Genomic DNA, 117500 nt, shown 5'->3' with positions numbered 1-117500 from the left:
CTTCCCAAGTGTCTAGGACTGTGTGATGTATTTTCGGATGATGCGCGCAGATCCCAGTCGGGTGGCCTTTGGCAATTATATTATTATTATTATTATTGTATGACACAGCAAACAAGATAGATATACTGGGTTTCGTATCCCAAAATCACAAGTCGAACACTTCCCAAGTGTCTGGGACTGTGTGATGTATTTTCGGATGATGCGTGCAGATCCCAGTAGGGTGGCCTTTTGCAGTTGGCAGATCGTAATATTGTCAATGTCTATTGTTTCCAAATGCCGGTTGAGGTCTTTTGGCACGGCACTCAGTGTGCCCATCACCACCGGGACCACCTGCACTGGTTTCTGCCAGAGTCTTTGAAGTTCAATCTTGAGGTCCTGATAGCGGCTGAGTTTTTCCTGTTGTTTTTCATCTATGCGACTGTCACCTGGGATGGCAACATCAATGATCCAAACCTTGTTCTTTTCCACAACTGTGATGTCTGGTGTGTTGTGTTCCAGAACTTTGTCAGTCTGGATTCGGAAGTCCCACAGTATCTTTGCGTGCTCATTTTCCAATACTTTTGCAGGTTTGTGATCCCACCAGTTCTTTGCTGCTGGGAGGTGGTACTTGAGGCATAACTTCCAATGAATCATTTGGGCCACATAGTTGTGCCTCTGTTTGTAGTCTGTCTGTGCGATTTTCTTACAGCAGCCGAGAATATGATCCATGGTTTCGTCGGTTTCCTTGCACAGTCTGCATATTGGGTCATCAGCTGATTTTTCAATCTTGGCCTTGATTGCCTTTGTCCTGATGTCTTGCTTCTGGGCTGCAAGGATCAGGCCTTCTGTCTCCTTCTTCAGGGTCCCATTCGTGAGCCAGGGCCAGGTCTTCTCCTTCTCAGCTTTTCCTTCAATTTTGTCAAGGAAATTTCCATGCAATGTTTTGTTGTGCCAGCTGTCAGCTCTAGTTTGTAGTGCGGTTTTCTTGTACTGATTTTTTTACTGATTTTTTGTCAATGTTTTGTTGTGCCAGCCTAGTTTGTCACTTCTAACATCAGTTCCATGTGGGGCTTAAGGAGGACCGGTTCAGAACGCAGGGCGTGTTCAGGTGCGTGAGACACGGTAGCAGCCTGGCACGCAACCCTCACCCTGCCCTCATTAACCCTGGGAAGAACAGCCCAGCTCTTGGCAGAGGTTGTGCAATCAAGCTGGCACAGAAGAGGCTGGCAGGCCAGTCTCAGGTGCGTTGGCTCACAGGTGAGCCTGACTATGTTCAGTCCAAGGGTCTACTCCTCCATAACTTACAACCTTTCACAAGTGACAGTGGGGACCAGGTTATTAATGAGGAGGAACAGACAAGTGACGAGGGGGTGTTGCAGTTTGCTTTTGCTTTGGAAGAGCACAATTTGCTTTCTTTTCCTTCCCCGTCCGTTGAGTCAAGTGAATGCAAACTTCAGCCCCTTCTACACTGGCGTAATAATAATAATAATAATAATAATAATAATAATAATAATAATGCACAGCAGACAAAGAGTCAGTACAAGAAAATTGCACTACAAACTAGAGCTGACAGCTGGCACAACAAAACATTGCATGGAAAGTTCCTTGTCAAAATTGAAGGAAAAGCTGATAAGGAGAAGACCTGGCTCTGGCTCACGAATGGGACCCTGAAGAAGGAGACAGAAGGCCTGATCCTTGCAGCCCAGGAGCAAGCCATCAGGACAAAGGCAATTCAGGCCAAGATCGAAAAATCAGCTGATGACCCAAAATGCAGACTGTGCAAGGAAACCGATGAAACCATTGATCATATCCTCAGCTGCTATAAGAAAATTGTACAGACAGACTACAAACAGAGGCACAACTATGTGGCCCAAATGATTCATTGGAACTTATGCCTCAAGGACCACCTCCCAGCAGCAAAGAACTGGTGGGATCACAAACCTGCAAAAGTCTTGGAAAATGAGCACGCAAAGATACTGTGGGACTTCCGGATCCAGACTGACAAAATTCTGGAACACAACACACCAGACATCACAGTTGTGGAAAGAAAAAGGTTTGGATCATTGATGTTGCCATCCCAGGTGACAGTCGCATTGACGAAAAACAACAGGAAAAACTCAGCCGCTCTCAGGACCTCAAGATTGAACTTCAAAGTCTCTGGCAGAAACCAGTGCAGGTGCAGGTGATGGGCACACTGGGTGCCGTCCCAGGAAAAATGCTTATATTCGAGTATATACGGTAATTAAAATCATGGCCAACGCAGCAACCCTGAATACCAGCAACAGCAGTTAGGAGGGAAGCTGAGCTCCTGGGTCCGATAATACTTGGGATGAGGGTGGCCAAAGGCTAAAGTTTATCGCTCCGCATCGCTGCTTTCTTTGGGCCATGCAGGTTAAATATTGCCCTGGCTTTGCGTGAGAAGGCGTTTGGCTGCAATTTGCAAAACATCCCATGCAAAGACAAAAAAACAGAATTGGGGGAAAGGGAGAGGTGAAGGATCTGGGGCTTGGAAGGATGTCTTTGGACCTTGCGTGAGAACGGAGAGTTTGGGAAGAGCAGAGGGCAAGAGCTGGAAGGGCCGAGCACCTCGGGGTGAAAGGCGAAGGACGGCGGCCGGCCACATCAAGGCCTCCTTGCACAAGATCTCTCATTGCAAGAGGTGATGCTGACCGCTTGGTTTTCTCTTACACGCAATCCTGTGGGCTATTTGGAGGCACCAAGGACTCCTCTCTTTCCATTGGGGTGGCCAACTGACCTGGAGGACTGGGCTCCTGTGCCTTTTGGGCACCCTTGGCTTTGTCACACTTGAAATCTCTATTTCAGCATTACAACCCAAGCTATAAGAACCAACCCTCTCATTGCACTAGATAGTTTTACCTCCAATTTTAATTGTTTTGAATCAACAATGAAAATGACATAAATCATAATACGGCATAAATGTCTCTTGTGTCAATATAAGAATATAATAATATAGGTAAAAGGTAAACATTAAGTCCAGTCATGTCTGACTCTGGGGGTTGGTGTTCATCTCCATTTCTAAGCTGAAGAGCCAGCGTTGTCAGTAGACACCTCCAAGGTCATGTGGCCGGCATGACTGCATGGAGCTGTCAGCTCTAGTTTGTAGTGCGGTTTTCTTGTACCGATTTTTTGTCTGCTCTGCTTTGAGGAGTTTCTGATTTTTGACTTCAATCAAAGCAGGTTCTTCACTTTGCTTTACATCTTCTGCCAGGGCATGTTCTTCTTCTTTGACTGCTTGTTTGACTTGTAAGAGTCCTCTGCCCCCTGATCTTCTAGGCAGATATAGCCAGTCAACATCACTGCGAGGGTGCAGTGAATGATGAATGGTCATGAGTTTTCTTGTTTTTCTGTCCAAATTGTCCAGTTCCACCTGTGTCCAGTTTATGATGCCAGCAGTATATCTTATGACAGGTATGGCCCAGGTGTTTATAGCCTTGATGGTGTTGCCTCCGTTGAGCTTGCTTTTGAGAATTTTTCTGACCCTTTGTGTGTATTCTTTGCTGACCACAGTCTTTACATGTTCATGCTTGATGTTGGCCAGCTGTAATATGCCCAGATATTTATAGGCCTCTGGCTGGTGACACTTTATTGTTTGGCTATTAGGCATATTTATGCCCTCACTTTCAATGATATTCCCTTCTTCAATGCCACTGTCGAACATTTGTCCAAACCAAACTCCATGCTGATATCAGTGCTAAAAATTTGGACAGTGTTAGTCAGAGACTGGATTTCAGTTTCCGTTTTCCTATACAGCTTCAGGTCATCCATGTACATCAGATGCAAAATTTTGTGAGATTTCTTAGATGTTTGATAGCCGAGATTTGTTTTTTGTAAGATAGTTGACAAAGAAATCATGGCAATATTGAAAAGCAGAGGGGACAATGAGTCTCCCTGGAAAATTCCTCTTCTGATGTTGACAGACATCACACGTCGGACACTTCCCAAGTGTCTAGGATTGTGTGATGTATCGGCGAATAATGTGTGCAGATCCCAGTAAGGTGGTGGTTGTTGTTGTTGTTGTTGTTGTTGTTGTTGTTGTTATATTATTATTATTATTATTATTATTATTATTATTATTATTCTATTTATTATTATTATTATTATTATTATTATTATTATTATTATTATTATTTTATTATGACACAGCAAACAAGATAGATATGCTGGATTTCATATCACAAAATCACAAGTCGAACACTTCCCAAGTGTCTAGGACTGTGTGATGTATTTTCGGATGATGCGCGCAGATCCCAGCAGGGTGGCCTTTTGCAGCTGGCAGATCGTAATTTTGTCAATATTTATTGTTTCCAAATGCCGGCTGAGATCTTTTGGCATGGCACGCAGTGTGCTGATCACCACCGGGACCATCTGCACTGGTTTCTGCCAGAGTCTTTGGAGTTCAATCTTGAGGTCCTGATAGCGGCTGAGTTTTTCCTGTTGTTTTTCGTCAATGCGACTGTCACCTGGGATGGCGACATCAATGATCCAAACCTTTTTCTTTTCCACAACTGTGATGTCTGGTGTGTTGTGTTCCAGAACTTTGTCAGTCTGGATGCGGAAGTCCCACAGTATCTTTGCGTGCTCATTCTCCAATACTTTTGCAGGTTTGTGATCCCACCAGTTCTTTGCTGCTGGGAGGTGGTACTTGAGGCATAAGTTCCAATGAATTATTTGGGCCTCTGTTTGTAGTCTGTCTGTGCAATTTTCTTACAGCAGCTGAGGATATGATCAATGGTTTCGTCGGTTTCCTTGCACAGTCTGCATTTTGGGTCATCAGCTGATTTTTTGATCTTGGCCTTAATTGCCTTTGTTCTGATGGCTTGCTCCTGGGCTGCAAGAATCAGGCCATTATTATTATTATTATTATTATTATTATTATTATTATTATTATTATATTTCCCCGCTGTCCTCTCTTAAGCAAGACTCAAGCCAGCTATTGCATCGTTCCTTTCCCAAAACAAACAGCCATATCACTTTTCAGCTGGTCTTGATCTAGCTGATAGCCGGACGCGCTTAGCTTTTGTGATTCCTTTGAGTTCAGCCAATCTGGTTTTTGCAAAAAGTCCCTGAAAGGACAGGAGAAACCTTCACGTGATCTATCTGGACTCAGGGACATACGTGTTCATGCTTGGAGACTGCCTTTTATCTATTTAGCACAGCAAAGCGAGCGGAACGGATAGGTAAGTGAGTGCCAGCTGTATAACATTTTCTTACCTGGGGTTCTTTCCAAGCATTATCAATTGGGTTCAGTATCTGTTTCTGAAATTGCGATCTAACAGCAGGGTGAAAGTACAACAGTACAATGTTTACTGTGAAAGCGTTTCCATGTGTACTGAGAAATTAAGCCCTATCTGGAGTGAGTTAGGCGAAAAAGGTGTGTGTCGGGATGTCTATTTATTACTCATTGTATTTTATTTTCACTGTTTGCGATCATCTTTTATCTCTTGCATCATAATGGGCTCAACACGTTTTGTATCTTGACATAGAGTTGGAAAGTATTTGCTACGAATGATCTTAGGCTTTCTCATTTACTAAAACTGCTGTCTTATACTTGTTGTCGATCACAACCCTCCCCTTTTAGCACATCAAGTACGGCAAGTATACACATCTAAATAGAGCCATTCCTCAATATCCCTATGACCCTACAATGAGCCGGCAACAGCAATCCACAAGACCCAAACCTTCACAAACACACACACACAAAACACATATATACCATATATACTCGAGTATAAGCCGACCCGATTGTAAGCCGAGGCACCTAATTTTATCACAAGAAAATTGGGAAAACATTGACTCCAGTATAAGACGAGATATAAATAAAATTACCGTATATACTCGAGTATAAGCCGACCCGATTATAAGCCGAGGCACCTAATTTTATCACAAGAAAACTGGGAAAACATTGACTCCAGTATAAGACGAGATATAAATAAAATTACTGTATATACTCGAGTATAAGCCGACCCGATTATAAGCCGAGACACCTAATTTTATCACAAGAAAACTGGGAAAACATTGACTCCAGTATAAGACGAGATATAAATAAAATTACCGTATATACTCGAGTATAAGTTGACCCGATTATAAGCCGAGGCACCTAATTTTATCACAAGAAAACTGGGAAAACATTGACTCCAGTATAAGACGAGATATAAATAAAATTACTGTATATACTCGAGTATAAGCCGACCCGATTATAAGCCGAGACACCTAATTTTATCACAAGAAAACTGAGAAAACATTGACTCCAGTATAAGACGAGAGTGGTAAATTTCAGAAATAAAAATAGAAACCAATAAAATGACATTAATTGAGGCATCAGTAGGTTAAATGTTTTTGAATATTTACATAAAGCTCTAATTTAAGATAAGACTGTCCAACCCTGATTAAATCATTATTCTCATCTTCTTCAATGTAAATGCCCTTATGTATCCCTTTAATAATAATAGAGTAAAATACTAAATGCAATAATAATAACAATAAGATCAGAGTGAAATAATAAATGTATTAATAATAATAAAAATAGAGTAAAATAAATGTAATAGTAGCAACAATAATAGAGAAAAATAATAAATGTAATAATACCAATAATAATAGAGAAAAATAATAAATGTACCATATATTCTCGAGTATAAGCTGACCCAAATCTAAGCCAACCAGGACCCTCACCCGAGTATAAGCCGAGGGGGGCTTTTTCAGTCTGATAAAGTGATTGCCAAAGTTTTTCTCTACCTTTATTTTTCTCGTACCATTTATACGAATGCCACCCTCTCCTTAAATCAAATCCTTCAATTGTAAGTACCTTAGATTTCGTTAATTTTATCCAATCTCTTATCCGTACCAGAGAACATGCTTCAAAATATAATTTGAAATCTGGACATTCTTATCTTAAATTTGAGCTTTATGTAAATATTCAAAAACATTTAAACTACTGATGCCTTCATTAATGTAATTTTATTAGTATCTATTTTTATTTCTGAAATGTACCACTCTCGGCTTATACTGGAGTCAATGTTTTCCCAGTTTTTTTGTGGTAAAATTAGGTACCTTGGCTTATATTCGGGTTGGCTTATACTCGAGTATATACGGTAGCTAGTATTTACATAATGGTTAGCAAAGCTGTAAGATGTATAGACACTGCCCCCTGTCCAGAGCTATTGAATTGCAGGTAACAATAGTTGCAGAAGTACAGTTAATGCTCCATATTTTATGAGTTTATAGTAGGAATGTGCAAACTTGGGCCCTCCAGGTGTTTTGGACTTCAACTCCCACCATTCCTAACAGCCGGTAGGCTGTTAGGAATGGTGGGAGTTGCAGTCCAAAACACCTGGAGGGCCCAAGTTTGCCCATGTCTTGGTCAAGTGTATATGGAGATTGATATTTTGAGGACATCTCTCTAGGAACTTCTAGGTCTTCAAGAACAATATGTGGTCAACTTCTCCTGGAAGCTAGACCATAACATGGCATTGGAAGGACCTAGAAATTCCCAGAAAGATGTTCTTCTTCAAAGCATCTGGAGATCTTCCTGCATGATTGGAGAACGTTGGCCTTATACTGACACTGAGGGACCTAGAGATTCCTAAAAGAACATTTTTGAATCTAATCCATGAATAATTTTCTACTCTTTGTTAGTGATAGTCAAATGCATTGCCTTCTAAGGATAAGGAAACTATGGCTCTCCAGATGGTGACAAGAAATGATTCCCATTATTCCTCAACATTCTTCATCCTGTTGGTAGTGCTGATGGGAATTGGAGTCCAACAACATCTGGAGGATCACCACTTGTGATGTTCTCAGATCCATACTTAGTGATAACCAATATTTTAGGTAGAAAGTATCTCAGCAGGTTCCCTCACCTCACTATTTGTGTCTTTTACCTGATGGGAATTGGAGTCCAACAATTTCTGGAGGATCACCACTTGTGATGGTCTCAGATCCATACTTGGTGATAACCAATATCTTAGGTAGAAGGTATCTCAATAGGTTCCCTCGCTTCACTATTTGTATCTTTTACCTGATGAAAATGGGAGTCCAACAATATCTGGAAGATCATCACTTGTGATGGTCTCAGATCCATACTTGGTGATAACCAATATCTTAGGTAGAAGGTATCTCAGCAGGTTCCCTCACCTCACTATTTGTGTCTTTTACCTGATGGGAATTGGAGTCCAACAATATCTGGAAGATCACCACTTGTGATGGTCTCAAGTCCACACTTGGCGATAACCAATATCTAAGGTAGAAGGTATCCCAACAGGTTCCCTCACCTCACTATTTGTGTCTTTTACCTGATGGGAATGGGGGTCCAACAATTTCTGGAAGATCATCACTTGTGATGGTCTCAGCTTCACACTTGGTGATAACCAATATCTTAGGTAGAAGGTATCTCAACAGGTTCCCTCACCTCACTATTTGTGTCTTTTACCTGATGGGAATGGGGGTCCAACAATTTCTGGAAGATCATCACTTGTGATGGTCTCAGCTTCACACTTGGTGATAACCAATATCTTAGGTAGAAGGTATCTCAACAGGTTCCCTCACCGTACTATTTGTGTCTTTTACCTGATGGGAATGGGAGTCCAACAATTTCTGGAAGATCACCGTTTGTTCTCAGATCCACACTTGGTGATAACCAATATTTTAGGTAGAAGGTATCTCAACAGGTTCCCTCACCTCACTCTTTGTTTCCTTTGCTTTTCTTCCCAACAGTGATTAGATTTCAGGTTCTGAAAACGTCGCAACCATGTTTGTGGGAAACGAGAACATCATCTCAGTGGCCGAAGCCCTTATCGCACTGGTTGTCTTTCTCCTGGTCTTGAGCATCACTAGATCGTTTCGGAAGAAAATACCACCTGGGTTGAAGAGACTCCCGGGACCGGTTGCGTACCCCTTGATTGGCAACATCGTACAAATGGGCAAGAACCCTCACTTAAGTTTCAATCGGATGAGAGGGAAATACGGAGACGTCATGCAAGTACACATTGGCATGAGACCAGTGCTGGTCCTGAGTGGTTTGGAGACCATCAAGCAGGCCTTGGTGAAGCAAGGGGAGGAGTTCATGGCACGGCCCGACCTCTATACTTTCAACATGATTGCCGATGGTCAGAGCTTAACTTTTGGGCGGGATACGGAGGCCGTGTGGCGAGTTCGCAAGAAGCTTGCCCAGAATGCCTTGAAGACCTTCTCCAGCGCTCCCAGCCTCACCTCGGCCTCTAGTTGCATCGTAGAGGAGCATGTCTCCGAAGAAGCCAGCTATTTGGTCACCAAGTTGCTACAGGTGATGGAGGAAAAGGGCCGGTTTTGTCCTTACCGGTATGTGGTGATCTCTGTGGCCAACGTCATTTGCGCGGTCACTTTCGGCAAGCGCTACAGTCACGACGACAAGGAATTGCTCGATATCATCCACCTGATGGACGAAGCTGAGAAGGCGACGGGTTTGGGCAACCTTGCTGATTTTATCCCCGTGTTGCAATATCTACCAAACCCACTAATGAAAAGGTTTAAGGCCTTAGTCATGAACTTCAACGCTTTCCTACAGAAGAACATCAACAGACACTATGAATCATTCAACAAGGTAAATGTGAAGTTATAGGGCTGAAATTTCTTGTTTTGCCACATAACATCTCCAGAACATAGGGCATGAAGCAAAGGGTTCAAATGACAAGAAAACACATTCCACCTAAACGTTAGAAAGAACTTGCTAAAAGCGGTTAGCAATGGCATAAGTAGAGTTGGTGTCCCCTGGTGCAATAACTCATGGTGCCCCAGGCATCTGTATTCTATATTTTCTAGAATATAAACAGGAAGTATCTGCTCTTTTTTCCAGGACCACATCCGGGACATCACCGATTCCTTGATTGCTCAAAGCCAGGACATGAAATTCCTGGCAAAAAACAGTATCCAACTCCCTGAGCAGAAGATAGTCAACCTCGTGAATGATCTTGTTGGAGCTAGTAAGCCTCTCTATTTCCAATCTTGGGGAAAGGGGCACAGGAAGTGTTGGAGACTAGCCCGGAGGGGAAGTAAAGGAGAGAATTCCAAGAGAGCAATAAAACAAGCCTTTTATTGTTATCACAGCTTATGATAAGGCAGAACAGCCGTAGGCACCCACTCTAATGGGTCCGTACCATGCAAATGGCCGTTGCAACATGTGTGTAGCAAACAAAGATTATATACCTTTGGCTTATCTAAAATTGACCAATGGCTGAGGGTCTTCCTCGCCTTCCACATCTACTTGGCATAAATGATACCTGTGACCTCACTTGTTTACTCTGAGCTTTCTTCTCTCCTTGGAACTTCCTGGAGAAAGGCACCAGCTCACAGGAAGGGAGAGGCAAAGCTACATAGGCAAAAAGTTTACTATTTTCTGGCTTATGGTCCCTTCAGAAGCAATTTAGGGGACAAAGAACAGGCTTCAAATTTTGAGCATTTATATGACAATCCCTCAACCCAGAGTTTGGAAAAGTGCGATTTTGGGGTGACCGCTCCTCTAATGAAAAGACATGACATGGTCATTCTTGACAAGGAAGGAAAGAAGAAGACTGTATTCCAGATGGATAGACTCAATGAAGGAAGTAATGGCTACCCTTAGTCTTCAATACTGGATTGGGGCTGTAGAGGTGACCTAGAGGACTCTCATTCATAGGTTCACCATAAGTTCAACTCATAGAATCCTCGATTCTGGTTGGAATGTTGTAGGAATTGTAGTCCCCATAGTCCTGTTTCCATATTCTGCTTTATGTAGGACCAGATGACTAGCCCATTGAGATCTTGGAAATCCATGGAGGACGATATCTTCTGGAGTCCATTTTCCAGCTATTGTGGACTCCAGATGGTCACGTCCAGTTTTTGGGCTCAAGGATCATCTTCCACTTAGTTATAAAAAGAACAGGGCTCTCCCTCAGAGACATTCAAGGAGGCATCTGGAGGTTTTTGCAGACTGTATTCATCCCATGAGTGACAACTCCATTCTTACCTCCATTCTAGCCCAATATTGTCTGCTTTTATTGGCAGCCTCTCTTCTAGAGTCTTGAGACTGAAGGCTGTCCATTTCTCTCTTACGTGAACCTGGATAATATCAAGCAGAGATGTTTACATCTATACATACATTTGCATTTCAATGATTCGTGACTTTTCCCACAGGTTTCGACACGGTGACGGCTGGCCTGTCTTGGTGCATCATGTATCTAGTCAGTTTCCCGGAAATTCAGAAGAAGATTCAAAAAGAACTAGGTAAATACGACTCTTATTTACAATTTTGGACAGAACCCTGTTGAGGATATACCAAAGATATTTCTTAGAATTGGCCGTTATTGTAAGAGCCTGTTGTAATGTACTACAGAGATGAGCCAGCAAAGGGACCAATGGGTATCAAGAACAATGTACCAGGGAGTGCCAATGCGCACGGGTTGGTTGTCCCACTCTTAAAGAAATTCAGAAGCCCAAACAGAATAATGGACAGTCCAAGGTCAAGAAGCCATAAACCAGAACAGAGTCCAAGTAGATAAATAAATTGCCTCTGCCTCTGTCTCTGTCTCGGTTCTATGTGTATATGGGCATTGAATGTTTGCCCTATATGTATATAATGTGATCCGCCCTGAGTCCCCTTCGGGGTGAGAAGGGTGGAATATAAATACTGTAAATAAAATAAAATAAAATAAATAACTGAAGAGTCCAAGGGTCATAAATTCAAAATATACACAATTCACTAAATGGATTTTAGCCGAATTGTTGCATTGTTAAGTACAGATAAATATAAGCAATGTAGGTCATTATTTTTCTAATGATGGATCCAATCATCTCCTCTCTCCTCTCTGCCCTGCAGACCAGACCATTGGCAAGGAGAGGACCCCCAGGTTGTCAGACCGGGCTTTGTTGCCGTATGCCGAAGCCTTCATCTTGGAGGTGTTCCGACATTCCTCCTACGTGCCTTTCACAATCCCCCACTGGTGAGTGTTGTGATCCCAGGTTTGACTTTACAGCCTCATCACACTAGAGCATGGATCCACTTCAAACCCAGTTTCTGTCTCCTGAAGAATTGTGGACTTTGGAGTTTAATGAGTCCCAGGACCTGCCTGGCAGTTTAAACACCCTGCCCCCCCTAAACTATAAGCCCCAGAATTCTGTGGGAAGCAGAAACCGGATTTGACATGGATCCATGCTCTCGTGTGATGAAGTCCTCAGATGTTCTATCCAAGCATTTGATGGACTTCAGCATCTTGGAAAAGTCTTTCAAAGTCTAGACCCAAACTCAGAGGGGATTTCCTGTCCTCATTGACATGGGGCGAGAAACTGGATTTAACGTGGATCCGTGATCTCATGTGATGAAGTCCTCAGATGCGCTCTCCAAGGGTTTGATGGACTTCAGCATCTTGAAAAAGTCTTTCAAAGTCTAGACTCAAACTCAGAAGGGATTCCCTGTCCTCACTGACATGGTGGCCATTTGGGGTCAACTTTTGAGCAGAAGAAATGAGGAAATATGTGTTGTGGTTCAGTCTGTTGATGAAGGGGGATTTGGGTTTATGCAGGTTGACCAAAGCAATGCTGATGTGGGTAATCTTGAAGGCTCTGATGCTGGGAATGTTGAAGGCTCTGGTGAGGAGACAGGAAACAATGATAAGGGTGACCTTTCACTAGATTCACAACAAGCTCCAGGTGTTTCGGGCAGCGAGTCTGAGGAACCTTCCTTAGAGCGAGATACAAGGTTGAGGTTGAAGGTTCATTAGCCCAGGCGTTCCCTCAGAATAGCTAATAAATGTGTGGGAAGTCAAGGGCAGAGAAATGCCTTTCTGGCTTGTAAACATGGCTAAATACAAGAGAAACAGAAAGTGATTTCAGACAGAGCAACGTTGATCTTGGGAAGCACATCTCCTGCTTTGTTTTAAGCTCATGGAAAAGGTCTTTCATTGGTGTTCATGCCTGGAAACCGTGTTTTGCTTTTTGCTCTGAAGTTCAGGGTGCCTTGTTTTCAGGACTAATTTCCTGCATCTGAGACTTGGATTTATATTCTGCCAATTGTTTTTACTACTGGATCATATGGTTTTTATTGAGTGCCATTGCATTCGGATGTTTGCTATCTTTACTGCTTTTTATTCAGACTTTGCTATCTTTTATCAATAAACTGTTTAAACCTAGCCTGCTGTGGTGGATTGAGTGCTAAGAGCAAGGTGAACCAGCCCTGAGGTGCAACAATATGAATAGTTCTATTCATTACAACCTCCTGAAAAACTCCAACAAACTAAATAATTCCTTTGCTTCTTTTCACCCCAGCACAACCAAGGACACCTCCTTGAATGGCTTCTACATCCCAAAGGATTTGTGTGTCTTTGTCAACCAGTGGCAAGTCAACCATGATGAGTAAGTGAAGGGCAAGTAGACAACCATGTAAAAATATTTTGTAAAATTGGGCTCTCTTTCTTACAGTCAGCATTTTAAGGCAATGCTGATGTCCTCTTTCTCTCTCAGGACGCTTTGGGAGGATCCGTCCAGTTTCAACCCCGACCGTTTCCTTTCCGCCGACGGGACTGAAATCGACAGGGCCGAGAGCGAGAAGGTGATGCTCTTTGGAATGGGGAAGAGGAGGTGCATTGGAGAGAACCTTGCCCGTTGGGAGGTTTTCCTCTTCTTGACAACTTTACTCCAGCGGCTGGAGTTCACCGTGTCTGATGGAGAGCGTGTCAATATGACTCCTGAGTACGGACTTGTAATGAAGCCTAAAAAGTGCGAGAACCTCCAGGTCAGGGAGCGGTTCCCAAGGCAGAGCTCAGAGTGATTCCCTGTAGACCAGGGGTCCCCAAACGAAGGTCTGGGAGCCTTAGTTTGGCCCTCCAAGGTAATTGACCTGGCCCCTGTCCTAAACTGTAGACTTAGGGTTGACCTAAGTCTACTTGGTCTTTGGAGGTCTCTCTGCTTACCTATGGTCTTATGAGATGGTCTAGATGGTCTTTGAAGGTCTCTTTGCTTAGCTACGGCCTTATGAGACCATCTAGATGGCTTTTGGAGGTCACTTTCCTTACCTATGGTCCTATGAGACCGTCTAGATGGCCATTGAGGGTCCTCTTCCTTACCTATGGTTTTATGAGTTTGTCTAGACGGCCTTTGGGGGACCCTTTCCTTACCTATGGTCTTATGAAACCATCTAGATGGTCTTTGAGGGTCCCTTTCCTTATCTATGGTCTTCTGATGGCCTGATGAGATCATCTAGATGGCATTTGAGGGTCCCTTTCCTTACCTATGGTCTTATGAGATCGTCTAGATGGTCTTTGGAGGTCTCTTTGCTTACCTATGGTCTTATGAGATCATCTAGAGCAGGGGTCCCCAAACTAAGGCCCATGGGCTGGATGCGGCCCCCCAAGATCATTGACCTGGCCTCTATCCTAAATGTCAGACTTAGGGTTGACCTAAGTCTGAAATGACTTGAAGGCACACAACAACAACAATCCTAATTTTGGAGTATTTCATCAGCCCCCTAAGAGTCTGAGGGACTGTGAATTGGCCCTCCACTTAAAAAGTTTGAGGACCCCTGCTGTAGACTATGGCCCCTTCCAGACAGCTGAATAAAATCCCACATTTTCTGTTTATTGTGGGATTTTCTGCCTTGATATTCTGGGTGATATGGCTGTGTGGAAGGGCCCTGAGTTCTGGAGAGGTCCCACATTATCTTCTGTTTGAAGGAGAACAGCTCAAACTGCATCAGGTTGAGTTCCACCTCCAAATTTCGCTCTCCAGATTGTCCTCCAAGTCTCCAAATCGCTGCTCCCGTTTCCGCTTCCCTTTGGCCCTCTTCTCGTAAGGATCAACTCAAGTCTGGCCCTGGTCCATAGCCTTCTAGCCAAGGGCTGCATAGGAATGTGTTTTATTGCATTGCCATTTTGGAGACAAGATAAAGAATTCCTTCATCATCATCATCATCATCATCATCATCATCATTTAATTACTTATTAATCGCCCTCCATCCAAGATGCTCTAGGCGATTTACAAGATAAAATTGTAAAGGATAAAATACATACATACAAATATTGATAAAATTTACAGAGATTAAAAGCTCTAGTAAAGAGCCAGAGTTCTTCTGATACTTGGGCTGAGATGTTGCCCTTGGTCCTCTGCACCGTTTAGCAAATCTCTGCCAAGAATCAACATCATACAAGACTCTCAATGAACCAGAACTTGAAACATTGGGACTCTCAAGCAACTGGCTGTTAGGAATTGTGGGAGTTGAAGTCCAAAACACCTGGAGGGCCAAAATTTGCCCGTGCCTGGTCTACACTGACCATAAACTGGATTATATGGTCAGTGCAGGTGAGGTCTGAGAACATATGAATAGGTTTCTGCCAAACTGACATTCCACTGTTTTTGGAGTGAATGCCGAATGGGGAACTCATGGATTGGGTTCTTTGAGGGCATCTGGAATGAAGAAAAGCCCGACTATATCCATGAATTGGGTTTCTTGAGCTGGTAAACTTCAGGGAACTTGTGGTCCCATTGACAACTACATGATCCAAAGGCAAAGAGAGAGATGAATGCCAGATTTTAAATGGAAGGATGCCACAAATGGGGGTTCCTGTTGCATTGATCCAAAAGGTATTTGTCCTCGGATGTGTCTGCTATTTTTGCGCTATATATATATATATATATATAGGTATATATACCAGTGTGTGTAATATATATATATATATATATATATATATATATATATATATAATCATCTGGAATGAAGAAAAGCCCGACTATATCCCAGTTCAAAGCCGATACTCTCTAGCAGATTTTCCAAACTAAATTAGCAGCTGAGTCAATGTATCCTTCTCACTTTTCCCCATTTTTTTTCCTTTCTGTTCTTTTTCAAAATCAGTTTGGGACATACAAATAAATGTATCTTTTAAAATAAATGAACTAAACTAAACTTTGTGATGTGTTATGCGTGAGTTTTGCATGTGGTTTTACCTAGCAAGCCTTGTTCTTTGAAGCAAAACGCTTTCCTGCCTCATAATGCAGTTTGGCCTCTTTCAGGGACAAATAAAGATATTTTAAACCAAGTTTTATTTGCAGTAATACATTGCAAAATTCAGACAATAATAATAATAATAATAATAATAATAATAATAATAATAATAATAATATCACACAGTCCTAGATATTTGGGAAGTGTTCGACTTGTGATTTTGTGATACGAAATTCAGCATATCTATCTTGTTTGCTGTATCATACCATGTCATTGTATCAATAATAATAATAATAATAATAATATCACACAGTCCTAGACATTTGGGAAGTGTTCAAATTGTGATTTTGTGATACGAAATCCAGCATATCTGTCTTGTTTGCTGTGTCAGACTATGTCATTGTGTCAATAATAATAATAATAATAATAATAATAATAATAATAATAATAATAATAATAATAATAATTTAAACTTTATTTATATTCCGCCCTATCTCCCTGAAGGGCAGATTCCAATCATAAAAAAGGCAAACACTCAAGGCCTGAATACCACAACCAATACACACATAATAGCAAAAAATAATAACCCAACATATAAAAACAAACTATAACTTAATATCTAAAAATAAGACATAACCTATCAAATGAATTATATCAACATGAAACAAAACATCAAACAGAAGCATCAGTTTCCCAAGGCTGACAGAATTAATTGGGGTATACAATAATAATAATAATAATCATCATCATCATCATATTATTATCATTATTATTATTATTATTATTATTATTATTAAGACTCTGACAGAAACCAGTGCAGGTGGTCCCGGTGGTGATCGGCACATTGGGTGCCGTGCTAAAAGATCTCAGCCAGCATTTGGAAACATTAGACATTGACAAAATTACGATCTGCCAAGTGCAAAAGGCCACCCTACTGGGATTTGCACGCATCATCCGAAAATACATCACACAGTCCTAGACACTTGGGAAGTGTTCGACTTGTGATTTTGCGATACAAAATCCAGCATATCTATCTTGTTTGCTGTTTCATAATAAAATAATAATAATAATAATAATAATAATAATAATAATAATAATAATAATAATAATTCTTTATTTATATCCTGCTTTTCTCTGTTACGGGACCCAAAGCAGCTTAGAACATATTAAAAACAAGTTGATTATTGCCAAAAGATAGAGCCCCCGATAGTGCAGTGGATCAAACTGCTGAGCTGCTAAACTTGCTGATTGGAATGTTGGTGTTTGAATCCGGGGAGCAGGGTGAGCTCCTGCTGTTAGCCCCAGCTTCTGCCAACCTAGCAGTTTGAAAACATGCAAATGTGAGTCGATCAATAGGTACCGCTCTGGTGGGAAGGTAACGGCGCTCCATCCAGTCATGCCAGCCACATGACCTTGGAGGTGTCTACGGGCAACGCTGGCTCTTCGGATGCTTTGGGATGCAAATCCAATTGCATAGCAAGCCCTTCTTTGGAGCGAAAGGGACTTTGACTTTTGACTCATCCCTTGTCAAATCCATTTTGAGCCATTTATTGCCTTTCTGATGTTTTGGATAATGTGGGTTTTGCCATGCCTTTGATTGGACAAAGGCGAGCGAATCACATTGTCGAAGGGCGCATGGGAACATCATGTGAGACCCTTGCAGGTCTCCTTATCTAACTGAGCTAAGAATGTTGTCCACATAGACAAGAATCTCAGTTATTGTGTTGCTTCCATCAGACCAGTAAAGCGGGTGGAGCAGGTAAGTGAGCTATGGTTAACTATATGATATGTACTCATCAGGATTTCTGAAGCTTCTTTGCTATCTTAGAACATTTGTTGATGCATTAACTATGATTCTGGAGACCAGGATTTCAAATCCCTGCCCAACAACAAAACTCACTGGATAAGCTTTCTTTCAGCCTTATCTTTGCATGTCGTACAATATTCTTAAGTCTATAGTAGACCAATCCTACTCTTGGTTTATTGGCAAATTCAAAATGTTTCTGTTTTATCAAATTTAATTCCCCTCCCTGTATGTCTTCCACTGTATTTATTGCAAGGTGTTGGTAAAAATATTATTTCACTTCTGATTTCTTCCAGAATCCCTTGTGTATTTTCCAGTTTGTTTCTTTCTTGATGGTGTAGTTCTATCAATCTGTGGATTAATTATTTCATTGCAAAGTCCAAGAAAAGGCTGTGATCCATAAGGAAGATCTAAATGTTTTTTTGCCCTTAACTACCGTATATACTCAAGTATAAGCCGACCCAAATATAAGCTGAGGCAACTAATTTTACCACAAAAAAACTGGGAAAACATTGACTCCAGTTTAAGCTGAGGGTGGTAAATTTCAGAAATAAAAACAGATACCAATAAAATGACATGAACTGAGGCATCAGTAGGTTAAATGTTTTTGAATATTTACATAAAGCTCAGATTTAAGATAAGACTGTCCAACTCTGATTAAATCATGATTCTCATCTTCTTCAATGTAAATCCAATTATGTATCCTTTTAATAATAATAGAGTAACAGAATACATGTAATAATAATAATAATAATAAATACAGGAAAATAATACATGTAATAATAAATAGAGTAAAATGATAAATGTAATAACAATAAGATCAGAGCAAAATAATAAATGTGTTAATAACAATAAAAATAGAGTAAAATAAATGTAATAGTAGCAACAATAATAGAGAAAAATAATAAATCTAATGATACCAATAATAATAGAGAAAAATAATAAATGTACCATACATTCTCGAGTATAAGCTGACCCAAATATAAGCCAACCAGGATCCTCACCCGAGTATAAGCCGAGGGGGGCTTTTTCAGTCTTAAAAAAAGGGCTGAAAAACCCGGCTTATACTCAAGTATATACAGTAAAATTACTAAATTGCCTTTTAGCCTTCATTTGAGTAAACCCATCAGATCCATTATCTTTATTTATTATTATTATTATTATTATTATTATTATTATTATTATTATTATTATTATTTATTTGTATTCTGCCCTATCTCTCCTAGGGGGCTCAAGTGTTGAATTATGTGTTGATTCATCATTTGGTAATTTATAGCAATGGTTCCCAAGCATTTTTTTTTAATAGGGACCACTTGTCAAGGGACCACTTTGACCAGGGACCACATTGACTAGGGACACTCTCTAACATTAGTACCAAAAGGGTTACGAATCACTTTTTAGGCAACTTCAGATTCGGTTTGGTTATCTGGGGTGTTGATTCAGAAAACTGCATTAGCTAGACCACATCAGCTCTAGCTTCTGATGCAGAACATATGAGATCCAGTAGACGCCATCTGCTTGCCCACAGAAAACCATATTTAATCATGTAGAGCTGATGTGGTCTATCCAATGCAATTTTCTGAATCAACACCCCAAATAACCCGGGAACAGGGCTAAAAACGAAGACACCAAGGCGCCACATGGAATGGAGGAAGGAGGAGGAGAAGCAGCAGTCAGGAGGCTTGTTGTCATATCTTTCGTGGGTACTCAGCTTCTCCACTTCGGACATCTACGTAGCCTCGGCACTATAAGAGGGTTTTATGAGACTAGTCTCTCGTTGCAACAGTGTAGTAATGGTGAGGCCACAGACCATATTTTAGTTCTCGGGGACCACTGGTGGTCCATGGATCACAGGTTGGGAACCATTAATTTAAAGAATGTTCTAGTTGAGGGTAACTGAAAGGATACCAGCAATAGAGGAATTGTTAGGAACAACTGGGGGCTTGAACCCTATCAGTTTCCACTTAGAGTTGGAATTCATTGAATGGATGGATTTGCGTAAGTGTTGACTCAGCATACAACAATTCTTTCATTGTTGTATGGTGAGTCGACACTTATGCAAATCCATCCATTCAATGCCTCCTCAGCCTGGGAGTAACAAGATTATTCAGGTCATAGTTCCTTAAAGTAGTTGGGTTTGGGACATTATCTATTTAGTGTATTAACTCTAGGTAAAGGTAAAGGTTTGCCCTGCCGTTAAGTCCAGTCATGTCCAACTCTGGGGGTTGGTACTCATCTCCATTTCTAAGCCGAAGAGCCGGCGTTGTCCGTAGACACCTCCAAAGTCATGTGGCCGGCATGACTGCATGGAGCGCCGTTAGGGTTAGGGTTCCTGCCGGAGCGGTACCTATTGATCTACTCACATTGGCATGTTTTCGAACTGCTAGGTTGGCAGAAGCTGGGGCTAACATTGGGAGCTCACCCCGCTTCCCGGATTCGAACCGCCGACCTTTCGGTCAGCAAGTTCAGCAGCTCAGTGCTTTAACACACTTCGCCACCGGGGCTCCTTTAACTCTACATCTTTGCTTATCTTTGGTAGAGCTGCAATGTTAACCTTGGAGATGCCATTCATGGAAGTCCTGAGCCATATCACTGCAACCGAAGCCCTCCTTGGCGTAGCTGTTTTCTGTTTGTTCTTCATGTACGTGAAGTCCTTCCAGAACCGGATTCCCAAGGGTTTGAAGAAAATCCCAGGGCCGACGGGGTTCCCATTGATCGGCAACGCATTGCAGATGGGGAAATATCCCCACCTGAGCCTGACACGGATGAGCCAGAAATACGGAGACGTGATGATGATACATATCGGGAACACGCCGGTGTTAGTGCTGAGTGGGCTGAAGACCATACACCAGGCTTTGGTGAGACAAGCGACCGAGTTCATGGGACGTCCCGATCTTTATAGTTTCCGTTGCATCGCAAACGGGGAGAGCCTTGGTTTTGGCCGAGACTCCGGAGAAGTGTGGCGCGCCCGGCGCAAAATGGTCCAGAACGCCCTCAAGGCCTTTGCCACCTCGCCTAGTTCCAATTCCTTTTCAACGTACCTCGTAGAAGAACACGTCTCCAAAGAGGCCAACTACCTGATCGAGAAGTTCCAAGAGGTGATGCTGGAGAAACAGTCCTTCGATCCCTACGAGCACATCTTGGTCTCCACGGCCAACATCATTTGCGCCATGTGTTTCAGCAAGAGCTACCACCACGACGACGAAGAGCTCCTCGGCATCGTCAACACCAGCGAAAAGTTTGTGGAAGTGGCCACCTCCGGGAACTTGGCCGATTTCATCCCGCTGCTTCGATATCTTCCAATGAACAGCATGAAGATGTTTCACGAATTCAACCGGAAGTTCTACACTTTCATGCTTAAGGAGATTAAGGAGCACTATGAGAGTTTCAGCAAGGTAAGGAGGTGAAGGCTAGGACTTTCATAATTTTTGGGGTGGGCAGAATGGGACCATGTGGTCCTTTGGGATGTTTTTATGGCCCGCAGGCAAACATTGCCCAAATATTACTGTATATTAGGCATGTCCGATCGATGAAAAAAATGTTTCAATTCTCGTGTCTAAAGTAGGGGGCACTGGCGCTTCGATATAGAAAGTATTTCCGATTTTTTCACCCAAAAATTTCAGATATTTCTGAAAATTCATAATGATTCTGAATGTTTCTAAAATGGTGGATGTGCATGCGCAATCGCCAAAAAAAAAAAAAGGAACCCGGGGGGGGGGGGGACTTTTACAGGGCTCTCCCGCCCTCATTTCTTGAGCTATCCTCATCAACCCTAGTCCCCACCTTTGTGTCCATCATGGAAGCTTCTGATTGGCCGGGGAGCGGCAGCCATGTTAGGCTGCGCTAAGCTCCCATTCTAGGTAGGTTGCAGAAACAAAATAATTTTTTAAAATATTTTAAAAAAATATTTTAAAAATTGGGTGGGGGGGGATTAACGAAACATTAAGAGAAAATTAGAGAATGGGCCATCAATGGTTCGAATTACATTGCTGGTTGCGCTGTGAGACAATGTCTTGGAATGCGTATCAAAAAGCGAGAACAATCCGAAATAATTCCGATATACGATTCAAAACGATTTTTTGGACATGTCTACTGTATATACTCGAGTATAAGCCTAGTTTTTCAGCCCCTTTTTAAAGACTGAAAAAGCCCCTCTCGGCTTATACTCGGGTGAGGGTCCTGGTTGGCTTATATTTGGACAATATCTGAAAAATATACACCACGATAAAGGTTCAAAACATAGAACACAATATGTATATTAGAGCATCATATACATAATAATGTTAACAATAATACAACTGATAACCAAATTCTGTCAGCTGTAGTGGCACACAGTCGTAACTTACAAAGATTTATAGACTGCAATCATCCAGATTTAAATGCTACCCAGAGCAGTTTTCAGTATAAAACATATATCAAACATATATCAACAAGACTCCAACCAAAGTTTGTTAGCGACACAGTATGTGTACATTCAGTCTCTCCAAATGCATGTAATATGCTGGAAAACTAAATATATCAGTGTGCAAATCAATTGGCTCAAACCTGGCTTGGAGTCAAAACAAATCAAAGTCTCTGTAGTCTTGGAGCAATTCTATAGGACTCCTCAGGATGTAAATGCAGTCAATTAGCCGTAGCTTCAGTTTGTTGACAATAAATGGTCAAATAGATGTTATTTTAGAGTAGCTGGCTGTGAGCCAAAGTAAGCTGTTGCTTACATAAAGCTATGGTTGTTTTGAACCTTTATCGTGGTGTATATTTTTCAGATATTGTTTAGAATAGACAGCTGTGTTTAGTTATTATATATTGGCTTATATTTGGGTCAGCTTATACTCGAGAAGATATGGTACATTTATTATTTTTCTCTATTATTATTGGTATTATTACATTTATTATTTTTCTCTGTTATTGTTGCTACTATTACATTTCTTTTACTCTATTTTTATTAATAATAATACATTTATTACTTCACTTTGATTTTGTTATTATTATTATTGCATTTATTATTTTACTCTATTTATTATTACATGTATTATTTTCCTGTATTTATTATTATTACATGTATTATTTTACTCTATTATTATTAAAAGGATACATAAGCATATTTACATTGAAGAAGATGAGAATCATGATTTGATCAGAGTTGGACAATCTTATCTTAAATTAGAGCTTTATGTAAATATTCAAAAACATTTAACCTACTGATGCCTCAATTATTGTAATTTTATTGGTATCTATTTTTATTTCGGAAATTTACCGCTCTCGGCTTATACTGGAATCAATGTTTTCCCAGGTTTTTTGTGGTAAAATTAGGTGCCTCGGCTTATATTCGGGTCGGCTTATACTTTCGCTCAGCAAGTTCAGCAGCTCAGCAATTTAATCCGCTGCGCCACTGGGGACTTCTTTTGTTAATGGTACCAGTTACTAAATAAATTAGATCTACTATGTTAAGATAAAGACAGTTTATATTCCTTTTCAGGATAGTATCCGGGACATCACCGATTCTCTTATCGATCAAAGCCAGAAAATGTTTTCTATCTCATCTGAAAATCTATTCAGCTTTCTCAATGACCTTTTTGGAGCTGGTAAGAATATTTTCTCGAGACGATAACAATTGATGGGTTCCTTTGTAACTAAAACCATGCTAAGATCAAGATGAGAAACAGACTGATGGTAGTGAATAATAACTAATGATGCAATCCTAATGCTACACCCGATACCTATCAGGCATTTTGGACTATAACTCCCACAATGTGCCACTTTTGGACCTAATGGCTGGAACAAATGGGAGCTGAAGACTCTGGAATCCACCAGTTTGGTGGCTATTTTTTACGTTATCCTGCAAGTATTCGTGGGACAATGTATCTGCCAGCTTGGGGCGCAGCTGGCTAGTAACCAGTGGCAATAAATCACTACTGACTGAGAAGTCATGAGTTCGAAGCCCGGGTCGGGTTAAGCCCCGACCATTAAATAGCCCAGCATGCTGTTTACTTAAGCAGCCCGAAAGACAGTTGCATCTGTCAACTAGGAAATTTAGGTATGCTTTATGCGGGAGGCTAATGTAACTAATTTACAACACCATAAAACTGCCAGCAGCACATGGAAAGGAATGAGGAAGTACAGCACTTGGTGTCACTCATGGACGATGAAGCAATAGCTCCCCCTGTGGCCGGAATCGAGCATACCCTCATGAAGCTGGAAATGTTAAAATTGCCTCTGTGTGTGTTTATAGTGTATGTTGTTTGTCTGATGGCATTGAATGTTTGCTATATATATGTTCACTAGCTGTGCCCGGCCACGCGTTGCTGTGGCGAAGTCTGGTGGTATGGGAAATAAAGTATTGAGGAATTGGTGGTAGTTAAGGTCAAGGGTAAACGTTTTACCTTACATTAAGTCCATTATAAATGGGTTATATGGCTGTGTGGAAGGGCCTTGAGTCTACACTGCCATATAATCCAGTTAAAATCAGATAATCTGTATTTTATAGGCAGTGTGGAAGAGGCCTAAGTGAAGCCTAACTCTGCCTGTCCCCTGGGCTGAGTGGGTTGCTAGGAGACCAAGTGGGCGGAGCTTAGCCTTCTAACTGGCAGCAATTGGATAAAAACAATTATTCCTCTCCCTCTAATTAGGACTTTATTTTTCTTTTCTTTTTGTTGTATGAACGTAGAGGCATGGATGAGGGGTTGTGCTGCCAAGTTCAGTGTTTCTGGGATGTGTAGTTTTGTTGTTTTGTCCTAGGCCGAAATTTCATTACCCTTTTATATATATAGATTGTAATCCTGAGTTCCGTTCAGGGTGAGAAAGAAGGGCGGAATAGAAAGACTGTAAATAAATAACTAAATAAATAATCTAAGATCTACAAGAGTGAATGAAAGTGTGGAATGCCATTCCCAAAGAATTTAGCACCTTGGATAGCTCTTATAATATTAGTTTATACAGTAGAGTCTCGCTTATCCAACATAAACGGGCTGGCAGAACATTGGATAAGCGAATATGTTGGATAATAAGGAGAGATTAAGGAAAAGCCTATTAAACATCAAATTAGGTTATGATTGTACAAATTAAACACCAAAACATCATGTTTAACAACAAAGACAGAAAAAGTAGTTCAATACTGTTGAAGTGGGAATGATTGTATATAGAGTTTTGTTTAAATGTAATTGAGTTATAGTGATGCAATGTGAGCTGGGGATTGCATCATGCACTGTCTGCTGTCCACTATGCAAGTGTGTAAAGAGTTAACTGAGTATTGCATCATACAGCAGAGGTGTTTATATATAGCCTTCTGTTTCCTGTATCTCTCTCTCTGGTTATCTGCTCTCTGCACTCTGTCTGTATGTGTATCGTCTTGTGAGAGTTTTCCGTTCGCCAGTAAACATTTTATAGATAGCTGAAGTCTCCAGCCTCGTTACTGGTGCCAGTGCTTCTACGTGGGTCTTCTGCTGCATGTGTGTTTATCCGAACCACGCTCTGGCAAATACGCAGTACTGCTCTGTAGTAATTACTGTATTTACGAATTTAGCACCAAAATATCACGATGTATTGAAAACATTGACTACAAAAATGTGTTGGATAATCCAGAACGTTGGATAAGCGAGTGTTGGATAAGTGAGACTCTACTGTATTTATTTATATAAGCTTTCACAAATACAGTATGTCCCACATGGAGCATAGGAATAGCTCTTATAATATTCTTTAACTTCCAGTAAATCAATCCTGTGTCAAGACAGGATTGCAATAATTAGGGTTGACTTCAAGGCATCGAATAGTATATCAAATGGAAATGAAAATCTCTGGTGAGACAAACTCCAAGCTTGCACGAGGAAGATTTTTGCCTCAATCCCTTTGGTAGATGAATCAACACTTATCAAAATGCTTAGATTCCGTAGTGCTACTCTAGCTGGGCTTCTCAATAAAGTTCAAGTCTTTCTCTGTTGCTTGATACTATCCTTTCAATTGAAATATACATATGTTATGGACTTGAAGGAGAATTGGCTAAAAATGTTTCACCGCTGGTATATTACGCCAAAGAAATTAAATCAAATGTATACGAATACCCCCAAAAATTGTTGGAAATGCGAAGAACAAGAAGGAAGTTATTTTCATATGTGGTGGACATGTAAAGAAACAAAAAAGTATTGGGAGAAGGTCCACAAAATTTGTCAACAAATACTTAAAATAAATTTTCCTAGGAAAGCGGAGTATTATTTATTGGGAATAACGGACCAGGAGATTCATTTAGGTACTAATGATGACATTATATTTACATATTTAATAACTGCAGCTAGAATTAGCTTCGCCAAAAAATGGAAGCAAAAAGAAATACCGTCTATGGAAGATTGGCTGCAGAAAGTGAAAGAGATAAAAGATATGGATAAATTAACTTTTTTATTAAAGAAAAATACGGGGACACCGATAAGATATACAGAAAGGGATGTTGAAGTTTAAGTGACAAAGAATAGAATAATGAAACATTTTAGTGTCTCTGCTTGTAAGCGTTTAGTAAAGCAAAGAAACACTGAGTAAGCCAACAAATAAGGAAAACTCTCATCTTTTTGGAGGGTTTGTCCTTTATTATAGACAAAGAGGTTGATTCAATACTGTTTTCTTTCTTTTTTTTGTATCATCCTCTTGTATTATTATAGATTGGGAAACACAAAGGCAAAGATGGAAGTCATTTTTAATTTTTTTTAATTTTTTTTGATTTTTTCCTTTCTTTCTCTCTTTTTTCCCTACCTACTTTTTTTCCCTTCCTTTTTTCTTCACTTTCTGTCAAAAGAATTGTTCTCACTCTTTCAATGTTATTTACTTATTATATATACAGTAGAGTCTCACTTATCCAAGCCTCGCTTATCCAAGCTTCTGGATAATCCAAGCCATTTTGGTAGTAAATGTTTTCAATATATCGTGATATTTTGGTGCTAAATTCGTAAATACAGTAATTACAACATAACATGACTGCGTATTGAACTACTTTTTCTGTCAAATTTGTTGTATAACATGATGTTTTGGTGCTTAATTTGTAAAATCATAACCTAATTTGATGTTTAATAGGCTTTTCCTTAATCTCTCGTTATTATACAAGATATTCGCTTATCCAAGCTTCTGCCGGCCCGTTTAGCTTGGATAAGTGAGACTCTACTGTATATGAAATGGAAATGAAAAACTCTGTTTGGACAAACTCACCAACTTGCACAAGGAAAACTTTTGCCTCAATCCGTTTGGTAGTTATGTAAAATGCCTTGATTCTGTGGTTCTGCTCTACCTGGGATTCTCAAGTGTTTTCTGCTGCTTAATACTATCCTTTCTATGCATTTGAACAGCATTTGACACCGTGACTACTGTTATGTCCTGGGGCCTTATGTACCTTGTCGTTCACCCTGAAATCCAGAAGAAGATCCAAGAAGAAATAGGTAAACTTGGGCGCTGAACGGAGTGAGTTATAAGCAGATGCTGGGAGGCAAAAACAAGGTTTTGAAGGAGACGTTTGCCATGTGGCTTCCACTCTTCTCCCCAAAAAATGTGGTGGAAGTTGTAATGGTAGCCATTGGCTTCTTTAGCAGCGGAATGATTGATCTGCAACACTGTTTTCTCGTCTATTTTCCATCCTGTAGACGAAGTCATTGGTAGAGCACGGAAACCCCGGCTATCGGACCGACCTCTGATGCCTTACACCGAAGCTTTCATTCTGGAAGTGTTCAGACATTCCTCTCTTCTCCCTTTTACAATTCCCCATTGGTAAGTCCTCTTCTCTTCAGTCTAAATATGCTGAAGGCACCAGATCCTGTTCATTCTTGGAAGGTTGAAAGCATAGAAAGACATTTATACTTGGAGGTCCATCTCTCCAAGGAATGGCTCCTGAATTGTGGCTTCTTTACTTTCTGATGGCCTTATCTCCACTCTGTGTTCCTTTGCTTCCTCTTTTCCTCACCTCTGCCAATTATTTGTGGTCTTTCAAAAACTAAATTTCATTCCTATTATTGTTTTCAGCACAACTAAGGAAACAGTCTTAAATGGTTACTACATCCCAAAGGACATCTGTGTCTTCATCAACCAGTGGCAAGTCAACCACGATGAGTAAGTTGATCCAGAGCCTTGAAGAACCAAATATGCTCCATCCAAAGTCCTCTTGTGGACTACAGCTCCCAGTATTCTTTGGCCAGGATGGGTATTATAATCTTTCCTAAAGGAACTTTTTTGGGTTCTAGTTCTACTGACTTGAATTAAAAGTGTGCAAGAACACCAGTGGCAACTGTCGGGTTCAATACCATGGATGGTGGTGAATCTTCCACTTAGGGCAGGGGTCCCCAAACTTTTTAAACAGGGGGCCAGTTCACGATCCTTCAGACCATTGGAGGGCCGGACTATAGTTGGCCACTGAGCAATAAATAATAGTAATAATAATAATAATAATAATAATAATAATAATAATAATAACAATAATAATAAAAAAGAGGGTTGGAAGAGACCCTTTGGGCCATTGAGTCGAATTCCCTTCTGCCTTTGTGCACCGAAAGCACAAGCAAAGCACCCCTGATGGATGACCACCCAACCTCAATGTTAATAGTAATAATAATAATAATAATAGTAAAATAAGATTGAACTTCAAAGACTCTGACAGAAACCAGTGCAGGTGGTCCCGGTGGTGATCGGCACATTGGGTGCCGTGACAAAAGATCTCAGCCGGCATTTGGAAACAATAGACATTGACAAAATTACGATCTGCCAACTGCAAAAGGCCACCCTACTGGGATCTGCACGCATCATCCAAAAATGCATCACACAGTCCTAGACACTTGGGAAGTGTTCGACTTGTGATTTTGTGATACGAAATCCAGCATATCGATCTTGTTTGCTGTTTCATAATAAAATAATAATAAAGAGGGTTGGAAGAGACCCCTTGGGACATTTAGTCCAACTCCCATCTGCCTCTGTGCACCAAAAGCACAAGCAAAGCATCCCTGACATATGGCCATCCAGCCTCAATGTTAATAATAATAATAATAATAATAATAATAATAATAATAATAATAATAATAAGAAGAAGAAGAAGAAGAAGAAGGGTTGTAAGAGAAGAAGAGACCCCTTGGGTCATTTAGCCCAACCCCCTTATGCCCTTGTGCCGTGGGGGCCGGATAAATGGCTTCAATGGGCCGCATCCGGCCCCCGGGCCTTAGTTTGGGGACCCCTGACTTAGGGTTTTAGCTCAAACTTTTAAAGGACTCGTTGAGGATTTGATGTATAGTTGAATTTTATGGAAAACTCCTTCCAAATTTGGGGATTCACTGTCTTTATGACATGGAAGAATCTTTATTATTGTTCAAAGACCCAATTTGCTCAACAGAAAAAGTGCATGGCACTCAGGTTGGGCTCAGGTAGAAACCTGCATTGTATACATTTGCAGTGTTTATATGCACCTAGAATCACCCATGAGAGCCCCCGGTGGCGCAGTGTGTTAAAGCGCTGAACTGCTGAACTTGGGGACTGAAAGGTCACAGGCTCGAATCCAGAGAGTGGAGTGAGTGCTTGCTGTTAGCCCCAGCTTCTGCCAACCTAGCAGTTTGAAAACATGTAAATGTGAGTAGATCAATAGGTACCGCTCCGGCGGGAAAGTAACAGCGTTCCATGCAGTCATGCTGACCACATGACCTTGGAGGTGTCTACGGACAACGCCGGCTCTTTGGCTTAGAAATGGAGATGAGCACCAAACCCCAGAGTCGGACACAACTGGACTTAATGTCAGGGGAAACCTTTGCCTAGAATCACCCATGTTTATATGCATCTAGAATCACATTTGTCCTGTTTTTAAATGGTCTTATCACGTTAATAATAATAATAGTAATAGTAATAATAATAATAATAATAATAATAATAATAATATACTCCATTTATATTCTTCTCTATCTCCCCGAGGGGACACAGAGCGGATTGCAGGCACATATACGGCAAACATTCAATGCCGTTATACAATTGACAGACAGTACATAAACAGCGCCAAGGCTTCCCTCTTTTTCCATCTCCGGCATCTCAAGGCTATGCTCGACTCGGCCATGAGGAGGTGCTCTTGTTTCATTTTCCCATGCCGAGGAGCCTGCTGTCCATGGATGCCTTCCTGATTGAATTGCCGGCATGTTTTTCAGGGGTGCCTTTTACCAAAGCAGTACCTATTTATCTACTCACATGGCTGTTTGAGTAGCCTCAACCCACGACTTGAACTGCCGACCTTCCGGTTGGCAAGATCTTCTGTAGCTGGCGGTTTAACCTGAGGTGCTTTTAGTAATACTGTAATGAAAGATATAGGTAGATCCCAGCTCAGTTGAGTAGTGAATCCACTCCAGGTTTATAAAAACTTTATTACGGTCCATAGACTCTCAACTGTTGAGTAGATAACATACAGGAGTTTACAGAACACTCAAAACTGGAAAATAAGCTATACAAACTTATCCAGGTTTTAGTCCAAGAGCAATCTAAGATCCCAAATCCTATCTCAGCATCTTTAAGTTTTAGACAAAGTCTTGGAATGGATTCGGTGCCTCGTTGGCCTCGGATTGCCAACACACACCCATGATGCTGTCACAATGACCCTAATCCTACTCTTGTAATTTGTAAAATCATAACCTAATTTGATGTTTAATAGGCTTTTCCTTAATCCCTCCTTATTATCCAAGATATTCGCTTATCCAAGCTTCTGCTGGCCTGTTTAGCTTGGATAAGTGAGACTCTACTGTACGACATATAGACAGACACAGAGGCAATTTAACATTTTCCAGCTTCCGGCTTCATGAGTGTATGCTCGATTCTGGCCACAGGGGGAGCTGCCGCTTCACCATCCACTTGTGACACCGAGTCCTTGATGGAGTACTTCCTCATTCCTTTCTGAACGCTGCTGGCAATTTTCTCTTATGGTTTCATAAATTAATTAGCCTCTCTGCATAAAGCGGTACCTAAATTTCCTACTCAACAGATGCAACTATCTTTTGGGCTGCATAGGTCAACAGCAAGCTCGACTATTAATGGCCGGGAGCTCACTCCGACCCGGGCTGACTTTGAACTCATGACCTAAATTTCCTACTCAACAGATGCAACTATCTTTTGGGCAGCATAGGTCAACAGCAAGCTAGACTATTAATGGCCGGGAGCTCACTCCGACCCAGGCTGGCTTCGAACTCATGTAGTAATTTATTGCAGCTGGCTGCTAACCAGCTGCGCTACAGCCCGGTCTATCATGAGTGGTTACTGGTATCTCCCAGCCCAATGGAGCAGTGAACTCACGCCAGGTTTTAGTCAAAGAGCAATCCAAGATGTGGCACTATAACGCTACACCTTTAAATATTGAATGAAATCATGGAATGGGTTCAGTGCCATTGCCAGAACCCACCAATGATGCCGATGTTGGTCATGATGCTCCTACTCTTTTGCAGGAATCTTTGGAAAGATCCTTCTTCCTTCAACCCGGAGCGCTTCCTTTCCACGGATGGCAAAGACGTCAACAAGGACGAGAGTGAGAAAGTGTTGATCTTTGGTCTGGGGAAGAGACGATGCATCGGGGAGCCGATTGCCCGATGGGAGATTTTCCTCTTCTTGACCTTTTTGCTCCAAGAGTTGGAATTCAGCGTCAAGGAGGGAGTGAAAGTGGACATGACCCCGCGCTATGGCCTCTCCATGAAAGTCAAGCGATGCCCACATTTCCAGGTGAAACAGCGGTCTCTGAAGAACAAGTAAATGGCAAACCTGCGTCAAGAAAATAACTTTCTTATAAAGGTCCAAACATGGCTTTGGTCACCCCACCGTCAAGTCCCCAAATTTTCATATACTTTAACATCTATAAGTTTTTGAAGTCAGAAACACAGAAACTAAGCTCAAATGTCGTATCCCAAGATGCGCAACACATTTCTAATCTCTTCACTATGACAGTTAACTAAAATTATATTTTAATTTAAAAATCCACATTAATCCCCATGCATAAAATTCCACGAAATTATTTCGAATCTTTCAGCTAAAATTATTGTAATCATTTAGTCTAATGTAATCATTTCTGACTGTCAAATTTTGGTCCTTTTTGGAATCATCAGGAATCTTTCAATCCCGCAAAACAGTGCTCATTACAGTAGAGTCTCACTTATCCAAGCTGAACGGGCTAGCAGAAGCTTGGATAAGCGAATATCTTGGATAATAAGGAGGGATTAAGGAAAAGCCTATTAAACATCAAATTAGGTTATAATTTTATAATTAAGCACCAAAACATCATGTTATACAACACATTTGACAGAAAAAAGTAGTTCAATGAGCAGTAATGTTATGTTGTAATTACTTTATTTACAAATTTAGCACCAAAATATCATGATATGTTGAAAACATTGACTACAAAAATGGCTTGGATTATCCAGAGGCTTGGATAAGCGAGGCTTGGATAAGTGAGACTCTACTGTATTTTGTTGTGAGAAACATAATTCATTGGGTTGCTGTGAGTTTTCCGGGCTGTATGGCCAATGAACAAAATCTGGCTCCCAATATTAATAAACTCTAAAATCAGGATAGTAAATATAGAACAACACTCAAAAACAAGGGAATTCCAGACATGAAATAATCAGGGCCAGCTAACACCTCCCAACAAAGGATTCCCCCAGGCAGGGAGCAGCCAGGCTTTGAAGCTGCAAGGCTATTCAATGCTAATCAAAGCTAGCTAATGGCAACATTCACACTTGTCTCAAGCAGACAAGAATTCTGGACTTTCCACAGATATATATACCCCACTTGACTAGTCTCCAACAGACCTAATTACCTCTGAAGATGCCTGCCATAGATGTGGGTGAAACATCAGGAGAGAATGCTTCTGGAACATAGCCATACAGCCTGGAAAACTCACAGCAACCCAGTGATTCCGGCCATGATAGCCTTCAACAACACATTGAACGTAATTCATTGATTTGTTGATGACTTGGTGATAGATTTGGAAAATCCTTTGTGAGCATAGATGTGCTAATGAGGTTAAATGCTTATGTATTACTATGACAAACGTGAATTGTATACTGCTTTAAAGCAACCATATTTTATGCTGCAGAATAAAAATAAATTTAAAAATTACTATCAACTTTACCTTTTCTGTAACCATCATGAAACATCAGCAAAGGTGTCCAATGATACCCAGAAGCTCCACAAAGTTCTCCGCAAACCCGCAGTGGCGCATCATGTTGTGACATGAGTCCTATAAGCTCCTTTGAGAACATGAAAAAGGCGATGGCGATGCTGGCCATGTGGGTAGCAATCTGGTTCGCTTTGGAGCTGGTATGCTGTCCGCACTCTGCCCAAAGTGCAGGGTTGCTCTGGCATTTTCGGTGCATCTCTGGAGGATTCCTCAATTTCTAATAATAATAATAATAATAATAATAATAATAATAATAATAATAATAATAATAATAGGACTCTTACAAGTAAAACAAACAGTCAAAGAAGAAGAACATGCCCTGGCAGAATATGTAAAGCAAAGTGAAGAACCTGCTTTGATTGAAGTCAAAAATCAGAAACTCCTCAAAGCACAGCAGACAAAAACTAGTACAAGAAAACTGCACTACAAACTAGAGCTGACAGCTGGCACAACAAAACATTGCATGGAAATTTCCTTGACAAAATTGAAGGAAAAGCTGATAAGGAGAAGACCTGGCTCTGGCTCACGAATGGGACCCTGAAGAAGGAGACAGAAGGCCTGATCCTTGCAGCCCAGGAGCAAGACATCTGGACAAAGGCAATTCAGGCCAAGATCAAAAAATCAGCTGATGACCCAAAATGCAGACTGCGCAAGGAAGCTACCAAACCATTGATCATATCCTCAGCTGCTGTAAGAAAATTGCACAGACAGACTACAAACAGAGGCACAACTACGTGGCCCAAATGATTCATTGGAACTTATGCCTCAAGTACCACCTCCCAGCAGCAAAGAACTGGTGGGATCACAAACCTGCAAAAGTATTGGAAAATGAGCAAGCAAAGATACTGTGGGACTTCCAAATCCAGACTGACAAAGTTCTGGAACACAACACACCAGACATCACAGTTGTGGAAAAGAAAAACGCTTGGATCATTGATGTTGCCATCCCAGGTGACAGTCGCATTGACGAAAAACAACAGGAAAAACTCAGCCGCTATCAGGACCTCAAGATTGAACTTCAGAGACTCTGGCAGAAACCAGTGCAGGTGGTCCCGGTGGTGATCGGCACATTGGGTGCCGTGCCAAAAGATCTCAGCCGGCATTTGGAAACAATAAACACTGACAAAATTACGATCTGCCAACTGCAAAAGGCCACCCGACTGGGATCTGCACACATCATCCAAAAATACATCATACAGTCCTAGACACTTGGGAAGTGTTCGACTTGTGATTTTGTGAGACGAAATCCAGCATGTCTATCTTGTTTGCTGTGTCATACTATGTCGTTGTGTCAATAATAATAATAATAATAATAATAATAATAATAATAATAGAAAAGTTGACTACAGACTTTTTATTCTACCCCGCCTCCATCTCCACAAAGAGACTCTGGGCGTCCAACAAAATACAGCGAAGAGTATTTATATTTATATTTATTATCTGTATATATATATATATACAGTAGAGTCTCACTTATCCAACACTCGCTTATCCAACGTTCTGGATTATCCAACACATTTTTGTAGTCAATGTTTTCAATACATCATGATATTTTGGTGCTAAATTCGTAAATACAGTAATTACTACATAGCATTACTTCGTATTGAACTACTTTTTCTGTCAAATGTGTTGTTAAACATGATGTTTTGGTGCTTAATTTGTAAAATCATAACCTAATTTGATGTGTAATAGGCTTTTCCTTAATCCCTCCTTATTATCCAACATATTCGCTTATCCAACGTTCTGCCGGCCCGTTTATGTTGGATAAGTGAGACTCTACTGTAATACAATATGATAATATTAATAATATATTATATACAGTAGAGTCTCACTTATCCAAGACTCGCTTATCCAAGGTTCTGAATTATCCAAGGCATTTTTGTAGTCAATATTTTCAATATATCGTGATATTTTGGTGCTAAATTCGTAAATACAGTAATTACAACATAATATTACTGTGTATTGAACTACTGTACAATATAATACTAATAATACAAATTTCAGAAATAAAAATAGATACCAAAAACTTACATTAATTGAGGCATCAGTAGGTTAAATGTTTTTGAATAGTTACATCAAGCTCTAATTTAAGATAAGACTGTCCAACTCTGATTAAATCATTATTCTCATCTTCTTCCATGTAAATGTGCTTGTGTATCCTTTTAATAATAATAGGGTAAAATAATACATGTAATAATAATAATAAATACAGGAAAATAATAATAATAATAATAATAATAATAATAATAATAATAATAATAATAATAATAATAACAACAACAACTTTATTCTTATACCCCGCGACTCGGGGCAGCTTACATGGGGCCTTGCCCAGACACAACAATATAAAAGCAAGCAAAACAATAAAGCAAATTACTCAACAATAAAACATCAACATCGATAAAAACAGTCATAAAATGTCAATATACAAAATAAAGTGTTAAAACAAGAGATGAATTCACGGATCTGGGCCAAAGTGCAAAATATGTCAAAGTGCAAATAATACATGTAATAATAAATAGAGTAGAATAATAAATGTAATACAGTAGAGTCTCACTTATCCAACATTCGCTTATCCAATGTTCTGGATTATCCAATGCCCCGATCCACAGCTGTTTCTCTAGGCAGCAAGGAATGAACTTTTTATGGATTTAATTTCCAACAACGTTGTCACTGTAAGTTCATTTTATGCAATTCTATCTTTATTTGTAGTCAATTTGTTAGTAGCCAATTTTTAAAATATATTGTAATGTTTTGGTGCTAAGTTCGTAAATACAGTAATTCCTACATAACGTTACCGTGTATCGAACTGCATTTTTTGACAGTTTGTTGTTTTGGTGCTTAATTTGTAAAATCCTAATGTAATTTGACATTTAATAGGCTTTTGCTTAATCCCTCCTGATTATCCAACATTTTAGCTTATCCAACATTCCGCCAGCCCGTTTATTGTTGTATAAGCAAGACTCTACTGTAATATTAATTATATATTATATATTACATTTAACATTACTAATAATATTACAATATATTGATATAGTACAATATAGTAATTTTATGCCAGTATTATGCTATGCTAATACAGTAGAGTCTCACTTATCCAAGCCTCGCTTATCCAAGCTTCAGAATTATCCAAGCCATTTTTGTAGTCAATGTTTTCAATATATCGTGATATTTTGGTGCTAAATTCGTAAATACAGTAATTACTACATAGCATTACTGTGTATTGAACTACTTTTTCTGTCAAATTTGTTGTATTTTGGTGCTTAATTTGTAAAATCATAGCCTAATTTGATGTTTAATAGGCTTTTCCTTAATCCCTTCTTATTATCCAAGATATTTGCTTATCCAAGGTTCTGCCGGCCCATTTAGCTTGGATAAGCGAGACTCTACTGTATTACTAATAATATTACAATCTATATATATAAAAGAGTGATGGCATCACGGCGACCCACAAAACAACAAAACTACAGGCCCCCCAACCTCTAAATTTGACAACACAACCCATCATCCACGCCTCTAGGTTGATACAACAAAAAGCAAAGAAAAATAAAGTCCTAATTAGAGGGAGAGAAATAATTGTTTTTATCCAATTGCTTCCATTTAGAAGGCTCTAAGCTCTGCCCACTTGGTCTCCTAGCAACCCACTCAGCCCAGTGTTAATAAAAGAATAAAAATAAAATAAATACAAATAATACAATGAAAACACTAAAAAAATTAATACAATAAAATACTATAATAACAAAATAACTAAAAAATAATACAACAAAATAATAAAATATAATAAATAAAAAAGATAAGTTACAATAAAATTAATTTAAAAAAATACAAATAACGTCAAATAAAAATTCCACAACAACTTTTAACCAATACCACCACCACCTTGCCACAGCAACGCGTATATTGATATAGTCCAATATAGTAATTTAATGCCAGTATTGTGCTATGCTAATAATATAATATTGTCTGTAAATTTAATTTGTAAACTGCTCTGAGTCCCCTTCGGGGTGAGGTCCCATCCGCACAAAACTCTTTTATCAGGACTGATATCCAAATATTTATCTCTCCCATTTCGATGAAAATAATCTTGCTCCATCCCTGCATGATACACTCTCTCTGACTGTTTTCTTTCCTCTGTTTGGCTCTGGGGAGCAAGGGGAAATCTAGCCAAAAAAAGGGCTTCTCACGCAAGGTTAGACAATTTTTAACCAGAGTCCATTCTGCCTGGTCAGAGATCTTTAGAACTGATACTAATCAGAGGCTTCTGACTTTGACCTTCTGGTGGACCTCATGTTAGCATTGCTTTTCCTTTGCCTTGCCCCTTATTCCATGGGTCCCAAAATCAATCCCTGAATTCTTCAGGAACATCTTGTTCAGATTTCTGCTTGTTGTATGCCCTCTGGTGATTCGTGGTGACATTAAGGAGAGCCTGTCATACTGCTTAGGAGCCCCCGATGGCGCAGTGTGTTAAAGCACTGAGCTGCTGAACTTGCAGACCAAACGGTTGCAGGTTCGAATCCAGGGAGCGGAGTGAGCGCCCACTGTTAGCTCCAGCTTCTGCCAACCTAGCAGTTTGAAAACATGCACATGCGAGTAGATGAATAGGTACCGCTGCGGCGGGAAGGTAACGGCGCTCCATGCAGTCATGCCAGTGGCCACATGACCTTGGAGGTGTCTATGGACAACGCCGGCTCTTCGGCTTGGAAATTGAGATGAGTACCAACCCCCAGAGTCAGACATGACTGGACTTAACTTCAAGGGAAAACCTTTATCTTTACCTTTTTATCACACTGCTTTCTTTGCGATGTTTGTTCCAGGGAAGTTTGCTTTTGCTTTCCTTAGAGATAATAATAATAATAATAATAATAATAATAATAATAATAATAATAAAAGGCCACCCTGCTGGGATCTGCACACATCATCCGAAAATACATCACACAGTCCTAGACACTTGGGAAGTGTCCAACTTGTGATTTTGTGATATGAAATCCAGCATATCTATCTTGTTTGCTGTGTCATAATAAAATAACAACAACAACAACAACAACAATAATAATACACTTTATACACCCCCGTGGCGCAGCGTGTTAAAGCACTGAGCTGCTGAACCTGTGGACCAAAAGGTCACGGGTTGGAATCCGGGGAGCAGAGTGAGCGCCCAGTGTTAGCCCCAGCTTCTGCCAACCTAGCAGTTAGAAAACATGCAAATGTGAGTAGATCAATAGGTACTGCTCCGATGGGAAGGTAGTGGCACTTCATGCAGTCATGCCAGTGGCCACGTGACCTTGGAGGTGTCTACGGACAACGCCGGCTCTTTGGCTTAGAAATGGAGATGAGCACCAACCCCAAAGCACCCCTGACAGATTGCCATCCAGCCTCTGTTTCAAAGCCTCCAAAGAAGGAGACTCTACCACACTCCGGGGCAGAGAGTTCCACTGCTGAACAGCTATTACAGTGAGGAAGTTCTTCCTCATGTTCAGGTGGAATCTCCTTTCCTGTAGTTTGAATCTGTTGTTCCATTGCGTCCCAGTCTCCAGGGCAGCCGAAAACAAAGCTTGCTCCCTCCTCTCTATGTCTTCCCCATACATCTTGAGACATGGCTCTCATCATGTCTCCTAAGCCACTCCTCATGGGGCTTGTTCTCCAGACTCTTGATCAATTTAGTCTCCCTCCTCTGGACACATTCCAGCTTGTCGACATCTCCCTTAAATTACGGTGCCCAGAATTGGAGTGAACTTAGTGACTGGCCGAAGTGGCACCTGTTCCCTGATTTCCCCCGAATGCCAAGAACTTGAGTGTTTTTATTGGATTTGCTCCAGTTGTTTGTCGCCGTAACACTTTGGCTGCAGAAGAGGAAATGGGTTAGATAATCCTCCTTTGGACTCGAGGGCATAAAATGCTCCCTTACCTTGATTGGAAAATATATAACCCCTATCAGTGGAGAAGAAGCATCTAAAAGGATTCAGCCGAAGAGTTATTGGACGCCAACTACATATAAGATTCTTTCATCTGAGGAACACAGGTATTTATTGATTTACATTGTCCTATGTAATCATTTTGTTATTATTATTATTATTCTCCAGCTGGTAATGCCTGTAAGATTCAGGTTATAAGGAAACTTAGGACATTGGGTGGGATACAAGAATGAAGTTATTATTATTGTTATTATTATTATTATTATTATTATTATTATTATTATTATTATTCTCCAGCTGGTAATGCCTGTAAGATTCAGGTTATAAGGAAACTTAGTACATTGGGTGGGATACAAGAATGAAGTTATTATTATTATTATTATTATTATTATTATTATTATTATTATTCTCCAGCTGGTAATGCCAGTAAGATTCAGTTCATAAGGAAACTTAGGACATTGGGTGAGATACAAGAATAAAGTAGTTATTATTATTATTATTATTATTATTATTATTATTATTACTATTATTCTCCAGCTGTTAATGCCAGTAAGATTCAGGTCATAAGGAAACATAGGACATTGGATGGGATACAAGAATAAAGTTATTATTATTATTGTTATTATTATTATTATTATTCTCCAGCTGGTAATGCCAGTAAGATTCAGTTCATAAGGAAACTTAGGACATTGGGTGAGATACAAGAATAAAGTAGTTATTATTATTATTATTACTATTATTATTATTATTATTATTATTATTCTCCAGCTGGTAATGCCAGTAAGATTCAGTTCATAAGGAAACTTAGGACATTGGGTGAGATACAAGAATAAAGTAGTTATTATTATTATTATTATTATTATTATTATTATTATTATTATTATTATTCTCCAGCTGGTAATGCCAGTAAGATTCAGTTCATAAGGAAACTTAGGACATTGGGTGAGATACAAGAATAAATTTATTATTATTATTATTATTATTATTATTATTATTATTATTATTATTATTATTCTCCAGCTGGTAATGCCAGTAAGATTCAGGTTATAAAGAAACTTAGGATATTGGGTGGGATACAAGAATAAAGTTGTTGTTGTTGTTGTTGTTGTTGTTGTTGTTGTTGTTGTTGTTATTCTTCAGCTGGTAATGCCAGTAAGATTCAGGTTATAAGGAAACTTAGGATATTGGGTGGGACACAAGAATAAAGTTATTGTTGTTGTTGTTGTTGTTGTTGTTATAGTTATTGTTCTCCAGCTGGTAATGCCAGTAAGATTCAGGTCATAAGGAAACCTAGGACATTGTCTGCATATGCTTTACTCTTCATATCCTTGCCTGTCTTTTGTCAAGTTTTAATAGGTCTACAATGCCCACCTTGGAGATGTCATCCATGGAAAGCCTGAGCCATATCACAGCAACGGAAGCTCTCATTGCCACGGCTGTTTTCTGTTTACTCTTTATGATTGTCAAGTCCTTCCGGAACCGGGTTCCTTATGGCCTGAAGAAAATCCCGGGGCCGATGGGGTACCCACTCATTGGCAACATGTTGGAGTTGGGGAAAAACCCCCACCTGAGCCTGACACGGATGAGCCAGAAATACGGAGACGTGATGATGATCCATATTGGCAGCACACCCGTGTTGGTGCTGAGTGGGCTGGAAACCATACGGAAAGCCTTGGTGAGGCAAGGAGCTGAGTTCTTGGGACGGCCGGACCTCTACAGCTTCCGTTACGTGGCCGACGGGGAAAGCCTGGCTTTTGGCCACGATTCGGGAGAAGTCTGGCGCACCCGGCGGAAACTGGCCCAGAATGCCTTAAAATCCTTTGCTGCTTCGCCCAGCCCCGTCTCACCTTCCATATATCTCCTAGAAGAGCATCTCTCCAAAGAGGTTGACTACTTGATCCAGAAGTTGCAAGAGGTGATGCGGGAGAAGAAGTCCCTGGACCCTTACCGATACATCGTGGTCTCCGTGGCCAACGTCATTTGCGCCATGTGTTTTGGCAAACGTTACAGCCACGACAACCAGGAATTCCTCAGCATCATTGACGAGAGTGAAAAGTTTGTGGAAGTGGCTGCCTCGGGGAACCTTGCGGATTTCATCCCGCTGCTTCAATATCTCCCGATGAGGAGCATGAAGATGTTCAAGCAATTCAACGAGAAGTTCACTGTTTTCTTACTCAATATGGTCAAGGAACACTATGACAGTTTCAGTAAGGTAAGGAAGTTAGGAATTAGAACATCTTCTTATGTTAAGTGTGGGAAAGTAGGACCCATGGAGAGGACATTTCCATATATTTCTGTTCCTCTGGGCCATTTTAGGTCTAGGAATTGCCTTGCACTTTTGGCCCAGATCTTTTTGGAGCCAACCCAGGATTTTATCAGTATATTTATTAGGCATGTCCGATCGATGAAAAAAATATTTCAATTCTCGTTTGTAAAGTAGGGGGCGCTGGCGCTTCGATATAGAAAGTATTTCCGATTTTTTCACCCAAAAATGTCGGATATTTCCGAAAATTCGTAATGATTCTAAATGTTTCTAAAATGGCGGACGCGCATGCACAATCGCCCAAAAAAAAAAAAAGGAAACCGGGGGGGGGGGGGGGGGCTTTTACAGGGCTCTCCCGCCCTCATTTCTTGAGCTATTTTTTTGGGTGAAAAATTCGGAAATACTTTCTATATCGAAGCGCTGGCACCCCCTACTTTAGAAATGAGAATTGAAACATTTTTTCCATTGATCGGACATGCCTAGTAGCTAGATGTCCATTTCGAGGTTGGAAAAACGGGCTTGTTGTTGTTTTGAACAGTTCTGCATGGCCCTGGCAATTTATGACAAAAATGTAGTGCTTTCCTTAGATGCTACTGGGAGAGGAAAGCCATTGTTTGTATTGAAACTGAGCAGAGAAAAAGTGGTCCAAAGTATCTGGAAACACTGAAATCCAGTAGAAATTTCATCTACTCATTAGAGAGCAGGCAAAGTACATACGTCGTTGTGAGTTCCTTGGAAGAATAGTAGGTGCCGTTGTTACAAATTGCTATATGAATACGATCTGTTCGGATTAAGGTTTTGTTTTTGTTTTTCAGGATAGTATCCGGGACATCACCGATTCTCTCATTGAGCAAAGCCAGGAAAAGTTTCAGATCTCCTCTAAAAAAATAGTCAACCTTGTCAATGACATCTTTGGAGCTGGTAAGGATGTCTTCTAGAAACCAAAGGCTAATTTGTAGACAAAACTATGTTTAGATCAAAATACGGACTAGACTGAAGGGAGTGAAGACCTCTCCTGGATCCAATGAAGCAATCCTAATACTGACCATCGTGTCTACCAGATTTTTACGACTACAGGTCCCACAGTACAACATCTTTGGCACTGTTGGCTGGGGTAGATGGGAGCTGGAGTCCAAAATATCTGTACACCACCTATGTTTGGCAGATGTTTCTCTCTTTTTTTAAATTAAATTTTTATTGGTATATATGAAAATTAAATACAACAAAAGAGTGAGAACAATGTTTGTTTATAGAAAGTGAAGAAAATAAAGAAAATTTAAAAATCTACTTAGAAGAGAAAAAAAGAAAAAGTGTAGGAGGCATAGAGAAGAGGGTAAAAAAGGGAAAGAAAGGAGAAAAAAATTAAAAAACAACAAAAAAACCCCCAAAACCCATACATACAGTAGAGTCTTACTTATCCAACGCTCGCTTATCCAACGTTCTGGATTATCCAACACATTTTTGTAGTCAATGTTTTCAATACATTGTGATATTTTGGTGCTAAATTTGTAAATACAATAATTACTACATAGCATTACTGTGTATTGAACTACTTTTTCTGTCAAATTTGTGGTATAACATGATGTTTTGGTGCTTAATATGTAAAAGCATAACCTAATTTGATGTTTAATAGGCTTTTCCTTAATCTCTCCTTATTATCCAACATATTGGCTTATCCAACGTTCTGTCGGCCCGTTTACCTTGGATAAGTGAGACTCTACTGTATATATAAAAATTGACTTCCATCTTCGCCTTTGCGTTTCCAGTTCTATAATAAGAAAAGAGGATAAAAATAAAAAAAAAATAAATCGACCTCTTTTTGGAAATAGTAAGGACAAACCCAAAAAAGAATGTTGTCCTTTATCTTGGCTGAGTCAATGATTCTTTACTTTTTCATAAAATACTAAGAAAAGAGACACAAAAGAAATCGTCCTTCTGTTCTTTAATTGATATCCTTCAACTTCTTTTCCTTTAAAATTCTTTAGACCAGTCTGTGTATTTTATTGGGTTACCTGTATTTTTCTTTAGAAAAAAAGTTAATTTATCCATGTTGCAGTTGTTTCTCATATGGGCCACTTTAATCCAAATATTGTGTTGAGTTGAGCAACACATCTACTCTGAGGTTGAATATAAACATTACAAGAGCTATCAAAAATGTTGAATACCACATGTAAAAACGTTCCACACGGTGGATAGCTTTTTTAACATTCTTTAACCTCCCATAAATAAATAAATCTGGTCAGGAAAAACCATAGGACAGGATTGCCTTAAATTACAGTTGACTTGAAGGCATCTAACCATATATCAAGTGAACACCAGAGTCCTGGTAGGGCTTGCAGAGAGAAGACCGTGGGTTGAAATCAATCTGAATCAATTGTTGAGACAACAATTCTGCAAAACACCTCGATTCAGTGGTTTTACACTAGGTTGTGCTCTCAATAAGATTCAAGCCTACTCCCTCGCCAACAATACATATAAATTAAGGAAACAGACTAATTGGGAGCCGGTATTAAATTATCTTTAAAAAGAGAAAATTAAAATAATAACTTGAGAAAAGTATAGAAAGGGCTCAAGATATAGAGCTTCCCTGGACCATGAAGAATAGAAACTCCCGGAGACAACAATGGCAAAAGAATAACGGATGCCAAGTCATTTTATTATTATGATTTCTTTTTTGTTTTATTTTCATTAAATCTCTTTCTTGTTTTTCCTTCTTTCTTCTTCCCTTTTCTCTGCTTTCTTCCTTTGTGTTTATAAGATTTCACAGTGGATTAGGGATGCTTCTATGATCAGTTGTTAATCTCAATTGTTTTTTGTTTTTATATTTTCTTTTATTAGTTTATACTTTGTATTAGGTATCAGGGTTTTTTTTCTGTATTTACCTTGCTATATTTCATTTTAATTTTGTTATATGTTTGTTCTTTGTTGTTTGTTTGGTTTTTTTGCTTTTCCTTTTCCGCCCCACTATTACCTGTGTTTATATTTTTCACTACTATGTGCAAAACAACCAATAAAAACTATTATTAAAAAAAATAAGATGTAAGCCTTTTCTTCATTTTAATACTATCCTTTCTGTGTGTTTTGATAGGTTTCGACACAGTGACCACAACTTTGTCCTGGTCACTCATGTACCTTGTCACTCACCCTGAAATTCAGAAGAAGATCCATGAAGAAATAGGTAAACTTGGCCTTCTATCATCATGTAGGTTTCCAAACCCAGTGGTAGAAGATACTGCCCTGTTGTCATTGCAGATGAACAATTCAGCCAGATTAACTGGGAGAAAGATGTCCGTAGCATAAGATTTTCTAGATAATATATGCCATCGGATGTCTCAATGTGGCCTTGGAAGATTCAGCCTTAATGCAGATTTGTTAGATTAGGAGAAGATTCCTAAAGTGTTAGCACTTTTGGATGGAGAGTTAAAGAGCACTGAGTTAAGAGTCAGTCTCCTTCAGTAAAGCATGCATCTTGGAGTGTCTGGTTTGATTGAAGAAGACTGGATTCCAATGTCTTTCTCTCTATTCTCCAACCTGTAGATGAAGTCATTGGCAGAGAACGAAAACCTCGGCTGTCGGACCGACTTCTGATGCCTTATACAGAGGCCTTCACCATGGAAGTGTTCAGGCATTCCTCTCTTCTCCCTTTCACAATTCCCCATTGGTAAGTTCTCTTCTGCGCCCATATATGTGGAAGGCATCAAACACTATCTGATGTTGTTCTTGTGCCGTCGCGCCTGAGGCTATAACTCTTGGCGAAAGAGGCATGGACATGACATCTTTCCCCAGGGGATTGCTTCTTGCCCTCCTTTTGGGAAACTGGAACTCCCAAGGACCAAAACACTGTAGATAACTCAAAACTGGTTTTATTGTTCACAAAAGGTTATCCCAATAAGCTGGAAGTTTCAAAGGGGTAAATATACATTATAGTCTTTGGTTGTCTTAAGTCCAAGGAGCTCTGCAGCTGAGAAGCTTTTCCAGGTCCCTCTTTCTCAATGGCTGTGAATGCCGGAGTGTGATGAACCATGGGCCTTGTAGTCCTGCTCAGGACATTGTAATCCCTGATGAAGATGAAAACTTGGGTTTTTTACCTTCCCAGTCTGAACTGGATTCCTCTCAGCCAGATCCTTCCCAGGCAGATCTGGAAACCTTGCACCTGCAAGAAAGTTGTGCCCCAGAAGTATGTCAAACAACCCCAGAGCCTACTTCTCCCGTGTTCTTGCGCCGGGAGTTTTGTAAACAACAGAGAAGTTTGGATTCAGCTTCGCGCAGGAGTGCGAGGATAGCAGCTAAGAATGTTGCCAATTAACATTGGTTCTCGTGAGAATCTTTAAGGAGTTTAACATCTGGTCTCAGAGTTTAGCTTTCGTTTCTGATTCCCAGAGAACCGCTTTGGTGAGAAGGTTGGACTCTATATAGGTGTTTTGCCCGCGTAGCAACTTCGCGGAGTCAATTCGTCAGCCTACGGAGCGAGTTGTGTCTGGACAGCGCGCTCCGATTCAAGCCTCGCTTCAGCTCAAGCCTTGCCTTGCTATCCAGCCTTCGCCTTGCTTCCCAGCCTTTGTTTACCTACGGACTTTGCCTTGTTTCCCAGGACTAATCCTTGCCTTGTTTCACGGATTTTACCAAGTTATTCCACGGACCTTGTTCTTGTTCTTAGTTACCTTGTTCCACGTTCAAGCCTTGTTTCAAGTATCAAGTTATTTCCTAGCCACGCTCAAGTTTTATGGACTAAAGGACCTTGTCATCTCCCCTCACTTTGCTTGGCAAAGTGAGTGTTTCGGTTATTGGATTACAACTTTGGACCTTAATATTTCTTATTGGACATTGCTTTTTTGGACTAATTCTGACCTTTCCTGAAGGGTCTAATTCTGGACTATTTTCTATACTTGTTTTTATTAACTTTATATATTCCTTCAATAAAGATATTAGTTAGATTCTGGCCTCTGTGTATGGTTATTGGTGCCTCTGCCGCCTGGGTCGTGACAGTTTGACTCCGCCACCCATAAGCACCAACTAACCGAGGCCAGGATGTCTACCGGAGCCGCGCCGGCTGGACAGCCGCTCAGCTACACCATCAGCAAGGACGAAGTGGACCGCATCCGTGACAGACTCAACGCGCAGGATGGAGAAATAAAAGGGTTGAGGGAGCGCGGAGTTCGCCTCCCGGCCATGGCGTTGCCTACCAAGTTTTCTGGAGAAGCTGCTAAGGTTCATGTTTTCCGCCGCCAATGTCAAGCTTATCTAGAGGCCCGTGATGCCGAGTTTCCCCAAGAAGACATCAAGGTGGCGTGGGTCTACAGTCTTCTAGATGGACCAGCGGCTAGCTGGGCGACGGCCCTGTTTGATCAAGCCTCCCCCCACCTAAATTCAGCACAACGCTTCTTGGATCACCTTAAGGAGACCTGGGGAATCGAGGACAATTTGGAGGCAGCCGGTCACAAACTCCGGCGCCTCCTTCAAGGAGACAGACCCATGTCTCAGTACATAGCCGAGTTCCGCGTGCTGGCCCACAACACCGGCTGGAACGATGTAGCCCTCAGAGGACAATTTCGGGAGGGTCTCAACATTGAAATGCTGGAAGAAATCTCCAAGGTGGATCCTCCCCAGACCCTCGAGGCACTCATTGATCAATGTTTACGGGCTGAAGTCATGATTGCCAACAGGAAACAATGGGTTCGAGGCCAGGGCGGTAGAGCCGGGGCAAAACCCCCCGCTTCCGCCAGTGTTCAGCCACGTCCGGTGTGGAGACCCCCGCCGCCAACCCCATACCCCAGAGGAGGCGAGGAGGTGCCGATGCAGTTGGGCAATGTGCGTCCCAGACTAGATGCCGCCGAGAAGGCCCGTCGTCAACGCTTGAACCTCTGCTGGTACTGCGGGAACGGGGGCCACTTCGCCAGAGAGTGCCCAGCCAAAGGGAAGCCTGCCGCCCGTCTTGCGGCGGCGTCCTCCACGGAGTCGAAGGCGTCTGAGCCGACTGGCACACAGCCGGCGGGGGAAGCCAACGACCGGGTGTAGAGAGGCTCGCCAACCCGGTCAAAAAATCCATCCAAGAGCCGCCAACCGGGGTCCTGTTCCTTCTCGTGGTCACATTATGGTCAGCAAAAAGGGGACCCGTCATGATCCACGCCATGATAGACTCTGGAGCTACCAACAATTTCATCGATAGAGAGTATGCCGACTCTCTGGGATTACAATATCATGATTTCAAGAATGCCCGTGTGGTGCAAGCCATAGACGGCCGTCCCCTCAAGACGGGCCCCGTAAGCCAGTGGTCGGAACCCACCAGGATGTGGATAAGGGAACATATGGAAGAGATTTCCTTCTTTGTTACCGAGGTTCCCCATTTCCCTGTGATTTTGGGAATTCCATGGCTGACACTCCACGACCCTAACATCTCCTGGTCCAACAGAGAACTGCAGTTTGCTTCACCGTACTGCCAAAACCATTGCCTCGTAGCCAAGGTATGCCATGCTACAGACTCCGAGCCCATCATCACCTTGCCAAAGAAGTACTCCGAGTATTGGGATGTATTCAATGAGAAAGAAGCCGAAAAATTACCCCCACATAGACCTTATGACTGTGCCATTGACTTGGTGGAGGGGGCCCCGATCCCGCGAGGGCATCTCTACTCCCTGACGGAACCAGAGCAAGAAGCTCTCAGGGAATTCTTAGAGACAAACCTTCGCAAGGGGTTCATCAGACCCTCTCAATCCCCAGCCGCCTCCCCAGTGATGTTTGTGAAGAAGAAGTCAGGGGAATTACGCTTGGTGGTGGACTACAGAGCATTGAACAATATCACCAAGCGGAACAGCTATCCCCTGCCCTTAATCTCGGATCTACTGGACCGACTTCGAGGAGCCAAGGTCTACACCAAGCTGGATCTTCGGGGGGCTTATAATCTAGTTCGCATCAGAGAAGGGGACGAGTGGAAGACCGCCTTCCAGACTAAATTCGGATTATTCGAGTCCCGAGTTATGAATTTCGGTTTATGCGGAGCTCCCGCAACGTTCCAGCATTTTGTCAACGATATTTTTCAGGACTATCTAGACAGATTCTTGATAATCTACCTGGACGATTTTTTGGTGTTTTCCAGATCACAATCAGAACATGAGAACCACGTCAAAATGGTGTTGCAACGATTGCGGGATCATGGACTTTATGCCAAGCTAGAAAAATGCGCTTTTGATCTACAAGAGGTAGATTTCCTTGGCTACCGCATCTCGCCTCTAGGGCTTTCCATGGATCCAGCCAAAGTTTCAGCAGTATTGGAATGGCGGGCGCCAACTAACAAGAAAGAGGTGCAGCGTTTCTTGGGGTTCGCGAATTACTACCGCAAGTTCATTCCAGATTTTGCCCGCTGGTCCGACCCCATCACTAGCTGCATCCGTGGAAAGCAGCCTTTCCGCTGGACTGATCAAGCAGAGAAAGGGTTCCAGCAACTGAAGAAACTATTCACCTCCCAGCCAATTCTACAGCACCCAAATCCTGGAACCCCTTTTGTGGTGCAAGCGGACGCCTCTGATGTGGCAATTGGGGCTGTACTCTTACAACCGGTGGGAGATCACCTCCATCCCTGTGCCTTTTATTCTCGTCAACTAACCACACCAGAGAGGAATTACACCATTTGGGAAAAAGAACTACTGGCCATAAAGGCAGCCTTTGAAACTTGGAGACATTGGCTAGAAGGGGCCAAATTCCCCATTGAAGTCCACACTGATCATCGTAATCTAGAACATCTAAGAACTGCCCGCAAACTAAATCAGAGGCAGCAACGTTGGGCTTTATTCTTTGAACGTTTCAACTTCCAGATCCATTATGTGACCCCAGCTCAAACCAAGCAAGCAGACGCCCTGTCACGTAAACCGGAATACGCTGCAGGACGCAAGGAGACCTTTGAATCCCAACTGCTACAACCTGAGAACTTTGCCACGCTCACAGTGGGGAACACCAAATCCAGTCCCATTGGTTCAACTTCCCCTACTCCAGGACCCATCTGTGCTCAAGAAATCAGGGCTAGTCAGCAAGCAGATGCCTGGGCGCAGGACCAACTTCGCCAAGGTCTGCATTTTCCCTTTTCGCTTAAAGATGGGCTGCTCTGCTATAGAAATCATGTTTATATCCCACCCGGACCGGGCAGGGAAAAAGCGCTTCGTCTGTGTCATGACTGCAAACCAGCAGGACACTTCGGACTATTTAAAACCATGCATTTGATCCTAAGAGATTTTTGGTGGCCCAAGATCCGCAAGGATGTGGAAAAATATGTCAACACCTGCCCAGTATGCCAGCGCTCCAAGATACGAAGGGAGAAGCCCTCAGGGCTTTTACACCCCCTTCCTACCCCATCTCGCCCATGGGAAATAATTTCCGCGGATTTCATCACTGACCTACCACCTTCCTGTGGATTCACCACGATCTTAGTGGTGGTGGACCTATTCACCAAGTTAGCCCATTTCATTCCCTGCGAAGGCCTCCCCACGGCCAAAGAAACTGCGGATCTATTTCTTCAGCATGTTTTCAGACTACATGGATTGCCCAAGAGTTTAGTCACAGACCGTGGATCTCAATTCACCTCTCGTTTTTGGAAGGCACTACAAAAACTACTGGGCATAGACTCTCGCTTATCTTCAGCTCATCATCCCCAAACAGATGGGCAAACGGAACGCACTAATGCCACTTTGGAGCAGTATCTTCGCTGTTATGTAAACTACCAACAGGACAATTGGGCTTCTCTGTTACCACTGTCTGAGTTTGCCTACAATAATGGAGTTCAAGCTTCTACAAAAGAAACGCCGTTCTTTGCAAACTACGGTTTCCATCCACGTTTCTTTCCCCCTGTCATTGAAACTTCAGAAGTTCCCGCAGCAGAGGATTGGCTGCAGGAACTCACAGCGGTGCAACAACTTTTGCTCCAGCAACTGGACCAAGCCAAGGAGGACTATAAACGCCACGCTGACAAACACCGCCAGCCGGGCCCCGAAATCAAGGTAGGAGATCGGGTTTTTCTGTCCACTCGCTTTCTGCCCTCCCACCGCCCATGCCGGAAGTTAGATGCCCGCTTCATTGGCCCCTATCCAGTGGTGGCGCAATTAAACCCCGTGACTTTCAAACTCCAACTTCCGCGTTCAATGCGCATTCACCCAGTGTTTCACCGTTCCCTGCTCCTTCCGGCGGATGGTGTGCGTCCTGATACAGACCAACCGGCCCCCCCTCCTGTTTTGAAGAATGGGGAGGAGGAGTTCGAGGTTGAGGACATTTTGGATTCTCGCTTTCATCGCCGCCGCCTACAATATCTCATTGACTGGGTGGGTTTTGGGCCTGAGGAACGCTCTTGGGAAGACGCCTCCACAGTCCATGCTCCTGATCTAACCCGTCGCTTCCATCTGACCTATCCCACCAAACCGCGACCTCGCGCCTCGGGGAGAGGACCCCAGTTTGGGAGGGGCCCTGAGGAGGGGGATAGTGTGATGAACCATGGGCCTTGTAGTCCTGCTCAGGACATTGTAATCCCTGATGAAGATGAAAACTTGGGTTTTTTACCTTCCCAGTCTGAACTGGATTCCTCTCAGCCAGATCCTTCCCAGGCAGATCTGGAAACCTTGCACCTGCAAGAAAGTTGTGCCCCAGAAGTATGTCAAACAACCCCAGAGCCTACTTCTCCCGTGTTCTTGCGCCGGGAGTTTTGTAAACAACAGAGAAGTTTGGATTCAGCTTCGCGCAGGAGTGCGAGGATAGCAGCTAAGAATGTTGCCAATTAACATTGGTTCTCGTGAGAATCTTTAAGGAGTTTAACATCTGGTCTCAGAGTTTAGCTTTCGTTTCTGATTCCCAGAGAACCGCTTTGGTGAGAAAGTTGGACTCTATATAGGTGTTTTGCCCGCGTAGCAACTTCGCGGAGTCAATTCGTCAGCCTACGGAGCGAGTTGTGTCTGGACAGCGCGCTCCGATTCAAGCCTCGCTTCAGCTCAAGCCTTGCCTTGCTATCCAGCCTTCGCCTTGCTTCCCAGCCTTTGTTTACCTACGGACTTTGCCTTGTTTCCCAGGACTAATCCTTGCCTTGTTTCACGGATTTTACCAAGTTATTCCACGGACCTTGTTCTTGTTCTTAGTTACCTTGTTCCACGTTCAAGCCTTGTTTCAAGTATCAAGTTATTTCCTAGCCACGCTCAAGTTTTATGGACTAAAGGACCTTGTCATCTCCCCTCACTTTGCTTGGCAAAGTGAGTGTTTCGGTTATTGGATTACAACTTTGGACCTTAATATTTCTTATTGGACATTGCTTTTTTGGACTAATTCTGACCTTTCCTGAAGGGTCTAATTCTGGACTATTTTCTATACTTGTTTTTATTAACTTTATATATTCCTTCAATAAAGATATTAGTTAGATTCTGGCCTCTGTGTATGGTTATTGGTGCCTCTGCCGCCTGGGTCGTGACACGGAGCAATCCTCAGCCTCAGTCCAAATGGCCTATGTTTGAAGACACAGTCTTCCTCTGATGCCAAAAAACTGATTTGAAGGCGCTTGAGACTCCTCAACGTTGTCCAGGTTGGCCATGAACATGAAGCACAAGTCTCAAGGATAAGAACCTCAGAATTGGTGCTGAGAGGTAACTTATTCAAGGGCTTTTAGAGCCAAGTCTCTCTCTCACGTCCATCCAATAGAAAGCTTGATGGTGGAATGAAAAAAGAAACACTGTCCTACTCCAGGAAAGGGTGGAGTCAAACAATTGAGCTGAGGGAGCAATATAACTGGTGCAAACATTGATTGACAGCTATAAATAACCAATCAATCCAACTACATTTACAGGGTAAAGGCAAAATCAGGCATGATACAACAATTCAAATCTTGCAACTTACAGTTCGACGTATAGGTGGTGCCACTCGAGCCATTACAGTTCTGCTCAGGTCTTCCAAACTCTGGACCAGGTTTCCCCAGTTTTTTGTGGTAAAATTAGGTGCCCCGGCTTATATTAGGGTCGGCTTATACTCGAGTATATACGGTATTTGTCTTTTAGCCGTTGACAGTATTTATAGTCCTCTTCTCCTATTAGATGGAGAATGCATTGTCTGTAACCCTATTGTGTAAAACTGGTGGGAAATACAGTTCTAATGGATATGTGGTCACATACCTGTTGAATAATTAAGTGGGTGGTGATGTGTAACTTGACCGTGTGACATCCATGACAAGATTTCAACATTCATTTTTATCCCTGGTCTGTGTGTGTATATTTCGAACATAGAGCAACGAGTCAAGATTAAAAGCCTCGTGTGAGTTTGGATGAAAACTGAATCAGAGTGTTTTTCCTAAACAGTGAGCAACACAAAGTCAGGCGGTGTAGTTATATTCTGCTAACAACTCATCAGCACTCTGTTGTATATGGTTCATTTTCGTGTTTGCCTATGAGACATTCAGTCCATTGCGCAATGTATCAATGTGTGATTGGGAAAACTATAAATCACACACCTATCCCGCCTTGACATTTCCAGCACATTTCAAATTAGTTGACATTCCAAATAAATAATGCCATTCCTATTTCTGTTTTCAGCACAGTCAAAGAAACCTCTCTCAATGGCTACTACATCCCAAAGGACCTCTGTGTCTTTGTCAACCAGTGGCAAGTCAACCACGATGAGTAAGTCTACTTTGGAGAACCAGAGACACTTCCATCCAGAGCTTGGGTGAAATTCCTCTTGTGGGCTACAGCTCCCAGGATCCCCAGCCAGCTTGTGGAGATTCTGGGAGTTGTAATTCTTCCAAAAGGAACTTTTCCGAGATCTAATTCCCATCGACCAAATGAACCTTGTGTATACTGGTGGAAGCTAGTAGTTTCAATACTATGGACTCTGCTCAGGGCTTTAGTCCAAACTTTAACATAGCCACCCAAGAAGCTAAGTTGCTTGGAGAAATAGCTAGGATTTATGGATAAATCAAAAACCCAGAGTGAATTAAACTCCCTGATATGCAGGACAGTGGTGTGTGCAAAACAAAGGTGCCAAGATAGTAGGAAAATGGCATATGATCACGGTTTCTTTGGTTTCTTTGTTTATTTATTTATTTACAGTATTTATATGCCGTCCTTCTCACCCCAAAGGGGACTCAGGGTGGATTACAATTCACATATACAGTAGAGTCTCCCTTATCCAACACTCACTTATCCAACGTTCTGGATTATCCAACGCATTTTTGTAGTCAATGTTTTCAATATATCATGATATTTTGGTGCTAAATTCGTAAATACAGTAATTACAACATAGCATTACTGTATAATGAACTACGTTTTCTGCCAAATTTGTTGTATAACAGGATGTTTTGGTGCTTAATTTGTAAAATCATAACCTATTTTGATGTTTAATCGGTTTTTTCTTAATCTCTCCTTATTATCCAACATATTCACTTATCCAACATTCTACCGGCCCGTTTATGTTGGATAAGTGAGACTCTACTGTACATAGCAAACATTCAATGTCATTAGACATACTGTAGAGTCTCACTTATCAAAGCCTCGCTTATCCAAGCCTCTGGATAATCCAAGCCATTTTTGTAGTCAATGTTTTCAATATATCGTGATATTTTGGTGCTAAATTCGTAAATACAGTAATTACAACATAACATTACTACGTATTGAACTACTTTTATGTCAAATGTGTTGTATAACATGATGTTTTGGTGCTTAATTTGTAAAACCATAACCTAATTTGATGTTTAATAGGCTTTTCCTTAATCCCTCCTTATTATCCAAGATATTCGCTTATCCAAGCTTCTGCTGGCCCGTTTAGCTTGGATAAGTGAGACTCTACTGTACGACATAGAGACAGACACAGAGGCAATTTAACATTTTCCAGCTTCCGGCTTCATGAGTGTATGCTCGATTCTGGCCACAGGGGGAGCTGCCGCTTCACCATCCACTTGTGACACCGAGTCCTTGATGGAGTACTTCCTCATTCCTTTGCGAACACTGCTGGCAATTTTCTCTTATGGTTCCATAAATTCATTAGCCTCCCCGCATAAAGCGGTACCTAAATTTCTTACTCGACAGATGCAACTATCTTTTGGGCTGCATAGGTCAACAGCAAGCTAGACTATTAATTTGTTACTGTTATTTGTTTGTTTTATTGGGCCAGGCCCCATGTAAGCCGCCCCGAGTCCCTTCGGGGAAATGGGGCGGGGTATAAAAATAAAGTTGTTATTATTATTATTATATTATTATTATCATTAATGGCCGGGAGCTCACTCCGACCCGGGCTGACTTTGAACTCATGACCTAAATTTCCTACTCAACAGATGCAACTATCTTTTGGGCTGCATAGGTCAACAGCAAGCTAGACTATTAATGGCCGGGAGCTCACTCCGACCCGGGCTGACTTTGAACTCATGACCTAAATTTCCTACTCAACAGATGCAACTATCTTTTGGGCTGCATAGGTCAACAGCAAGCTAGACTATTAATGGCCGGGAGCTCACTCCGACCCAGGCTGGCTTCGAACTCATGTAGTAATTTATTGCAGCTGGCTGCTAACCAGCTGCGCTACAGCCCGGTCTATCATGAGTGGTTACTGGTATCTCCCAGCCCAATGGAGCAGTGAACTCACTCCAGGTTTTAGTCAAAGAGCAATCCAAGATGCGGCACTATAACGCAACACCTTTAAATATTGAATGAAATCATGGAATGGATTTCATATTGCCAGAACCCACCAATGATGCCGATGTTGGTCATGATGCTCCTACTCTTTTGCAGGAAGCTTTGGAAAGACCCCTCTTCCTTCAACCCGGAGCGCTTCCTTTCCGCCGACGGCAAAGACGTCAACAAGGACGAGAGCGAGAAAGTGCTGACCTTTGGTCTGGGGAAGAGACGATGCATCGGGGAGCAGATCGCCCGATGGGAGGTCTTCCTCTTCTTGACCTTTTTGCTCCAAGAGTTGGAATTCAGCGTCAAGGAAGGCGTGGAAGTGGACATGACTCCCCGCTACGGCCTCTCCATGAAGCACAAGCGGTGCCCGCATTTCCTAGTCAAGCCACGGCCCCCAAAGAACGCCAGCTAGTGAACGACGAGTCAATAAAATCCATTGAAATTTCCGTGCAATGATATCTGCAAATGTAAACATACACCCAGATACACCATGCGTCTCAATTCAGGACTAGAAAAAACTTTCCTTGCTAAGTGCATCTGCCACATTGCCAGGTGGGAAAATCAACAATTCGGTAATGATCCAAACATAACTGCATTATCAAGCCCCAAAATACACATGTATGTAAACATCTATGGGACCACACTGAGCACCTTTATCTGTAATGTCCCGTATTTTGGATTTCCCCCCTAGATTTTGGAATACTTCCCTTTATATAATGAGATCTTAAGAGCCACAGTGGTACAATGGGATAATAATAATAATAATAATAATAATAATAATAATAATAATACTGTAATAATAACAACTATATTTTTGTACCCTGCCTCCATCTCCCCGAAGGGACTCGGGATGGCTTACATGGGGACGAGCCCAATCAAACATAGTTACCGTATATACTCGAGTATAAGCCGACCCGAATATAAGCTGAGGCATCTAATTTTACCACAAAAAAACTGGGAAAACATTGACTCCAGTATAAGTCGAGGGTGGTAAATTTCAGAAATAAAAACAGATACCAATACAATTACATTAATTGAGGCATCAGTAGGTTAAATGTTTTTGAATATTTACATAAAGCACAAATTTAAGATAAGACTGTCCAACTCTGATCAAATCATTATTCTCATCTTCTTCCATGTAAATGCCTTTATGTATCCTTTTAATAATAATAGAGTAAAATAATACATATAGTAATTATTATTATTATTATTATTATTATTATTATTATTATTATTATTACAGGAAAATAATACATGTAGTAATAAATAGAGTAAAATAATAAATGTAATAATAATAAGATCAGAATGAAATAATAAATGTATTATTAATAATAATAAAAATAGAGTAAAATAAATGTAATAGTAGCAACAATAATAGAGAAAAATAATAAATGTACCATATATTCTCGAGTATAAGCTGACCCAAATATAAGCCAACCAGGATCCTCACCCGAGTATAAGCCGAGGGGGGCTTTTTCAGTCTTAAAAAAAGGGCTGAAAAACTAGGCTTATATTTGAGTATATACAGTAAAATATAAAATATGAACATACTAAGTACACACATGGTACATAGAAGTGCATAAACAATAACATAAAAACAGAAAAATAGGAACATTATAACAAAAATAAATCAACCACCAAACCAACCCATAAAGTTGAAATAATTGTCAATTCCTAGGCAGTTAAACCCTTGTGCCGGCTGAACTGCTGACCTGAAGGTTGCTGGTTTGAATCCATGGGACGGAGTGAGCTCCCGTCTGTCAGCTCCAGCTTGCAGGGACATGAGAGAAGCCTGGCTTCATACACAGCCATCCCTTAGGCATCAAAGCACTAAAAGCACAGGAAGAATGCGAAAAAATTGTAATTTCCAGATGAGCTACAGGTGGCACTGTTGCTTCATGCTCGATTCTTTTCATCTCCCAAAAGAAATGGTCCTTTCTTAATGCACATTGGTCAAGTGATATCATTATTATTGGAATAATATTAAACAGCAACAATGGGAACAACTATTTAAAATATATTGTATTGCTTTTATTGTGAGATGCCTTGGGTCTCTTTTTAAGATGGGTAAAGCAGAAAAGAAATAATAATATTAATACTGCAATAATAATATTAATAATGAAATAATAATACTGTAATAATATTAATACTGTAATAATAATATTAATAATGCAATAATAATAATACTGTAATAATATTAATAATGTAATAATAATACTGTAATAATAATAATAATTTAATAATAAGATTAATAATGCAATAATAATACTGTAATAATAATAATACTGTAATAATAATATTAATAATTTAATAATAATAATACTGTAATAATAATAATAATAATAATAATAATACAACTTTATTTATATACTGCCCTATCTCCCCGAGGGGACTCAGGATGGTTTCCAATCAAAATAACAACATACATTACATAGTCAACAATTGAGAGACAATATTAAAACAGATACAACTATACAATTAAAATAGACAAGAAATAACAATTACAAACCAACCATAATCGAGCGGACAGGGATGATTAGCCTAATAATGTAGCCTATAATAATGTAATAATAATAATAATAATAATAATAATAATAATAATAATAATAATAATAATAACAACTTTATTATAATAATGCTAATAATATAATAATAATACCTATGTCCACAAGGGGACTCAGGGCAGATTCCAACACATGATGGCAAACATTCAATGCCTCTGTAAACAAACAAATACTGACTTGAAATCACAGAAAAACCCCGCATATAAAAATAACATTAAAACCTAACATCAAATCAAAGCCTAACATCAGTAAATTAAACCTAACATCAATACATTAAACTACATGTAGTCAAACAAAATTATACAATAACATAAAATCCAAACAAACATCTGCATTAATTTACAACAATACTGTAATAACAACAACAACAACAACAACAACAATAATAAGACCAGCAATCCATACAAAGATGAAACTATTATGTCTTCCTAAATCTTTCTGGAAATAAATTTGCAAAACTGGGAGCAATGTATTCTAGCAAGAATTCAGCTGTTTAGTTCCTATTAGGCTGGACTACAATATAGTCCAGTTTCAGAATGCAGATTAATTGTGTTGTCGAAGGCTTTCATAGCCGTAATCACTGGGTTGTTCTGAGTGTTCCAGGTTGTATGGCCATGTTGCAGAAGCATTCTCTCCTGACGTTTCACCCACATCTATGGCAGGCATCCTCAGAGGTTGTGAGGTCTGTTGGAAACTAGGCAAGTGGGGTTTATATATCTGTGAAATGTCCAAGGTGTGGGCCTGAAACAGGTCAAAGAGTCACTGATGTCTCGCTCTTTTGCAAACTGCATAAACACCTGTAGCGGAAAAAAGCCACAGGCTCTTACTGAGAAGCAGGCAGGAAGTGCACAGAATCCTGTTTTGGTTGTTATTTGCTGTGCGTTTTGCCTCCCCTGATTTGTGACTTAAGTGTGATTGAAGCTGCTTCCTTGGGCCATCCTCTCAGTATAAGGATGGGGTCGCTTACACCGTTCTTATGCCGGGAGGAGGACAAGACATGCAGTGGCTGAGAGCGATGGCTGAGAGCAGTCCGGAGGGCTCTCAGCTGCTCCCTTGGGCCATCCTCTCTGTATGTAGGGGGTCACTTACACCGTTCTTATGCCGGGAGAAGGACAAGGCATGCAGTGGCTGAGAGCTATAGCCGAGATCGCTCCGGAGGGCTCTCAGCTGCTTCCTTGGGCCATCCTCTCTGTATAAGTAGGGGGTCACTTACACCGTTCTTATGCTGGGAGAAGGACAAGGCATGCAGTGGCTGAGAGCTATAGCCGAGATCGCTCCGGAGGGCTCTCAGCTGCTTCCTTGGGCCATCCTCTCAGCATTAGGATGGGGTCGCTTACACCGTTCTTATGCTGGGAGAAGGACAAGGCATGCAGTGGCTGAGAGCGATAGCCAAGAGCGCTCCGGAGGGCTCTCAGCTGCTTCCTTGGGCCATCCTCTCAGCATAAGGATGGGGTCGCTTACACCGTTCTTATGCTGGGAGGAGGACAAGGCATGCAGTGGCTGAGAGCGATGGCCAAGAGCGCTCTGGAGGGCTCTCAGCTGCTTCCTTGGGCCATCCTCTCAGCATTAGGATGGGGTCGCTTACACCGTTCTTATGCTGGGAGAAGGACAAGGCATGCAGTGGCTGAGAGCGATAGCCAAGAGCGCTCCGGAGGGCTCTCAGCTGCTTCCTTGGGCCATCCTCTCAGCATAAGGATGGGGTCGCTTACACCGTTCTTATGCCAGGAAAACAAGACATGCAGTGGCTGAGAGTGATGGCCGAGAGCGCTCCGGAGGGCCATCCTCTCGGTATAAGTAGGGGGTTACTTACACCTTTCTTATGCTGGGAGGAGGACAAGACATGCAGTGGCTGAGAGCGATGGCCGAGAGCACTCTGGAGGGCTCTCAGCTGCTTCCTTGGGCCATACTCTCAGCATAAGGATGGGGTCGCTTACATCATCCTTAAGCCGGGAGGAGGACAAGGCATGCCGTGGCTGAGAGCGATAGCTGAGAGCGCTCCGGAGGGCTCTCAGCTGCTTCCTTGGGCCATCCTCTCAGCAGAAGGTTGGGGTTGTTTACACCATCCTTAGGCCAGGAGGAGGACAAGGCATGCCATGGCTGAGAGCGATGGCTGGGAGAACTACAGAGGGCTCTCAGCTGCTGTGTGTCTTTCTCCCCCATCCTTTCTGCATGAGGATGTGGCAGACCACCATGTCCTTAAGGACAGGGAAAATGAGGAGGGCCTGAGGGAAGCCTTAGTTTGCCCATGCCTGGTGTAGATGTATTTATTTATACTGGGTTGTCCTCCCAGGTCTGCTCTCTGAAGAGCAAGGCATGGGAGGAGTGTGCAGGAACGTGACTGGCCTGTAGGTGGCGCGCCGCCCTTCCCTGGCCAGGGAGGGAGTGTGCTCGGCCCCGCGCATGCGCCGTCGCTGCTGCGGGGCGGCCCGGGCTCTGCTTCGGTGTAGTTTTAGGCCCTGAGAGGAATCTCGCGTCCGCTTGAAGGAGGGAAAAACACAGAAAGAAGAAAGAGGAGGGGGGAAAAGAGCAAAATAGTGAGAGGCCGGGAAAGAAGAGAAGAGAAGAGAAGGGGGGAAGAAAAGGAAGAGAGAGGGGCGTTCCTTCTCCTTCCCCTTCCTCCTTCACTTGAGGCCTCTCAGTTTCCCTCAGTCTCTCGCTTGCTTTCAAAAGTGGGAGCAGGGAAAAAAAAAGCCGGCAAGGGTTCGAATTTGGACGTTTGCATCGTTCGATTTTGGATCATTCGGAGGCTGCATTGTTTCCCTTTTCCCCTCCCTCTCCTCCTCCTCCTCCTTCCCCCCTCCCTTTCCTTAGACCTCCCCCCTCCCCAAAGACCCCTCTCTTTTGATATGATTTTGGCCTGCATGGAATAACACAGGAAGATCAGTCAGAATCCAGGAAAAGCATTGTTTTGAGGACTCACCTTTCCACCTTTCCATCTCCTCAGGATCAAGGTAAGACCATCAAAGGAGGAGGGGATACAATACAAGACCTCTTGGGATGGATTGGGGGCCATTGTCTAAAGTGTTCCCCACTCAAGACACTAGTCCTCAGCGAGGAGAGCCCACACAAAGGGAGAAAAGGGGCCTCAAACCCCCATTATTATTATTATTATTATTATTATTATTATTATTATTATTATTATTATTATATCAATATATAATATGAGACCCCCCTGGGATCTCTTTTGGAGGGTTTATAAGGATTTGGGGCCCACTGTATAAAGTGTTCCCCACTCAAGGTGCTAGTCCTCAGCGAGGAGAGCCCACACAAAGGGAGAAAAGGGGCCTCAAACCCCCATTATTATTATTATTATTATTATTATTATTATTATTATTATATCAATATATAATATGAGACCCCCCTGGGATCTCTTTTGGAGGGTTTATAAGGATTTGGGGCCCACTGTATAAAGTGTTCCCCACTCAAGGTGCTAGTCCTCAGCGAGGAGAGCCCACACAAAGGGAGAAAAGGGGCCTCAAACCATTATTATTATTATTATTATTATTATTATTATTATTATTATATCAATATATAATATGAGACCCCCCCCCCCCCCCCGGATCTCTTTTGGAGGGTTTATAAGGATTTGGGGCCCATTGTCTAAAGTGTTTCCCACTCAAGGCGCTAGTCCTCAGCGAGGAGAGCCCACCCAAAGGGAGAGGTGGCCTCAAACCATTATTATTATTATTATTGTATATCAATATACAATATATAATAATAATACAATATATAAATGATATAATATAATGAAATACCCCTTGGCATCTCTTTTGGAGGGTTTATAAGGATTTGGGGCCCATTGTCTAAAGTGTTCCCCACTCAAGGCGCTAGTCCTCAGCGAGGAGAGCCCACACAAAGGTAGAGAAGTGGCCTCAAACCTCTATTATTATTATTATTATTATTATTATATATCAATATCAATATATAATATAATAAGAGACCTTGGGATCTCGGCCGTGGGGTTTCTAAGGATTGGGGGCCATTGTCTAAAGTGTTCCCACTCAAGGCACTAGTCCTGAGCAAGGAGAGCCCACACAAAAGGAGAAAAGGGGCCTCAAAACCCCTATTATTATTATTATTATTATTATTATTATTATATCAATTTATAATATGAGACTCCATGGGGTCTCTTTTGGAGAGTTTATAAGGATTTGGGACCCATTATCTAAAGTGTTTCCCACTCAAGGCGCTAGTCCTCAGCGAGGAGAGCCCACACAAAGGGAGAAAGGGGGTCTCAAACCATTATTATTATTATTATTATTATTATTATTATTATATCAATATATAATATAATAAGAGACCTTGGGATCTTGGGGGGTGGGTTCTAAGGATTTGGTGCCCATTGTCTAAAGCGTTCCCAACTCAAGGCATCAGTCCTTAGCGAGGAGAGCCCTCCCAAAAAGAAAAAAGGGGTACCAAGCCTCTATTATTGTTGTTTTGTTGTTGTTATATCAATATATAATAAAAGACCTTGGGATCTCTTTTGCGGGGGGGGGGGGGGTTCTAAGTATTTTGGGTGTTTCCCATGCAAGGTGCTAGTCTTTAGCGAGGAGAGCCCACCCAAAGGGAGAAAGGGGGCCTCAAACCCCTATTATTATTATTATTATTATTATTATTATTATTATTATTATTATTATTATTATTATTATTAATTGTCTTGTCCTTTTAAATAAATGTGCCCGCCACCCCAAGCCCTTTGGAAGAAAGGAAGGTATTTGCCTTGCAATGGAAGACCTGTCATTTCCCTAGAGGTCCTTTCTTCTTCCTTGTGGGCGGTGAAAGAAAGAATTAAAAGGAGGAAGAAAGTGGTGCTGATGGAGAAGTACCCTAAGGTTCCATTGGCTCATTAATATTTTTCCTTATTGGTTCCTTAATTTTATTTTTCTGGAATATTTTTTGGTGGGGGGAATGACAGCTTGTGAAGAGTGTGAAGGAGAGATAGATAGAAACAGAGCAAAAGGAGAAAGAAAGAAAGGCTGCATGAATGAATGAAAGAGATGGAGATGCACCATAACCTCCCATTGAGTCCTTAATATATTCTGGATTGTTAATTTTTTGGTGGGATGACAACTTTGTATGTGTGTTGGATACGACTAGATTTCATGTCACAGGAAAACCTCTACCTTATTGTGAAACTAGGCCTTTCACCTTGCAAGGAGCTGCAATGACGCAATGGGTTAAACCCTTATGCCAGCTGAACTGCTGACCTGAAGGTTGGGTTGTTGATCTGAAGTTTAGTGGTTCAAATCCGCGAGACGGGTTGAGCTCCCAACTGTCAGCTCTAGCTTGCGGGTACATGAGAGAAGCCTCTGGTAACACATCTGGATATCCCCTGGGCAACGTCTGTGTAGACGGCCAATTCTCTCACACCAGGAGTGAATTGCAGTATGTTCTCAAGTTGTTTCTGACATGAATAACAAACCCTTGCGAGATATAACACTATGCAACAGAATTTAAAAAGAAAAAATAATTCAGTTCCTGGTTTGAAAGTGTTATTTCCTGTTTAATTGTGTGGTCCTGACTTTGAAAGCAGTTGTTCTACTCCAGAAACGTTGTTCTTTGTGATTGCTGCCAACTGTATTGACTCGGGTTAGACTCTGTGAGATGTTCATTGAAAAACCATAGCCAAATGTTCTGCTAGATGTCCCGCAAAAACAAAGTTTGGGCAGATTAATAATCTTTCCCCGCATTTTTATGATACAACCAATTAGGAAATGACATTTAGAACCCAGGAACAAAAATCGTGTTGTATGGTGTAATGTGTGTCTGTACCCATGGGGACATCTTTACCTCATGCGCTTGAATGAGGGCCAAGTTGTGATGTGGTCGGCCGGTCGTGGGGAGCGTGATGGCTCTCCTTTGTGGGGCGGATTCTCCTCTTTGTCGTCACGCCTCCTCCATTCTCAGAAGAGACGGAAGGAAGTTCCCTTTTGGTGGTTCACGATAAAACCACCCATGCATGCGCTGTTTCCTGAAGTCATTGGTTCTGGAGAACTTGCAAAAGGACAAAGCTTTGGTCTGGCCCCATTTTTGAACCATGAGATGGCTTACCTTTTAATGTATAGAGAGATACAGGTCAATCTCATGCGCCTGGGGCTGTAAGATATTTGGGAGGCCCATAGTGTGGGATTTGTTGTGTCTTCAAACGCATCATTGACACCACACCAACAATCCTGACCCATGGCTTCCTTGCTATCACCTGCCACAGTGCTGGGAGGCCATAGGGCCCATTGGTTTTAAAGGCTCATTTTACTAGTATTGCTACTTTAATCTTCGTTCTATGTCCTTAATATATGTATTTTCTGCTCTGCTCATAGTTTGAATTGGTGCTGGTATAATATAGTATGGTATAGTAAAGTATTATTATTATTATTTTATTATGACACAGCAAACAAGATAGATATGCTGGATTTCGTATCACAAAATCACAAGTTGAACACTTCCCAAGTGTCTAGGACTGTGTGATGTATTTTCAGATGATGCGCGCAGATCCCAGTAGGGTGGCCTTTTGCAGTTGGCAGATCGTAATTTTGTCAATGTCTATTGTTTCCAAATGTCGGCTGAGATCTTGTGGCACAGCACCCAGTGTACCCATCACCACCGGGACCACCTGCACTGGTTTCTGCCAGAGTCTTTGAAGTTCAATCTTGAGGTCCTGATAGCAGCTGAGTTTTTCCTGTTGTTTTTCGTCAATGCGACTGTCACCTGGGATGGCGACATCAATGATCCAAACCTTTTTCTTTTCCACAACTGTGATGTCTGGTGTGTTGTGTTCCAGAACTTTGTCAGTCTGGATTCGGAAGTCCCACAGTATCTTTGCATGCTCGTTCTCCAATACTTTTGCAGGTTTGTGATCACAAAATCACAAGTCGAACACTTCCCAAGTGTCTAGGACTGTGTGATGTATTTTCGGATGATGCGCACAGATCCCAGTAGGGTGGCCTTTTGCAGTAAATAATAATAATAACAATTATTATTATTATTATTATTATTATTATTATTACCATCTGCCTCTCATGGTTTGGGTTGGGGCAGATATCGTATTGCATGATGGTATAGTGTAATATAGTATGGTATAATAACATATTATTATTATTGTTATTACTATTGTTGTTGTTACCTGCCTCTCCTCACGATTTGAATTGGGACAGGTATCATATAGTATGATGGTAAAGTGTAATGTATAATAATCATAATAATAATGCTACAGTCTTCAGTGTGCCTCTCTTGAAGCATCTGTGTCTCAAGAAGACAACAAAGCCATTCATGGCCACTGGTCAGACTCTTCCTTTTCTTTTCTTTGCCACCATTTGGGCGGCATATGGAGGCCAGGCGGGCGAAGGAAACTGCATTTTCTCGGCCATGAAAAGCAACATTTAACAGGCTCCACAGTAAAGCCTCCATGGTAGGCTTTTGATGGGATCAGCGATTTGAAAAAGCTTGTGGGATGCGACTCCGCTCATTTGTAAGAGATGGATTAAAATGCCCGTGCCAGCATGGGCATCTGGTGGGACTTTCGGGAGGGAATTGATCCTTTCCTTTTTTTATGTTGGGTCTGCAAGAGCTCTTTTGTCGCAAGGTCTGCAAGCCTGGAGTTGGACATTTTAATTTAATTTTTTTAAAAAAATATTAATTCATTTCCCAGTAAATTTTAGTTTTGTTTTCAAATTGATTTTTATTAGATTTTAACAAGGTTATTTACATCCGATACATTAAAAAATAACAACATACAAAAAACAACAAAATTGAAATTAAATGCTAAACTATCCTTATACTATCATTACTTTGTCCCAATCACATTTTAAATTATTATTGTTACTAATAATAATAAATGGGGGGGGGGGGAATAGAGTTCATTTGTTAGTCTTAAGAGTAGTGGTTTTGACCCTTTTTCCACTTCAGGTCCCAGAAGCCCGACCAGGATAACCTCAATGCCTGGGGTTAGGGGAGATGTCGTCCCAACAAATACTGTCAAGTATGATTTCAGTTTGCAATAAAGGGCATTGATGCTATAATCCAATTCCTTGGGCTTTTTTTGCGGGTGTGTGAGCCGATCTTCCCCTCGTTCTCCATCTAGCCAAACGTCTTTTAGCAGCATCAGCGTTTTTGGAAGAGGAGAGTGAAGGCGTACCGTGAAACACACACTTTGGGCCTGGCATTTCAGAAGCACACTTTATAGCAAACAATGCAAATGATGCTTGAGTGAGGAAGGAGCCAGACTCTCTATCCCATGTGCAATGCTTGAGATAAACCGCAATTCCCCTTGGGACCCTTAATGGAGAATACGTGAACAGGAAAAACAAGAGAGGCGAGTGGAGAGGAGATAAGCCTCACCAGCAACCGCCAGCATCTTCTAAAAAGGCATGCCTCTATAAATGTAGAATGAATACAGTTCGGCACAACTTAAACTGCTGTGGCTCAATGCAATGAAACCACGGGAGTTGTAGTTTCGTCGTAGGCCTGGTGTTCTGTGCTGTGACCGAATTGAGTCCTGTAGAAATCTGTGTCTTTACTCGGTTGATGTTCGTTGAGGTGTGTCTTCCTGTCCAAAAAGTGGAGGTTTGTTGCTGTGAATTTCTACCATGGTACCCCATCTACACTGTCATTTAAAATCTGTATTGTCTCCTTTGGCAACACTTTGGAACAAATGCAGTTTGACACAACTTTTCAATGCTATGGAAACATGGTGTTTGTAGTTTTCCAAGGCCTTCCTTCTCTGCCAAAAGGTCCTGGAGCCTCACCCAACTACCAACTCCCAGGATCCCATCACCTTGAGCCATGAAAGTGGAGCAAAACTGCATTTACTCTGCAGTGTAGATGCACCCTTGATGGTACGAAATTGAGGTTTGGCATGAAATGCGGCTCAGAGGAGGGATACACCATTAAAATGTTCCAAATCGCTATCAAACAACATGCAACAAGATACGCAAGGTTAAAATACAAGATGACGAAATGCAGATTAAAATTCACAACTGAATAAGGACATTTGCCCTCCATCACCTTTACTCCTCCCATGTCATCTCTCTGTTTTTGTTGTTGTTGCCATAATTGCATCTAATTCTGTCCCTGAGATATAAGGCGCACGGTCTGTAATTTGCATTTTTTTCCTCTCTTTTTCTGCCCTTTCTCTCTGGGCTCTGTAATTACTTTCGATGCCATTGAATCTCAATAAAGCACACTGTCTGCTGCTTGGTAGCCATTGAGATCGGCCCCTGAGCAACGGGGCAAAGGGGGATTTCTGTTAAAACAGCACTTTTGGGTCTTTTCGCGCTTGCTGTGTTTGTTTTGTACTGGAAAAGGTTTTGTTTGTTGAGTTATTGGAGGAGACAAGGCTTTGTGCAGTGTTTGCATTGGGAAATTAACAGAGGTGCTTGGAGAAAGCGAATCATTGGGCCGGTCGGAGTATTATTATTGTTATTATTATTATTATTATTATTATTATTATTATTATTATTAAATGTGGGTGTGCTCAGGCTTAATCTGGTGTAACAGTTTCTCAGCAAATTATTTGTGCCAGCTTGAATATTAGTTTTATTGTTCTTATTGTTACTGTTGTTGTTGTTATTATTATTATTATTAAATGTAAATGAGACCAGACTTAATCTGGCATGTCATTTTCTCATCTTCTAGTTCTTTTTCATCCTGTCAAAGAAAGAGAGAGATGCCTTGGCTCTCAAAGTGCATCTACACTGTAGAATTAATCCAGTTTGACGCCACTCCCATGCTGTGGCATCCTGGGAGTTGCAGTTTGACAAGTTCTCTGCCAAAGAGGGCTGGTTCATCACCAAACTCCAGATCCCAGGATCCCAGAGCATGGAGCCGAGTCAATTTAAAGTGGCATCAATCTGCATTAATTCTGCAGTGTAGATGCACCCTTAGCGGGAGATGAATTTAGCCGCACATGGCAATGTAGTGTGCTTAGAATGTTATAGGACTTTGCATTCATTGCAGAGTTTAGATTTTGCATAAAAGAAGCCCTAGGTTCCAGGTATGATTTCTGTAGGTATTCAGAAATCAAAGCATTGATCTCCCTGTTTGAAGACCTCCCAGTGCATTCAACATTCAATTATTCTCATTGCCAGAGTTTCCCAACCAACACATATATGTATATGTTTGGATGGATAGATAGATAAAGCTAAGCCATAGTTTTTGCTAACCATGGTTTGTTGCTTTAGCCACACGATATCCCACAAGCCACAGTTTCCTTCTATGGAACTGGCCTGTTTTATCTCTCACATCTTTTATTGATTCAAGGTGTAATAACAAACCCCTGTTTAAACAAGACAGAACTCTCAAACTAATACGCTTTAATATCCAATCATGGCTTATCACTGCCTAGCAAGCCTTGGTTTGTTTATGGGAACGGGTTCCGAAGCTACAGCAAACCAGAATCCAGCAAATCCCAACCTGGTTTATGGTGTAAATTCAAATTATTTACATAAATGGAAGGGTAAAATAATAAGCAACTGTCCGGACAGGTAGATAAAACCTTGACCAGAAAACTCCAGAATGCAATGTTTCCATTGAAAGGCAACTTCTTACCCAATGATGCATGCAGACAGAATGGAGAAATTCCTGTTGGATTCTTGAAATAGTTGCATAGGGTTTTTTATGTCCAAAGGCTGGTCTTTACCTGTTTTTGTTTTTCGCTCCATTCCTTCCCAATGGCAACTTCCTCCTTTGTTTTATTGGGGGACGTAAATGCTAATGATCCAGAGTGATGCAAACGGTGAACCTTAACCCTTTTTTTGATGTTTACCAAACTATTTTAATGAGGGGGACGGACCAATTAGATAAAAACAATGAAATTAAATGTATGTAGCATTGATCCATTTCAATGAAAGTAGTGTCAGGCTGCATTCACTCACCGGTGTAGATGCAGCCCAGGATATCAAGATTCAGGACTAGATACTTCTGACCTCTTTTTGAAAACTCAGCCTTGGCTTTCGTATAAGATAAGCATCGAAATAAATCTTCAGTGCAATGCTGTCCCTAGTTTCCTCCTTTGCATTGTAGCTCTTTCCTGCTTCTTGACTAGAGGGTGAATCTTGTTTTCTTTTTGGTCTGTTTGCAAGCAATTAAATTACTTACCGATTAGAGCGAGTCAAAACTTAATTTGTGAATGGCTTAGAGACAAGAAGACCAAAGATGCTTGGCTTGGTTTCCTTTCATTTAATGCTGGGCCCTACATTGGTTGGGGGTGCTGTGTTAACACACCGCAGAATTATTATTATTATTATCATTATCATCTATTATTATTATTATTATTATTATTATTATTATTATTATTATTACCACTACTCTGATCTGGATGGTTGCAACTCCCATCAGCCCCAGATTAAATTGCATATCTCCTCTTAGCTGGTCAGGAACTCAGCCTTCTTGTTGGACTACAGCTCCCATTATCCCTGTGTAGTGAAGAATGTTGGGAGATGTTGGCAAGTAGGGTGACTGGTTAGGGAGAGACCCAGACCGTCAGTTGTGGGTTGAAATCACACAGCTCTCTGGATGTGGCTGGACTCCAGCTCCCATCATCCTGCATCAGACCAGTACCTGCATCAGACCAGCAGTATTTTAAGTTGGATCGTGAAGGGTAAGCTTACCAAGTTCTGTCCAGATCCACCGTGAGGTGGAACCACGCGGCTCTCCAGATGTGGCTGGACTACAAATCCCATCATTCTCTTATCAGTCCCCCCCCCCCCAAAAAAAAACCCCACCAATATTTATTTTGAAGGGTATTTGTACCTTTAGGGCTGAGATCCATCAAGCCATGTAGGAACATTTGTATACATACAAACTTTGGTGTATATTGATATTATTATCTGGTTCGTCTGGATACCGATAGGTTCATTAGCACCTTTCATGTGTCTCGTTGCATGCTCTATAGCCAGCCTACCCAAACCTAGTACTCTCCAGATGTGTTGGATTGCAACACCAGTCATCCACAGCTATTCACTCAGGAATTTTGAGAGTTGCAATCTTTTTTTTAAAGGAACTTTTCCATATCTTACCCATGGCAAAAGACAGTTGTGTGGATCTGCTATTAGACTGTAACGTATCTTTGGCTATACAGTGGGGCTGATGGGAGCTAGAGTTGAACAGCATTCGATAGGCCGCATGCTCTTTATCCTTGACTTTAAAGAGAATCGTACAATTGTGACTTTTTAATACAGTAGAGTCTCACATCCAACATAAACGAGCTGGCAGAACGTTGGATAAGCAAATATGTTGGATAATAAGGAGGGATTAAGGAAAAGCCTATTAAACATCAAATTAGGTTATGATTTTATAAATTAAGCACCAAAACATCATGTTATACAACGAATTTGACACAAAAAGTAGTTCAATATGAAATAATGCTATATAGTAATTACTGTATTTACAAATTTAGCACCAAAACATCACGATTTATTGAAAACATCGACTACGAAAATTCATTGGATAATCCAGAACGTTGGATAAGCAAGTATTGGATAAGTGAGATTCTACTGTAACTGTATAGAGTTTGTTAATAGGATGAATAAATGCAACCATCGATGTGCTCATAGTCCAGCGCATTACTGTATGCCCTCTTCTACCCTTCCATTAAAGTGCATCTACACTATAGAATTAATGCAGATTGACACCACTTTTAAGTGCAGTTGGATTTATAATTCGATGGGGCACCAGCATTATTCTTTAGTAGAACAGGCTTGTAAAATGACAGCTCCTTCTGATACCAAGGCAGTTAAGAGTGGGATCAAACTGCATCAATTCTGCAGTGTAGATGCACGAAGAGAAATAAAACCCCTCCGATCTCCTTTTGTGCCACATCTGGATGCAAAGCAGGGAAGCAAGCGGATGAAGGATTATACCGCAGTCCCGGCTTTCCTTTCTGCTGCAGCCGTCTGTCCCCTCTGCTTCCATCAAAACTCCTCCCCAGGAAAACCCGCAAGAGAGGAGAGGATGTGAATTATCATATTTGTTATTATTATTGGGGGGAGCAGCGGGGAGGGACCTCAATGGGGGACCGTGACTGTTTCCATGCCACCGGCGCCCCGGCGTTCCTTGTTATATAACCCCAAGATGCGGCTCAGCCTCTGTTCGGGTCTCGTAAGTCCTCCCCTCCCTCCCTCCTCTCCCTCTTTCTCATGCAATCCCCCCTTTCTCTCCATCCCTCTTTCAAGCTTTCTTTTTCAGCCTGTATATGATTCCAGTGGGACCCCACAGTACTGGGCCTTGGGGTGCGTTTCAGATTGGAATTGGGTTGCATCTCTCATTTTGCTGATGCCGGCATTCGGTCTCCGGAAAGCTGTATGCGTGTATTCTTTTTTGCCCGGAACATTTCCATCCTTTATTAAAAGGCCTGACATTTCCATCCCTGCAGATAGAAAACCATTACTTTCTTTTGGTGGCCCCAGGCCTTTCAAATCCAGAATCCAGGGATCCATAAAGAGTAAAGAGGTGGGGGTGAGCTTTATCTGCTTTATCGAAAGCTATAGCAAGTAAAGTTCACCCCCCCCCCCCTTAAAAATACTATTCTCTTGCCGCTTTCCATTTACTTGTGCAAAGATAGTATTCAACCTGACAGGTAATTAGAAGAAAGCAGTAGGGAATTATTATTATTATTATTATTATTATTATTATTATTATTGTTATGCACACACACACATACATACAGTAGAGTCTCACTTATCCAAGCTAAACGGGCCGGCAGAACCTTGGATAACCGAATATCTTGGATAATAAGGAGAGATTAAGGAAAAGCCTATTAAACATCAAATTAGGTTATGATTTTACAAATTAAGCACCAAAACATCATATTATACAACAAATTTGACAGAAAAAGTAGTTCAATACGCAGTATTGTTATGTTGTAATTACTGTATTTACGAATTTAGCACCAAAATATCATGATATATTGAAAACATTGACTACAAAAATGCCTTGGATAATCCAGAACCTTGGATAAGTGAGTCTTGGATAAGTGAGACTCTACTGTATAGACACACACACACACACAATATACAACATCATTTACAATAATATATAATAATATAATATATTGTATATACATATAATATTGATAATATTATAATGTATCATGATATAATAATAATACAATGTACTAATATTAATTATATATTATATATTAAATGTAATATTCCTAATAATATTACAATATAATTGATATAGTACAATATAGTAATGTAAGGATAGTATTGTACTATGCTAATAATATAATGTACTGTATGTAAATGTAATTTGTAAGCTGCTCTGAGCCCCCATTCGAGGTGAGAAGGGCGGGACATAAATGTAATAAATAAATAAATAAATAAATAATAATTATTATTAATACCAATGCTAATAATACACTTATTAATATCATACCTTATGTCCTACTTTTTCCTTATGTCCTTCCATCTCCTGTCCTCATGGAAAAAGACTGCATTCATCCTGATAGGTAATTCAAAGAATACAGTGAGGAATTATTATTATTACTATTATTCGTATTATTATTATTGATAAATGTATTAATACCTTACCCCCAAATATTCTTTCCTTATGTCCTTCCAACTCCTGTCCTCATAGAAAAAGATTGCATTCATCCCAATAGGTAATTCAAATAATACAGTGAGGAATTAATACTACTACTACTACTACTAATAATAATAATAATTGTATTAATACATTACCCCAAATACTTGTTCCTTATGTCTTCCATAGCCTGTCCTCTTGGGAAAAGATTGCATCCATTCTGATAGGTAATTCGAAGAAAGCAGTAGAGAATTAATAACAATAACTTATTGTAATAGTAATAATATAGCACTCAAATATTCTTTCCTTGTATCCTCTCATCTCCTATCTTCCTGTGAAAAGATTTCATTCATCCTGATAGGTAATTGGATGAAAGTGGCAAGGAAGTAATAGTGATGATGACGACGACGATGATAGTAGTAGTAGTAGTAGTAGTAGTAATAATAATAATAATAATGATAATAATATTTTTATTATCTGCCTCTCCTCACAGCTAGAAGAATTAAAATGCAATAGACTCTCAGTTAACCAGAACTCTCAAGCATCTGGAACTCTCAAGCAACTGGCAAAAAGAAAAAAATGATAATACTGTTTTTATAATACAGTAGTAGTTTATTTAATGTTTAGACCATAGGTTTTTCTCATACAGGACAAACAAATAAATACATAAAAAACAGATTATTAAATACAATTCAAAATACAGTAGAATACAGTACAACTGTGTTGCATTGAGTTAACCACTTAACTGAGAGTCAATAATAATAATAATAATAATAATAATAATAATAATAATAATAATAATAATAATAATCGTATTTCCTACCTGCCTCTTTTCAAGGCTCAAGACATTATTAAAATACATAATTGAAAATATAAACATGAATAAATACAAAGGAGACTCTTGCGATATTGAAAGTTCTTCTAGTCAAATGCAGTTACCTGGGAAAGGTGAAATGGAAAGCTGGATCAATGTCAATTTTCCCAGATAAAGGTCGTCACTATTTTTGCTTCTGTATTTGCATTAATTTTTCCATCTCTTTGGCTTTGCATGTTTTTGTCCATTTAGGGCTGGGGTGTGGTAAGTCCCTCCTGGACTCAATCCAGTCTTTTAATCACATAGCAGTTAAAGTGGTGTCAAACTGCATTATTTCAGCAGTGTGGATGCACTGCTGTATCAGCAAAGTCTCCGGAAGTGTAATAGGTAGGGGAGAAAAATGCTTTAATATCGTGAAATGTGGATGTAATATGTGCAATGTGCAGCAGCTTGAACTTGACTCGAGTGGGTGGCGTGAACAAGCGTTGGCATTTGGGATTATTACAAATGCCTTGGGATGGCATTTGGGGTTTATTACAAAGAGGTACCACTGTTTAATGAGGTGGCATGGCTTGATTTCGCTCAATAATGCCCCAAAATTACTAGTGTCAAGAGGCAACTTGAAAGAGAGTTCTTGACTGCGGCACGAAACATGCATCATCCGGAAGAAAGAACATGCTAAAATATAGTCATTCATTTTAATAGCATTCTCTTATTATCCCTGAGTTAGTGCAACGTTCGGAAATGTATCCCCATAGATACAGAGATCGTGCTGCATACGGACTAAGGTAAGGATTGTTGCCAAAATACCTTAGCAGAAACCAGGTCCTGCCTGATCTAGGAAGCTAAGCAGAGTCATCCCTGGTTAGTACTTGGATGGGAGACCGCCATTGAAGTCCAGGTGCTGTGAGCCGTATTTCTGAGTCTTATTTTAATATTTGTATATTGTAGGTTTTGCATTGCTTTGATGTTTTGAGATGCTTTGTGTCTTAGACAGGAAACGGATGATGATGATGATGATGACAATCATAATAATCATATAAATAGCAAAGGGGAGGTCGGTTAGTGAGAGAGCCTGGCAAATAACCAAACCATTGAGTCTATTGGGCTGTCCTGTCTCAGGCTTGATCTACACCGCTATATGATCTAGTTTCAGCATCCGGATTATCTGCTTTTGAACTGGACTATATGAGTCTACACCAGGCATGGGCAAACTTAGGCCCTCCAGGTGTTTTGCTATTGTCCTGGCTTTGAAATCCCTCCATTTGGAAGGCCTGGCATCCTTTGAAAAGGTCTTCTTGGTTCTCCGTGACGTTGTTCCTTGGGTGGCCCCGCGCATCTGAATTTCCGTCGTTCTAGGAGAGAACATTGAAGACGTCCCTGCGAGCCAGATGTGGGATAATCAGGTTTATCCTAATCCCCGGCAGACGGTGAATGGCTTTCGATTGAAAGCCGGGAGATTAATATTCCGCCAGCGAAGACCACCGGAAAAGGGAAAATCGAAATATTCTCATTATATGTGTCTAAATCAAACCAAGATTCCTTTCTGTTTCTTACTTTTTGGAAAGTGATGGAGAGTCCTTGGACTAATGGACAGTTGTCTTTATTGGGAATCATTCTAGCTGTTTACACTGGGCACGTCTACACTGTAGAGTTAATGCAGTTTGACACCACTTGGAGTTCCGTGGCTCAATGCTGTGGAATCGTGACAATTGTAGTTTGACAAGGCCTTTCTTTCGCCTTCACTGGTGCATCATTGAACAACGACTCCTAGGATTCCATGTTCCAGAAGCATTCTCTCCTGACGCTTCACCCACATCTATGGCAGGCATCCTCAGAGGTTGTGAGGTCTGTTGAAAACTAGGCAAGTGAGGTTTATATATCTGGAATGGCCACGGTGGGAAAAAGAATTATTGTCTGTTGGAGGCAAGTGTGAACGTTGCCATTGCTTACCTTGATTAGCGTTGAATAGCCTTGCAGCTTCAAAGCCTGGCTGCTTCCTGCCAGTACGGAAAACTCACAGCAACCCAGTGATTCAGGCCATGAAAGCCTTCGAAAAAATATTGGTTTGGATTCATTGCATTGCCCCGCTGATATGACAGCCACCCGGACATCACTCATTGTGACATCTTGTTGCGGTGAATTCCATAGTTCCACTTTCTTTGACGTAATGCCACCTTTGTTTGCCCTGATTCATCATTTCACTATGTTGGGCAACTCCTTGCTCACGTTATATTTTTTTGCTTGTCAAGCAAAAGTAGAATGACTGGTCCAGAATTGCAACCCCCCCCCCCCCCCACCCATTTTATTATATTATTATTATCATCATCATCACTTTTCTCCTGGGTCCCAAAGTGGTTCACCATCTTGAAATGCTATGCAATTTTTAAAAACCCTATAAAATATAAAATACAGTTAAATATTACAGGTAGTACAAAGTATTTAAATGAGAACAAATTAAGGGACACAACTCCGAAAACATTTCAGTCTCTCTCTTTTTCCCTTTTAAGACTTCCTGCAGCAACTTTGGGGGGGGGGGAATGGAAAATGCCTCTCCCTGACCTTCCCATTTCTGAAATAAGAGAAGTATGTTTCCAGTTTCCGTGTCGTGGGCAGGAACTACCTGAAGAAAGGAGAAGTTGTGTTGAATTTGTGTGTTTGAGCTCTAGGTCTTAAAAAAAATTTTTTTTTTTTTAGGGTCACTATACAATTATGGTGGCGCAGTGGGTTAAACCCCTGAACTGCTGAACTTGCTGACTGAAAGGTTAGCGGTTTGAATCCAGGGAGCGGGGTGAGCTCCCGCTGTTAACCCCAGCTTCTGCCAACCTAACAGTTCGAAAACATGCCAATTTGAGTAGATCAATAGCTACTGCTCCTTCAGGAAGGTAATGTTCACTTTCCAAATCAAGCTTATATTCCATGTAGGCAATTCTGTAAAGAAAAATTCTCCAAAATTTTTCGGTTCTGCCTCCGTCCTGGCAGCGCATACCAGGAATAGTATAAGAATTCTTTACTTGGTAGATTCTTGTTGTTCTCAAATAAGAATGGGATTGTAATGTAATTATATTTTGCGATGACAACATTCTTGGTGGTTTCCCATCTCATTTTCCTTGAGTCTGGAATGCACTTTGCCCGCTAATCTATGAATCTCCCGTCTCTGTGATTGTTTTGGAAAAGTTCGGGGAATGACTGGCGGTGAGGTAGCACCCGGCAACCAGCTTTTCAAAATCCCTGCCCATTTTTCTTGTCTTTCTTTGGCTTTGTTTCTGGGTTGCTGTGAGTTTTCTGGACTGTATGGCCATGTTCCAGAAGCATTCTCTCCTGATGTTTCACCCACATCTATGGCAGGCATCCTCAGAGGTTGCGAGGTCTGTTGGAAACTAGGAAAGTGGGTTTAATATATCTGTGGAATGATGTCCAGGGTGGGAGAAAGAACTCTTGTCTGTTTGAGGCATTTGTGAATGTTGCAATTAATCACCCTGATTAGCATTGAAAAGCCTTGCAGCACCAAGGCCTGGCTGCATCCTGCCTGGGGAAATTCTTTGTTGGGCAGTGTTAGCTGGCCCTGATTGATTCCCGTCTGTTCCATATCATCTATATCTATATAAAGCATTATATAGATTATGTTGCATATTATCCTGAAATGCTAGGACACCAAGTAGGATATACATTTTTAAATCAGCAGGCAGTAAATATTTAACCAATTTGCACACCTACAGTAGAGTCTCACTTATCCAAGACTCGCTTATCCAAGGTTCTGAATTATCCAATGCATTTTTGTAGTCAATGTTTTCAATATATCGTGATATTTTGGTGCTAAATTTGTAAATACAGTAATTACTACATAGCATTACTGTGTATTGAACTACTTTTTCTGTCAAATTTATTGTATAACATGATGCTTTGGTGCTTAATTTGTAAAATCATAACTTAATTTGATGTTTAATAGGCTTTTTCTTAATCCCTCCTTATTATCCAAGATATTTGCTTATCCAAGTTCTGCCGGCCCGTTTAGCTTGGATAAGTGAGACTCTACTGTATTTGTAAATTTAGCAAATAAATTTTTTACAGATATGTTAGCAACAGTAATAGCAATGCAAAGTTAAATTTTGCAGTTTAAACTGATGAAGTTTGGGAAAGAATCCCTTTGCTTGTGTCTTTTTGCCCTGTGTTTGCCTCTCTCTCCGTTCAATGCTAGTCAAATCCTTTTTTGCTCCACCTTCGGACTGGAAACGCCTTAGGCAGGCTTGCAAGAGCACACCAAACCAGTTCAGTGAACAAAAATGTTGAAAGGTCAATTAACCACAGTTTTCAGATAGCTTTCGCAGTTGGGAGCACACCCCGAACAGTAGATAAATTGGATGTCTGGGTGTCAAAACCAGAAATGGTTTTGGATTGCTAGCATTTCGCTAGAGATTGTCATTCAAAAGAAGTAACTTTTCCAGCACATCTACACTGTCAAGTGAATGTAGTTTGGCACCAGGCTCAAGGCTAGAATCTGAGAGTTGTACTTTGACAAAGTTTGGCATGTGTTGCACCAAACGACACAATCATGGCAGTGAAAGTGGTGCCAAACTGCATTAGCTCTCCAATATAAATGCACCACCAAGGCTGAGAGTGACTTGCCTAAGGCCACCAAATGAGTTTCTGTGGTTGTGTGCAATTTGAACCCTGGTCCATGGAGTCATAACGCAATGCCCAAACCACTACCCCACTCTGGCACCTAAATATAGCCATTTTTATTTATTTGGCTTGGCCAAGCAGAGATTTATGGGCATTTTCTCAGGCACATGCCAAGCTTAAAGAAGTTAATAACCTAAACATGATTACTCCTTAGAACAATTCTGTGTTTCGGATGCGCTAGTGAAAGCCTCAAGGAAAGCCCAGGGTGGGAGAAAGAACTCTTGTCGGAGCCAAGTGTGAATGTTGCAATTGGCCCACCTGGATTAGCATTGAAAAGCCTTGCAGCTTCAAAGCCTGGCTGCTTCCTGCCTGAGGAAATCCAACAGACGAGTTCTTCCAACCTGGACATTCCATAGATATATAAACCCCACTAGCCTCGTTTCCAACAGTCCTCACAACCTCTGAGGATGCCTGCCATAGATATGAGCAAAACGTCAGGAGAAAATGCTTCTGCACCATGGCCATACAGCCCGGGAAACTTAAAGCAATCCAGTGATTCAGCCCATGAAAGCCTTCGACAACACAATTTAAAATCCATTGCATATATTAAAATAGAATTAACGGAAGTGAACTTGTCAATCCCTAGGCAAAGGTGGCATGTTTCCTCCCCTGTGAGCATAATAATGGTTCAAAGTTCTCTTTCCTTCTTCCTCTTTTTTCCATAAAAATAGGATAATTATAGAGCTGGAAGGGATGCCAAAGGTCATCTAGTCCTGCCGCCATGCCATGCTAGGAACCATCCACTACAATACTCGTAAAAGATTGATATTCGGCCTCTATTTAAAGATGCCCAACCATCTTCTGTTTCTTCTCGGCAGCCTACATCTGGCTGAGCCCAGCTTGTGTCTCTTGTCTGTCGCCTTGTGAGACCAACTTCTCTTGTTCCGCTTTCGCTGCTATTTTTAGCCCTCTGTGCCAAATGGGGCCGGGTTGAGCGGTCGGCACTGCGCTGCTATGAATCCGGTCTATAAATGAATAAACACTTCCCTTTTTTATTTAATTTTCATTTTTTCTGTTTCTGGGTAGCATCCTTTCCCATCATGTTCTTGGATGAGGAGGTGTGCAGTTTGGGCTGTGAAGCGTGAAGGGGTTGAAGTCTAGAGGTGGAGAGAGCTGATATTTTATTTTATTCTATTCTAGGCTGTCTATCTTAAAGTTCAAGTACTTCTTTAGCACAAAGGCTATTGCTAGGTAAAGTGGTCCCCTGCGATGTCACTGGACTGGCTGTTGCTAGGTGAAGTGGTCCTACTAGTAAAATAATAATAATAATAATAATAATAATAATAATAATAATAATAATAATATTTTATTTATTACCCATATCAAGGTGGTCTAGAACATCATCAATGCATAGGTGAAATTATAAAAAACTATTAAAACACATATTTAAAAGACAGAGTGCATTGACACTTTCGAATGAGTGCAGCTGGACACTGCTTTTTTCAAAGGCCCCGTTTCCTCTCCCTTCCTCCTGCTTTTCCCCTTTGCCTTCGGTTGCTGCAGGTTGGCTTTCACCTCGGTGCTTTTGGTTTTGCTTCTTCTTCCTTCTCACTCAACTGCTTGCTATATATCTTTCCTGTCCTTTGCTAGTGGAGTTTTGAGGGTTCCCACACATTTTGCTTCCCCCTGCCGGCAGCTCTTAGGTGAACCAAGGTTCAGAATCATAATGTTGGAAGGTACCCCAAGGACCATCCAGTCCAACCCCCTTTCTCTTAGGCAGGAAGAGGCAATCTGAGTCTTTCGACAGATGACCATTCAGTCTCTTGTTTCATTGGACTTCAAGGCAGCATATTCCACTGTCAAAGAGCACTTCAGGCTCTGAGTGATCTTGGGTTAGCCACATACTCTCAGCCTCAAAGGATGGTGAAGGGGAATCCTATCTGTTGTTGTTCAGGCTTGTCCCTATGTAAGCCGCCCCGAGTCCCTTCGGGGAAATGGTGGCGGGGTATAAGAATAAAGATGATGATGATGATGATGATGATTATTATTATTATTATTATTATTATTTATCTGACAGATATTGCCAGGAAAATCCCATAATAGGGTCGCCCTAAAACGACAACAGGAAATTTAACTTTTGGGGGATGTTGTGAAATGTTTTGGCAATGTTGTAATTCAGTCTTTGATTGTGCCTGCGCCTGAGGTCAGTGGTGAGTCTGGACCTACAGGTTAGCCTGATGTTGCTGGGGATTCTGGGCCATCAGACCAGCAGAAGAGTCAGCAAGAGATTTTAAGTCCTGAAGTTGAGCAGTCTCTGTCTGAAGGCCACGTTCCAGAAAGGCAGGTCGCTAGGGAAGCAAGGTCAGAAGCAGAGATGAGCTTAGAGGAGGAGATTCCAGGTTCTCAGTCTAATGAGCAGTTAGATAGGAGATGTATGTTTCGTCAACACAGAGCAGTTCAACAGAGTTTGCTAAGGTAAAGATGCTTGTTAGCCAAAAAGTCCTTATCAGTTTCTCGGGGAGAAGGCATGCTTTTCTCTCTATATTAGCAAGACCAAAAGGCTTTTTTTTGCCAATCTGGTCAACATTGGTTTTGAGGATACTTCTCTTACCAAGTGAAGCCTGCTAAAGGATTTCTAGTTCTGAGTTGCAGGACTTCTTTTTTCTTTCCTGAAACATTGCAATGGAAAACGACTTTTCTGTGCAGCATAGCAAATTGTTGGAATGAATTTACTTTGAGAAAATTAATTTCTCCGGTGGATGAGAGCGAGGAAACAACGGTCTGTCTGTTAAAGCCACTGGCCAGCAATGGGCAAGGCTCTCGTTACTTCACGCCCGGGCCTCATCCTGCCTTGGAAACCTACGTCTCTCCTCCTCCTCTTTGGATGGAGAAAGCCTGGAGTCAGAGGAACCCTTGTTTGGTGATCTCATGTGTCCTGATGCTCCGAAAAGGCGCGGACAAAGTGGTGCTTGTTTGGAGATGGGCGCACTGGGCTTGCCGAGTCCCACACACTTTCGCGGCTTATTTGGGAAAGGCTGTGTGACACAAAGGGTGTGTCTGCACCGTGGGATGAATGCAGTTTGACACCACTCCATGCTGTGGCATCCTAGAGTTGTAATTTGACAAAGTCTTTAGTCTTCTAGGATTCCGTAGCATCGAGCCATTGCCAGTTCAAGCGATAACAAACCACATTAATTCTGGAGTGTAGATGAAGTATCCAAAAAAATGCCCTGGTGCACAACAATGGCACGGATGGGCACTTTGCTGAGACAGATGGCAACCTCAAAAGTACCAGCTGTCAATACGACTAAGCTACCAAAGACCCTCCCTTGCTTTCTCCATCTGCCTTGGCCCGAAATCGGTGCCAACCTCTTGGCTTTTACAGCGGGCATCTTCGGCCTCTGGGCATCTTTCATGCTCGAAAGGGGATTGCGCCCTGCACCTGTCGAAGGCGAAGCAAATGCCTTGGAGCCTCTGCTTTTGCTATTAATAGCAGCTGCTGGGGGTTTTTCATTTGAGGCTAAATATAGCCAAAAGAGCAGGATTTCTGCATTCAGAAAAGTGGAAACGTTGAGCCGAATCTAGTGCTTGAAGGAGGTTCTGTGTGTGTAAGATTGAGGAATATTCCTGATGCCTTTTGCAAATATGATTCTGGAGAAACTTGGGTTGCTGTCGTGCCAGTCTTTTGGACTATTTCAGCAAGTTTTCTTCATTTTTTTCTTCTTTAAATCTACAGTAGACTCTCAGTTAACCTGTGACACCTTTGGGAAGTGTTAGATGCTGGATAAATGTAGTTTCTGATTACTTGAGAGTTATTATCAAAAATAGGCCAAACTAACACTGAACCCTATTCTATACCATGCGATCAAGTTCGTATTGATTTGATACTGATCTTAAATATAATAACTAAAAGCAAATAAAGACAGACCTAAACTTTCACATCTGCTAAAAATAATTTTATTTTAATTTGTGGTGCATCTACACTGTACAATGAATGCAGTTTGACACCGCTTTCGCTGCCATGGCTCAAGGCTATGGAATCATTGAAATTCATCACGTTTTTGGCACTCCCTGCCAAAGAATATTAGTGCTTCACCAAACTACAACTCCCACAATCCCATATCCTTGAGCTATGGCAGTTCAAGTAGGTCTCAAACTGGGTTAATTCTGCAGCGTAGATGCACCTGCAAATGAAACGAAGGGACATTCTGTTAAGAATTGTCTGTTAAAGGTGGAAGAGAAGCAAGTAGGATGCAGCTTGGATCTCTGATGTCAAAGCAGAATGAATGGAAATGATGCTCACACACCAAAAGAAAAGAAGAGTCGAAGTTCCCTAAAAATAGAAGGGCATGAATGACCCACAAGGTCTGATTTCTCGGCTGTAGAGCATTGCAGGATGGAAGTCCCAAGCAGCGAAAATGATGGAGCTGTGCATTAATTTTTTAAAAGCCCTTCAGTTCCGATCATGTCAGGCAACGTGAGCAACTTGAAAAGAATATAGTCAGACGTCAAATGGCCTCCAGCTGGCAGAATGTTTAGGGCTTGGCCTTAAGTTGGATGGATGTAGTTTCACAGAGGCCCTATTGACATTGCCATATACAGGCAGTCCCCAAGTTATGAGCAAGATAGGTTCTGTAGGTTTGCTGAGATAATAATAATAATAATAATAATAATAATAATAATAATAATAATAATAAATTTTATACCATTACCAATTCCAATTTGTACCTGGAAAAATTTGCTGAAATAATAATAATAATAATAATAATAATAATAATAATAATAATAATAATAATGTGCTCCATTAGCAGAATGGGGATGGACTGGATGGCCCATGCGGTCTGTTCCAACTCTTCTATGATTCAGATCCATGCATACACCCGGCAGTATCATCCACTTTGTGCAAATTGCCTTCCTCCTTTGGGACCGGCCTTTGCCTTGTTCAATAGCCATCGTTCTTGGCAATCTTCCCTCCCGGCAGGATCAATGAAGCCCTAATGGACCCTCAGCATTTTCCCGAAGATTCCCATCCATCAACTGCCGGGGAGGCTATTACATTAACTGTTGGTCCAAAGATGTTCAGAAAGTGGTCCTTGAGTCTTAAAGAGAGAAAATTGGAGGGATATTTTGAATACTGTATATACTCGAGTATAAGCCTAGTTTTTCACCCCTTTTTTAGGACTGAAAAAAACCTCCTCGGCTTATACTCGGGTGAGAGTCCTGGTGGGCTTATATTCAGGTTGGCTTATACTCAAGTATATATGATATATTTATTATTTTTCTCTATTATTATTGGTATTGTTACATTTATTATTTTACTCTATTCATTATTATTACATTTATTATTTTACTCTATTGTTGTTACTTTTACATTTATTTTACTCTATTTTTATTATTATTAATACATTCATTATTTTACTCTATTTATTATTACATTTATTCTTTTACTGCATTTATTATTATTATTACATTTATTATTTCACTCTATTATTATTAAAAGGATACATAAGCACATTTACATTGAAGAAGATGAAAATAATGATTTAATCAGAGTTGAACAGTCATATCTTAAATTACAGTTTGATGTAAAGATTCAAAAATATTTAAACTACTGATGCCTCAATTAATGTAATTTTATTAATATCTCGTCTTATACTGGAGTCAATGTTTTCCCAGTTTTTTTGTGGTAAAATTAGGTGCCTCGGCTTATATTCGGATCGGCTTATACTTGAGTATATACGATATTTTATCTCTTTACATAAAAGTTGTATGTTTATTGTTGTGTGTACAACAGGGGGCTCTGACATAGTCCTATTTGGCCCACATATATTTCATGACATTCGTGGTTTGTTTTTGGTGCAAAGCACATTTCTCAAGCGTCTCCTTTGGTTTTGCTTTATCGGTGATAGATACTCTCAAGTCTTTCATAAAAAGGAGGAAACTGGCGTGGAGGGGAGTGGCTGGGTTGCAGACGGAGGCCTTTCAGTGCAGAACGCCTGGCTCTTGGACTCTCTGGAGACCTCTGCCGTTTTACCAGGAAACGTTTCAGGAGCAGCTGAATGATTTGCAGCCCAGAGCTCCTCATTTCTTATTTATTCCTTGCACTTTTTCTTGCCACCTCTTCTCCCGCTTAGGGACCCAAGGAGGCTCGCAAACAATGCTGCTTAGTCTTGGATGATTAACTCTGGCAGGAGCGAAAAAGAGAGACAAACAAATGCTTCATCTTCTCCCTGTTGCCTATCCTGCCACAACAATACATCTATTCCTTTAATGTGTTTGGGTTTTTCCGGTCGTGGAAAAGCCTTGGGGAAGGTTGGATCTTGGCCTAAAGTGGAGTTTGGTGTTGGTACAAGTTGAGCATCCCTTTATCCAGAATCCCAAAATGGTCCAAAAAATATTATTTTTTGCTTTCGGGTGGTTCGTTTTCCCTAAAATTAGTTTCGTGCACAAAATTATTTATAAAAAATCACATAGTAGAAGAACATTTTATTGATTAGCCCTTAGGCCATATCAAAGTACCAAGCCAAACAACCAGGCTTGAAAAGACCTGATTACATTCTATACAAAAATTAAATAAAACACTTGTAACAATACAATAAATAAATATAATAAAACTGAATATATACATCATATTTCATTGTCACCCCTACAATTTACCCCAATCAGCCCCACATATGTGGATCTCATACGTATTGTTTTGCTCAAATACAGAGCCTTTTTATATGTTATATTTGGATCTTGACCGCACATAAAATACGTTGTTCTGATGTGCGATTCTCAATGCATTGTCCGTTTGAAAATCATATATATCAAAGTAAATCTGTACAGCGCAGGCTGTTGCTGGGTGAAGTGGCCCTCTGTAATGTCACCAGGAAAAAAAGATGGACATGTATAGGAGGGAGGGAAGGAAGGAAAGAAAGAAAAAGAAAGAAAAAGGAAGGGGAAGGAGTCTCAACCACATTTGGGTAATGCCCCCCCAGCAACATGCTATGCTAATAATATAGCGGTGGCTATATTATTATTATAATTTTGTTTTTTTGAGTCTCATTCTTCTTATTATTAAATAAAGCCAGACTTCATGTTATGCAGTATTATAAAAACAGTGTTGTGAAGGCAGTATTATTATTTCTTCCATTTTTGTATTGTCGAAATGGGGTGAGAGGGGCGGGATATAAATGTAATAAATAAATAAATAAATGCTAGTGTTGTGTATAAAGTGTGTACAAGTGTCATGTCCACATATGGAGCCCCGTTTCTAAAATAGCGCAGTCTATACATACACGCAAAGGCACTTATACCCAAATGCAGATGGTAAGACATCCCAGCATTTCCCCTCTCCATCGTCTTCCGTATCTTGGGTTATGTATCCAATGTGTTCTTATATAAGAGCTCAGAAGAAAAGTAGTTTTCTTGGAATACAGCTAGTTCTCTGAATCGCCTGCCTCTGTGCAAAGCTGGAAAGAGACTTTTCATACTGTCATCCTGTCCTTGCAGCACCAAAGCGCTTTTCATGGCTCGCCTGGGTGAGCACAAACGTGACCTCGGAAATCTTCTCTTTCTCTCCTCCAGGTCTCATGGTACCACGTGACGTGTCCTTCTTGTGAGATCCAGTCGCCAGAACCCCCAGAGAAAATGTCGGGAGTGCAGGTAAGAACAGAAACCGGGAGATGCAGGATGTATGCAATTCCTTCTGGTTTTATTGCAATACTTTTAATTTAATGGGTCTTATGTTTTGGGGAGTGGGGAAAACACTGAAGTGGGTTTCCACAGGATCTGAACATTGTAGTCTCATACTCAAAACAATGACACCACAATGGGTTTCGCAAATATATTGGTGTAACCCATTATGACAAATCTGTGTTTCTACAACCCTCTTTTACCATTTCCTTTAGTGCCAATACTGCTAAAAAGATTTCCATGTAAACAGAGGAGGAAGAGGATTATTTGCTGAAACTTCACAAGAACTCCACAATGGATTATATAATAATACTCCATTTAGCTATGGAGATAGATAAAGCTACTGTAGCTAAAATTCATGGTTTAGAGGAGACACAGGCCCCATCTACACTGCCATATAATCCAGTTTCCAAATCCAGATCTTCTGCTTTGAACTGGATTATATGGCAGTGTAGATCCAGCCATATAGGGTGCATAGACTAAGATTAATGCAGTGTGACATCGTGGCTCAATGCTGTGCAATCATGGAAGATGTAGTTTCTCCAGGCCTTCTCTTCCAAAAATAGCAGATTCTCTTCCAGGATAGCAGATAAAGTAGTATCAAACTGTTAATTTCACACTGTAGATGCATAGTTCTGCATTGGTATATATCTGTTGCACTTTATTCTATTACTTCAGTCGGAATAGTTCCCATGCTTATCCCATTTTTGTCCCTTACCTATTTAACATTCTCGGGCACGTTTCTTCTCCTCATTCTTCATATATGCACTTTATGGCCGAGTTATTTTTATGTGTTTTTCATGTTTTTATCCAATCCATGTTTTATTGATTTGTTACTAATATGTTTTTATTGACTTGTTTTACTTAATGTGTTTTATTATGTCTGTTATGCTTGGGCTTGGCCCAGTGTAAGCCGCCTCGAGTCCCTTCGGGGAGATGGTGGCAGGGTATAAAAATAAAATTATTATTTTATTTTATGACACAGAAAACATGATAGATATGCTATATTATTATTATTATTATTATTATTATTATTATTATTATTATTATTATTATTATGGAAGATTGTTAAGACCTATAGCAGTAGTTTCCAACCTCTGATCATCCTAATATCTGAGACTTCAACTCCCAGAAGCTCCAGCTGGTTCAGTCAACAGCCTGGGATTTTGGGAGCTGGAGTCCAAACCAACGAAAGACCAACGTTTGGGAAGCGCTGCCGGATCTTGCACTCGGTATACCTGTCTTGCTTCCCTGCGCAATGTTATGGCAAGGTTTGTCAGTCCGCAATCTTCCTCCTTTGTCCCCCGCAGGCTGTCTGGCCATCTGGTACGGAATGCATTGCCAAGTACAACTTCCACGGAACGGCCGACCAAGACCTCTCCTTCAGCAAAGGGGACGTCCTCACCATCATCTCCGTCACCAAGGTAAGCGATGTGGCACCCAAAGTGCAGGCCTCCCTATGGACCTGTGGCTTATCACTTTTCTGGATTTGACTGAACGGTGTGTGTATTTGTATATATGTGTATGTGAACCTTTGCCATAAGAATATGGCCGTGGATTTGGGTAGAAGAGAGGAATATAAATATCAAATCCAGAAGACTGCATTGACATCCCTTCCAGCAGTTTCAAAATTGTTCTTCATTACGTGGCCTGCCTTTTTTCCCTTGTGGTCCAAAAAAGAAATGGGGGAAAAACTGCCTGCCTTAATTAAAACTGAGTCTTAGTTAAAGCTTGCTTTTTTTGCAGAAAGTAAGCCACTCGGTCAGATCCCAAGGAGAGGGTTTGGTTGCTTTAGCGTCCCATATTTGCCAGGAGAGTTAAGATACATCCAAGGGCTTGGGAAGTTTGTTTTGGTGGACCGCAAGTCCCAAAACGCCTTGTTGGCACAGGGATTCTGGAAGTTGTAGTTCAGAAAGGTCACTGATCTCAACTTTGGCTTGTTTGTGTTTAAAGGAGAGCCAAGAGCTCAGCTTCCTGTAGAAGAGAATTCAGCTGTGTTTTGGTGTTGGTTTGGCTCCATTTAGGCTTTCAACCCTCACTCAAAAATATGTTCCTTAAAAGAAAGAAAGCTCCTGCGCATGCCAAAGGCATTTTTCTGATCTCCCAAGCCCTCAGGTTTTGATGATGATGATGATGGTGATGGTGATGATGATGATAATAATAACAATAATAACAACAACTACTACAACTACTTTATTTTTATATGCTGCCTCCATCTCCCCAAAGAGACTCAGAGCGGTTCACATGGGGACAAGCCCAATCAACATCATAACATAATAAAATAGACAGTTTAAAACACATACATCATAGTTAAAAACAGAATAATCAAACTGTAGTTTAAAATAGCCTACAATTAAGCATGCTTAATTATACTTAGGTATAAATATTCAATAGTATTTTTGCACCCTTGTACTACGTAAGGATACGTTCATGGGTGATAATGGGGCGGTGGCAAGATTGGGGAAAAATACTGGTATTTTGATTGTGGAATACCATGATTGTATGTTTCTATGTGTGTGTACGTATATATATATATCTCCCACAATTAAAAAATGCAAAAAATAGCCTACAATTATAGAAACATAAGACATGAAAACAATCTTAATCAATCATCTGTAATGCTCATGTTTGCCACCAAAAATGCCCCAAAGGTAAACATGCCGCACATTTTTGGGATGTACCAAGGCATCTTTAGTTCTCAGAAGCGGGTTCGTTTTACAAAGGAAGATATTGCTTCCAGTTGCTTCTGGATCTCAAATGAGCCACGGACGCGGCAATTTGCCTTTCTGTGACTCACCAGCCATTACTCACGACGGGCTTTCGCTTCCCAGGATCCAAACTGGTACAAAGCGAGGAACAAAGTGGGCCGGGAGGGCATTATCCCCGCCAACTACGTTCAGAAACGGGAAGGCGTCAAAGCCGGGATCAAGCTGAGCCTGATGCCGTGAGTATCGCCTTTTGCGTTTGCTTGTTTCTCAGTTTCTTTTCTTTTCCTGGTTTCTATTCCTCGTTGGTTTGCTTTTGAGAAATTACACTGTTCTATGGTTCTTCTGCGCCTTCCATTCCTTTCCAACGTACGATGAAAATATCATGGGGTTTTAAAAGGGTTTGCCATTGCCTTCCTTTGAAGCTGAGATAGTGTGACTTGCCTAAGGTCATGGCTGATTGCCCAGAGTTGTGATCCAAACCAGAATTTATCCCCCTGTATCTATCTTTGTGAAAATGCTAGGAAAATGTGAGCATCCTGCAGGGTGGTGGCACGTTCACTTTCATAGAGTCCTAGAGTTGAAAGAGCCTCCCAGGGGCCATCTAGTCCAACCCTCGTCATGCAGAGATTCACAATCAGAGCCCTCCTGACAGATGGCCACCCAACCTCTTCCTCTCATATGAATCTCTCTTGTTCTCCCCCAGTTGGTTCCATGGAAAGATCACCCGCGAACAGGCCGAGCGGCTGCTGTATCCTCCGGAGACGGGGCTTTTTCTTGTGCGGGAAAGCACCAACTATCCCGGCGATTATACTCTGTGTGTCAGCTGCGAAGGGAAAGTGGAGCACTACCGCATCATCTACTCCTCCAGCAAACTCAGCATCGACGAAGAGGTCTACTTTGAGAACCTCATGCAGCTGGTAGAGGTGAGCTAGAGCTGCACGGTTTGTGCGTCAGCAGAGGCAGGTAGTACATGAGTGAGGATCCTTGTGTGATGCATACCCTACACAAGCCAGTCAAGGTGGTCCCAGTGGTGGTCGGTGCACTGGGTGCAGTGCCTAAAGGCATTGACCAGCACTTGAAAACAATCGGCGCTGACAAAATTACCACCTGTCAGCTGAAAAAGACCACCTTACTTGGATCCGCACACATTATTCACCGATACTTCACATAGTCCTAGACACTTGGGGAGTGTCCAACATGTGATCCAATACAACAGTCAGCATAGTGATCTTGTCTGATGTGTACTAATCTTGTGTATCTAATAATAATAATATTAGTAGTAGTAGTAGTAGTAGTAGTAGTAGTAGTAGTAGTCATATATTTATTAGCCACCTCTTCTTGCAGCCTGAGGTGAGGCACAACATGATTAAAACAGTGAGATCATGCAAAATATTATTCAAAGACATAATAACAAATATACACAGGTAAAATGCAGAATAATATTATTCGTTTTTCGAACTTGGGTTGCATGACATTTCCCAAAACCCATGCATCTGTTAGACTTATACATATAGACCTGGGTTGGGTGTTCTTTCTCATCACATCTTGGGTTTGGTGAGATAGGGGATCTTTTTTGGGCTACAGTTCCCTTAATCTGTATAGTATGAATGGGCCTCGGTTTCTGCCCTCTGTCTGGGGAATCCTTTTTGAAAATCCTGTGAAGGGAGCAGTGGCCATTTCTGACCAAGCAAGAGAAGATTAATATCCGCCCGTGCGGGGCAGCTGCTGGAATTAAGCCGCTTGCCTAGCAACCTCGCCTGCATTTGTTTGCAAAATCTGCCTTTCAAATCTTTCCACCTGCTCATTTGTGTTTGCGGCTGCCGGGTGTGTTTGGTTCCTTGTTATGTCTTGGCACTTTGCTGCTACAGCATCCTGGCCTGCATCTATGCTTGGTGGGATGATGGGAGTTGTTAAGCGAACGTTTCTAGAGGGGCAAAATGCTAGAAAGACTGCTCCCCAGCTTCAAATGCCAGGATCCCATAGCATTGAGGTGTGGCAGTTAAAGTGGTGCAAAAATGCATCTGGGTGAAGCCGGTGCTACTCAGTTGCTGTAACTTTGGAGGGAAGATACAGCTTTGATCAGAAGGGGGTTCTGGGAGTTGTTATCCAAACAGTTATGGCAACTTTCTTCAAGTTCTGGTGTGTAACGAATGGATGGCACTCAGATATAGAATCATAATATGGAGTCCCAACTCCATTCTGCATATTTTGCGAAAGGTCAGGACTCCAAGGCAGCAAATTTTACTCTTGCCAACACTAGAACCCTGCTGTTGTTATTCTCGCCCTGCTATTGTTATTCTCGCCCTGCTGTTGTTATTCTCGTCACAGTCTTTGAAGCTCAAAGACCTGCTAAGTGCTTCCTGTGCCTCTCCTCCCTTTGCAGAGACAGGAAGAGGCTCTGAGCAATTCTGAAAGTCTTCTTCCTGCCTTTTTGTCAAAACAGGTGCAGGACCCGGAGACCTGTTCAAAAAGGTGCCTTTTGGTGCCATTTCAAGGATTGCAGGCACAGGGCAGGGCTGGATCTCAGCCTCTCCTTTTCTATAGGTAATAGCTAGAGGACTAGCCCTTGGGTGGACTGCATAGAAAGAAATGCAGACAACACCTTAGCATTTTGTAACAGTCAAATCCACAAAATGTGAGCATGGGACTCAGTTGGCTTTTTTTGGTAGCTCCAGACTGCCTCCTGGCGGAAGGAGCATGCTGCTGCCATCTGTTTTGAAAAGCGGCAAGCATCTTTAATTGACATGGCAGAAAAGGGAAATCCAACCTCAATATTAGAGAGGGATTACTTATTAAATAATGGCTTGAACGTGAGATCGATGGCTTTGGAAAGAGATGGTCTCTCTATCTTTGGCAGTCTTTTCAACAGGCAGTAAACAGCCAAACCTTGATCTGAAAGGCTATTCAGTGCTAATCAAGGTGGCCAATTGCAACATTCACACCTGCCTCAAACAGACAAGAGTTCTTTCTCCCACCCTGGACATTATTCCACAGATATATAAACCCCACTTAGTTTCCAACAGACTTCACAACCTCTGAGGATGCCTGCCATAGGTGCGGGCGAAATGCTTCTGGAACTTGGCCAGACAGCCCGGAACACTCACCGCAACCCAGTGATTCTGGCCATGAAAGCCTTCGACAACATTTTTCAGCATCTTTTGGGAGTGCTTAAGTTGTTTATTCCTGCATGGCAAAGGGCAGGACTAAATAGCCCTTCCTTGGAATCACCTGTAATAATAAACTAGGAAGTCTAGTCGTGTCCAACTCTGGGGGTTGGTGCTCATCTCCATTTCTAAGCTGAAGAGCCAGAGTTGTCCATAGACACCTCCTAGGTTATGTGGCCACTGGCATGACTGCATGGAGCGCTGTTACCTTCCTGCCTGAGTGGTACCTATTGATCTACTCACATTGACATGTTTTTGAACTGCTAGGTTGGCAGAAGCTGGGACTAACAGCAGAAGCTCATCCTGCTCCCCGGATTTGAACCACCGACATTTCGGTCAGCAAGTTCAGCAGCTCAGCGGTTTAACCCGCTGCGCATATGGGGCTCCAATAATAAACTAGACTACATATATTTGGCTGAATCCTTGCTGACCTGTGCAATTAATGCCGTTTGGCCCTCTGAATGCAACCGAATCTTGGGAGTTGTACTTTGATAAGGTCTTTCGTCTTCTTTGCCAAAGTGCTGAAGTCTCACCAAACTACAACTCTCAACATTACATAGCATTGATTCATGGCAGTTCAAGTGGTGCGGAGCCACATTCATTCTACGGTCTAGATGCACCCTGACTTTCACCTTGAGTATAACACTCTTAATGTCGGCTTTCTCGGCAGCATTATACTTCGGATGCAGATGGACTCTGTACCCGACTCATCAAGCCAAAGGTCATGGAGGGCACCGTGGCGGCTCAGGACGAGTTCTCCCGCAGTGAGTGTCCTGCAAAATACTTGGGTTGGCCCTTCCCTTTCCGTATCCCTCATCCTACAGTTTTATTTATGCTTCTCCCTGTTTTTTTGCATCCTTCCAGGTGGATGGTCCCTCAACATGAAGGAGTTGAAGCTGCTACAAACCATTGGCAAAGGGGAGTTTGGAGGTAAGTTGTCCAGTGGTAACACAACCCAGTTGCTTTTCTCTTGGCAGCAGGGGATTTTATACACCAAGGGTGACTTTTGCTTGGAACGTGGAGTGGACGGTCGTCAATTGTTGTTGTGTGCCTTCAAATCCTTTGTGACTTATGGCAACCCCATCAAATGACTTCCTAAGGCTGAGAGTGTGCGACTTGCCTAGTATCACCCAGTTTCGTGGCCAAACAAGGATTTGAACCTTGGTCTACAGAGTCATAGTCTAACACTCAAACTACAATGCCCCTTGAAATGAGATATGAGTTTTAACGTCCATGGATTCATCTATACCTCTGATCTAATCCCAGTTCAACCCAAACTCGAGGATTTGGGAAAATATGGCAATATTTAGAGATGCAAGACTGCTATAAAAGTGGGAAAAGTTTGTTCTGGGACTCTGAGTTGGATAGAAAGTACAAACTCTCTTTTTCGGACCTCATGGTAAAGGGGAGAAATCTCAAAGCTGTCTTGCACAGTGCCGAAATATATATGTTCTTGATGTGTTAGATATGGTGTCTTATTTGCGTGGCAGACCCTATGCAACTGAAATTGATGCTTAACATATTATACTTAATGCCATCACTGTGAGATGCCACTTCCAACTTCAATAGGGCATGCCCTATTGATATCAGAAGATGTCATTTGTTGGTCTCAGCTTCTGAGAAAGTCACTTTCTTCTTTGTGGTCTCTGTGAAATCACACATATGGTATTGTCATGCGCAGCAGACTAACATATGTGCATGTTTCACAGATGACCAACTGAAGAAACATGGTTACAGGTAAGCAAGCATTCTTTGCTCATGTTTTGGGTACTTCTTAGCTCTGACCTGCCCTTCAGCCCATTCTTCTCTCTTTTTTTTTTTTAGACGTGATGTTGGGCGATTACCATGGGAACAAGGTTGCTGTGAAGGGCATTAAAAACGATGCCACCGCGCAAGCCTTCTTGGCTGAAGCGTCCGTAATGACGTGAGTGACTGCAACATCATTTGGGAATAAATGGCTTCTGGAAATTGAGCTTTTTAAAATGGGAAATGGAGGATTGCTGGAGGGCTTCATAGGCCAGAAGATTGGGATACAATGGTGCACCATAACCACCCCTACTTTTGAGCAATGCCACCATCACACTTGATCTCAGCTACCTGAATATAGCATATAGCATAAATATTACAGAAAAGCAATTATATGTTTGATGTGTCTATTCCCCTAAAATCCTAAGTGTTTTTATATACACATTAAATCATGCCGTTTCCCCTGAGTACCTGATAACGGTTTCTTCTCTAACAAGTGCTGTGACCTTCAGAGATTCTGTTGAGCGACTTGGAGTTTACGAAAACTAAGTCTCCTATCTATCAGCTCATTATCCTCTCCACTTAGGATTTCATTCTTTGACCTTGCTTCTCTAGAGAAATCCCATGATCCACACCCACATTGACATGTGCAGGCACGATCATGGACTGAACTACAACACCTTCCTCTTCTCATTGCAGGCAGCTACGGCACAGTAATCTAGTCCAAATGCTGGGGGTGATTGTGGAGGAGAAAGGCGGCCTGTACATTGTCACGGAATACATGGCTAAGGTGAGGACTACCACTGAACGACTGTCCGAACAAAACCTTCCTAATCCCAGAAGAGTTGAAGGGGAGTGGTATTAATCCTTACTCTCTCCCCTTTGTTTGTAGGGAAGCTTAGTTGATTACCTTCGATCTCGAGGGAGGTCTGTGCTAGGAGGAGACTGCCTGCTGAAGTTCTCCCTGTGAGTATGACTTCCAGGCTGTTATTTCCTATTTAATTGTACGATTCTTACTTTGAAAATAGTTGTTCTGCTCCAGAAACCTCACTTTTGTTGCTGCCATAAACTATGTTGAACTGGCCGAGACTCAATGACATATTCATTGAAAAACTAGAGCAAAATGTGCTGCAAGATGTCCCACAAAAACAAGGTTTTGGCAATGTGTTGTCGAAGGCTTTCATGGCCGGAATCACTGGGCCATCCTCACACAGACCACACAACCTCTGAGGATGCCTGCCATAGATGGGGCGAAACGTCAGGAGAGAATGCTTCTGGAACATGGCCATACAGCCCGGAAAACTCACAGCTTGCCAAAGTTTTGGCAATTTAATAAACTTTCCCTATGTTTTTATATTTTTCTTTGGTTCCTTAACATTTACATGCTTTGGCCCATCCTATGCTTCTTCTCTCTGCAGAGATGTTTGCGAAGCCATGGAGTACCTGGAAGCCAACAACTTTGTTCATAGGGACTTGGCAGCACGGAATGTACTAGTCTCGGAAGACAACATTGCCAAAGTCAGTGATTTTGGGCTGACGAAAGAAGCTTCGTCTACCCAAGACACAGGAAAGCTCCCCGTGAAATGGACGGCGCCGGAAGCACTTAGAGAAAAGGTCTGTGGAAAGTTGGTTTTATCTCTTGTTACCTTTCATTCCTTCCATAATACTGAGAGTCTCTTGTTTCTTTCACTCTTGGCAGAAATTTTCAACCAAGTCAGATGTGTGGAGCTTTGGGATACTTCTCTGGGAAATCTACTCCTTTGGACGAGTGCCTTACCCAAGAATTGTAAGTGAAGCTTCCTTTGTTTTCACGGCTTAAGTTCAGGAGGAACTTACCCATGAGTTCAACTTATCCACGAGGTCAGCCTATGTGTGAGGTAGACCTATCCATGAGATGGATCCATAAGGTTGAGCTATCTGTGAAGATGATTTCTTAGTGAAGATGACTTTTACATGAGGTAGACTTGTCAGTGACTTATCCATAAGTTCGACTTATCCACAAGGCTGACATATCTGTGTGGTAAACCTATCCACGAGGTACACTTATTCATGAGGTCGCATCTTTGGGATGGACTTATCTCTTTGTAGACTTACCGTGGTTGATATATCTGTGATGTGAACCTGTTCATGAGGTAGACTGACCCATGAGGTCGACCTATTCATGAGATAGATCCATGAGATAGACCTATCTGTGAGGATAATTTCTCAGTGAGGTTGACCTGTCTGTGAAGTAGACCTATCTATGGGTTTGACCTATTAATGAAATAGATTCGTGAGGTAGACTTATCTATGGTTTGACTTATCTGCAGAGTCAACATATCTGTGATGTAAACCTATTCATGAGGTAGACTTACCCATTAGGTCAACCTGTAGATCTATGAGATAGACCTATCTGTGAGGATGATTTCTCAATGAGGGCGACCTGTCCGCTGAGGTAAACTTATCAATGAGTTCAACTTATCCACAAGTTTGATGTATCTGTGAGATTAAACCTATCCATGAGGTAGAATGACCCATGAGGTCGACCTATTCATGAGATAGATCCTTGACATAGACCTATCTGTGAGGATGAGGTTAACCTATCTATGAAGTTGACTTAGGGTCCTTCCCACCCCAAATTTGACCTCCAATGAATTTGTAGCACTTGATCTGTTATCTTGAGTTTACAACTTTAACAAAGTGCACTTTATCTAGTCTATTACTCAACTTTGCTGTTTTTAATTCCGCATTTTATTAAGTGTGTTTTTATTTTCATAGGTTAATGTTTAAATTTGGATCTTTTGACCCAAATCGGGATTTTAATATTATTGTGTGTATTGACTTTTATGACTGTTTTTAATCATGTTGAAGTTTTACTGCTCGGTTTAATGTTTTATCTGATTTGTGCTGTCGTGTCTGGGCATGGCCCCACGTAAGCCGCCCCGAGTCCCTCCGGGGAGATGGGGCGGGAATAAAATTATTATTATTATTATTATTATTATTATTAAATTTTATAATTGGTGTATGTTTTTGTTTACTGATGTATTGTTTATTGTCACTGTTTTTATCTGATACTACTTGTGAGCCGCCCCGAATCACCTTTGGATGGAGATGGAGGCGGGGTATAAATAAACTTATTATTATTATCCATGAATATATACTGACCCATGAGGCCGACCTATTCATGAGATAGATCCATGAGGTAGACCTATCTAAGGATGAGGTTGACCTACCAATGAAGTTGACTTATCCATGAGTATATACAGCCATACCTGAGGGTGTCTATTTCTTCCTCCTTCTTCCAGCCTCTAAAGGACGTAGTCCCTCGCGTCGAGAAGGGGTACAAGATGGAGGCCCCGGACGGCTGCCCCCAGATTGTTTACGAGGTCATGAAAAAGTGCTGGAACTTGGACCCTACCCACCGGCCCTCTTTCCTCCAACTCCGGGAACAGCTAGAGCATATCAAAGCCAGCGAGCTTTACCTGTGAGGCGGGCGGGGAGGCGAGGCTTCCTTCCATCCCTTCCTGCGATCTGGGCGAAGGACCAAGGGAAGCGAGACGGTGATCACGGTGTTTTCTTTTCCTCCAGGAATCCAGGTTCCTCCACTCAAGGGACTGTGTTTCAAGAAACGTACTGGACTTTGGGCACCATCCCTCCCCGTGCGCCCTGGTTGGTGAACGGGGAGGCGGCATGGCCTCCTTCCTCAAGGAGGACTTTTTCTTTCGATATTATGTTTTCCCCGGCAAAAGAGAAAAATATTGGACCCATGCTCCTTCCATCCCCGTTCCTGTAGGAAACCCGATTCGCCGGAGAAGGGTGCGAAACCATTTTAGTAGCATGTTCCTCCACTTCCCCGTCCGGTTTTCCGTGTATTGACCAACCTCATGGTTTCCTCCCCTTCGTCTTCCTTCCACCTTTGTGCTTCTCCCAAAAAAACAAACAAAAATACAAAACCAGAATTGTGTGCCTTCATTTTTCCGGAAGGAAGACCACGAAGGGCACCCGATGCCAAAATTAAAACACAGGGAAGTTGGGCAAGGAAGACGTTTTGGGGCGAGTGAATTCCCGATCCATCTCAAATGACCGGAAACCCCCAAATCCCCAGTATCCTTATCCCCTCCTTTTTTTAAAAAAAGAAAAATCAGATTTTGTTGGATTATTTTTTTATTTTGGGTTGGATTTCTTTCTTTTTTAAAAATTGTTGTTGTTATTATTATTATTATTTCAGACTGCATCGGTTTGAACAGACAAACCATCTGCCGTTTTTGCTGGGTTTTACTAAAATTGCGAAGAAAAAAATCTTATTTTTTAATGTAATGGTTTAAAGGAAAAAAACTTGTTTAAAACACACCTATACACATACAAACACACACACACATACACAGGCACTTGCTTGGAGAAAAAAACCAAGGTAAACTCGCCCTGCTCTTTGACCAAAACGTCGTCTTGGGGGAGTTTTCGGATTGCAAAGCCACGCCGTGGACAACTGTGGGATTGTGTCTTTATTTCGTTGCTTCAAACAGTGTTTGCATGCTGTCTCCAGAGGCCTTTTTCCAGTCCTGTCTAGTGCTTTATGCTCATATAATGCTGCCAACTGTGAGATTAAACTGTAATAATAATAATAAAAGAAAACCATTCCATACGAACACATGAGCTGCCTGTCTCGACTGTGGTTTTTTCACTTTTGTTTGTTTGTTTTGTGTCAGGAGCAACTTGAGAAACTGCAAGTTGCTTCTGGAGTGAGAGAATTGGCCATCTGCAAGGATGTTGCCCAGGGGACATTGCCTGGATATTTTGATGTTTTACCATCCTTGTGGGAGGCTTCTCTCATGTCCCTGCATGGAGCTGGAGCTGTCAGGGGGAGCTTATCCGCACCTTCCCTGGATTTGAGCTGGCAACCTTCAGGTCAGCAGTCCTGCCGGCACAAGGGCTTAACCCATTGCGTCACTGTGGGCTCCTGGTTTGCAAGTAAAGTTGGGACCATATGCCACTTTGTAAGCCCTTTGAGTCCCCTATTTAATTATTATTATTATTATTATTATTATTATTATTATTATTATTACTATTATTATTAATATATACTGTAAGAATTAATGCAGTTTGATACCACTTGAACTCCCAGGGCTCAAGTGGTTTCTGAATCCAAATGATTGGCTTTGAGCTGATTCTGCACTGCCAGATAATCCAGTTCAAAGCAGACAATCTGGAGTCAGAAACTGGATGATATGGCAGTGTAGATGGGGTCTGACTCTCTGTTTATTATAATAATACAGTAGAGTCTCACTTATCCAAGCCTCGCTTATCCAAGGTTCTGGATTATCCAAGCCATTTTTGTAGCCAATGTTTTCAATATATCGTTATATTTTGGTGCTAAATTCGTATATACAGTAATTACAACATAACATTACTGCTTATTGAACTACTTTTTCTGTCAAATTTGTGGTATAACATGATGTTTTGGTGCTTAATTTGTAAAATCATCCCCTAATTTGATGTTTAATAGGCTTTTCCTTAATCCCTATTTATTATCCAAGATATTCACTTATCCAAGGTTCTGCCGGCCCGTTTAGCTTGGATAAGTGAGACTCTACTGTAATAATAATAATAATAATAATTCATCTATACTGTAAGAATTAATGTAGTTTGATACCACTTGAGCTGCCAAGGCTCAAGTGGTTTCTGAATCCAAATGATTGGCTTTGAGCTGATTCTACGGTGCCATATAATCCAGTTCTGGAGTCAGAAACTGGATGATATGGCAGTGTAGATGGGGTCTGAGTCTCTGTTTATTATAATAATACAAATACTGTAATAAAATAATTAAAATACATATATGTTGTCGAAGGCTTTCATGGCCGGGATCACAGGGTTGTTGTATGTTTTTTGGGCTGTGTGGCCATGTTCCAGAAGTATTCTCTCCTGACGTTTCGCCCACATCTATGGCAGGCATCCTCAGAGGTTGTGAGGTATGGAAGTTGTGTGTGTGTGTGTGTGTGTGTATATATATATACACACACACACACACACACACACACAAACCAAGAGTGAGAGGAAGTCTTGCCAATGATGCGCCGCTAGATGGCTCTCAGTCCCAATATTGCAAACCTTGAGCGCATTTGTTTTGCTTGTGATCCAACTCAATGCGCTGTTCATTCACTGCCACACATTTCCCTCTCCAAACAAGTGGAGCGTATTATTGTTTCCCCCATGTTTGTCCTTGGCATCCTTTTTCCAGGCCTGGAATTTAAAAGTTAGAAGGGGTACCCAAAGGCCATCTAGTACAACACCATTCTGCCATGCACCATCAAAGCATCCCCAACAGATGCTCATCCAGTCTCTGCTGAAAGATCTCCAAAGATGGAGGACATTTCAACAGAGCAACTTCTATTGCTCTGACGTTGAGTTCTTCCTAATGTTTCTGTCGTTTGAATCCATTGTGCTGTCTTTTGGAAAACCACCTTGGCTCATCTGCTTGATAAGCCTTTTTGGATTTGAAGAAATAAGCTCTCCCTTAGGCAAATGTGAGTAGATCAATAGGTACCGCTCCAGCGGGAAGGTAACGGCGCTCCATGTAATCATGCCGGCCACATGACCTAGGAGGTGTCTATGGACAATGCTGGCTCTTCGGCTTAGAAATGGAGATGAGCACCAACCCCAGAGTCGGACACGAATAAACTTAATGTTGGAATATTGTTACCTTTACCTAGTCAAGCAATGGGCAAAACATTAATTGAGACTTTCAGTTAACCAGAAATTAACTAAAATTGCATACTACCATCCAAAGAGTAAAACTATTGCGTTAAATGTGTATTTATTGCCTTTTAATGACTGCATTTCAACACCAAGTCAATCAAGTATGTTGTCATATGGGGCAAAGTATGAATTAGGCTTGTATTTAATAGTAATGCTCAAGCAGCCAGGTACAGTAGAGTCTCACTTATCCAACATTCGCTTATCCAATGTTCTGGATTATCCAACACATTTTTGTAGTCAATGCTTTCAATACATCGTGATATTTTGGTGTTAAATTCGTAAATAAATTACTAGGTAGCATTACTGCATATTGAACTACTTTTTCTGTCAAATTTGTTGTACAACATGATGTTTTGGTGCTTAATTTGTAAAATCATAACCTAATTTGATGTCTAATAGGCTTCTCCTTAATCTCTCCGTATTATCCAACATATTTGCTTATCCAACGTTCTGCCAGCCCGTTTATGTTGGATAAGTGAGATATGCAGTCATGCCGGCCACATGACCTTGGAGGTGTCTACGGACAATGCTGGCTCTTCGGCTTAGAAATGGAGATGAGCACCAACCCCCAGAGTTGGTCACGACTGGACTTAACGTCAGGGTGAAACCTTTACCTACCTAAGTGAGACTCTAGTATATATAACTCACAACCTCTGAGGATGCCTGCCACAGTTGTGGGCGAAACGTCAGGAGAGAATGCTTCCGGAACATGGCCATACAGCCCTGTGATTCCGGACATGCAACACATCGGACACATTATCCTTCCGTTTCTTCCTTCCATCACTCGGGTCCCTAACCGGAGAGGTGCCCGAAGCCATTGCTTCAACTGAACCGTAGATAATCCGACTCCGCATGCGCATGTGCGCACACGCACATACACAAAACACACATACATGCCCGCTTCCTCGTTCCGTCCCTTTGGGAAAAGGAACCACAAAAAAAAAGATCATGTGTTCCTATATATATATATATATATATATATATATATATATATATATATTGATGCGCAACTCCTTGTTTTTTCTCTCTCTCTCTTTTTGGGAAATTGTCATTGCCAAATGCGCTCAAGCCAGAGCCCGGATGACAAGGGAGCATCGTCTGGGAATCGCCTTCTTGGGCAACATGGGCTTCTTTCTATTCCTCTGGCAGGGAAGGGAAATAAATAAATCAATGCCACACACAGCCTGGGTTCCCAAAATAGATCTTTTTTTGCGCCGAGGGCATTTGCAGTCAGGAGAAATACTTGCTCCATAAAGCCGGCTGCGCACGGTGGCGCAGCTCAGAGCTCGGCGCATAAATAATAACCAGGAATGAACTTGTTTGCTCAACATAGTGACCCATGGAGTGACCCAGTGGTCACAATGCTCCTTGGGGATTTCAATGGGTGACTCTACATCAGGTATGGGCAAATTTTGGCCCTCCAGGTGTTTTGGACTCCAACTCCCACCATTTGATCCTAGATTTTCTATTTTTCCTCCACCACGGACACCCCAGTGTTTCTTACTCTCTCCATTGGTGTCGAATTTGCATGCCCCACCCACTGCCTCTCCCACAACCCTTTCCTATTCTTTTCTATGGATGGATTGATCAGCAACTGAACATACTAGAGAAGCTTGGGGAGAATTCGCCATTGGGGGGGGGGACCTCGACAGCGCCCCCGGGGATCGTGAGCCTGAAGCGGGTGCTTCAATGGCCTCCATGTTGGGCCAGGCCTGTTCACCTGCAATCTGAACTCCACCAACAATGGACCTGGATTTAACTTGGCACACAGAACCCCCATGACTAAAAAAAAATACTGGGGAAAATTCACCTTGATTTGGGGGAGTTGTAGTTCACCTATATCCAGAGAACGCCGAGAACTCAAACACCGATGGATATGGACCAAACTTGGCACACATAACTGATATGCTGAAATTTGATTACTGGAGTGGTTTGGAGAAAACTGACCTTCCTTTCTGGGAGTTGTAGTTCACCCACATTAAGTCCATTATAAATGGGTTATATAGCTGTGTGGAAGGGCCTTGAGTCTACACTGCCATATAGTCCAGTTCAAATCAGATAATCTGTGGAAGAGGCCGAGGCCTAAGTCTGCCTGTCCCCTGGGCTGAGTTGGTTGCTAGGACACCAAGTGGGCAGAGCTTAGCCTTCTAAATGGCAGCAATTGGATAAAAACAATTATTCCTTTCCCTCTAATTAGGACTTTATTTTTCTTCTCTTTTTGTTGTATCAACCTAGAGGCGTGGATGATGGGTTGTGTTGTCAAATTTCGAGGTTGGGGAGCCTGTAGTTTTGTTGTTTTGTTGGTCGCCAGGATTCCATCACTCTTTTATATATATAGACTAGCTATGCCCGGTCACACATTGCTGTGGCTTATGGGAATCTTAGGAGTTTATTTTTCTTTTCTTTTTGTTGTATCAACCTAGAGGCGTGGATGAGGGGTTGTGCTGTCAATTTTCAAGGTTGTGGGGTGTTTAGTTTTGTTGTTTTGTTGGTCGCCGGGATTCCATCACTCTTTTATATATATAGATAGTTAGATAGTAGATAATTGATATTAAAATGGACGAAAATACAGACAAGACTTTTTTTATTGAAAGACATAGATTGACTATGTCTTTTGTGGCCAAATTTGGTGTGATTCGGTTCAGTGGTTTTGTTGTTTACTCCATGGTAAAAACGTACATTACATTTTTATATATATAGATAGAAGATAATTAATATTAAAATGGACGAAAATACAGACAAGACTTTTTTGATTGAAAGACATAGATTGACTGACTATGTCTTTTTTGACCAATTTTGGTGTGATTCGGTTCAGTGGTTTTGTTGTTTACTCCATGGTAAAAACGTACATTACATTTTTATATATATAGATAGAAGATAATTAATATTAAAATGGACGAAAATACAGACAAGACTTTTTTGATTGAAAGACATAGATTGACTGACTATGTCTTTTGTGACCAATTTTGGTGTGATTCGGTTCAGTGGTTTTGTTGTTTACTCCATGGTAAAAACGCACATTAAATTTTTATATATATAGATAGAAGATAATTAATATTAAAATGGACAAAAATACAGACAAGACTTTTTTGATTGAAAGACATAGATTGACTGACTATGTCTTTTGTGACCAATTTTGGTGTGATTCGGTTCAGTGGTTTTGTTGTTTACTCCATGGTAAAAACTCACATTACATTTTTATATATATAGATGACAGAAGCTGGATCTGGTTCTCTTGGTATTTGGGACTTGAGCTCCTTGAGCAGTGATTTCTGAAAGTTGAAGTCCAAAATATCTGGAAGTCCAAAGACTAAGAAGGCCTGTATTCTTTCCTAAACGGAATCATAGAATCGTAGAGTTGGAAGAGACCTCACGGGCCATCCAGTCCAACCAAGAAGCAGGAAAATCTCAGGAAGAGCTGGGTGAATATCTTAAATATAGTTTTACAAGACACAATTCGGCCTGCAGTTGATGGTGAAGCGGCGATAGGCAGCCTCGTTGCATCACAACACATGCAATTGATTTGCACGCTCCGTTGTGTTTTGGGACTCGAGATCTGTGCATCGCCTCCAGCGTTCCGGAGTGATCACTTCGCATGAGCTTGAAAAGCACGTTCGCGTCTCTCTCGAACACTCTGCGTGCGCATCCGGACCAACCAACTGGGAACGATGTTGGACACGGAACAGAAACAGGGCCATCTGTATCAAGAAGTCGGCCTCATTTTGGTTCAATGAAGTTGGAAATAAGTCCAACTGAGCTCAAGGAGGCTTCTTCAGATCTACATCTCGTTTTGGCACCAATATTCAAGAAGGATATTGTCCAGAAGAGGAGGACTAAAATGATCAAAAGTCTAGAAATCCAGTGAGGAATGGCTCAGGGATCTGAGTCTGCTTAAGGCTAAGAGGGGACACAAGAGATGGTGACTAACCTTGGACTTGTTTGAAACATTGGATTTCATAAAAGGATTCACTTACTTGGACGTTTAAATTTGGACTCACAATTAGTGACTTATACAGTCCTCCATGTGGAACATGAACTGGTGGGCATTGGACTCACAAACTCTGAATATAGAGTTTTACTTTCTATGAATGTATGTGTGTTGGTAACACATGGATTATATTTTGGTTTAATTACTGTTTTATAGTTTATATTATTGGATTACATTTCTAGTTATAGTGGCCTCTTGCCTAGGAAAAGAGATACAACTTTGATATTAGGAAGAACGTTCCAATTGTCATAACTATTCCATAGTAGAATATGTTTCTTATGTGGAGTCTGGTTACACTTCCTTCTCTGGAGACTGGCCATCTGTCAGGAGTGGTTGGATTGTGTCTCTCTGCATAAGGTTCCAGTCTACTTGGAATATTAATTAATTTATTTATTTACAGTATTTATATTCCGCCCGTCTCACCCCGAAGGGGACTCAGGGCGGATCACATTACACATATAGGCAAACATTCAATGCCTTAACATAGAACAAAGACAAGACAAACATAGGCTCCGAGCTGGCCTCGAACTCATGACCTCCTGGTCGGAGTGATTTCTTGCAGCTGGTTGCTCAACAGCCTGCGCCACAGCCTGGCCCGAATAGGTAAAGGTTATTCCATACTCACAGAGTCCTACCTTACGGGGTTGTTGAGAGTAAATATAGGGAGAAGGGGTGATGGATGTCCTTCGTCCTCATTAGAAGACCTCTGAACAAACCTCTGAGGATGCCTGCCATAGATGCAGGTGAAATGTCAGGAGAGAATGCTACTGGAACATTGGCCATGCAGCCCAAAAGCTCACAGCAACCCAATGTAATAATACATGGTAACAATCTTATCCAGAGTCAGCCCTCCTGTGAGATTTGGAGCACATCTAGAATTGTAGTAGTATTACAAGACTTCGAGCCTTCTCTGCTAAAAAGTGTTGGTGCATCGCAAAACTACAACTCACATGACTCCATAGCATTAAGTCATGGCAGTTACTGGAACATGGCCGTACAGCCCGGAAAACACACAACAACCCTGTGATTCTGCCCATGAAAGCCTTCGACAACACATCTCCTAGATCTTGATCAGTAATGCTGATACAGATCGACAATCTATATATATAAAAGAGTGATGGCATCACGGCAGTGGACAAAACAACAAAAGTAAACACCCCACAACCTCGAAAATTGACAGCACCACCCCTTATCCATGCCTCTAGGTTGATACAACAAAAAGAAAAGAAAAATAAAGTCCTAATTAAAGGGAGAGGAATAATTGTTTTTATCCAATTGCTGCCACTTAGAAGGCTAAGCTCTGCCCACTTGGTCTCCTAGCAACCTACTCAGCCCAGTGTTAATAAAAGAATAAAACATAAAATAAATACAAATAATACAATAAAAATAATTAAAAACACTAAAAAATTAATACAATAAAATACTATAACAAAATAACTAAAAATAATACAACAAAATAATAAAATATAATAAATAAAAAAGATAAGTTACAATAAAATTAATTAAAAAAATACAAATAACGTCAAATAAAAATTCCACAACAACTTTTAACCAATACCACCACCACTTTGCCACAGCAACACGTGGCTGGGCACAACTAGTATATATATATATATAAAAATGTAATGTACATTTGTAGGACTGAGTAAACAACAAAACCACTGAACCAAACCACCAAATTTGGCCACAATACACCAACACATCCAAGGTATGTCCTTCACTCAACCCCCCTCCCAAAAAACCAGATTGGCCTAGGTATAACACAGCCAGGCATTGAAGCTATAAGGCTATTCAGTGCAATTTAACCAGCCCAACAAAGGATTGGTAGAAGATGGCCAGGCTTTGCAGCAGCGATACTACTCTGTACTATTGAAGCTGGCCAACTAAAGAGTCCCCTAGGTAGCAAGCAGCCAGGCTTTGAAGCAGCGAAGCTATTCATTGCAATTCTAGCAGCCCAAAAAAACATTCCCCTAGAATACAAGTACCCAGGCTTCCAAACAGCAAGCTTATTCCATTGCATTCTAACTCACCAAACAAGGATTCCCATAGGAAGAAAACAGCCAGGCTTTGAGGCTGCAAGGCTATTCACTGCTACTCTACTTGGCTAATAAAGGATTCCCATACACCACAGCAATGCGTGGCCGGACACAGCTAATCTATATATATAAAAGGGTAATGAAATTTCGGCCTAGGACAAAACAACAAAACTACACATCCCAGAAACACTAAACAATCTTATCCAGAGTCAGCCCTCCTGTGAGATTTGGAGCACATCTAGAATTGTAGTAGTATTACAAGACTTCGAGCCTTCTCTGCTAAAAAGTGTTGGTGCATCGCAAAACTACAACTCACATAACTCCATAGCATTAAGTCATGGCAGTTACTGGAACATGGCCGTACAGCCCGGAAAACACACAACAACCCTGTGATTCTGCCCATGAAAGCCTTCGACAACACATCTCCTAGATCTTGATCAGTAATGCTGATACAGATCGACAATCTATATATATAAAAGAGTGATGGCATCACGGCAGTGGACAAAACAACAAAAGTAAACACCCCACAACCTCGAAAATTGACAGCACAACCCGTCATCCATGCCTCTACATTCATACAACAAAAAGAAAACAAAAATAAAGTCCTAATTAGAGGGAGAGGAATAATTGTTTTTTATCCAATTGCTGCCAGTTAGAAGGCTAAGCTCTGCCCACTTGGTCTCCTGGCAACCCACTCAGCCCAGGGGACAGGTAGAGTTAGGCCTCACTTAGGCCTCTTCCACAAAGATTATCTGATTTTAACTGGATTATATGGCCCCTCACTAGTGGCCAAGCTTCCAGGGAAAAATGGGAATTGGATTCTAACATCAATTGCCGGGGAAGCTGCAGGTAGGGCACCTGTGGAGTGGATGGAGCAACAAATGGACCGTGGTCTGGCTCCGTCTCCAACCGCTTCCTCCGACCTCGGTGTCCTAATCCCCAGTGTTGGCAGAAGCCCCCTCCCCATTCATTTCTCTCTCTCCCCCAATTCTTTGCTCAGACAGCCCATAGTGCGTAAGCAGCTTTCCTTCGGGAGGATTATGAAGATTAAAATAATTTACCGTCAAAGCCCCACAAATTATGCTTGAAATGTTTAAGACACAGAATATTTGAGTGCAGCTCTGCCCTTTGGGGATAAAAATAAATATTAAGCCAAGCTCTCTCATCTTCTTTCCGGTCCGGCTCCATCTCACCTGATGAGGACGAGTCGTCGCACGGCGTTTGCGTTCACCGACATTCACACACATTGCAACGTGTGTACAATTGCGTAATAATAATAATAATAATAATTATGGACAGAAAAACAAGAAAACGCATGACCATTCATCATTCATTGCACCCTCACAGTGATGTTGACCGGCTATATCTGCCTAGAAGATCAGGGGGCAGAGGACTCTTGCAAGTAAAACAAGCAGTCAAAGAAGAAGAACATGCCCTGGCAGAATATGTAAAGCAAAGTGAAGAGCCTGCTTTGATTGAAGTAAAAAATCAATTGCGTAATAATAATAATAATAATAATAATAATAATAATAATAATAATAATAATAATGGACAGAAAAACAAGAAAACCCATGACCATTCATCATTCATTGCACCCTCACAGTGATATTGACCGGCTATATCTGCCTAGAAGATCAGGGGGCAGAGGACTCTTGCAAGTCAAATAAGCAGTCAAAGAAGAAGAACATGCCCTGGCAGAATATGTCAAGCAAAGTGAAGAACCTGCTTTGATTGAAGTCAAAAATCAGAAACTCCTCAAAGCACAGCAGACAAAAAAAATCAGTACAAGAAAACCGCACTACAAACTAGAGCTGACAGCTGGCACAACAAAACACTGCATGGAAAGTTCCTTGATAAAATTGAAGGAAAAGCGGATAAGGAGAAGACCTGGCTCTGGCTCACGAATGGGACCCTGAAGAAGGAGACAGAAGGCCTGATCCTTGCAGCCCAGGAGCAAGCCATCAGGACAAAGGCAATTAAGGCCAAGATCGAAAAATCAGCTGATGACCCAAAATGCAGACTGTGCAAGGAAGCTGATGAAACCATGGATCATATCCTCAGCTGCTGTAAGAAAATCGCACAGACAGACTACAAACAGAGGCACAACTATGTGGCCCAAATGATTCATTGGAACTTATGCCTCAAGTCCCACCTCCCAGCAGCAAAGAACTGGTGGGATCACAAACCTGCAAAAGTCTTGGAAAATGAGCACACAAAGATGCTCACTTGCTGTTTTGTGTGCAAAAGGCGCTCAACCTGTCCGATCGCTCTCGGTTGTGGCACCACAGGAGCATTTTTCCCAGCTGAGGCTTACCTTCACTATACGTCACCATGCCACGTTTCCCCGGCTAAATTGTTTTTGCTGCCTTTGTCCCAGCTGGGCCTAATTGTGTCGTTTCCCATCCTGCTTGAGCATGTGGCGCACGGAGCATCGCTAGGCACCACAGGCGGCAGGATCATCCATTGCCGCAGCTTTCCAGTCAATTTCAACAGATGGAAATGAACAAAATCTGGATACCAGTATTTTAAAAAAACTCTAAAATCAGGACAGTAAATAAGGAACAACACTCAGAAAACATTTTAGACAGGAAACAATCAGGGCCAGCTAACCCTTTCTCCCACCCTCAGGAACTCAGGAATCTGAGACATGAAACAATCAGGGCCAGCTAACACGTCCCAACAAAGGATTCTCCCAGGCAGGAAGCAGGCAGGCTTTGAAGCTGCAAGGCTATTCAATGCTAATCAAGCTGGTCAATGGCAACATTCACACTTGCCTCCAACAGACAAGAATTCTTTCTCCCACCCTCATGTCTGGAAATAGAAAACTCAGGAATCCGAGACATGAAACAACCAGGGCCAGCTAACCCTTTCTCTTACCCTCATGTCTGGAAACAGAAAACTCAGGAATCCGAGACATGAAACAATCAGGGCCAGCTAACACGTCCCAACAAAGGATTCTCCCAGGCAGGAAGCAGGCAGGCTTTGAAGCTGCAAGGCTATTCAATGCTAATCAAGCTGGTCAATGGCAACATTCACACCTGCTTCCAACAGACAAGAGTTCTTTCTCCCACCCTCATGTCTGGAAATAGAAAACTCAGGAATCTGAGACACGAAACAATCAGGGCCAGCTAACACTTCCCAACAAAGGATTCCCCCAGGTAGGAAGCAGACAGGTTTTGAAGCTGCAAGACAAGAATTCTTTCTCCCACCCTCATGTCTGGAAATAGAAAACTCAGGAATCCGAGACATGAAACAATCAGGGCCAGCTAACACCTCCCAACAAAGGATTCCACCAGGTAGGAAGCAGACAGGCTTTGAAGCTGAAAGGCTATTCAGTGCTAATCAAGCTGTCCAATTGCAACATTCATATTTTCCCACAACAGACAGGAATTCTTTCTCCCACCCTGGACATTATTCCACAGATATATAAGCAGGACTGAGGCTGTTAGGAATGATGGGAGTTGAAGTCCAAAACCCCTGGAAGGAGGGCCCAAGTTGGCCCATGCCTGAGACAAAGCTTTTTCCCAACTGCAACCATCATTGCGAAAGAGGGCTAAAAATGTCTCATGGCCCTCGAATGTCCATCCGACCTTGTGCCTGCGGACAAGCTGGACAAATTAAAAGCAAAGGCCAGGCAGTGAGTCTAATGCATCCAAACAGACCACGATGACCTTTCCTTGGTCTGAACAACCTTTCTTTGCTCTTTTTCTGGAGTTTCCCTTTGGGGCCATTTCCAAATGGAACATACCAGAGTGTGGAGTTGAGTGCCAGGCACACTGATCCAACGTGCTTGATGTTGACATAAAGTGCTCAAATCCTGCTTAGATCTGGACAGCACAACGGGGAATCCTGTTCTGCTAGGCTGCTGCAAGGCATGCCTCCTGGGGCTGCCCTTGAAGACTATTTGGACAATTGCAATCGCTTGACAAAGGAAATATAACCCAACTTTTGTGTGCCAATAAATGTGTCGGTACATAATACACTAGCATCATCATCATCATCATCATCATCATCATCATCATCATCATCATCATCATTATATTGTATGACACAGCAAACAAGATAGATATGCTAGATTTTCTATCACAAAATCACAAGTCGAACACTTCCCAAGTGTCTAGGACTGTGTGATGTATTTTCGAATGATGCGCGCAGATCCCAGTAGGGTGGCCTTTTGCAGTTGGCAGATCGTAATTTTGTCAATGTCTTATTATTATTATTATTATTATTATTATTATTATTATTATTATTGACACAACGACACAATATGACACAGCGAACAAGATAGATATGCTGGATCTCGCCTCACAAAATCACAAGTCAAACACTTCACAAGTGTCTAGGACTGTGAGACGTATTTTCGGATGATGCGTGCAGATCCCAGCAGGGTGGCCTTTTGCAGTTGACAGATCGTAATTTTGTCAATGTTTATTGTTTCCAAATGCTGGCTGAGATCTTTTGGCACGGCACCCTATTATTATTCTTTAGGGTGGTCCAGGGTTCGTTTTGCCCCTTTGGGTCTGTTTAGAAGTTGTTTAAGGCCCCTTTAGGGTGGTCCAGGGTTCGTTTCGCCCCTTTGAGCCTGTTTAGAAGTTGTTTAAGGCCCCTTTAGGGTGGTCCAGGGTTCGTTTTGCCCCTTTGAGCCTGTTTAGAAGTTGTTTGGGGCCCCTTTAGGGTGGTCCAGGGTTCGTTTTGCCCCTTTGAGCCTGTTTAGAAGTTGTTTAGGGCCCCTTTAGAGTGGTCCAGGGTTCGTTTTGCCCCTTTGAGCCTGTTTAGAAGTTGTTTAAGGCCCCTTTAGGGTGGTCCAGGGTTCGTTTTGCCCCTTTGGGCCTGTTTAGAAGTTGTTTAAGGCCCCTTTAGGGTGGTCCAGGGTTCGTTTTGCCCCTTTGAGCCTGTTTAGAAGTTGTTTAAGGCTCCTTTAGGGTGGTCCAGGGTTCGTTTTGCCCCTTTGGGCCTGTTTAGAAGTTGTTTAAGGCCCCTTTAGGGTGGTCTAGGGTTCGTTTTGCCCCTTTGGGCCTGTTTAGAAGTTGTTTAAGGCTCCTTTAGGGTGGTCCAGGGTTCGTTTTGCCCCTTTGGGCCTGTTTAGAAGTTGTTTAAGGCCCCTTTAGGGTGGTCCAGGGTTCGTTTTGCCCCTTTGGGCCTGTTTAGAAGTTGTTTAAGGCTCCTTTAGGGTGGTCCAGGGTTCGTTTTGCCCCTTTGGGCCTGTTTAGAAGTTGTTTAAGGCCCCTTTAGGGTGGTCCAGGGTTCGTTTTGCCCCTTTGGGCCTGTTTAGAAGTTGTTTAAGGCTCCTTTAGGGTGGTCCAGGGTTCGTTTTGCCCCTTTGGGCCTGTTTAGAAGTTGTTTAAGGCTCCTTTAGGGTGGTCCAGGGTTCGTTTTGCCCCTTTGAGCCTGTTTAGAAGTTGTTTAAGGCCCCTTTAGGGTGGTCCAGGGTTCGTTTTGCCCCTTTGGGCCTGTTTAGAAGTTGTTTAAGGCCCCTTTAGGGTGGTCCAGGGTTCGTTTAGCCCCTTTGGGCCTGTTTAGAAGTTGTTTAAGGCCCCTTTAGGGTGGTCCAGGGTTCGTTTAGCCCCTTTGGGCCTGTTTAGAAGTTGTTTAAGGCCCCTTTAGGGTGGTCCAGGGTTCGTTTTGCCCCTTTGAGCCTGTTTAGAAGTTGTTTAAGGCCCCATTAGGGTGGTCCAGGGTTCGTTTTGCCCCTTTGAGCCTGTTTAGAAGTTGTTTAAGGCCCCTTTAGGGTGGTCCAGGGTTCGTTTTGCCCCTTTGAGCCTGTTTAGAAGTTGTTTAAGGCCCCTTTAGGGTGGTCCAGGGTTCGTTTTGCCCCTTTGAGCCTGTTTAGAAGTTGTTTAAGGCCCCATGAGGGTGGTCCAGGGTTCGTTTTGCCCCTTTGAGCCTGTTTAGAAGTTGTTTAAGGCCCCATGAGGGTGGTCCAGGGTTCGTTTTGCCCCTTTGAGCCTGTTTAGAAGTTGTTTAAGGCCCCATGAGGGTGGTCCAGGGTTCGTTTTGCCCCTTTGAGCCTGTTTAGAAGTTGTTTAAGGCCCCATGAGGGTGGTCCAGGGTTCGTTTTGCCCCTTTGGGCCTGTTTAGAAGTTGTTTAAGGCCCCATGAGGGTGGTCCAGGGTTCGTTTTGCCCCTTTGAGCCTGTTTAGAAGTTGTTTAAGGCCCCATTAGGGTGGTCCAGGGTTCGTTTTGCCCCTTTGAGCCTGTTTAGAAGTTGTTTAAGGCCCCATTAGGGTGGTCCAGGGTTCGTTTTGCCCCTTTGAGCCTGTTTAGAAGTTGTTTAAGGCCCCATGAGGGTGGTCCAGGGTTCGTTTTTCCCCTTTGAGCCTGTTTAGAAGTTGTTTAAGGCCCCATGAGGGTGGTCCAGGGTTCGTTTTGCTCCTTTGAGCCTGTTTAGAAGTTGTTTAAGGCCCCTTTAGGGTGGTCCAGGGTTCGTTTTGCCCCTTTGAGCCTGTTTAGAAGTTGTTTAAGGCCCCATTAGGGTGGTCCAGGGTTCGTTTTGCCCCTTTGAGCCTGTTTAGAAGTTGTTTAAGGCCCCATTAGGGTGGTCCAGGGTTCGTTTTGCCCCTTTGAGCCTGTTTAGAAGTTGTTTAAGGCCCCATGAGGGTGGTCCAGGGTTCGTTTTGCCCCTTTGAGCCTGTTTAGAAGTTGTTTAAGGCCCCATGAGGGTGGTCCAGGGTTCGTTTTGCCCCTTTGAGCCTGTTTAGAAGTTGTTTAAGGCCCCATGAGGGTGGTCCAGGGTTTGTTTTGCCCCTTTGAGCCTGTTTAGAAGTTGTTTAAGGCCCCATTAGGGTGCTCCAGGGTTCGTTTTGCCCCTTTGAGCCTGTTTAGAAGTTGTTTAAGGCCCCTTTAGGGTGGTCCAGGGTTCGTTTTGCCCCTTTGGGCCTGTTTAGAAGTTGTTTAAGGCCCCATTACGGTGGCCCAGGGTTCGTTTTGCCCCTTTGAGCCTGTTTAGAAGTTGTTTAAGGCCCCATTACGGTGGTCCAGGGTTCGTTTTGCCCCTTTGAGCCTGTTTAGAAGTTGTTTAAGGCCCCTTTAGGGTGGTCCAGGGTTCGTTTTGCCCCTTTGAGCCTGTTTAGAAGTTGTTTAAGGCCCCTTTAGGGTGGTCCAGGGTTCGTTTTGCCCCTTTGAGCCTGTTTAGAAGTTGTTTGGGGCCCCTTTAGGGTGGTCCAGGGTTCGTTTTGCCCCTTTGAGCCTGTTTAGAAGTTGTTTGGGGCCCCTTTAGGGTGGTCCAGGGTTCGTTTTGCCCCTTTGGGCCTGTTTAGAAGTTGTTTAAGGCCCCTTTAGGGTGGTCCAGGGTTCGTTTTGCCCCTTTGGGCCTGTTTAGAAGTTGTTTAAGGCCCCTTTAGGGTGGTCCAGGGTTCGTTTTGCCCCTTTGAGCCTGTTTAGAAGTTGTTTAAGGCCCCATGAGGGTGGTCCAGGGTTCGTTTTGCCCCTTTGGGCCTGTTTAGAAGTTGTTTAAGGCCCCATGAGGGTGCTCCAGTGTTCGTTTTGCCCCTTTGGGCCTGTTTAGAAGTTGTTTAAGGCCCCTTTAGGGTGGTCCAGGGTTCGTTTTGCCCCTTTGGGCCTGTTTAGAAGTTGTTTAAGGCCCCTTTAGGGTGGTCCAGGGTTCGTTTTGCCCCTTTGGGCCTGTTTAGAAGTTGTTTAAGGCCCCATTAGGGTGGTCCAGGGTTCGTTTTGCCCCTTTGGGCCTGTTTAGAAGTTGTTTAAGGCCCCTTTAGGGTGGTCCAGGGTTCGTTTTGCCCCTTTGGGCCTGTTTGAAGTTGTTTAAGGCCCCTTTAGGGTGGTCCAGGGTTCGTTTTGCCCCTTTGGGCCTGTTTAGAAGTTGTTTAAGGCCCCTTTAGGGTGGTCCAGGGTTCGTTTTGCCCCTTTGGGCCTGTTTAGAAGTTGTTTAAGGCCCCTTTAGGGTGGTCCAGGGTTCGTTTTGCCCCTTTGGGCCTGTTTAGAAGTTGTTTAAGGCCCCTTTAGGGTGGTCCAGGGTTCTTTTTTCCCTTTTGGGCCTGTTTAGAAGTTGTTTAAGGCCCCTTTAGGGTGGTCCAGGGTTCGTTTTGCCCCTTTGAGCCTGTTTAGAAGTTGTTTAAGGCCCCATTAGGGTGGTCCAGGGTTCGTTTTGCCCCTTTGGGCCTGTTTAGAAGTTGTTTAAGGCCCCTTTAGGGTGGTCCAGGGTTCTTTTTTCCCTTTTGGGCCTGTTTAGAAGTTGTTTAAGGCCCCTTTAGGGTGGTCCAGTGTTTGTTTTTCCCCCTTGGGCCTGTTTAGAAGTTGTTTAAGGTCCCTTTAGGGTGGTCCAGGGTTCGTTTTGCCCCTTTGAGCCTGTTTAGAAGTTGTTTAAGGCCCCTTTAGGGTGGTCCAGGGTTCGTTTTGCCCCTTTGAGCCTGTTTAGAAGTTGTTTAAGGCCCCTTTAGGGTGGTCCAGGGTTCGTTTTGCCCCTTTGAGCCTGTTTAGAAGTTGTTTAAGGCCCCTTTAGGGTGGTCCAGGGTTCGTGTTGCCCCTTTGAGCCTGTTTAGAAGTTGTTTAAGGCCCCTTTAGGGTGGGTCCAGGGTTCGTTTTGCCCCTTTGGGCCTGTTTAGAAGTTGTTTAAGGCCCCTTTATGGTGGTCCAGGGTTCGTTTTGCCCCTTTGGGCCTGTTTAGAAGTTGTTTAAGGCCCCTTTAGGGTGGTCCAGGGTTCTTTTTTCCCTTTTGAGGCCTGTTTAGAAGTTGTTTAAGGCCCCTTTAGGGTGGTCCAGGGTTCGTTTTGCCCCTTTGGGCCTGTTTAGAAGTTGTTTAAGGCCCCATTAGGGTGGTCCAGGGTTCGTTTTGCCCCTTTGGGCCTGTTTAGAAGTTGTTTAAGGCCCCTTTAGGGTGGTCCAGGGTTCGTTTTGCCCCTTTGGGCCTGTTTAGAAGTTGTTTAAGGCCCCTTTAGGGTGGTCCAGGGTTCGTTTTGCCCTTTGGGCCTGTTTAGAAGTTGTTTAAGGCCCCATTAGGGTGGTCCAGGGTTCGTTTTGCCCCTTTGAGCCTGTTTTAGAAGTTGTTTAAGGCCCCTTTAGGGTGGTCCAGGGTTCGTTTTGCCCCTTTGGGCCTGTTTAGAAGTTGTTTTAAGGCCCCATTAGGGTGGTCCAGGGTTCGTTTTGCCCCTTTGAGCCTGTTTAGAAGTTGTTTAAGGCCCCTTTAGGGTGGTCCAGGGTTCGTTTTGCCCCTTTGGGCCTGTTTAGAAGTTGTTTAAGGCCCCTTTAGGGTGGTCCAGGGTTCGTTTTGCCCCTTTGGGCCTGTTTAGAAGTTGTTTAAGGCCCCTTTAGGGTGGTCCAGGGTTCGTTTTGCCCCTTTGGGCCTGATTAGAAGTTGTTTAAGGCCCCATTAGGGTGGTCCAGGGTTCGTTTTGCCCCTTTGAGCCTGTTTAGAAGTTGTTTGGGGCCCCTTTAGGGTGGTCCAGGGTTCGTTTTGCCCCTTTGAGCCTGTTTAGAAGTTGTTTGGGGCCCCTTTAGGGTGGTCCAGGGTTCGTTTTGCCCCTTTGAGCCTGTTTAGAAGTTGTTTAAGGCCCCTTTAGGGTGGTCCAGGGTTCGTTTTGCCCCTTTGAGCCTGTTTAGAAGTTGTTTAAGGCCCCTTTAGGGTGGTCCAGGGTTCGTTTTTCCCCTTTGAGCCTGTTTAGAAGTTGTTTAAGGCCCCTTTAGGGTGGTCCAGGGTTCGTTTTAGCCCCTTTGGGCCTGTTAGAAGTTGTTTAAGGCCCCATGAGGGTGGTCCAGGGTTCGTTTTGCCCCTTTGAGCCTGTTTAGAAGTTGTTTAAGGCCCCATGAGGGTGGTCCAGGGTTCGTTTTGCCCCTTTGGGCCTGTTTAGAAGTTGTTTAAGGCCCCTTTAGGGTGGTCCAGGGTTCGTTTTGCCCCTTTGAGCCTGTTTAGAAGTTGTTTAAGCCCCCATGAGGGTGGTCCAGGGTTCGTTTTGCCCCTTTGAGCCTGTTTAGAAGTTGTTTAAGGCCCCATGAGGGTGGTCCAGGGTTCGTTTTGCCCCTTTGAGCCTGTTTAGAAGTTGTTTAAGGCCCCTTTAGGGTGGTCCAGGGTTCGTTTTGCCCCTTTGAGGCCTGTTTAGAAGTTGTTTAAGGCCCCATGAGGGTGCTCCAGGGTTCGTTTTGCCCCTTTGAGCCTGTTTAGAAGTTGTTTAAGGCCCCATGAAGGTGGTCCAGGGTTCGTTTTGCCCCTTTGAGCCTGTTTAGAAGTTGTTTAAGTCCCCTTTAAGGTGATCCAGGGTTCCTTTTGCCCCTTTGACCCTGTTTAGAAGTTGTTTAAGGCCCCATGAGGGTGGTCCAGGGTTCGTTTTGCACCTTTGGGCCTGTTTAGAAGTTGTTTAAGGCCCCTTTAGGGTGGGTCCAGGGTTCGTTTTGCCCCTTTGGGCCTGTTTAGAAGTTGTTTAAGGCCCCTTTAGGGTGGTCCAGGGTTCGTTTTGCCCCTTTGACCCTGTTTAGAAGTTGTTTAAGGCCCCTTTAGGGTGGTCCAGGGTTCGTTTTTGCCCCTTTGGGCCTGTTTAGAAGTTGTTTAAGGCCCCTTTAGGGTGGTCCAGGGTTCGTTTTGCCCCTTTGGGCCTGTTTAGAAGTTGTTTAAGGCCCCTTTAGGGTGGCCCAGGGTTCGTTTTGCCCCTTTGGGCCTGTTTAGAAGTTGTTTAAGGCCCCTTTAGGGTGGCCCAGGGTTCGTTTTGCCCCTTTGAGCCTGTTTAGAAGTTGTTTAAGGCCCCTTTAGGGTGGTCCAGGGTTCGTTTTGCCCCTTTGAGCCTGTTTAGAAGTTGTTTAAGGCCCCTTTAGGGTGATCCAGGGTTCGTTTTGCCCCTTTGGGCCTGTTTAGAAGTTGTTTAAGGCCCCATAAGGGTGGTCCACGGTTCGTTTTGCCCCTTTGGGCCTGTTTAGAAGTTGTTTAAGGCCCAATTAGGGCGGTCCAGGGTTCGTTTTGCCCCTTTGAGCCTGTTTAGAAGTTGTTTGGGGCCCCTTTAGAGTGGTCCAGGGTTCGTTTTGCCCCTTTGGGCCTGTTTAGAAGTTGTTTAAGGCCCCTTTAGGGTGGTCCAGGGTTCGTTTTGCCCCTTTGGGCCTGTTTAGAAGTTGTTTAAGGCCCCTTTAGGGTGGTCCAGGGTTCGTTTTGCCCCTCTGAGTCTGTTTAGAAGTTGTTTAAGGCCCCTTTAGGGTGGTCCAGGGTTCGTTTTGCCCCTTTGAGCCTGTTTAGAAGTTGTTTGGGGCCCCTTTAGAGTGGTCCAGGGTTCGTTTTGCCCCTTTGGGCCTGTTTAGAAGTTGTTTAAGGCCCCTTTAGGGTGGTCCAGGGTTCGTTTTGCCCCTTTGGGCCTGTTTAGAAGTTGTTTAAGGCCCCTTTAGGGTGGTCAGGGTTCGTTTTGCCCCTCTGAGTCTGTTTAGAAGTTGTTTAAGGCCCCTTTAGGGTGGTCCAGGGTTTGTTTTGCCCCTTTGGGCCTGTTTAGAAGTTGTTTAAGGCCCCATGAGGGTGGTCCAGGGTTCGTTTTGCCCCTTTGAGCCTGTTTAGAAGTTGTTTAAGGCCCCATGAGGGTGGTCCAGGGTTCGCCCCTTTGAGCCTGTTTAGAAGTTGTTTAAGGCCCCTTTAGGGTGGTCCAGGGTTCGTTTTGCCCCTTTGAGCCTGTTTAGAAGTTGTTTAAGGCCCCTTTAGGGTGGTCCAGGATTCGTTTTGCCCCTTTGAGCCTGTTTAGAAGTTGTTTAAGGCCCCTTTAGGGTGATCCAGGGTTCGTTTTGCCCCTTTGGGCCTGTTTAGAAGTTGTTTAAGGCCCCATAAGGGTGGTCCACGGTTCGTTTTGCCCCTTTGGGCCTGTTTAGAAGTTGTTTAAGGCCCCTTTAGGGTGGTCCAGGGTTCGTTTTGCCCCTTTGAGCCTGTTTAGAAGTTGTTTGGGGCCCCTTTAGAGTGGTCCAGGGTTCGTTTTGCCCCTTTGGGCCTGTTTAGAAGTTGTTTAAGGCCCCTTTAGGGTGGTCCAGGGTTCGTTTTGCCCTTTGGCCTGTTTAGAAGTTGTTTAAGGCCCCTTTAGGGTGGTCCAGGGTTCGTTTTGCCCCTCTGAGCCTGTTTAGAAGTTGTTTAAGGCCCCTTTAGGGTGGTCCAGGGTTCGTTTTGCCCCTTTGAGCCTGTTTAGAAGTTGTTTGGGGCCCCTTTAGGGTGGTCCAGGGTTTGTTTTGCCCCTTGGGCCTGTTTAGGAAGTTGTTTAAGGCCCCTTTAGGGTGGTCCAGGGTTCGTTTTGCCCCTTTGGGCCTGTTTAGAAGTTGTTTAGGGGCCCCTTTAGGGTGGTCCA

General features: G+C 42.0%; 4 protein-coding genes across 6 annotated transcripts; all 4 read left to right on the top strand.

Annotated features, from left to right (window-relative positions):
• The first annotated feature begins 2514 nt into the window (after window positions 1-2514).
• On the top strand, window positions 2515-14901 carry LOC100552565 (cytochrome P450 1A5). Of its 2 annotated transcripts, none has more exons than XM_062963061.1 (7): window positions 2515-2638; window positions 8710-9574; window positions 9827-9953; window positions 11143-11232; window positions 11825-11948; window positions 13270-13356; window positions 13465-14901. In XM_062963061.1, the coding sequence occupies exons 2-7, from the start codon at window positions 8744-8746 to the stop codon at window positions 13769-13771; spliced, it is 1566 nt and encodes a 521-aa protein (XP_062819131.1). In that variant the 5' UTR covers window positions 2515-2638; window positions 8710-8743; the 3' UTR covers window positions 13772-14901. The 2 variants fall into 2 exon arrangements, with proteins under 2 accessions (XP_062819131.1, XP_062819132.1); XM_062963062.1 differs by lacking the exon at window positions 2515-2638 and adding an exon at window positions 5023-5177.
• A 5232-nt stretch (window positions 14902-20133) lies between these two features.
• LOC100567883 (cytochrome P450 1A5) lies at window positions 20134-32977 on the top strand. The gene is made up of 6 exons (XM_003228774.4): window positions 20134-21136; window positions 23221-23326; window positions 27065-27154; window positions 27356-27479; window positions 27732-27818; window positions 31163-32977. Exons 1-6 carry the CDS (start codon window positions 20288-20290, stop codon window positions 31461-31463), a joined length of 1557 nt encoding a protein of 518 aa, XP_003228822.2. The 5' UTR covers window positions 20134-20287; the 3' UTR covers window positions 31464-32977.
• A 5769-nt stretch (window positions 32978-38746) lies between these two features.
• LOC100567684 (cytochrome P450 1A5) lies at window positions 38747-55132 on the top strand. The gene is made up of 7 exons (XM_003228773.4): window positions 38747-38905; window positions 40146-41010; window positions 41877-41982; window positions 44150-44239; window positions 44599-44722; window positions 52605-52691; window positions 54795-55132. Exons 2-7 carry the CDS (start codon window positions 40162-40164, stop codon window positions 55096-55098), a joined length of 1560 nt encoding a protein of 519 aa, XP_003228821.3. The 5' UTR covers window positions 38747-38905; window positions 40146-40161; the 3' UTR covers window positions 55099-55132.
• Window positions 55133-59649: 4517 nt separating this feature from the next.
• On the top strand, window positions 59650-97131 carry csk (C-terminal Src kinase). 2 transcript variants are annotated; one of them, XM_008122584.3, is made up of 13 exons: window positions 59650-60201; window positions 84774-84851; window positions 86192-86305; window positions 87713-87825; window positions 88293-88512; window positions 91424-91517; window positions 91618-91683; window positions 92578-92677; window positions 93199-93289; window positions 93392-93465; window positions 93918-94113; window positions 94199-94285; window positions 95784-97131. In XM_008122584.3, exons 2-13 carry the CDS (start codon window positions 84837-84839, stop codon window positions 95964-95966), a joined length of 1353 nt encoding a protein of 450 aa, XP_008120791.1. In that variant the 5' UTR covers window positions 59650-60201; window positions 84774-84836; the 3' UTR covers window positions 95967-97131. The 2 variants fall into 2 exon arrangements, with proteins under 2 accessions (XP_008120791.1, XP_003228817.2); XM_003228769.4 differs by lacking the exon at window positions 59650-60201 and adding an exon at window positions 70204-70342.
• Window positions 97132-117500: the final 20369 nt, after the last annotated feature.

Source organism: Anolis carolinensis, unplaced genomic scaffold (assembly GCF_035594765.1).
Source record: "Anolis carolinensis isolate JA03-04 unplaced genomic scaffold, rAnoCar3.1.pri scaffold_11, whole genome shotgun sequence".
NCBI lineage: Eukaryota > Metazoa > Chordata > Lepidosauria > Squamata > Dactyloidae > Anolis > Anolis carolinensis.
This window is presented reverse-complemented; position numbering and strand designations above follow the sequence as displayed.

Coding starts and splice junctions, on each gene's coding strand:
- LOC100552565 (XM_062963061.1), top strand. CDS start 8,744: ATGTTTGTGGGAAACGAGAACATCATCTCAGTGGCCGAAGCCCTTATC. Junction 11,949..13,269: donor CCTTTCACAATCCCCCACTG/GTGAGTGTTGTG, acceptor TTTTCACCCCAG/CACAACCAAGGACACCTCCT. Junction 13,357..13,464: donor TGGCAAGTCAACCATGATGA/GTAAGTGAAGGG, acceptor TTTCTCTCTCAG/GACGCTTTGGGAGGATCCGT.
- LOC100567883 (XM_003228774.4), top strand. CDS start 20,288: ATGTTAACCTTGGAGATGCCATTCATGGAAGTCCTGAGCCATATCACT. Junction 27,480..27,731: donor CCTTTTACAATTCCCCATTG/GTAAGTCCTCTT, acceptor TATTGTTTTCAG/CACAACTAAGGAAACAGTCT. Junction 27,819..31,162: donor TGGCAAGTCAACCACGATGA/GTAAGTTGATCC, acceptor ACTCTTTTGCAG/GAATCTTTGGAAAGATCCTT.
- LOC100567684 (XM_003228773.4), top strand. CDS start 40,162: ATGCCCACCTTGGAGATGTCATCCATGGAAAGCCTGAGCCATATCACA. Junction 41,011..41,876: donor ACTATGACAGTTTCAGTAAG/GTAAGGAAGTTA, acceptor TTTGTTTTTCAG/GATAGTATCCGGGACATCAC. Junction 41,983..44,149: donor CAATGACATCTTTGGAGCTG/GTAAGGATGTCT, acceptor GTGTTTTGATAG/GTTTCGACACAGTGACCACA.
- csk (XM_003228769.4), top strand. CDS start 70,274: ATGCCACCGGCGCCCCGGCGTTCCTTGTTATATAACCCCAAGATGCGG. Junction 92,678..93,198: donor GCTGAAGCGTCCGTAATGAC/GTGAGTGACTGC, acceptor TTCTCATTGCAG/GCAGCTACGGCACAGTAATC. Junction 93,290..93,391: donor TCACGGAATACATGGCTAAG/GTGAGGACTACC, acceptor CTTTGTTTGTAG/GGAAGCTTAGTTGATTACCT.